The 139807-nt window shown below is 50.9% G+C and overlaps 11 protein-coding genes across 14 annotated transcripts; 10 read left to right on the top strand and 1 right to left on the bottom strand.

Annotated features, from left to right (window-relative positions):
• Positions 1–9361: 9361 nt before the first annotated feature.
• Positions 9362–14316, bottom strand: HAS1 (hyaluronan synthase 1). Its single transcript, XM_039513010.1, has 5 exons — positions 14196–14316; positions 12387–13093; positions 11467–11692; positions 10610–10742; positions 9362–10117 (listed from the first exon to the last, which is right to left on the bottom strand). The coding sequence occupies exons 2-5, from the start codon at positions 13089–13091 to the stop codon at positions 9442–9444; spliced, it is 1740 nt and encodes a 579-aa protein (XP_039368944.1). The 5' UTR covers positions 13092–13093; positions 14196–14316; the 3' UTR covers positions 9362–9441.
• Positions 14317–27864: 13548 nt separating this feature from the next.
• Positions 27865–30518, top strand: LOC120390096 (chemokine-like receptor 1). Its single transcript, XM_039512408.1, has 2 exons — positions 27865–28079; positions 29432–30518. The coding sequence occupies exon 2, from the start codon at positions 29445–29447 to the stop codon at positions 30516–30518; it is 1074 nt and encodes a 357-aa protein (XP_039368342.1). The 5' UTR covers positions 27865–28079; positions 29432–29444.
• A 5536-nt stretch (positions 30519–36054) lies between these two features.
• Positions 36055–48664, top strand: LOC120389990 (chemokine-like receptor 1). 3 transcript variants are annotated; one of them, XM_039512174.1, is made up of 5 exons: positions 36055–36090; positions 43083–43208; positions 43768–43954; positions 46597–46750; positions 46972–48664. In XM_039512174.1, exon 5 carries the CDS (start codon positions 47013–47015, stop codon positions 48105–48107), a length of 1095 nt encoding a protein of 364 aa, XP_039368108.1. In that variant the 5' UTR covers positions 36055–36090; positions 43083–43208; positions 43768–43954; positions 46597–46750; positions 46972–47012; the 3' UTR covers positions 48108–48664. The 3 variants fall into 3 exon arrangements, with proteins under 3 accessions (XP_039368108.1, XP_039368109.1, XP_039368107.1); XM_039512173.1 differs by lacking the exon at positions 46597–46750 and having other exon boundaries at positions 36056–36090; positions 46972–48663; XM_039512175.1 differs by lacking the exons at positions 43768–43954; positions 46597–46750.
• A 19067-nt stretch (positions 48665–67731) lies between these two features.
• On the top strand, positions 67732–68848 carry LOC120390482 (chemokine-like receptor 1). Its single transcript, XM_039513192.1, has one exon. It carries the CDS (start codon positions 67732–67734, stop codon positions 68821–68823), a length of 1092 nt encoding a protein of 363 aa, XP_039369126.1. The 3' UTR covers positions 68824–68848.
• Positions 68849–73080: 4232 nt separating this feature from the next.
• LOC120390095 (chemokine-like receptor 1) lies at positions 73081–84359 on the top strand. The gene is made up of 2 exons (XM_039512405.1): positions 73081–73320; positions 83315–84359. The coding sequence occupies exons 1-2, from the start codon at positions 73081–73083 to the stop codon at positions 84260–84262; spliced, it is 1188 nt and encodes a 395-aa protein (XP_039368339.1). The 3' UTR covers positions 84263–84359.
• A 5112-nt stretch (positions 84360–89471) lies between these two features.
• Positions 89472–90335, top strand: LOC120390094 (chemokine-like receptor 1). Its single transcript, XM_039512404.1, has one exon. The coding sequence runs from the start codon at positions 89472–89474 to the stop codon at positions 90333–90335; it is 864 nt and encodes a 287-aa protein (XP_039368338.1).
• A 6993-nt stretch (positions 90336–97328) lies between these two features.
• LOC120390093 (formyl peptide receptor 2-like) lies at positions 97329–98195 on the top strand. The gene has a single exon (XM_039512403.1). The coding sequence runs from the start codon at positions 97329–97331 to the stop codon at positions 98193–98195; it is 867 nt and encodes a 288-aa protein (XP_039368337.1).
• Positions 98196–108275: 10080 nt separating this feature from the next.
• Positions 108276–112063, top strand: LOC120390444 (chemokine-like receptor 1). Of its 2 annotated transcripts, none has more exons than XM_039513127.1 (2): positions 108276–108477; positions 110910–112063. In XM_039513127.1, the coding sequence occupies exon 2, from the start codon at positions 110982–110984 to the stop codon at positions 111843–111845; it is 864 nt and encodes a 287-aa protein (XP_039369061.1). In that variant the 5' UTR covers positions 108276–108477; positions 110910–110981; the 3' UTR covers positions 111846–112063. The 2 variants fall into 2 exon arrangements, with proteins under 2 accessions (XP_039369061.1, XP_039369063.1); XM_039513129.1 differs by lacking the exon at positions 108276–108477 and adding an exon at positions 109041–109156.
• Positions 112064–121742: 9679 nt separating this feature from the next.
• LOC120390764 (chemokine-like receptor 1) lies at positions 121743–122679 on the top strand. The gene has a single exon (XM_039513620.1). It carries the CDS (start codon positions 121810–121812, stop codon positions 122665–122667), a length of 858 nt encoding a protein of 285 aa, XP_039369554.1. The 5' UTR covers positions 121743–121809; the 3' UTR covers positions 122668–122679.
• A 7724-nt stretch (positions 122680–130403) lies between these two features.
• Positions 130404–131553, top strand: LOC120390479 (chemokine-like receptor 1). The gene has a single exon (XM_039513188.1). It carries the CDS (start codon positions 130465–130467, stop codon positions 131368–131370), a length of 906 nt encoding a protein of 301 aa, XP_039369122.1. The 5' UTR covers positions 130404–130464; the 3' UTR covers positions 131371–131553.
• Positions 131554–137153: 5600 nt separating this feature from the next.
• On the top strand, positions 137154–138020 carry LOC120390091 (chemokine-like receptor 1). Its single transcript, XM_039512402.1, has one exon. It carries the CDS (start codon positions 137154–137156, stop codon positions 138018–138020), a length of 867 nt encoding a protein of 288 aa, XP_039368336.1.
• Positions 138021–139807: the final 1787 nt, after the last annotated feature.

Raw genomic sequence — 139807 nt, 5'->3', positions numbered from 1 at the left:
CGGCTCCGTGCAGCGGGGGTTGTTAGGTGGGGGGAGCGGGGCGCTGGCATCGGCAGCGGCAAGGCTGCAGCGTGGGCAGGGACGGGGTTAGATCGACGTAAGCTGCCGGGCCGGGGTCTTAAGGAGCTGCTGCTTCCTGGAAGGAGCAGGGGGTGTTTGGAGCAGGATCAGCGCTTAGCAGCGTGGGGCTGGAGCAGGCAGTTTGCTCGAGCACTGCCCTGAGGGTGGCCCCTCGATTGCCCCCCCGTGCCAGCGGAGGGACTGGCTGTACAAGTCGCAAGCTGCCCACAGGGATGCCGGCCATGATGCCCCAGGGTGGCACTAGGGGGCGCTGTGCTGCAGGGGGTGGGGTGGGGGTTCTCCCCTGGCAGGCAGGGCTGCCCCGATGCCCCAGTGTGGCACTAGGGCGTGCTGTGCTCCAGAGAGCGGGGAGGGGGCTGCCCCGATGCCCCAGGGTGGCACTAGGGGGCGCTGTGCTGCAGGGGGTGGGGTGGGGGCTCTCCCCTGGCAGGCAGGGCTGCCCCGATGCCCCAGGGTGGCGCTAGGGGGCGCTGTGCTGCAGGGGGCAGAGCCCTGGGGCTGGGAAGCAGTGGGGCTCTGGGCTGGAGGGGGGAGCAGGCAGAGCCCCCCTGGCTGCAGGGGGACTGGGATGTGCTGGGCTGAGGGAGGCCGGGCCTGAGGCCCTGAGAGTTTCCTGTGTTGGGTTCAGATGCTCAATAAACCCTCCTGTGTTATAGTCACTCCAGGCTAGAGAACAGGGGGGCATCATCCCCTTCGGGGGTGAGGAGGCCCCGGGGGCCCAGAGCGAGGGGACTCCCTGAGGGGGCCCACGACAGAGACAGACGTGCCGAGGCTCAGAGAGGTGCGGCTCCAGGAAGTGGAGGGGCCTGACCGGTAGCTGTCTGGCATTACAAGCTTCCATAGGGCTATTGCCACTCGCTTCTCAGCTGTGAGGGCTGCTCTCATCTTGGTATTCTGGCGCTTCAGGGCAGGGGAAAGCAAGTCACAACGTTCCATGAAAGTGCCTTTACGGATGCGAAAGTTTCGCAGCCACTGGGAATCGTCCCAGACCTGCAACACTATGCGGTCCCACCACTCTGTGCTAGTTTCACAGGCCCAGAATCGGCGTTCCACAGCATGAACCTGCCCCATTAACACCATGATGTGCCCATTGCGGGGGCCCGTACTTCGTGAGACGTCTATTTCCTTGTCTATGTCCTCATCAGTCTCGTCACCGCGCTGCCGTCACCTCCTCACCTGGTTTTGCTTTGGCAGGTTCTGGTTCTGCATATACTCCAGGATACTGCGCGTGGTGTTTAAAGTGGTCATAACTGCCGCGGTGATCTGAGCAGGCTCCATGATCCCAGTGCTATGGCGTCTGGGCTGAAAAAAGGTGTTAAACGATTGTCTGCTCTGACGGAGGGAGGGCGACTGACGACATGGCTTACAGGGAATTACAGTCCCCAAAGCGGGTGTCTTTGCATCAAGGAGAAACACAAACAACTGTCACACACAGAACGGCCCCCTCAAGGATTGAACTCAAAACCCTGGGTTTAGCAGGCCGTTGATTTCACGGAGGGTGGGAGGAAGCAAATGAATACAAAACAAATCGGGTCTATTTCTTCTTTTGATCCACTCCATCTGTCTTTTACATTTTTAGGGTGGCAGCAGACGGTGCAGTTTTGCTAACCATCGTCAGCTCCTGGGTGCTCAGCAGAAGATGCTGCGTTATGACTGCTAGTCATCATCTTCTGGGTGCTCGGCAGAAGGAGTCAAGGTCGGTTAAAAGAGCACCCAGGAATACAATGACGACGGCTACCAGTCATAACACACCATCTGCTGCCAAAAGGCAAGGAGCTGCTGCTGTGTAGCAATGCAGCCCCACATCTGCCAGCACCCAGGAGACTTACGGTGATGGTCAGCTGTGCGGGCTCCATGCTTGCCATGGTATGGCGTCTGCACAGGTAACCGAGGAAAAAAGGCGCGAAACGATTGTCTGATGTTGCTTTCATGGAGGAAGGGAGGGAGAGGGGGGCCTGACGACATTTACCCAGAACCACCCGCGACACTGTTTTTGCCCCATCAGGCACTGGGATCTGAACCCAGAATCCCAATGGGCAGCGGAGACTGCGGGAACTATGGGATAGCTACCCACAGCTACCCACAGTGCAATGCTCTGGAAGTCGACGCGAGCCTCGGTACTGTGGACACAGTCATAGAATCATAGAATCTCAGGGTTGGAAGGGACCTCAGGAGGTTCTAGTCCAACCCCCTGCTCAAAGCAGGACCAAACCCAACTAAATCATCCCAGCCAGGGCTTTGTCAAGCCTGACCTTAAAAACCTCTAAGGAAGGAGATTCCACCACCTCCCTAGGGAACCCATTCCAGTGCTTCACCACCCTCCTAGTGAAAAAGTTTTTCCTAATGTCCAACCTAAACCTCCCCCTCTGCAACTTGAGACCATTACTCCTTGTTCTGTCATCTTCTACCACTGAGAACAGTCTAGATCCATCCTCCTTGGAACCCCCTTTCAGGTAGTTGAAAGCAGCTATCAAATCCCCCCTCATTCTTCTCTTCTGCAGACTAAACAATCCCAGTTCCCTCAGCCTCTCCTCGTAAATCATGTGCTCCATCCCCCTAATCATTTTTGTTGCCCTCCGCTGGACTCTCTCCAATTTATCCACATCCTTCTTGTAGTGTGGGGCCCAAAACTGGACACAGTACTCCAAATGAGGCCTCACCAGTGCTGAATAGATGGGAATGATCACATCCCTCGATCTGCTGGAAATGCCCCTACTTATACAACCCAAAATGCCATTAGCCTTCTTGGCAACAAGGGCACACTGCTGACTCATATTCAGCTTTTCGTCCACTGTAACCCCTAGGTCCCTTTCTGCAGAACTGCTGCCCAGCCATTCGGTCCCTAGTCTGTAGCAGTGCATGGGATTCTTCCGTCCTAAGTGTAGGACTCTGCACTTGTCCTTGTTGAACCTCATCATATTTCTTTTGGCCCAATCCTCTAATTTGTCTAGGTCCCTCTGTATCCTATCCCTACCCTCCAGCATATCTACCACTCCTCCCAGCTTAGTGTCATCTGCAAACTTGCTAAGGGTGCAATCCACACCATCCTCCAGATCGTTAATGAAGATATTGAACAAAACCGGCCCCAGCACCGACGCTTGGGGCACTCCACTTGATACCGGCTGCCAACTAGACATGGAACCATTGATCACTACCCATTGAGCCCGACCATCTAGCCAGTTTTCTATCCACCTTACTGTCCATTCATCCAGCCCATACTTCTTTAACTTGCTGGCAAGAATACTGTGGGAGACTGTATCAAAAGCTTTGCTAAAGTCCAGAAATAGCACATCCACTGCTTTCCCTTCATCCACAGAGCCGGTTATCTCATCATAGAAGGCAATTAGGTTAGTCAGGCATGACTTGCCCTTGGTGAATCCATGCTGACTGTTCCTGATCACTTTCCCCTCCTTTAAGTAGTTCAGGATTGATTCCTTGAGGACCTGTGTCCTGGTCTGAACCCACTTGAAACTGGCCGGTTTCAAAGTGAGGACCAGCATGTCTTCCCCCCCCAAAAAATCTAGGGGTAGGTCCCCTGGCTGCCCACCCACCGGTCAAAAATTCAGGGCCTGGACACCCCCCCCCCCCCTTGGGAACACAGATCACTCACAGAGGAGGAACTCCCTCTCTCCTCCTCTGCTCTGCTGCAGAGGAGACAGAGGTGCCTGGATTCAAATCTCACAACAACAAGCAGCAGCCTTCCCTCCCCCCCCCCCCCCCCCCCCTGAAGAAATTAACAAGTCAAAAAGAAAGAAAAGAAAAGAAAAAGAGAAGAAGAAAAAAAAGAAAAAAATAAAAATCAAAGTGGGCACTCATAGGGTATAACAGGTTCTGACTAAGTTCCTCTCTCTCTCTTCTCTCTCTAGTACACAACCAGACAAGCAGAATTAAGGATAATCAACACACACAACACACAATTTGCAATTATATTATTAAAGATTATTAGATAACTACACAAAGTATCTTTCTAATCTATCTTATCTGAAAGAAAAGAAGAAAGAAGGAACTGGGACTTGATTAATTCTTCTGGTCTCTTCCTCTCCAAACAAAAAAGACAAAAAAAGAGAAAAAGAACCCTCAGAGAAGTTCAAAATCTAGGAGTTTCAAAAAATCTCTCCCCTGATTGGTCCTCAGGGGTCCTTTACTAACACCAGGTGCTTTAACCCTTTACTAACTATTCATGACAACCTGTTCCATGATTTTTCCAGGGACTGAGGTGAGACTGACTGGCCTGTAGTTCCCTGGATCTTCCTTCTTCCCTTTTTTAAAGATGGGCACTACATTAGCTTTTTTCCAGTCATCCGGGACCTCCCCCGATCGCCATGATTTTTCAAAGATAATGGCCAATGGCTCTGCAATCTCATCGGCCAACTCCTTTAGCACCCTCGGATGCAGCGCATCCGGCCCCATGGACTTGTGCTCGTCCAGCTTTTCTAAATAGTCCCGAACTACTTCTTTCTCCACAGAGAGCTGGTCACCTCCTCCCCATACTGTGCTGCATAGTGCAGCTGTCTGGGAGCTGACCTTGTCTGTGAAGACGGAGGCAAAAAAAGCATTGAGTACACTAGCTTTCTCCACATCCTCTGTCACTAGGTTCCCTCCCTCATTCAGCATGGGGCCCACACTTTCCTTGACTTTCTTGTTGCTAACATACCTGAAGAAACCCTTCTTGTTACTCCTACCATCTCCGGCTAGCTGCAACTCCAACTTAATGCCCTTAGAGTATTTTGTGTGGGGACACGCACAATCGACTGTATAAAAACGATTTCTAAAGAACCGACTTCTATAAATTCGATCTAATTTCGTAGGGTAGACATACCCTTAGGCGCGGGGCCCGACTCAGGGGAATCGGGTGACTCGGCCTAAAGCCGGCCCTGCTTCCAGCGCCTGGTGGATCAGTTGCTCAGGGGGCTGGAGGACTTTGCTCTGGCGTGCATTGACGATATCTGTGTCTTTAGCCAGACCTGGGAGGAACACGTGTCCCAGGTGAAGAAGGGGCTGGGTCGCCTCAGGATGCAGGACTGACTGTAAAAGCTGAAAAGTGCAAGGTGGGGATGGCAGAGGTGTCATACCTGGGCCACAAGGTGGCGGGCGGCCACCTGAAGCCGGAGCCGTCCAAAGTGGAGGCCATCCAAGACTGGCCCATGCCCCGGACTAAGGAGCAGGTCCAGGCTGTCACTGGGATGGCGGGATACTCCCGGAGGTTTGTGCCCCACGTTAGCTCCCTGGCGGCTCCCCGCACGGAGCTGTGCAGGAAGGGGAAGCCGGACAAGGTGGTCTGGACCGAGCAGCACCAGGGGGCTCTCTGTGCGCTGAAGGGGGCACTTATCCAGGGCCGGGTGCTGGTAAACCCGGATTTTAACAACCCTTCCCGGTGTTCAGCGACGCCTCGGACACGGGGCTGGGGGCGCTGCTGATGCAAACTGATACCAAGGGGGAGGGAAGGGAGGCCTGGCCATGGGGTGGGCCCTCAACAAACTGCAGCCGTGTCTATTTGGGCGGCGCTTCACCGTGTGCACGGCCCGTTCGCCCTGACGTGGCTGCACCAAACGAAAGGGGCTAATGCCGAGCTGCTGAGATGGAGCCGCTCCGCCAGGGGTACGACATGGAGGTGGTTCATGTGCGGGGGAGGCCGATGTTACAGCCGATGCTTTATCGCGGGGTGGGGCCCTGAACTTCCCCAGCTCGCTGGCTAAGTGACCCTGCTCCGTTCAGTCATGAAGGGGGGAGAGATGTGCCGAAGTGGGGGAGTTTCTTGTTTTCCTTGTTTCCTATGGGGGATTTTCTTGGTTTTTCTATGGTTGGCATGCAGAGGGGGTGGGACTCAGTTTCCCTGGGTTTAACGAGGGGAGGGGAGAGGGAGTTTGTTGTTACAGAGGACCAGTGAGGGGACTCGGGACCCCGGCCGATGGCCTGGAGGATGGAGCTGCGACTGGTGACCCGGAGGCCCAGCTCAGGAGTCGCAGCCGGTTCTGGGCAGCAGGGGGACAATGGGCTGCGGGGAGAGGACCCTGGTGACCTGACCGGCCGGCTCCAGCCAGAGGGGGGCTGAGAGGAGACCCAGGCCTGCCTGTTTACGACCCTGTTTCCCTGGAGAGAAGCCAGTGGACAGAGGGGGCCTGGGGCCAGGGATATCGGAGGCCCAGCTGGGAGCAGGGGGGCTCGGGGCTGGAGAGGGGGAGCAGGCAGAACCCCTTTGGCTGCAGGGGGACTGGGATGTGCTGGGCTGAGGGAGGCCAGGCTTGAGGCCCTGAGAGTTTCCTGTGCTGGGTTCAGCTCTCAATAAACCTCCTGTGTTACGCTGGGGGAGAGTTGCTCCGGGCTAGAGAACGGGGGGCATCATCCCCTTTGGGGGGTGGAGGCCCCGGGGGTCCAGAGCGAGGGGACTCCCTGAGGGGCCCACGGCAGAGACAGACGTGCTGAGGCTCAGAGAGGTGCGGCTCCAGGAGGTGGAGGGGCCTGACCCCGAGAGAGAGTGGCCCCCCGAGAGGGGCTGTCACACTGAAAGGGGCACCCCCCCACGGACCCAAGAGTGGGCCCGATCCGTGAATCCGTGACACCTGGCAGCCAGGGCTCGCCCCAATGCCCCAGTGCGGTGTAGGGGTTACTGTGCTGCAGGGAGTGAGGGCAGGTTCCTGGACAGACGACCCAGCACCGCACCCCAGACTGGCTGTGTAGGCGGGTGGTCACCGCTCTGCCCTGAGGGGTAAAGCCGGCCCTGCAGGGGGCTGGGGCTGGGGAAGGAAAGAGCTGGGCTGATTGGGGGAAGCGGCTGCAGCTGGGCCATGCCCCAATCAGAGCCCAGCTGGCCCTATAAAGAGGTTGGGAGCCAGGAGCCTCTCTCTGGCTGTAGAGGGAGAAGGGCCTGGCTGCAGGGAGCTGGACACAGGGTACCTGAGTGCAGCAGGGCTGGGGAAAGGCAGAGGAGCTGGGGAGCTCCAGCCTGGAAAGCCCCAGGCTGCGGCCTAGCATTGGGCTCACAGGTACTGGGGGTTGCAGAGGGCAGCCCAGGGGGAGGCCAAGGCAGCAGGTTCAAACCCCTTTGCCGGTGCTGAGTGGCTGATACTGCAGCCTGCCCCAGGGAACAGGGGCTAGATGGAGACTGGGCAGTAGCCAAGACTGAGGCAAAGTGGGGATAGTGGGGTGGGGGTTGCCCTGGTGGGGGGGAAACACCCAGTTAAAGGGGCACCGGGGTCCTGGGAGGGACACGGGAGCCAGTAGCTGGAAGGCGGATCGCCGGCCTGCAGAGGGCGCTCCGGACGCTGGACTGAGCTAATTCCCGAGGACGACCAGCAGGAGGCGCCGCAGGGGTGAGTCCGGCCCGTCTACAAGCTGCCTCTGCGCACCGGGCCAGGGGTCCATGTATAAAGCGAAGGCTTATCAATAACAATCCAAATTAGCACAAGGAAAGTTAATGACGAGGGTTGAGGAGACCAATTTTTCAAAAAAATACATTTTATTTGCCACATTTTATAAAATAAATCCAAGAAAAATCTCTCCTCTTAAACGGCTCTTTGTAATTATTACAGACAAATAAATAAGACTTCGTGCCTTCATTTCCCTGCTGGAAAGGGGGCGCCTCTCGCCCTCACGATCGGTAAAGTTTATCGAGGTGAAAGGATCCACCCAGCAAGAGCAGCAAATTTTCCCTCCAAACCTTCATCCTCAGACTCTGGGGTGGGATTTTTTTCAGTGCGAGCAAATGGCGACAGGATGTAAAGTTTGGAGCATTTGTCGGACTGGAGTGGGCAAACTGCGCAGTGCAGGATAAAAACCTACTACCGCTGTGAAGGGAGATCCTCCCGTAGCGCGCAGGCATCTCTGACTTGAAAGAGATGAGGGTCGACCAATGAGCGTGGCCATTCAGCAGACGTAACGACATCCACAACATGAAGTCCCGCAATGATGCGCCCCTCCCCAGAGACAGATGAATCTCAGCGTTGGGCGAGGGATCCCTGTGTAAACAGCCCCCATGCCCCACCCCAGAGGCAGCTGCGTCTCAGTGCCATACTAGATAAACAGCTCCTGCACCCGACAGCAGAAACAGCGACGTCTCAGCGCCTGGCAAGGGACACCCTGTGTAAACAGCCCCCGCGCCCCACCCCAGAGGCAGCTGCATCTCAGTGCCATACTAGATAAACAGCTCCTGCACCCGACAGCAGAAACAGTGACGTCTCAGCGCCTGGCAAGGGACACTCTATATAAACAGCCTCCGCGCCCCATCCCAGAAACAGCTGCATTTCAACACTGGTTTAAGCACGTCCCAATGGAGACGTGCGGGTGTGAGAGCAGCAGACGATGAGATTAATAAATAAAACGAGGTCAGACAATCGCCTGGAGCTGAACATTAACTAGGTACCAGGGGAAAGATGGACGTTCCCGAGCTGCTGTGTCTTGGGGCTGACAGTGCTGCCGGGGGTGAAAGATCTACCACCCCCGACCCTCCCGAGCGCTGAAGAGATGCCCAGTGGTCGGTGGAAGAAGGCATCCGTGAGCGGCGCTAGCGGGGAGGGGTGTGTCCTACCCCGAGGGCCCCCCCATCGTCGGCTGAGTCTATGCTACAGGGTTAGGCTGGCATCGTTCTGGCACTGACCCTATGTCACTATAGTTCCTGAAGCGTAGACACAGCCGTAGTGACGAGAGAACCCAGGAGTCCTGACTCCCAGCCCCCCCTGCTCTAACCACTAGGCCAGTGGGTCTCAAACTTTTGTATCGGTGACCCCTTTCACACCGCAAGCCTCTAAGCGTGACCCCCCCCTTTATAAATTAAAATACATTTTTTTATATTAAACACTATTATAAATGCTGGAGGCAAAGCAGGGTGTGGGGTGGAGGCTGACAGCTTGTGACCCCCCCACATAATAACCTTGAGACCCCCTGAGGGGTCCCGACCCCCAGTTTGAGACTCCCTGCACTAGACCCCATTCCCCTGTGAAAGTCAGGGATAGAATCCGGGAGTCCGAGCTGCGAGCCCCCCTGCTCCCACCGCTAGACCCCCACTCCCCTCTCAGAGCTGGGGACAGAACCCAGGAGTCCTGGCTCCTAGCTCCGCTACTCTCACCACTAGACCCCAGTCCCCACAGAGAGCCAGGGCGAGAACCCAGGCGTCCTGGCTCCCACACACCACCCGCTATAACCACTAGACACCACTTCCCTCCCAGAGCAGGGGGTGGAACCCATGAGTCCTGGCTTCCAGCCCCCCTCCCCTCCCAGAGCAGGGCGTGGAACCCAGGAGCCCTCATTCCCTTCACTCCCCATTAGCCATCACTTCCCTGTCTAATCCGGCCTTCCAGCTTCCCCATAGCCAGGCCGGGGGTGGGAGGTAGGAAGCGAATAACAAGGAACCCTGGCGTCTGGGCCTCACACCTGGACGGTGTAGTGATCGGCCCGCTTCCGGCAGCACCGCCGGATCCACACCCAGTACAGCAGCACCATGCCGGCCCAGTAGCCCAGGTAGACGCCCACCCCGATGACCAGGTAGCCCAGCTCGGCCTGCTTGACCAGGCTGGTCCAGTCGGCCTGGGCCTCTTGGTAGAGGGTGTAACCCAGCCCCCCCAGCAGCAGCAGCCCCCAGATGGAGACGGGCAGCAGGGGCATCAAGTTGCCCACCATCTTCTTCCTCCCGGAGGTGCCCCAGCTGCTCTTGTTCATGGTGGCGATGGCGAAGTACTTGGCTGGCAGGAGGCCGCCCATGTAGAGCAGGGCGTAGAGGCTCATGAAGAGCATCCGGGGGCTGCCCCGCAGCCAGCAGGCGTAGAGGGCCTTGACGCAGGCCACCAGCTGGACGCAGAGCAGGACCCACAGCACGTCCCACAGGCTGGCCCCGTAGAAGAGGCGCAGGACGGTGGCCGTCACGAAGAAGGGGAAGACGCCGGCCACCACGGCCTCGTAGGTCATCCACAGGTGGTGCCGGTGCCACCAGAGGGCGTTGTAGAGCCACTCGCGGAAGTAGGACTTGGTCCAGCGGGTCTGCTGGGCCAGCCAGCGCAGGAACTGGGCGGGGGTCTCTGAGTAGCAGCGGGAGCGGGCTGTGTACCTGGGGGGGGGAGGGGAAAAAGCGGGGGGCTTAGCTAATGCAGAGCCAGGGATAGAACCTAGGAGTCCCGGCTCCAGCCCCCCTGCTCTAACCGCTAGCCCCCACTCCCCTCCCAGACCTGGGGAGAGAACCCAGGAGTCCTGGCTCCCAGCACCCCCTGCTCTAACTGCTAGCCCCCCACTCCCCTTCCAGAGCCAGGAATAGAACCCAGGAGTCCTGAGTCCAGCCCCCCCTGCTCTAACTGCTAGCCCCCACTCCCCTCCCAGACCTGGGGAGAGAACCCAGGAGTCCTGACTCCAGCCCCCCTGCTCTAATTGCTAGCCCCCACTCCCCTCCCAGACCCAGGGAGAGAACCCAGGAGTCCTGGCTCCCAGCCCTCCCTGTTCTAACTGCTAGCCCCCACTCCCCTCCCAGACCCGGGGAGAGAACCCAGGAGTCCTGGCTCCGAGCCCCCAGAGGAGGGCCCCGGGCGAAGGTGGGCCATGCACTCACTTGGTGGCGTAGCCCATGCTCAGCATGCGGTTGGTGAGGTGCCGGTCGTCGCCGAAGGTGCAGTGGGTGCCCAGGAATTTCTGGTTGTACCAGGACTCCAGGAACTGCTGCAGCAGGTCGTTCCGGTACAGGCCTGCAGGGGGCAGCAGGCGGCGCAGGGTCAGCAAAGCCAGAATTCCCAGCACTCCCTTCCCTGCCCCTCCTAGAGCCGGGACAGAACCCCCTGCTCCAGCCAATAGACCCCACTCCCCTCCCGGAGAGGGGGAGAACCCTGGCTCCCAGCCCCCTGCTCTAACCACTAGATTCCACTCCCCTGCCAGAGCTGGAGAGAGAACCCAGGAGTCCTGGCTCCCAGCCTCCTTGCTCTAACCGCTAGAACCCACTCCCCTCCCAGAGAGGGGGAGAACCCAGGTGTCCTGGCTCCCAGCCCCCTGCTCTAACTGCTAGACCCCACTCCCCTGCCAGAGCTGGAGAGAGAACCCAGGAGTCCTGGCTCCCAGCCCCCTTGCTCTAACCACCAGCCCCCACTCCCCTCCCAGAGCTGGGGAGAACCCAGGCGTCCTGGCTCTCAGCCCCCTGCTCTAACCGCTTGACCCCACTCCCCTGCCAGAGCTGAAGAGAGAATCCAGGAGTCTTGGCTCCCAGCCCCATCGTTCTACCCAACAGACCCCACTGCCTTTCCAGAGTGTCCTTGCTCCTAGCCCCCCCCTTCTTTAACCACTAGACCCCACTCCCCTCTCAGAGCTGGGGAGAGAACCCAGGCGTCCTGACACCCAGCCCCCCGCTCCCTGCTCTAACCGCTAGCCCCCACTCCCTTCCCAGAGCGTGGGAGAACCCAGGCGTCCTGGCAGGCTCACCCAGGGGCCCGCTGATGCAGGAGACGCAGTCGAAGTAGGACTGGCAGGCGCGCTCCACGTTGAAGGCCATCCAGTAGCGCAGGCTGCTCATGAAGCTGATGAAGGAGTCGGAGACGTTCAGGATCCGCACGTCACCCCCCACGGCTCCGTAGTGCTTGTTGGCCTCCAACACCTTCACCAGCTCCACCGTGGCCCTGGGGTCCAGCTTGGTGTCCGAGTCGCACACCTGGGGGCAGCCAAGAAGGGGTGTTACCTGCTGAGTCCCCCAGGGGGAGCTGTGCTGAGCCTCACGCCCAGTGCAGCACTAGGGGGCGCTGTGCCGCAGGGGGTGGGGTGGGGGTCTCTCCCCTGGCAGGCAGGCCTGGCCCCGATGCCCCAGGCTGGCGCTAGGGGGCGCTGTGCTGCAGGGGGCAGGGTGGGGCTCTCTCCCTTGGCAGTCAGGGCTGGCCCCGATGCCCCAGGCTGGCGCTAGGGGGCGCTGTGCTGCAGGGGGCAGGGTGGGGGTCTCTCCCCTGGCAGGCAGGGCTGGTCCTGATGCTCCAGTGCATCACTAGGGGGCGCTATGCTGCAGGGGGTAGGGTGGGGGGTTCTCCTTTGGCAGGGGGAGATGCCCCAGGGCAGTGCTAGGGGTCTCTCCCCTGGCAGTCAGGGCTGGCCCCGATGCCCCAGGCTGACGCTAGGGGGCGCTGTGCTGCAGGGGGGAGGGTGGGGGGTTCGCCGTTGGCAGGGGGCAGTGCTAGGGGTCTCCTGGCAGTCAGGACTCCCCAATGCCACAGGCTGGCTAGGGGCGCTGTGCTGCAGGGGGCGGGGCGGGGTCTCTCCCCTGGCAGGCAGGGCTGGCCCCGATGCCCAGGACGGCAGTGGGGGGCGCTGCGCTGGGGGAGTGGGGGGGGGGAGGGTGGCCAGCTCCTTGCTCTTACCTGGATATAGTCCACCGAGCTGCCCAGCGCCCGGAAGGCCGTGTACATCACCTCCCGCTTCCCGCCCCACCGCTGCATGATGCAGACACATCGCCTGGAGCGGATCAACTCCTCCACCACCAGCTGGCCTGGGTCCACCATCTCCACCTCGGTGTAGGGCCCGGGCTCCTCCCCTCGCGCCCCCGGGGAGCCGCCGCCGCCCCCCGCCTCGCCCTCCAGCGGGGGCTGCTGGTGGTAGTTGTTCTCCCAGACGTAGGTGCCCACGTCCTCGCCGGCGAAGACCTCGCGGAACATGTCCAGCATGTAGCGGTCGTCGGGGCTGTTCCCGTCGATCACCATGAGGATCCGCAGCTTCTCGCGGGGGTACAGGGTGGCCCGCACCGACTCCAGGCACTGCCGCAGGTAGGACGGGTCTTCTTGGTAGGCCGAGATGGTCAACGCCACCGTCTTGGTGTAGCTGCAGGTCAACGACTCCCTCCTCATCCGCCGGTGCTCCAGGAGGGCAAAGAAGCTCTGGATGGCCAGGTGGGCGGCGAGGAAGGCTCCGTAGAGGCCGAAGGCCATGATCCGATACTGGTCGGCCACCAGCTGGATCCCGGCGACGTAGGCCCATGTCAGGACCCCCAAGATGAGCAGGGCAAAGGCGATGGTGAGGATGCGGCGCCCGGCGGAGATGAGGTATTTAGGCGCTTTTCTGGGGTCCATCTCTGCAAGGGATGGGAATGGGGTGAGCTGCGGTTGGGTGGGTGGGTGGGGACTGGACCCCCCCAGGGCTCAGTAATGGGGGGGTTCAACGCCCAGGGCTGCCCAAACTGGCAGGAGCTCTGGGGCACGGCCATGAGGATGATTAAACCGGGCTGGGAAGGAGGCGTTGTCGGGATGACGGCAAGCGGCATCCGAGAAAGGTCCGTTTGAATAAATAAATGACCGACACAGAGCGTGACACTCCCCCGTCAGGGAACCCAGGAGCACTGGCTCCCGGTCCCCTCTGCTGCGACCCACCGGACCCCCTTCCTCTCCCAGAGCCAGCGAGAGAACCCAGGAGTCCTAGCTCCCAGCCCCCCTCACCCCCCGCTTTAACCACCAGCCCCCATTCCTCTCCCAGAGCTGGGGAGAGAACCCAGGAGTCCTAGCTCCCAGCCCCCACCCTCTGCTCTAACCACCCACCCCCATTCCTCTCCCAGAGCCAGGGCCACCCAGAGGATTCAGGGGGCCTGGGGCAAAGCGGGGAGCGGCGGCGCTTGTACTCACCCGGTGGGGGTCCGGGTCTTCGGTGGCATTTCGGCGGCGGGGGGCCCTTCAGTCGCTCCGTGTCTTTGGCAGCACTGAAGGGCCCCCCACTGCCACCGAAATGCCGCCAAAGACCCGGACCGCCGCCGGGCCAGGGCTCGCGGGGCCTGGGGCAAATTGCCCCACTTGCCCCCCCCCCCCACGGCAGCCCTGCCCAGAGCTGGGGAGAGAACCCAAGAGTCCTGGCTCCCAGTTCCCCCCTGCTTTAACCGCTGGCCTCCCCTCCCCAAGCCAGGGATAGAACCCAGGAGTCCTGGCACCCAGACCCTCCCCCCGTTTTAACCACTAGCCTCCCCCGCCCCTCGAGCCAGGGAGAGAACCCAGGAGTCCTGGCTCCCAGATCCCCCCTGCTTTAACCACTAGCCTCCCCACCCCAGCCAGGGAGAGAACCCAGGAGTCCTGGCTCCCAGATCCCCCCTGCTTTAACCACTAGCCTCCCCACCCCAGCCGGGGAGAGAACCCAGGAGTCCTGGCTCCTGCCCCCGCCCCGCTCTAACCACTGGCCCGCACTCCCCTCACCTGCTGCCGGCGGCTCTCCCCGCTGGTGCTGGCAGGTCTGGCTCCGTTACCGGCGGGGGGGAGCTTTTGAACCGCGAGGAGCAGGGTGTTGGCGGGGGGAGGGGGACACGCTGTGTCTGCGTCAGGCTGGGCGACCCAGACTCCCCCCACTAGTGTGTCCCCCCCCTTCCTCTTCCCAGCTGCGCCCCTCCCCCCAGCCACGCTTCCCCCCCGCCCCCGCAGGCTGGGAATTCACTGCCCATCAGCGAGCCCTGAAGATTGGCCCGGTCCCTGCTCTCTCCGGGGGCTGCGGGGCGGGAGTGAGGGGCACCGGAGGGGGGGGCGGATTCCTGGGCTCTGAGCTGTGGGGGGCTGGGAACGTCACTGGGTTGGGGCAGCCCAGTGAGTAACCCCCCCCCCTCCCGCCTCGCAGGTGGGTCCTGCTGGTCAGTCCGGGGGGGGGGGGCTGGATGTTAACCAGACAGGAAGTGGGGGGGGGAGAGCAGCAGAGAGAGCACCAGGGAACCTGCCCCCCCCAGCTCTGCCGGTGCCCCTCACTCCCGACCCGCAGCCCCTGCCAGCCCAGCCCGGGGCTCCCCACCCCAGCCCTGCCGGTGCCCCTCACTCCCGACCCGCAGCCCCTGAGAGCCCAGCCGTGGGCTCCCCCCCCAGCTCTGCCGGTGCCCCTCACTCCCGACCCGCAGCCCCCTGCCAGCCCAGCCCGGGGCTCCCCCCACCCCAGCCCTGCCGGTGCCCCTCACTCCCGACCCGCAGCCCCTGCCAGCCCAGCCCTGAGCTCATGCTGGGACCTTCCCTAATCCTGCCCCAGACGAGCCCGTTGTCAGGGTGGCAACAAAATAAATAGATGAGACTTGAGCAATACGGTGCCCCCGCCCCCGTCATCCACTTTTCCATGAACTCCATCCCAGCCCCCAGATCCCCTCCCCTCCCCTGCCTGTGCCAGCCCCTGCCCCACAGATCCCGCTCCCCTGCCTGTGCCAGCCCCTGCCCCACAGATCCCCTCCCTCCCCTGCCTGTACCAGCCCCTGCCCCACAGATCCCCTCCCCTCCCCTGCCGGTGCCAGCCCCTGCCCCACAGATCCCCTCCTCCCACCTGTGCCAGCCCCTGCCTGTGCCAGCCCCTGCCCCACAGATCCCTCCCCTCCCCTGCCTGTGCCAGGCCCTGCCCCACAGATCCCCTCCTCCTGCCGGTGCCAGCCCGTGCCCCACAGATCCCCCTCCCCTCCCCTGCCTGTGCCTGCTCCTGCCCCACAGATCCTCCCCACCTATTCTCCCTGGGCTGTGCCAGCCCCTTCCCCACAGATTCCCCCTCATCCCTTCCCCCTGGGCTATACCAGTCCTTGCCCCATAGATTCCCCCTCCCCTCCCCTGCCTGGGCCAAACCCTGCTCCACAGATGCCCCCTCCCCTCCCCAGGCTGTGCCAGCCCCCGCCCCAGAGATCCCCCTATGCCCTCCCCCAGGCTGTGCCAGCCCCGCCCCACAGATCCCCCCTTCCCTCTCTGCTGAGCTGCCCCCCCTCGCCCAGGTGCCAACACCCTCCCCCCTACAGCCCCAACCTGCTGCGCTCCCACGGGGGAAGTTTGCCAGCAGGCAGGTGTGTGTGTGTGGGGGGGTGAAGTGAGGGTGGGGTGGGGGCTGGGGGCCGGGGCTAGCGATGGGGGTGGGGTTCCGGGAATTCGGGGCAGTGGGAGTCACCCAGGGCTGCCCGGGAGTGCGGCCCTGTGGTTCACCCGCTCCACATTCCTGGCGTGGTTCTGGGCTGTGCCCAACCCCTTGGACACCCCCCTCCGCGCACCTGGGGGGTAGGGCCGGATTGCTCATTTCCTCTCCCAGCCCCCCCCCCCCCCCCGCAAGGGGACTGGGATATGGGGCCTTTCCCTCGGGGTGGGGGGGGGGACTGGCTCTGGGGTAGGGGGTTCAGTGGCCTCAGGTGTGAATGGAGTTTGCCGGGTCTCAGCCTCAATCCCAGCAGGGACAGCCCCCCCCCCCCACCCTGGACACTAACCCGCCCCCTGGATGGACCACAGGGATCAGCCCCCTCCACACCCATGCTGGGATGGGGGAAGCACGCTGGGTTGTGTCTGAGCTGTGAGACCTCTGCCCTGAGCTGGGACCCCGGCCTCCGGCTGGTGTAATTTCCAGAGGGCCCGGCACCCCTGGCAGGGCTGGGGAGAGGACCCAGGCGTCCTGCCCTCTGCTTTGCCTCTCAGAGGGAATGTGCCGCAATACGTGCTGGTGTAACCCGGCTGAGCACCTGCGGCTCCACCACCCGACAGTCCAGGGAGGTCGTGACCCCCCCCGCTGCCGGCCAAGGGGCTGGATCTCTGTCCTGGAGACCCCCAGCTGCCGGCCTCCTCGCCCCCCACTCCTTCCCAGTCCCCCACCCCTCAGTCCCCAACCTTGTAACCTCCAGCCTCTCCCTAACCTCAGGCCCCCAGACTCACCTCTGCCCCCTTGATCTCGCTGACCCTGTCCCCCAGCGCTCTGCCCCACCTCTTGGCCCCTCCCTGCCCCCAGCCCACCCCCTGCCCTCCTTGACTTGACTGCCCCAGCCCCTCCATAACCCCAGCCCCCCAGCCCACTAAGCGCCCCCTCCCCGGGGCCTTCTGACTCCAGCTTCGTCTGCATCCCGCAGGGGTGTGAACGGGGAGTTTCCGGCTTTGCTGATTCCATTAGCTTTGACCTCAGGCACCCCACCCTGGTCCGGCCCGAGGATCAGAGCTGTGAAGCAATGGACAGATTAGTGAGCGTGACAACGCAGGGAACGGGACTCGTGGCAAAACAGGGGCATAGGAGACTCCCTGCCACTGGGGATTAGTGGGGTTAACCTGTGGGACTCCCTGCCACTGGGGATTAGTGGGGTTAACCCCTGGGCCTCCCTGCCACTGGGGATTAGTGGGGTTAACCTGTGGGACTCCCTGCCACTGGGGATTAGTGGGGTTAACCTGTGGGCCTCCCTGCCACTGGGGATTAGTGGGGTTAACCCGTGGGCCTCCCTGCCACTGGGGATTAGTGGGGTTAACCTGTGGGACTCCCTGTCACTGGGCATCAGTGGGTTTAACCTGAGAGACTCCTGGTCACTGGGGTTAACCCATGGGACTCCCTGCCACTGGGGATTAGTGGGGTTAACCCAAGGGACTCCCTGCCACTGGGGATTATTGGGTTTAACTCATGGGACTCCCTGCCACTGGGGATTAGTGGGTTTAACCTGAGAGACTCCCGGCCACTGGGGTTAATCCATGGGACTTCCTGCCACTGGGGATTAGTGGGGTTAACTCCTGGGACTCCCTGCCACTGGGGATTAGTGGGGTTAACCCCTGGGACTCCCTGCCACTGGGGATAAATGGGGTTAACCCGTGGGCCTCCCTGCCACTGGGGATTAGTAGGGTTAACCTGTGGGACTCCCTGTCACTGGGCATCAGTGGATTTAACCTGAGAGACTCCTGGTCACTGGGGTTAACCCATGGGACTCCCTGCCACTGGGGATTAGTGGGGTTAACCCAAGGGACTCCCTGCCACTGGGGATTATTGGGTTTAACTCATGGGACTCCCTGCCACTGGGGATTAGTGGGTTTAACCTGGGAGACTCCTGGTCACTGGGGTTAACCCATGGGACTCCCTGCCACTGGGATTAGTGGGGTTAACCCAAGGGACTCCCTGCCACTGGGGATTATTTGGTTTAACTCATGGGACTCCCTGCCACTGGGGATTAGTGGGTTTAACCTGAGAGACTCCCGGCCACTGGGGTTAATCCATGGGACTCCCTGCCACTGGGGATTAGCAGTGGTAGCCAGACCCATTTTGCCAGGCATTGCCCCACACTGTTACCCAGTGGAACTCCCTGCCACTGGAAGCTGGATACGGGGGAGACTGCACCTTCTCGAGGAGCAGCGTAGCCTGGGAGGTAGGTGTCCCAGTCCTAGAGGTGTGTGTGGGGGGAGCTGCAGGTTGGCCCAGGATCCCAGAGGCTCCCCCCCACATACACATCCAGCTATGGCAGCCTCCCCGGCACACACTGGCATGGGGCACGGTCCAGGGGGAAGCCTTCCCGGCAAGGGGCTGACTCAGCCCTGACCTCAGTCAGGCGCTCCCCAGCCCAGACTGGGCATTGGGCAATCGGGGGAACAAGAGAATGGCACCATGACTCAGGAGGGGAGGGGTGTCTAGTGGTTAGAGCAGGAGGCTGCTGGGAGCTGGGACTCGTGGATTCTCTCCCCAGCTCAGGGAGGGCAGTGGGATCTAGTGGTTAGAGCAGGGAGGGTGGGGGTCTGGGTGCCAGGATGCCTGGGTTCTCTCCCCGGGTCAGGGAAGGCAGTGGGATCTAGTGGTTAGAGGGGGTGGGGGTCTGGGTGTCAGGACGCCTGGATTCTCTCCCCGGGTCAGGGAAGGCAGCGGGATCTAGTGGTTAGAGCAGGGAGGGTGGGGGTCTGGGTGCCAGGACGCCTGGGTTCTCTCCCCGGCTCAGGGAGGGCAGCGGGATCTAGTGGTCAGAGGCTGGTGGGGCCTTGTTGCCATGGCAGCAGGGGAGCCGACGTCTCCCAAACAGTCTGTGCTCAGCGGTAATCAGCCCATGGCTCAGGGCGCTGCCATTTCCTCTCCAGCTGCCGGGGAACCTCCGCCCGGCAACACCCGTCCCCTGGGGCCGCCCGCCTGTCACTGAGACAAAGCAGGAGCCGAGGGATGTGCCAGCCCCCTCCCCCCGGCTCTAACCACTACACCCCCTTCCCCTCCCAGAGCTGGGGAGAGAACCCAGGGATGCTCTAGATCAGGGGTGGGCCTGAGGGCCACACCTGGGTATGGAAATTGGATGGCGGGCCATGAATGCTCACGAAATTCGGGGTTGGGGTGCGGGAGGGGGTGAGGGCTCCGGCTGGGGGTGCGGGCTCTGGGGTGGGGCCAGAAATGAGGAGTTCTGGGTACGGGAGGAGGCTCTGGGCTGGGGCAGGAGGTTGGGGTGCAGGAGGGGGTCAGGGTGGGGGAGGGGGTCGGGGGTGCAAGGGGGTGCTGCTCTGGCTGGGGGTGTGGGACTGGGGATGAGTGACTGGGGGTGCAGGAGGGTGCTCCGGGCTGGGATCAAGGGATTTGGAGGGTGGGAGGGGGATCTGGGGTGGGGCACGGGGTTGGGGTGTGGGAGGGGGTTGGGGGTGCAGGCTCCAGGTGGTGCTTACCTCAAGCAGCAGCATGTTCCCCCTCCGGCTCCTACGTGGAGGTGCGGCCAGGCAGCTCGGCGCGCTGCCCTGTCCGCAGGCACCACCCCTGCAGCTCCCATTGGCCACGGTTCCCAGCCAATAGGAGCTGCAGAGGCAGCGCTTGGGGTGGGGGCAGTGTGCGGAGCCCCCTGGCTGCCACTATGTGTAGGAGCCAGATGGGGGACATGCCGCTGCTTCCAGGAGCCGCGTGGAGTCACGGCACGTGCAGGGCGGGGCAAGCCCCTGGCCCCGCTCCCCAGCTGGAGCGGGGAAAGCCCTGCACCCTGGTACCCAGCGGGAGCTCGAGGGCCGGATTAAAACATCTGAAGGGCCAGATGCGGCCCCCGGGCTGTAGTTTGATCACCCCTGGTCTAGATAATACTTAGTCCTGCCTTGAGTGCAGGGGACTGGAGTAGATGTCCTCTCGAGGTCCCTTCCAGTTCTCGATTCCATGAGTCCTGGTGCTCAGGCCCCTGGTCTAACCACTAGACTCCACTCCCCTTCCATAGCTCCCAGGAATCCAGTCTCCCAGTTCCCCCTGCTCTAACCACTTGACATCGCTCCCCTCCCTGAGCCCAGGAGAGAACCCAGGAGTCCTGGCTCCCAGCCCCGCTCTAACCACCAGCCCCCCCTTCCCTCCTCAAGCCAGGAGTCCAGGCTCCCAGCCCGCACCCCTGCTCTAACCACTCAACCCCACTCCCCTCCTCAAGCCTGGGAGAGAACCCAGGAGTCCTGGCTCCCAGCCCCCTCCTCCCGCTGTAATCACTAGACCTCGCTCCCTTCCCAGAGCCGAGGAGAGAACCCAGAAGTCGCCTGTATGTTCTGGAATGATTTAGGTGCCACCTGCTGATGAAATTGTGCATCGCACCTTGTCCGCTCATCATTACCCCTGTCCTAGACCCATGTGCAGCGTGTGCTGGTCGGACAAAATCCAGCTGGGGCTGATGTGTTAGAGCAGGGGGAAGAGGGGAGCTGGGAGCCAGGACTTCTGGGTTCTCTCCCTGGCCCTGGGAGGGGAGTGGGGCCTGGTGGTTAGAGTGGGGGGGGGGGGGGGCTGGGAGCCAGGACTCCTGGGTTCTCTACCGCATGGCTCCTCAAGCCAAAACCTCAATAGAAAGAGAGATCAAGGACATGTTACAGATGGGTGTAATCGGGGCATGGGCCTCTCCAGTGGTTCTGGCTCCCAAACCTGATGGGGAAATCCGTTTTTGTAACCTAAATGCTGTAACTCACCCAGAGAACTATCCAATGCCACGCACAGATGAGCTACTGGAGAAACTGGGATGTGCCCGGTTCATCTCCACCTTCGACTTAACTAAGGAGAACTGGTAAGTGCTGCTAGATGAACCCACCAAGGAAAGGTCATCCTTCACCACTCATGTAGGGCTGTATGAATTGAATGCACCTGCCACCGTCTAGAGACTGCTAGGTAACCTTCTGGCTGGGTCTGGGGAATTTGCAGTCGCCAGTGTGGCTATATTCTCAGATTCATGGGCAGAACACCTGGAACACCTCCCAAGCCGTCTTCCAGCGCATGAGAGATTGAGGATTAACCGTTAAGGTCAAAAAGTGTCAAAGAATGTACCTTGGACACCAGGTGGGTCAAGGTGCTATCAGCCCCCTGCAGGCTAAGGTAAACGCTCTCCAAAGTTGGCCTGTCCCCAAGTCAAAGAAGCAGGTCCATCCTTCTTCGGCTTGGCCAGGTATTACCGACGATTTGTACCACACTGCAGCCAAACTGCCTCCCCACTGACAGACCTGACTAGGAGAAAACAGCCAAATGCAGTTCGGTGACTGAACAGTGTCAGAAAGTCTTTAACCAGCTTAAGGTGGCCCTTACGTCTGAGAGGGCCCTGGCCTTCGACCAACCGTTCGGCGTAACCACAGAGGCGTCCGAGCGTGGTGTGGGAGCAGTTTTAATGCAGGAAGGACCGGATCAACAATTCCATCCTGTCGTGTTTCTCAGCAAAAAGCTTTCTGAGAGGGGAAGCCATGGGTCAGTGTCAGAACAGGGCATTACGCCATTGGGGATGCTCTGGAGAAGCTACCCCCGTGCGTTTGGGGGCGGCGGTTCCAGCTGCTCGCTGACCATGCTGCACTGAAGCGGCTTCACACGGTCAAAGAGACTGACAAAAAAATCTTCTTGGGTGGAGTTTAGCTCTTCAAGACTTTGATTTTGAGGTACAACCCGTTTCAGGAGCCTCTAACGAAGTGGCTGATGCACTCTCCCGGGAAGGTTTCCCAGAATCAGCCGGCTGACAATGTCCCTGCGTTCTGAGTCATTGTAGTCCCTGAAACGTATAAAGGGCTGTTTGGTTCTTCATGTAATTATTAGTGAAATTAGAGGTGCATGTATCTTATTAACTCCGTTTCCTAAACCTCCAGGAAGAAATCTCAGCCGGCGTGGAGCTGATCTGTACCAGGCTGGCCAGCAGCGGCTGTGATTGGGGGGCGTGTGATAAATGAAGGGCGGGGGTAGCTCCCTTTGATGGACACTCACCCAGCCAATTAGCTGTAAAGTCCCTCTCGGTGGCTGTTCTTAACTTGCTTTACCTGTAAGGGGTTAAAAAGTCCCCCAGGTAAAGAAAGGGAAGAGGGCACCTGACCAACAGAGCCAGTGGGAGGGTAGAACTTTTTAAAATGGGGAAAGAAACTTTCCCTTTGTCTGTTGTTCTCTCTGGGCTCCCCCCCCTCGCCCCCGCCCTGCTCCACCCTTGCAGGGCCCGGGTCCCCGGAGCTTCTTTCACTCCGGGTCTTTGGCGGCAATTTGGCGGCGGGGGGTCCTGCTCCGGGACTCGCTGCCGAAGTGCCCCAAATACCCACGGTGGGGGGTCCTTCTGCTCCAGGACCCACCGCCAAAGTGCCCCAAAGACCCACGGCGGGGGGTCCTTCTGCCCCGGGACCCGCCGCCAAAGACCCCAGGCCCCCTGAATCCTCTGGGCGGCCCTGCGTGCTCAGGGGAGGTGGCGGAGGAGGAGGTGAGCTGGGGCAGGGCGGCGGGGTGGGAAGCTGCCGGTGGGTGCAGTGCACCCACCAATTTTTCCCCGTGGGTGCTCCAGCCCCAGAGCACCCATCGAGCCGGCGCCTATGGCTGCAGGGACACAGACAGGGGTGAGCTGGAGCCGGTTCGCACCGGTTCGCGCGAACCCGTTGTTAAATGTAGAAGCGGTTTTAGAACCGCTTGTTAACTGGCTTCCCTGCGAGGGAAGCTTTGATGGGCTCTGCCTGGGAAGCCTGTAATTCCTCCTCCCGGCCGCCGGGGGGCGCTGCGCTGCGCTGCGGGAGCCACGTGAGCTGCCTCCTGGCCCTGTTGCTGCTCCTGCTCTTTGGACCTCTCGCCCTGGGGCTCCTGCTGCTGCCTGGTGAGTCCCCGGCTGCTCCCAGCCCCCCCCCCCCCGTGTGAGTGTCTGCGCCCCTCCCCCACCTTCCCTGCCCCCTGCCCCTCCCCTGCCTCCCCTGCCAGCCCCTCCCAGCCCCTCCCCGCCTTCCTGCCACAGCCCCTGCCCCCCTGCCCTAGCCCCTGCCCCCAGCCAGCCCCTGCCCCCAGCCACCCCCTGCCACCCCCCTGCCCCCAGCCACCCCCAGCCAGCCCCTGCCCCCAGCCAGCCCTCCCCAGCCACCCCCCTGCCCACAGCCACCCCCCTGCCACCCTCCTGCCCACAGCCACCCACAGCCACCCCCCTGCCTGCAGCCAGCTCCTGCCCACAGCCGCCCCCTGCCCCACCCGCTGCCAGCAGCCCCTGCCACAACCACCCCCGGCCCGCAGCCCGCCACTGCCCCCCGCAGCCACCCCCAGCCCACAGCCACCCGCAGCCACCCCCTGCCCACAGCCGCCCGCATCCCGCCCGTCTGCATCACCTGCCCACAGCCAGCCCGTGTCACTCCCTGCCTCCAGCTAGCCCTGCCCCACGCCCCTATCTGCAGCCAGCCCCACATCCACTGGTGCCCTGCAGTTCCCAGGGCAGTAACCCTGCACACCTGCTTCAATGAGGGGGGCAGGGAGCAACTGGGACCCACACATGTGCACACCCTAGAGTGACCAGACAGCAAGTGTGAAAAATCGGGATGGGGGTGAGGGGTAATAGGAGCCTATATAAGAAAAAGACCCAAAAATTGAGACTGTCCCTGATCACCACCCACACATGTGAAACGGAGTCATTTCTAGTTCAGCCCCATCTTTTTAAAAAAGAACTTTAGGTCGGGTTAAAATACATCTGTATTTTCCTGGGCATGTCAGGCTTTTCGGTTCTTAATCACCTCCTGGGAAAATATGGACGTATGGTAACCCATTGGTACAAAAAATACATGCTGTCGCACATCCCTTCAATCAGAACTTTTTATAGGGAACCTGTTGTTAAGATTTTGGCAGCTCATCACTGGACACAGAGCAGCCATGCTATAAGCAGCAATGCTGGGTAAGGTTTGAACCAGGTATGAAAAATGATTTTCCATACCTGGAAGGACTCATTGGGACAGGGAATGTCCAGGGAGACGCGATCAGGTTTATTTCTTACTTTGCCTTGTGGACTCCTCTGTGCTGACCCCAGGTGCTTCTGTTTGCTTGTAACCTTTAAGCTGAACCCCCCAAAAAAGCTATTGTAGGTGCTTGATTTTGGGAATTGTTCTTTTTAAATCTAGCAAAAGCCTAAATTCCAGATGTATTTTCTTCCTTTTTCTTTTTAATAAAATTTACCTTTTTTTAAGAACAGGGTTGGATTGTTGGCATCCTAAGAGGTTTGTGGATGTTGTTTGATTCTCTGGTAGTGACAGCTCAAGAAGTGAGCTGTAGCTCACGAAAGCTCATGCTAAAATAAATGTGTTAGTCTCTAAGGTGCCACAAGGACTCCTGTTCTTTTTGCGGATACAGACTAACACGGCTGCTACTCTGAAACCTAATTTCTTTTGTTTTCTTTCTCAGCTCTTCCCCAGAGTGGGGGTGAAAGGGCTTGAGGGTACACCACAGGAAGGGATTCCCAAGTGCCCCTTCCTGGGCTCTCAAAGGGGTTCTGCTCTTGGGTGGTGGCAGCGTTTACCAAGCCAAGGTCAGAGAAAAGCTGTAACCTGGGGAGTTGAATACGAGCCTGGAGTAGCCAGTGTTAATTTTTAGTACCCTTGAGGGCCGCACCTTGTGCACTCGAAGTGCCAGAGTGGTGATTCAACCTTGACAAGGTTAGAACAGGGGGGCAGGGAGCCAGGACTCCTGGGTTCTCTCCCTAGCCCTAGAAGGGGAGTGGGGTCTAGTGGTTAGAGCAGGAGGGCTGGGAGCCAGGACTCCTGGGTTCTCTCCCTAGCCCTGGCAGGGGAGTGGGGTCTAGTGGTTAGAGCATGTGGGGGCTGGGAGCCAGGACTCCTGGGTTCTCTTCCTGGCTCTGACAGGGGAGTGGGGTCTAGTGGTTAGAGCATGGGAGGGGCTGGGAGCCAGGACTCCTGGGTTCTCTTCCTGGCTCTGGCAGGGGAGTGGGGTCTAATGCTTACAGTGGTGGGGGGGAGCTGGGGGTCGGAGTGGCAGGAATGGTGCAGACACTGTGGTGTGTCTCTGTGCTGACTGGATCGTGGATCTGGAGTTGAATCCTTCCCAAGCAACCCTTGGGGACTCCTCACCCCCCCCACACTCCCTTGATCCCGACCGCAACTGGGGCCAGAGTCAGCCACATCCTCCCACGGCCCCTTCCTGCCGCAGCCGCGCTGGCTGTGCTGGGCCATGTGTCACCCAGCCCCGGTGCTAACCACAGCCGCTCCCCCAGGGCTGGGACGGCAGCTGTAGCTCGGGCTCTGGGGGGTGACACCCGGCTGCAGCCTGTCGCCCCTACGGGGGTTCTGATGAGCTGGGGGGTAGGGGAGCGATGGGGCTGTACAGAGACGCACTGACACACCCAAAGAGAACACACACACAGTGTGTAGCAACACGCACAGAATACACATAATATATATAGTTAGAGATACACATTGTACATAGCAACCCAGAGACAGCCGTGAACACACAGCCGTGCTGTATAGCAACGCACACATGCGCACACACACAGACACACAGCAGGGCCTGTCCCTTCCAGCAGGGGGCAGCAGGGACACACACACACACACACACACACACACACACACACACACACACACACACACACACAGCAGGGCCTGTCCCTTCCAGCAGGGGGCAGCAGTGACACACACACACACACACACACACACACACACACACACACACAGAGCAGGGCCTGTCCCTTCCAGCAGGGGGCAGCAGGGACACCCACACCCACCCACCCACATTGTTTCCCCTTGTTGGTAAATATTTTTGACACTTCAACAATTTTTCCCTTCTCAAATCCGGCCGACCAATCAAAATCCCCCAACATTTGTGATCTGACACCCCCCCGCCCCCTCCCCGCCTTTTCTTCCGTCCCCATCAACCGCACCTGATTTAAAAATTGCCGGGGGCCGAGACTCCACCCAACCCCTTGGGCGGCTGCCCCCCACTGCCCCCCGGTTCACCCCCCCCGGGTCACAAGTGTCGCCTTATTTCCTGCCTGATCATTTTCTCCCCGTGTCGGTACAGACAGACAGGATCAACTCACCCCTTCGCCAGCCCATGGCAGACGCGGGCTAAGATTTCCCGAGGGGTCTGCACCTGCACGGGAAAGGTTTTAGGAGCCCGCAGAGGAAAAGAGGTTGAGAACCACGGCGCCTCTTACCAGGTCTCCTCCTGGCCCTTCTCTGAGCCCTCCCCAAGCGGCCAACGTCCTTGGTGAACCGTGGGCCCCAGAACCGGACGCAGGAGCCCGGCGGCGTCGCCCCAGGGCATCCCACCCCCCTCGCCCCATTTGAAATTCCTCGGCCAGCGTCAGGCCGACCCGGGCGCCGGGCGGTTCTGGCGCGGGCCCGGCCGGTGGCTTTTGGTGGTTCTCTCTCTGCCCACCAGGCAGCCGGGAATTTTGCATCGTTACGAGGTTTTTAATGGGGTTTGTTTTCCTGGGGTTGGGGTTTCGCTAACGACTGTTTGTGTTTCCACGGGGAGGTTCGGAGCCGCGGAGGGACCCGGCCCCTGTGACCCGTCGGTGCGAGGATGTGGTCTGAGGGGCCCCACCACCGTGTGCTGAGTTTGTTGGGTTGCTCCACCTCCAGGCTGGCGTAAAGCCAGGAGTCCTGACCCCCCCGCCTCCCCCGGCCACAGCTAGCGGGGGCTGCAGGTCGGGAGTGAGGGGCACCGGCAGAGCGGGAGAGGGGGAATTGCCATGGCCCTGGTTTGGGAAAGCCTGAGTCACTTAACGGGGAAATATGAAACCCTGCACCGGGGGGGGGGGGAGTAAGAGCCTGGATCTAATTGTCTCTGTGGGAACGAGCACTGGAGGTGGGGAGATGGACGATTGACGGACACACGGACCCCACTTCCCTCATGGAGGGGGGCCCCCAACAGAGGCTCCCATCCCCCCCTCCAGTTGCCCAACCAACAACCGCCCAACACAGGCCCCCAACAACGCCCCACAGTCCTCCCCACAGCACCCAAATACAGGCCCCCACCCTACAGCTCCCCAGACCCCCCCCAAACACAGCCCCATTCTCTCCAATCCCCAGCACCCAATCCCCCAAACACAGCCCCCCAGAATGCCCCAAAGTCCTCACAGCACCCCAATGCAGGCCCACACCCCCACAGCTCCCCACAACCCCCCAATCACAGCCCCCATAATTACCCCAACCCCCAATTCTCCCCAAACACAGCCCCCCAATAGCCCCCAATACATAGCCCCCCCACAACACCCCACAGTCTCCCCAAATCACCCCAACACAGGCCCACTCCCCAGCTCCTCAGAACCCCCACAAACACAGCCCCATAATTACCCCAACCTCCCAACTCACCCCAAACAAAGCCTCCCAACAGCCCCCAACACACAGCCCCCCAACAACGCCCCACAGTTTCCTCACAGCACCCAAATACAGGCCCTCACTCTCAAAGCTCCTCAGAACCCCGCAACAAACACAGTCCCCATAATCTCCCCAACTTCCCACAGCCCCCAACCCCCCAAATACAGCCCTCCAACAATGCCCCACAGTCTACCCCACAGCATCCCACCAGGCCCACACCCCCACAGCTCACCAGAACCCCACAAACAAAGCCCACTTAATTCCCAAGCCCCCAAATCCCCAATAACCTCCAACACACAGCCCCCAACAATGCCCCACAGTCCTCCCCACAGCACCCCAACACAGGCCCCCACCCCACAGCTCCCCAGAACCCCACAAACAGCCCCTTAATACCTCCAGCCCTCCCAATTTCTCCCCAAACACAGTCCCCAATCCCCAACAGCCCCCAAAACGCAGGCCCCAACAATGACCCACAGCACCCCAACACAGGCCCCCCCCCCACCGCTCCCAGAACCCCCAAACACAACCCCATAATTCTTCAAGCCCCCCACACACAGCCCCCCAATCTCCACAACAGCTGTCAACACACAGACCCCCACAATACCCCCACACCCTCACTCTCCCCTCGTTGCATGGAGAATCCCAGAGCAGAGGTCAGCCTGGTGCCAGGACAGAGACCAAGGCAGGGAGAAGCACCACTTCCACGATGCCCCCACCTCCCGCCCCATTTCCTGGCACCTCCCCATAGCCACCGGCGGCACCAAGATCTCTGCAGACACTCGGGGGCATCAGGGAGAGAGGGAGTGAATCACGAAGCCAGCAGAGGAGAGACTCAGGAACAAGGTAACAAACCTCTGGGCCAGCATGAGCAAACCTATCATCCGTCTGTCTGTCCCCAGGCACCCCCTCTATCTATCTATCTATCTATCTATCTATCTATCTATCTATCTATCTATCTATCCCCAGACACCTCCTCTATCTATCTATCTATCTATCTATCTATCTATCTATCTATCTATCTATCCCCACTCACCCCATCTATCTATCTATCTATCTATCTATCTATCTATCTATCTATCTATCTATCTATCTATCTATCTATCTATCTATCTATCCCCCACACACCCTATCTATCTATCTATCTATCTATCTATCTATCTATCTATCTATCTATCTATCTATCTATCTATCTATCTATCTATCTATCTATCTATCCCCACTCACCCCATCTATCTATCTATCTATCTATCTATCTATCTATCTATCTATCTATCTATCTATCTATCTATCTATCTATCTATCTATCTATCTATCTATCTATCTATCTATCTATCTATCTATCTATCTATCTATCTATCTATCTATCTATCTATCTATCTATCTATCTATCCCCACTCACCCCATCTATCTATCTATCTATCTATCTTCATCACTGTAGTAGCTGATAGGTACATAGGCAGATGGATAGATGGGACGGATGGGGATGGATAGATAGAAGTCCTGGCTCCCAGCCCCCTCCTGCTGTAGCCAGTAGCCCCCACTCCCCTCCCGGAGCTGAGGAGAGAACCCAGGAGTCCTGGCTCCCAGCCCCCTGGCCTGTCGTGCTCAGAGAAGAGCTGAGAGCTCAGGGGAAGCCATCGCAGTTGGCAGGAGCCGGGTCCGTGCTGGGCATCTCAGGGTCTCTCCCTACTGTGCTGAGCCGGGGAAAAGTTTGGGGGGGAGGGGTGTTGGACCGGGGACCATCCCACACATCTGTGGTGTTCCTGGCTGAGTGACCAGCGTCCTGGCTCCAGAATGAAGTTGCGCGACCTCAGGATTTTCCTCGTCCAGCCAGTAACCACAGCGATGTGGCAACGCGGCTGGAGCTGGGAAAGTGTCAGTTGGCTGTAATTACCCTGTTTCCTTGGTACCACACAGCTAAATGTTTTGAGGCCTGGCTGACTCAGGGAGGCTGGGCGTGGGACTGGAGGCCTTCCCCGCATTGGGGCTCTGGCTCAGATCTGGCCCCAGGATGGGGACTGGCTGGCTCAGGGGGGCAGGTAATGGGGCATGGGGCTTTTCCCCTCTAGGGGGCGCTGGCCCCAATCCGAGCCCGGGGGTGGGGGCGGGGGGGCTTGCTGTCTTAGGGGGTCAGTCCAAGCGGGGAATGGGGCACGGGGCCTTTCCCCTTATGGCCAATGACTCCTTTCCTGCAGGTTCTCCTTCAGCATGGCCGAAAATGCCTCCTCCCCCTACGACTATGATGGAGACTACGAGGACGACTCCAGCTTGGAGGCCGGCGCCAGGCTGCGTGGCACCATGCACGTGGTCTCCATGGTGATCTATTCCATCGCCTTTGTGTTGGGGGTGACAGGCAATGGGCTGGTCATCTTCATCACTGGCTTCCGGATGAAGAGGACGGTCAACGCCATCTGGTTCCTCAACCTGGCCGTGGCCGACTTCATCTTCACCTTCTTCCTCCCCCTCGGCGTGGCCTATGTGGCTCTAGGCTTCCACTGGCCCTTTGGCCAGGCCTTGTGCAAGATCAACACCGCCGTGGCCTTCCTCAACATGTTCGCCAGCGTCTTCCTCCTCACCACCATCAGCGCCGACCGTTGCATCACCGTGGCCTGGCCGGTCTGGGCCCAGAACCACCGCTCGCCCCGGCTAGCCTCCCTGGTGGCCGTGGCCGTGTGGTTGGCAGCCCTCGCTCTCAGCTGCCCCTATGTGGTTTTCCGGGACACCGGGAGCTCCCCTTTTCAGGAGAACGTCACCCACTGCTACAACAACTACGCCCTGTCGGATGGCTTCCAGGGGGAGGAGATGGCTGGGCTGAGGGAGAGCCGGCACCGGGCCGTGGTGCTGACCCGGTTCATGGCTGGCTTTCTGGTGCCATTCGCCGTCATCCTGGCCTGCTACATAGTCATCGCGGCCAAGATGAGGAGGAACCAGCTGGCCCGCTCTGGCAGGCCCTACAAGATCATGGTGGCCGTGGTGACGGCCTTCTTCCTCTGCTGGTTCCCCTACCACGTCTTCTCCTTCCTGGAGGTGTCAGTCACTGCGGTGACGCCCCAGCTCCAGTCGCTCCTGGCAGTGGGGATCCCGCTGGCCTCGGGCCTGGCCTATCTCAACAGCTGCCTCAACCCCCTCCTCTACGTCTTCGTGGGCCGGGATTTCAGGGAGAAGCTCCGGAGCTCGGTGCTGTCGGCCTTCGAGGGCGCCTTCAGCGAGGACTCCGGCCAGTCCTCCCTCCCAGCCAGCAAGAGCAAGGCCAGCGCCGAGACTGAGTGTCACCTGGTGTAGAGGGGACGGGCTGGCTCAGGGGCCTTTCCTCTCTAGGGGCACCAGCTCCCAGCTGGCCAAAAGGGGGTCAGGGAATGGGACCTATTGTTACCAGCTTTGCCTGTTACTTTGGGGTACGCTCATTTATTAGGGTTACTCTTCTGGGGTGGGGACGCGTCTGTACTTCTATCAATGTGCTGCTTATGTCACTTGTCTTCTCATATGGAGCTCTCCCTGCTGCAAGTTTCCTCCCAATGGAGCTGTCCTGCAGGACCTCGGTTCCCCAGGGTTGGGTTCTTCCAGCCCCAGACACACACACACACACACACACACACACACACACACACACACACACACACACACACACACACACACACACACACACACACACACACAGAGTGCATCTGAGAGGACCAGGTTAATCAGCACTCCCAAGCGGACCCCTTAGATGTCCCTGAACTCAGTAGGCTGGGTCGAGCAGCACTTTCAATCTGACACCCTCATATGTCACAGGTTCAGCACGTCCCTATCCCCACTGTCACGTCACAATTGTTCTGGGAGTAACCCACGTGATGAGCAAACCCCATAGGACTTTTGGGCGCTCCAGGGATCTATCTATCTATAGTCATAGTGAAGATACCGAAGAAAGGAATTCAGTGCTTACAATAACTGGCGAGGTATCACACTTTCATCTGTGCCAAGCAAAGTATTGTGTAAGATCATAGTCCAGCCTTTATCAGAGGCAGTCGATAGTATTCTCAGAAAAGAGCAAGCAGGTTTTTGGAAAGGGTGTGGATGCATAGACCACATCTTCATTGTGAAAGTAAAATGAATTCTATTGTGAAAGTAGAATGGATTAAAGAAATGCTGGATGTACCTTTAAGCAGAAATAAGAAATGTTGAAATACAGGTGTCAGGAAAAGAAACAGTAAGGCATAAACAATGAGTCCGCTCAAGCTAATGGTGGAACATTAACCGGAGATTGGTAAAAGTTAGTAAGGAAATTAACGATGTATATCTAGCCTCAGATAAGCATCTCATTTCTGCTTTCGTTTGTCCTTTTGTTAAGTTCGAGCCCTTTTTATCTGTATAAAATAAGGTAGGGTGGGTCTTGCATGGTGCTCACATTATCTGGGTGTATTAGCAGAGCGCTGTGCTAATAAAACAGAGTGATCTGACAAATTGTGAGTCCTGAGTCTAACTTTGACAATTTGGAGGTCCCAGCGAGATGGCAACCGTCTTCACTGGGGCCGTGTGATTCCTGACCGTTTTTGTAGGATGACCGTGGCAGCCGGCACCTGGGCCTTTGGCCCGAGCTGTCCTCCACCAGAACGGAAAGGCGCACGACCACAGTGAAGTCTACGCCATTCAACCTGTTGGTTCCCACTCCGTTCTGGTAGGGATCCCGGGATCTGACATCAGGAATCTGGTCAGGTGATTATTTCTGTGTTTTGTCCAGACTGAGGACTGTCCTGTCTCTGTGTCTATCCGTCCTCTCTGTGGAGTGTTTGAGTCTGGGTGTCGTCTCCGTCCAGGGATCGGCTGACCAAGGGGTTCCTGTCCCTGAGGTCTGAGTGAGTGGAATCTGCATAATTGCAGCCGCACCGCACCTTGGGTAAAACCCCTGGCGTGAAAGCAAGGGCGATTGAGGCAGTAGCCTGTGGGCTCCTTTTGTGTGTTGCACCGGGCATCGCTCTGATGAACCCGAATTTCCTTCTTGTGCGATTGGTGTGTGAAGTCCTCCTGTATGGGTAACCAGACGTCTAAGTCGGGACAGTTCCCTAAAGGAACGCCGGCTCATTTTATGGATTTTAGGAAGGGTCCGGATGTCTGTACATTTCTGGTAAAATGGTCTAGGCTAACTCAGGGAGATCCCAAAACTCAGTGGCCACTGTTAGGATCTTGGGACAAAGACCAAGTGGATATCTTAAAAGACAAACTCGGCCAACCTAAAACAAAATTGGCCAGAGGAGAGGTTGATTATTTCATGCAGTGGTGGGAGGAGGCAAATTGTAGGTGGACGGAATCAAAACTTGCCTCTCTCAAAGATTCAAATGATAAGTTTATTGGAAGCCTCCTCTCCCACCACCAGACTGAGCGCTCCCCTTTACCCCGTTCTCCGAGCAGACTCAGATCGATCCCAACCCCCTTCCTACTCCCATCACATTATGGAAAAGGACGAAGAAAACCCCTTGTTAAATTCTGAGGACGACGATGAGGAAGACGCATTAATTGGCTTGGCAGCCTTGCGTCAGATCAATAGATGGTCACCAACCTCCCCAGTTCAGGAACAAGTCTCAGAGGTCACCAGTTCAGACCAGTCTGGACCGTCCAATGCCGCCCAGCCCCATTCCTCCAGTGCCGCTCAGGCCTGTAAAGAAAAATCCCTTGTTCCCCTAAAAGCCTCCAGTTTGCCTGACTCCTCTGCTTTTTCTTATACATGCAAAGATAACCTGAATAACGATTGGGCCCACCGCTTGCGCTCTGGCTCTAAAACTGTCCAGGCTCCCCTCCAAATCCTGCATACTGGGGGCCAAGGAGGGGGTCCCACTTGGAGCTATAAACCCTGGACTCACACAGAGCTTCATTCGATTGTAAAAGGCTTTCCGAAGCCCCTGGAAAATCCTACCAAATTCAAAGAGGAATTTTTGTTAGTGTGCGACACCTAGGAACCCTTCTGCAGTTGTGCAAGCTACTTGTAACCCCTAGTGAGCATGGAAAATGGCTCAGCAGCAAATCGGCCCGTCAGTGAGCGCCACTCTAGTTTGCCAGACACCGGTCCTGACGCTGAATACCGGAAAAAGTGTAAGGACCGAGCTAAAAATCTGCTTGAAGCCATCCCTCAAGTATGGACTCCTAAAACCAACTGGACGGCCATACACTGCTGTAAACAGCGACAGGGAGAAAACCCGGGTGACTATCGCCCCCGGCTGACTGATGGTTTTCTGCAACATTCGGGTATACAGCAATTGGGTGAAAATGGACAGGGCTTTGCCTAAGTGTCAACAATATGAATTTATCTTGGTTATGGTATGTTTATTTTCTGGTTGGATCAAAGCCTTTCCTTGTTGCAAGGCTGACTCGCTGTCTGTTGCCAAATGTTTGTTAAATCGTATTATGCCTGCCAAGGGAATTCCTGCCACTCTGTCCTGTGACCGGGGTACACATTTTACCAGACAACTTGTTCAACACCTGGATCGTGTATTACATATCACACACCCGTGGCACTGTCCCTACCACCTGCAGAGCGCAGGTGCAGTTGAAAGACGAAATGGTGTACTTAAGAATAAGCTTGCTAAAATTGGTGACTCTACAGCAGGGGTCGGCAATCTTTCAGAAGTGATGTGCCGAGTCTTCATTTATTCACTCTAATTTAAGGTGTCGCGTGCCAGTCATACATTTTAATGTTTTGAGAAGGTCTCTTTCTAGAAGTCTATAATACATAACTAAATTATTGTTGTATGTAAAGAAAATAAGGTTTTTAAAATGTTTAAGAAGCTTCATTTAAAATTAAATTAAAATGCAGAGCCTCCCCGGACTGGTGGCCAGGACCTGGGCAGTGTGAGTGCCACTGAAAATCAGCATTCAGAGGACCAGCCTATGGCACATTCTGCGGGCATATGGAATTCCTTTCTGTATAATCAACGTTATCAAAAGCTTCTGTTTCAACTTTACATGCAGTGTTGATCACAGTGAGCTCAGATTTGAAGTCAAAACAGGAGTACGTCAGGGGTGTGTCATGTCTGCAATCCTCTTCAACATGGCCATCTGCCGGGTAATGCGGCATACAGCAGAAGACATGCCAAGAGGCATTAAATGGACACTCTTCTCATCCCTTGAAGACCTGGACTTCGCAGATGATGTCACTCTCCTATCACATACCCACCACCATATACAAGAAAACACAACTCGACTCAATGCATTCAGCCAGCAAAATGGACTGAAAATCAACCACAATAAGACGGATCTCATGACCTTTAATATTGCTTCACCATCACCAGTACGGATAGAGGATCATGTTCTCACCAACGTAGAAACATTCACATACTTGGGAAGCACCATCAGCCAGGACGGTGGAACAAGCCAGGACGTCCGGAACAAAATCAATAAAGCCAGGAACACCTTCAGGAGCTTAAAATACAGTCTGGAAATCATCAAAATACAACACCAAAACCAAACTCAAGATTTATCAGAGCTGCGTATTTTCAACATTACTTTACAGTGCAGAATGCTGGGGAATGAGAAAGTCGGACATGTCCAAACTGTCTTCACTCCATACAACCTGCCTCAGAAAAAAATGTCCGTATCTTTTGGCCCAGAACAATCTCCAACCAAGATGGGTGACACAGTGCAGCCAAGAGGATCCGAGCCCCATCACTGCCAGGAGGCGTTGGAGATGAATCAGTCATGTGCTTCGAATGGAAACTGATTCCATCACCAGAGTAGCAATAAGATGGACACCTGAAGGCAAGCGAAAATGAGGCCGCCCGAAAACAATATGGCGAAGAGCTGTGGAAGCCGAGCTGAAAAAACCGGGGCAGAGCTGGGGAACCATTGAAAGACTTGCCAGAAACAGACAGGAGTGGAGGAGCTTCGTCACTGCCCTAAACACCAGAGGCATCATAGGAACATGATGACGATGAACCATAGTGGAGTCAAACAAACAAAACAACTATAATATTAAATTTAACTCAAATTTGATGATAAAACTCAGGCTTACAAAACTCTAACTGATCACAGAAGTCAGGCTCAGAAGGCTACACCTAGAGAGAGAGCGAGAGAGCTGGGTTCTCACCGCTCCGTGAAGCTTGAATCAATCAGGGGTCCCAGGTGGTGGTGGTAGCTGAGGGTCCGGAGTGCTGGAGTGAGGCAGAGTCCCCAGCATGATCAGTCAGGAGAAGATGAAGTCCCAGTGGAACTGATGCAGAGTTTTGATCTAGGCATCAGAACACTTCCTTGAACATGGGTAGGAGTTTTTGTAGAGAAACAACAATGGTTCAAGGGAGAACATTCGATTTGTTGATGTGTAAACAAGGGAGATACCAACGTTGTTTTGTTCAGGCTAGACATGGGAACTGATCATTCCTGGCTTTGGGCCTTGGAGGTAGCTCACAAGGCAATTCACTATTTTGGATACCAATCAAGGGTTCATTACTAGAATTGGTGTGATAACGGCTGAGCTGGGTGTGTGCAGATGTGGGTTCTTTAACATCTGGAGCAGAGATCCCCCATCATGCACTGCTTCCCAGCTTTTCTGGTCCCAGAGTTCCATGCGGTTCTTGCCTTGGGATCTTTGTTCTCTATTCTGTATGTTAATGACACTAGGAGAGTTTCCTTAATCCTGTCACCCTTATCCCAGGGGTTTAGGTGCGTCTCTGTAGCGGGGTGGTTACCCGCTCCTGCCCTTTTGGGGCTTTAAAACAGCCCTGGGAAGGGGCTTTAGGCTGGGCTGATTGGGGAAGTGGCTGCAGCTGGGGCCACGCCCCAAACTGAGCAACAGGGCCTTATAAGAAGGCCAGGGAAGCCAGAAGCCAGACAGTCTCTCTCTAGCTATAGAGGGAGATGGGCCTGGCTGCTTAGGAGCTGAGATAAGGTACCTGAGTGGAGCAGGGCTGGGGGAAGGCAGAGGAGCTGGGGAGCTCCGGCCTGGAAAGCCCCAGGCTGCGGCCTAGCACAAGGCCAAAAGGTACTGGGGGTTGCAGGGGGCAACCCAGGGGTAGGCCAAGGCAGCAGGTCCAAACCCCTTTGCCTGTGATGAGTGGCGGATACTGCAGCCTGCCCCAGGGAACGGGGGCTAGATGGAGACTGAGCAGTAACCAATACTGAGGCAAAGTGGGGATAGTGGGGTGGGGGTTCCCCTGGGAGGGGGAGACCCAGTTAAAGGGGCACCGGGGTCCTGGGAGGGACATGGGGGCCAGTAGCTGGAAGGCGGATCACCAGCCTGCAGAGGGCGCTCTGGACGCTGGACTGAGCTAGTTCCTGGATGACCAGCAGGAGGCGCTGCCGGGGTGAGTCCGACCCGCTACAGTCTCCCACGGCCTTTCCATTGCTTTTTGTCAGTCTTTCTTCTGATGCAGATTTGGTTCAAACAGAGGCTGGGGAGGGGGAAGGTCTTTCGTGAGTCAGACACGCTGGGTACTGCGCCCTGGTTCCCCAAGAACACAGAGCTGCCAGGTAACACTGTACCCTCCCCAGCTGGCCCCAGGGTGGAGGAATTGGCTGGTTCAGGGTATGGAGTCAAGCTGTGGATAGACCCTAGGACTCCTGGCTCCCAGCCCCACCTGCTCTAATCCACTAGACTCCCCTCCCCTCCCAGAGCTGGGGTGAGAACTCAGGAGTCCTGGCTCCAAGCGTCGCCCCCCCCACTCTCCCCATTGCCTGCCTGTTACTGGCTGTTGCGTGTGGTTGTAATCTGGTGGTGAGTCATTCCCCATCTCGTGACCTCTATGGAAGAAGTTGGTGGTGACTGTGGGAAAGTCACGTGATCGCTCTGTGCCTCAGTTTCCCCAATTGTAAGACATGGGAAATAATTCTGCCTTCGTCTGTTTAGACTGTGAGCTCTCCAGAGGGCAGGGACGTTCTTCTCACTCTGGGGCTGTGCAGCACCCAGGGCGATGGAGCCCTGATCTCGGCTGGGGTCTGTGCAGTGCCTGGCACAGTGGTGCCGTGATCTGTTTAATTGGTTTTGGTGTTAATTCTCTGACACTTCGTACTCTGCATAATCCAGGAGGGTTTTTTTATTTAATATGATGTGTGTGTGTATAAAACTCGTCCCCGTAATCTCCCATAATCCACCTCTCCTAACCCTAATGACAAAATCTAAAACTAACCCTCAGCATACCCCTACGCCATCACCGAAACAACCCCTAACCCTAAAACTGATCACTGACTCCTAACCACTACTTCCAACCTTAACCTTAACCCTCATCGATACCTTAACCCTAATCCCTGTCCTAACCCTAATTATACCCCTGCCCTATCCTTAACCCTAACCCTAACCCTACTGCAGTGCTAACCCAAGCAGCAAAAATTAACTAGACATCCTCACCCTAAACATGGACCCTACCCTCAAACCTACACTCCTAACCCTAAAACTAGCCCCTACTATTAACCCTGCACTAAAACTAGTCCCTGCCCCTAACTCCTTAGTGCTGATTTTCAATAAGTCTTGGAGCACTGGTGAAGTTGCAGATGACTGGAAGTAAATGAATGTTGTACCAATATTTAAAAAGGATAAATGGGATGATCTGGGAATTATCGGCCCATCAGTGGGACATCGATTTTGAGAAGATAACGGAGCAGCTGATACGAGACTTGATTAATCAAGAATGAAAGGAGGGTAACGTCATTAATGCCAATCAACCTTGGTTTGTGGAAAACAGCTGCTGTCAAATTAGCTTGACATCTTTTTTGGAGGTTGGTTGATAAAAGTAACAGTATCGACGTCGTAGACAGAGACTCCTATCAGGCATTTGCCTTGGTACTGCACGACATTTTGATTAAAAAACCCAGCATATAAAATGAACGTGGCCCGCAGTAAATGGATTACAAACTGGCTAACTGATTAATCTGAAAATGTAACCGTACCCGGGGAATCGTCATCGAGCGGGTGTGTTTCTAGTGGGGTCCTGCAGGGACTGATTCTTGGCCCTATGCTCTTTGACATCTTTATTAGTGAGCTGGAAAAAAACCCATAAAATGATCATGAATAAAATTTGCAGATGACACAAAAGTCACGGGTGTGGTAAATAACGACGAGGCCAGGCCGGTGATACTGAGCGCTCAGGGTCACTTGGTAAACTGGGCACAAGCAAACAATTAACATTTTAATACAGCTAAATGTCAACGTGTACATCTAGGAGCAAAGGGTGGCGGGGGGATTTGCAGGACGGGGGACGCTCTGCTGGGCAGCAGGGACGCTGGCTATGATTGGGGCTGGTGCTAGATAATTAGCGGGACCTGAGCTCCCACTGGGATGCTGCGTCCAAAGGGCTCCAGCCGTCCTGGGATGCATCCACAGGACATCTTGAGTCGGAGCAGAGAGGTCATATCCCCTCTGGATTTAGCTCGGGTGCGACTGGAATCCCGTGTCCAGTCCTGGGGCCCACAATTCCTGAAGGCTGTAGATCAATTGCAGAGGGAGCAGGGAAGGACCACGGGGACGATTGAAAGGTTAGAAAACCTGCCTTAGAGAGAGAGCCTCAAGGATCTCATTCTATTTAGCTTAACAAAGAGGAGGTCGAAGGGTGACTTGACCCCAGTCAGTACCTACATGGGGAACATGTAACAGGCTCTTCCATCCAGAAGAGGAAGGTCTGACACGGTCCAATGCCTGGAAGTTGAAGCCTGGAACGAAGTGTAACTGTTTGACAGCGAGGGAAGTGACCATTAGAGCGATTCCCCCAGGGTCGTGGTGGATTCTCCATCACTGACCATTTTAAAATCAGGACTGGGAGTTTTTCTAGGAATTAGTTAGGGGCAGTTCTCTGGCCTGTGCTATCCAGGAGATCACACGAGATGATCACAATGGTCCCTTCCCGCCTTGGGGTCTATGAATTTTACTCTCCCGCATAAAATATCTTCCATGGCTATTTCCTGCTGTGGTCTGCTAGGTACGGCTATCGCCAATGTCAGAGGAGGCGCCCCCTAGAGACCGTGCTCTGTACAGCAACGCTGATCTCTTGAACACTGAACCAACATCCACTAGACCCCACGGCCCTCCCGGAGCTGGGAATGGAATGGAACCTGCTGTCCCACGCACCCCCGAACGCTATAACCGCCGCACGTCTGTCCCACAAGCATGCTCTGTTTATTGCATCACCTTTGTACGTGGAGACTCAGGCTTTGTCTACACGACCCAGTTTGGTCGGCAAAAGGAACACAGCTCGGGGCGGGGGGGCGGGACTGCTGTGCTGCGCCGTGCAGAGCGGGAAGGAAGGCGGGGAGGTAATGTCAGGGGTGTCCCCATTCCTCTACCTCAGGCCTAGTTGCTTACAGCCGCTGTCTGAACTTAAAGAGAGCGTGACAAAACAAATAAAAACAAATAAAAGGAAGTTCTTCATCACGCAGTGCACAGTCAACTTGTGGAACTCCTTGCCTGAGGAGCTTGTGAAGGCTAGGACTATAACAGCGTTTAAAAGAGAACTGGATAAATTCATGGTGGTTAAGTCCATAAATGGCTATTAGCCAGGATGGGTAAGGGATGGTGTCCCTAGCCTCTGTTTGTCAAAAGGTGGAGATGGATGGCAGGAGAGAGATCACTTGATCATTGCCTGTTAGGTTCACTCCCTCTGGGGCAGCTGGCATTGGCCACTGTTGGTAGACAGGATACGGGGCTAGATGGACCTTTGGTCTGACACAGTACGGCCGTTCTTACGTGATGACATACTCACTCCCCCAATACACACTAGTCTCGGTGTCTCCCCCGCCTCCACGCTCCCTGTCACACACCGTTCCCCCTCCTCCCCCCACACTTCAGTTGAAAAGCAGCTGGCAAGCTAGCAGGATGCCCATGGAAGGATGGGATTGAGACACCGGCATTGTGTGACGCTGTCCCTGCCCCACGAGGTGCTGCAAACCCTTCCCAAAGCCCCCTGAGCTGCTCTCTGTGTCCGTGCGAGACCTGCGAGTGTGGATGCGCGCTGCCGACACACGGAGCTCATGGGGACACGCAACTGCTTCATTAAAGAAGAAAAACTTTTGTCAACAAAACTCTGTAATCTAGACAAGGCCTTAGTAACACATGAGTAACATCCTCCCAAACTGCTTCAGTTACTGTAGGTTTAGGATTCCGCAGGTAGGAGAGGACGGAGTGCCTGGATCAGTGGGAACTGGAGGGGGGCTGTCTATCTATCTATCTATCCCCATCCACCCCCTCTATCTATCTATCTATCCCGATACAAACCATCAATCTACCTAGGCTTCGGCTCACCACAACAGATGCAGTAAAAGTCTCTTCTGTCCAAATCTCTCCTTACATCTGATGTATGAAAATCAGTTTGAATTTGAAAATAGCCTGTGGGAGAAAGAAAAAGCAAATGGGCCAGAATCCTAGCTAAGGTCAATCGGCCTTCGCATCATTGGAGTCAGTGGGGTCAGACCCCAAGCCGGTGTCAATCGGCCGTAGCTTTCCGTCTACACCCCACTCCCCTCCCAGTGCTGGGGACAGGGCCCGGGAGCCAGGACTGACAGTCTGCATGCGCTGTCCACGTGATTTCAGCTCCACAAGTACCAGTCATTTCATCATCTTCCTACTGGGGAAGTTGCAACTCTGCGGGCAGGAATTGAGCAAAGTCCTGCCAACCTGCTTCAGTTACAGTTCGGGGACAGAGCAGGAAGGAGGAAGAACAACTGCCTGTTACCGATCTACCGAACTACCCTTCCAGCTATGAGCGGCACCTGAGCCCCGCTTCGGGGAGGCTAACCCTGCGGAGCGTTGGTGGGGCCAGGGCTTGGTTAGGGGTATAAAAAGCCTCCCTGGGCTTTATACCCACCACCCATGCATCCATCCCCATACACCCCCCTCTCTCCATCCCCATATTATCTATCTATCTATCCCCAGACACCCCCTCTATCTATCTATCTATCTACTTTAGCCAAGTCTCTCATAGCTGATGTATTAAACTCACTTTGAACTTCAGCATAGATTGTGGGAGAAAGACAAAGCAAATCTGCCAGCCCCCCAACTGGGGTCAATCAACTGCAGCTCCATTGGCATCAATGGGGCCAGACCCCCAGCAAGGGTCAATGGGCCATAGCTCCATTGGCGTCAGTGGGGCCAGATCCCAGCTGGGGTCAATGGGCTGTAGCTCTATTGGAGTCAATGGGGCCAGATCCCAGCTGGGGTCAATGGGCCATTGCTCCAATGGAGTCAATGGGGCCAGATCCTAGCTGGGATCAATGAGCCGTAGCTCCATTGGAGTCAATGGGGCCAGATCCCAGCTGGGGTCAATGGGTCATTGCTCCATTGGAGTCAGTGAGTCCAGATCCCAGCTGGAGTCAATGGGCTCTAGCTCCATTGGCGTCAATGGGGCCAGATCCCAGCTGGGGTCAATGGGCCATTGCTCCATTGGCGTCAAATGGGCCAGATCCCAGCTGGGGTCAATGGGCCGTAGCTCCATTGGCGTCAGTGGGGCCAGATCCCAGCTGGGGTCAATGGGCCGTAGCTCCATTGGCATCAATGGGGCCAGATCCCAGCTGGGGTCAATGGGCCATTGCTCCAGTGGAGTCAATGGGGCCAGATCCCAGCTGGGGTCAATGGTCCATAGCTCCATTGGCGTCAGTGGGGCCAGATCCCAGCTGGGGTCAATGGGCCATTGCTCCAGTGGAGTCAATGGGGCCAGATCCCAGCTAGGGTCAATGTGCAATAGCTCCTTTGGAGTCAATGGGGCCAGATCCCAGCTGGGGTCAATGGGCCGTAGCTCCATTGGCATCAATGGGGCCAGATCCCAGCTGGGGTCAATGGGCCTTGGCTCCTTTGGAGTCAATGGGGCCAGATCCCAGCTGGGCTCAATGGGCCGTAGCTCCTTTGGCGTCAATGGGGCCAGATCCCAGCTGGGGTCAATGGGCCGTAGCCCCACTGGGATCAGTAGGGCTAGATCCCTGGCTGCAGCAAAGCGATGTGTTTCAGTCAATGGATCTATGCCATGGACACCAGTCAGGAGTCCGCCTCCACGGGGGCATCTGAGCTACACAAACCGCAAGAGAGCTCATGTCACTGAGAACTTAGAAGAGGGGGATGGGGAGAGGGTGGCACAGGAACTTGTGGGGACTTCAGGTCCCCAGCTGGACAGGGAAAAGTTTCCGTTGCAACCCACGGAAGTAGCGGAAGTTCCAGGCGATCTGCCTGGGCTTTGTAAAGCTCCTGATCTGGGTTACCCTTCCCCCCACCTCAGCAAGTCCCCAAGCCCTTAGTGCCCTCCCCGCTCTAACCACTAGACCCCACTCCTGTCCCAGAGCTGGGGATCGAAACCAGGAGTCCTGGCTTCCAGCCCTGTTGTAATAACTGGGCCTGCAAACGAATCGGAATTGCGGGCTCAGCTGTGAGAAGCGAGTGAAAATTCCGTCTCAACCCCCTCGAACAATCGACGACGATGGGAAAAGGTGCCAAAGGGAACCAAAGAGACGGACCCCAAAGCCCGGCGGGTGCTAAGCTGAGGCCGGGGAAATGTGAGACATGCGGAAGTGGAGATCAGCGAACCACAGTTGGGGTGTCGGATACTGGGTGTAACTGATGGATGCTGTAACCACCACCGGCCAAGTCAGACACCCCACTTTGTGGGTCCTTTCCCTCTCTCCGTCTCGCTCCCATCCCTCTCCTTTTGCCACCCGGCCAAAAAGAGCCTGGCTTGGCCAGCCAGGCCTATGTATTTTGCAGCCCTGCCGCCTCTCTGTGCCCAGAGGGGTGGCTAAAAACGGCACCCGGCACGGTCTGACGCTGGTACGAGTTTGCCAGGTCTCGGAGTGGGGCTTTTCCGGCAGCGAAGTTGCAAGCGAGAGTCACGCCGGGAGACAGAAGCGGCGTTTTCTCGCCTTGCTGGGGTTTTCTCACCGTTTTCTGTGGGTTTGTCCCATTTTGTCTTCTAGGAAACAGCATCAGACTTTAACAACAGCGGCAAGGACGCCGGCTCCAGCCCAACCCAGCTGACTTCTCCTCCATCCCCCAAAGGACAGGGATCATCTCTGGCACCAGCTAAAAGGCTGTCGGACCAGGTGGGTTTTCCCCTTCCTGAAATCTCTCGGCACCCAAGGGCACAAGAGTTATGGTTCAAGTGAAAGCCCGACTTCATAATTTACATTTCAAAGGCATTTGCTCCCCCTCCCCCCCGTTTCTTTAATAAAAGGGTGTTTGCTGGGGTCAGAGACAGGCTGCAGACTCTGTGGAGCAAACCCTGAACCTTGTTTAATGTTGGACAGTTTCAGGTTCGTGGTCACAACTTTGACTTTTGGAGTCCTTTAGTATAAATTAATACAACATCCCCCTACTCTTACCACTAGACCCCACAGCTGGGGGGACAGCAGCCAGGAGTCCTGACTCCCAGCCCCCCATGTTCTAACCCACCAGACCCCACTCCTCAGCCAGAGCCAGAACGCAGGAAGCCTGGCTCCCAACCCCCCTGCTATCACCCACTAGACCACGCTTCTCAGCCAGAGCCAGGAATAGAACCCAGGAGTCCTGTTCCACGCCTGTGCAGATTTCAAGGGTTACATCACTTTTCCGCTGTTCTTGCTGTTGGGTCAGAAGCTCAGTGTTCTTCCTGTGTTGGTCAAGTGAGGTAGATCACGTCTTGCTGACAGCACGATACAAAGCCATCCCGGGCCTCTGGAGGGTTTGAGATCCTCTACCCGAGAGGAGCAGACGGGGCTGGCTTCAGAGGAGAGGATCGGCAGGGGAGGTCGCCCTTAGAGAGCCCCACAGACGGGAAAGGAGACATCACACGCACCGTGAGCACTCAGAGGTATAAGAGGGTGACCAGGACTCCTGGGTTTTCTACATGGCTCCGGGGAGGGAAGTTGGGTCCAGTGTTTAGAGCAGTGGGGACTGGGAACCAGGACTCCTGGGTTCTCTCCCTAGTTCTAGGAGCAGAGTGGGGTCTAGTGGATTAGAGAGGGGCTGGGAGCCAGGACTCCTGGGTTCTCTCCCTAGTTCTAGGAGCAGAGTGGGGTCTAGTGGATTAGAGAGGGGCTGGGAGCCAGGACTCCTGGGTTCTCTCCCCACCTGGGGGGGGCTGGGAACCAGGACTGCTGGGCTGTATTCTTGGTTCTGGAGGGGTAAAATCTCCCATCCCGTGCAGAAGAGGAAGTGGTGCTGGGACGGGGCTGGCGTGGAGTCTGTCTTTCCTCTTCACCTGTTTAACAACCGCCCCTGGGTTGGGACATCGGGTGGGATGGATCCTGAGGCCTGCACGTCGAAGAGCAGGTGTTTGAACAGGGTGTGCCGAAGAAACGGCTGCAGTAGCGGACTGAGAACCACGAGAAGGGGGCAGAGAGCCTTCCAGCTGCCAGGTTACCAGCCTTGACTGTAATCAGTTGCTACAGATTTTACAAATCTTTCTGTGCACGTCTCAGCCCTTCGTTTAACTCAAGGCCTCCAGGTCTTTGCCCCCCAAAAGCTGGGGAGGCAGCCCCCGCTCTCCCCGCACAGATCAGTTAACTGGGGGCAGACTTCGGGGTAGGGGCGCTCTGACAGTGGGAAGCTTTTCTCATGTGGAGCTGCTGCCTCTCAGAAGGAATGTGCCAGATTTATGGACTTGGCTAGCTGGGCTGGACCCACCGTTGTAACCACTAGATCCCAGAGCCAGGAACCCTAAAAACCATCCCTCCCTCCTAGTACCAGTACCAGAACCCAGGAGTCCTGACCCCCAATTCCCCATGCCATTCTCCACTCCCCTCCCAGTGCCAGAACCCAGGAGTCCTGACCCCAGCCACCCTGCTCTAACCCCCGGTCCCCTCTCCCCACCCAGAGGTGGGGATAGAACCCAGGCCTGCTAATCATCCCCAACTTTTTTCTGAAAGTTTGCAAGGCATATCCCAGGTGGGAGGAGAGCTATTAATGAACAGCCTGCTAATCACTATGGGGCATAGAAACCCTCCCCCCTGCCAGTTTCCCACATTTGGGTCATTCGTCCCCTATTGCATGGTTTGAAGGTTTGGGGTAACTATGGGAGGACCTGTGCTGAATAATAATTTAAACCCCACTGAAACAGTAATAAATAATTTGCTGATCGTGGTGCAACACACAACAAACCACAGGCATTTTGATTTTCCATCTAATTTCTCAGCGTCCAGTGCCCCCTACTGGCAGCCTACAGATTTTTGAGTGTCACCTGGTGAACTATTTTGATCAAATTGTTTTTTTCAGTGAAAAATGCAGATTTGGTGACACTGAAACATATCACGAATCTGGGCCGGTTTCACGAAATTGTTCATTTCAGGATCCCGCCCCCTCTCGGCCTGCCAAAACACCCCCTCCCCCCATTGAAATGTTTCCACTGGGCATTTTTGGAAACAAAAAGTGACTATTCAAAATGACTTCTCATTTTGAAATATCCTTGAATTTTATCTATTTTTAAATGATTCATGAAAAACACTTGAGATCCAAATGAAATCATTCTGTTCGGGTTGAAATAAATAGTTCCCCAAACTGATTTTTCCTGACTTTTTCAGTCACTGAAAATTGCAAAAAGATTTCATTGTGGTTCAGTCTGAAACAATCTTTCCTCCTCGATGGTTCGGAATCACCAACGAACTGAAAAATCCATTATTAGAGAGCACCCAATGGCATCCAACACAGACCATAGACCTCCCCCCAGTTATTATGGAGGGGATGGTATGATGGGATAGCCTAATTTTGGCAATTAATTTGGCAACTGATCTTTGATTATCAGCAGGTAAGTATGCCCAGTGGTCTGTGATGGGATGTTAGATGGGATGGGATCTGAGTTACTGCAGAGAATTCTTTCCTGGGAACTGGCTAGTGAGTCTTGCCCACATGCTCAGGGTTTAGCTGATCGCCATTTTTGGGGTCGGGAAAGAATTTTCCCCAGGGCAGATTGGCAGAGGCCCTGGAGGTTTTTCGCCTTCCTCTGCAGCATGGGGCACGGGTCACTTGCTGGAGGATTCTCTGCAGCTTGAGGTCTTCAAACCGCAATTTGAGGACTTCAATAACTCAGACATAGGTTAGGGGTTTGTTATAGAAGTGGATGTCGGTGAGATTCTGTGGCCTGCGTTGTGCAGGAGGTCAGACTAGATGATCATAATGGTCCCTTCTGACCTTAAAGTCTATGAGTGTATGAGTCTATTCCTGCTTGAACTAAAGCTGATCTTTTAGAAACACCTCCAGTCTTGATTTTGAAACTGCCAGTGATGGAGAATCCACTAGAGCCGCTAGGAAGTTATTCTGTTGGTGAATTCCGTCACCAATAAAAAGTTGCCTCTTACTTCCAGTTTCAATTTGTCTTGCTTCAACTTCCAGCCATTGGGTCTTGTTAGGTTTTTGGTTGCTAGACCAAAGAACCCATGGCCAAATATTTGGTCTCCATGTAGGTACCTATAGACTGGGACCCCTTCAACTTCACCCCTTCCACTTCTCTTTGTTAAGCCAGATAGATGGATTTCCTGGAATCTCTCACTCCAGGTGAGAGGCAAGTGTTCCAATATTTGAATCATTCCCATCGCTCCTCTCTGAGTCCTCTCCAATTTATCACCATCCTTGAGTTTGAAGACTTTGACCTAACACAGTGACCAGGAAATAAGTAAGTTCATTTAACAGCTAGGGGCCAGGATAGTATCTTGGTCCCCTTTCTCTATCATCTTTGTCCAAGTTTCTCACCGAGTATAAATGTGGTGCAATAGAATACAGGAGTCCCGAGTTCCATTGGCCCTTCTGAAGGGTAGTGTTCCTGCCAAGTCACTGGCTGGTTGGGAGGTTGCCAGGGGAGATAACTAATGGATGAGTTGTGTTGGTGTGTGACAGGTGGAGAAAGAGGTAAGACAGAGAGAACTGAAGACATCCCCATGGCTGTGAAGGGCACCTCTCTCCCCACAACTCTGTTGGATGTCTTCTCCACCTTCTCTTATGATGATGACTCTGGCTACAATCATGACGATGCGGTCCGGAAGCTAGCACTCATCAATAAAATGCATGTGGTCACTATGATCATCTATTCCATTGCCTTCGTGCTGGGAGTGACGGGCAACGGGCTGGTCATCTTCATCACCGGCTTCCGGATGAAGAGGACGGTCAACACCATCTGGTTTCTCAACCTGGCCGTGGCCGACTTCATCTTCACCTTCTTCCTCCCCTTCAGTGTGGCCTACACAGCCCTGGGCTTCCACTGGCCCTTTGGAAGGGCCTTGTGTAAGATCAACAGCGCTTTGGCCTTCCTCAACCTCTACGCCAGCGTCTATCTCCTCATGGTCATCAGCATAGACCGCTGCATCTCCGTACTGCATCCCGTGTGGGCCCAAAACCACCGCACACCCCACCTGGCTTTACTGGTAGCCTTGGGTGTGTGGGTCGTGGCCTTCGCCTTGTGTTCTCCAAACCTATACTTCCGCCACACGGCACCCTCCCCATACAACAAGAACATCACCAACTGCTACAACAATTTCGACACGGCCGGGGAAGGGGCTACCAAAGAGCAGAGAGACAGGTGGGTAAACACAAACCACCGGGCCATGATCATCAGCCGCTTTATATTAGGCTTCCTTATCCCCTTCACCGTCATCGTGTGCTGCTATGGTGCCATCTTGGCCAAGCTAAGGAGGAACCAACTGGCCCGAACTGGGAAGCCCTTCAAGGTCATCGCCGCCGTGATCGTGGCTTTCTTCCTCTGCTGGCTCCCCTACCACATCTTCTCCTTCCTGGAGATGAACCGGACACCCAGCCTGGACACCACCCTCATTGTCGGCCTCCCCTTGACCGCCAGCCTGGCCTTCATCAACAGCTGCCTCAACCCCATCCTCTATGTCTTCATGGGTCAGGACTTCAAGGAGAAGCTGCGCCGCTCCCTCTTCTCAGCCTTCGAAAGTGCCTTCAGCGAGGAGACCGCCAGCACCGTTACGAACACGAAGAGCAAGTCCACAGACATGGACTCCCAGGTCTTCTAGGCACCATGCGTCTGCTGAGAGCTGGGAACCTCAGCTGTGTTCGGCCAGAATCTCTCTCCCACATCAACCGGGGCAAAATTGACCCAATGAACTCCACCCTTCCATAGACATGATTCCCTGCTCAGCTCTGTTTGTGTTGATATACCCCTGCCAGGGATGGTCTAGGTTCGCTTGGTCCTGTCTCGCCATGGAAGAAGAGGCTTGAAAGCCTCTTGAGGTTCCTTCTAACCCTACATTTCTGTGAACAGATGCTTCCATATGGATAGATAGAAGCCAACGAAGAACAAAATGCCATCACCCGGTGGTGGGATCCGTTGCTGATTTCTCTGTAGTAAATGCATTCAGTGAGCATAACTCGAGCAGCATTTTCTATACCCAAGAGTGATTTTCGGGGCATCCAGCTGGAGATATCTAGTGTTCGGAGGGACTTTGTCGAAATGACATCTCTTTAAAATGGCTCCATTTGGTTTCTGAGAACAAACACTTAAACCTTGGCTTTTCTCCTTTCCTCCTTAATAGCATGTATCTCAGTTTCTTAATTAACAGAGTTTTATTGGAAGCTGAGGCTGTATGAAATAAAATGCTTGTGCTTGCAGATCCTTGGAGCTGGGAATTGTATTTGAATGGGGGACACAGTCAAGATAATAGAGACAATAGAGCTGCGTTGTAGAAAGATTCTGGTTTCTTCATTAAAAAAAAAAAAGACACCTTCCCAATAAGGGGCGAATTGTTCACTATAAGGGGGGATTGTCTGTAGGGGAGTTTAGTTCATTATGTGGGAGCGTCCCTGGAGCGGGGTGGACCCCTGCTCCTGCCCTGAAGGGTTAAAAACAGCCCTGGGAGGGGGCTGTGGTGGGAGAAAGCAGCTTTTAGGCTGGGCTGATTGGGGAAGTGGCTGCAGCTGGGGCCACGCCTCAAACTGAGCAACAGGGCCTTATAAGAAGCCCAGGGAAGCCAGAAGCCCAGTCAGTCTCTGTCTGTTTGTAGAGGGAGAAGGGCCTGGCTGCAGGGAGCTGGACACCGGGTACCTGAGTGGGGCAGGGCTGGGGAAAGGCAGAGGAGCTGGGGAGCTCCAACCTGGAAAGCCCCAGGCTGCGGCCTAGCACAAGGCCAACAGGAACTGGGGGTTGCAGAGGGCAGCCCAGGGGCAGGCCAAGGCAGCAGGTCCAAACCCTCCTTGCCAGTGCTGAGTGGCTGATACTGCAGCCTGCCCCAGGGCATGGGGGCTAGACGATGACTGGCAGTAGCTATATATTGAGGCAAGGTGGGAGTAGTGGGTGGAGGTTCCCCAGGGAGGGGAGACCCTAAGACTGAGGGGGTACTGTGAGGGGGCAGCACCCCAGGTAAAAGGGCACCGGGTCCAGGGAGGGACACGGGGGCCAGAGGACAGGCAGATCACTGGCCTGCAGAGGGCGCTCTGGAGCTGAAACTGAGCTAATTTCCAGAAGTCACCAGCAGGAGGTGCCGCAGGGGTGAGTCCGCTCGTCTACAGTCCCTCAAAGGGGTTATGAACTCATTATCAGAAGTTATCACTATAGTAAAAGATGACTTGTTTGGAAATAGAGCTCTGGGAGGGGAGTGGGGCATAGTGGGTTAGAATCGGGGGAGGCGGACAGGGGAGAGGCTGGGAGCCAGGACTCCTCGGTTCTCTCCCCAGCTCTGAGAGGGGAGTGGGCATAGTGGGTTAGAGTGGGGGGAGGCGGATGGGGGAGAGGCTGGGAGCCAGGACTCCTGGGTTCTATCCAAAGCTCTGGGATGGGAGTGGGGTCAAAGGTTACAGCAGGGCGTGGTGGGGGGACTTAGAGGCAGGAGTCCTGTGTGTGATTATGGGGCAGGCTGCTTTTTTTGAGGTGGGAAGGGAGGGGGTGAAGGATTGTGAACAGCTGAGCACGGGACAGAAGGGACCCTGGGGTTGATCAGTGTCAGCATCCTGTCTGATGGCTCCAAATTGCTGCCACTTAGGGGCCAGGTGCCAGAATAGGCCGAACCAGATCCTTCTTTGTTGCCTCTGGTTTGCCAGATGCATTCAGCTTTCATAATGGTGGGATTTAAAACCCGGGTGGGAGCACTAACTCCTGTACAAATGGAGTTAATGCACAAGGGACACCCAGGTCAAACTCACTGGACCCCACTCCCCTCCCAGAGCTGGGGAGAGAACCCAGGAGTCCTGGCTCCCAGCCTCCCTGCTCTACCTACTAGATGCTATTCCCATTCCCGGAGCTGGGGAGAGAACCCAGGAGTCCTGGCTCCCAGCCCCCCTGCTCTACCTACTAGATGCTATTCCCATTCCTGGAGCTGGGGAGAGAACCCAGGCATCCTGGCTCCCAGCGATAGTCAGAAGGGCCAGTCTCTGGCTGTGGCTAGAAGAGAGCACAAGGCCCATCCTCCTCCTGCTCTGGGCTGGACAGACTGACAGACCACAGAGCAGCCGGACCAACGCCCTGACTCCTGCCCTGTCAATGTTCCCACCTCCCCATGGCAGCTCTTGACTCTCTGCCAGCCACCTCCCTCTGCCCGTGTCAGCCTGGCCCAGACTTGTACAGGGGCCAGGACACAGAACTACCATCACTGGATCAGCCCTATGGGCCCATCTAGCCCGGTGTCCCGCCCCCTCCCTTCTGCCCCAAATCAGTGTCATGGGCCCATCTAGCCTGGTATCCTGCCCTCTCCCTGACTACCTAGATCAGGCCCATGGTCTCAGCCAACCTGGTGTCCTGCTCCCTTATTTAATGCCCCTTTGCGCAGCCCTAGAGCTTGGTAACCAGATGCCAAAGTCTCAGTCATGGGCTCCTGAAGGCCTGGTAGGTTTCTCAGCACTGGACAGCTCCACCATCTCAGAGCACCTGGCACTGAAAGTTACAGGAGAAGAAGAGAGACAGAGCGGCTTGTCTAGGTGGGGTGGATGGGGGTCCAAGTGGGGTGGGGTCCAGGAGGATGACGAAGGCCTTCTCTGTGGAGAGGAAGGAGGTGAAGATGAAGCGAAGATGAAGTCGGCCATGGCTGGGTTGAGATCCGGACGGTGGCCACCAGCTGGCGATGAAGATGATTGAGCTGTTGTCTGTCATGCTGAGTAGGAATCCCAGACTGAAGAGGACGGCAAAGAGAACTCCTGTCCATTCATGATGGGCTCCATCCTCTTCTCTGTTCCTCGCTGCCCACCTAGGGGGTGCCTCTCCCAGACCGGGAACCTCTAATCTAGTTTGATCACATGGATAACACAGGTCATAGGACTCTTCCTGACTTAATTCCTGCCTGAACAGGAGCAGATAACAAATATCCCAACTCACTTTAAAACTTGCCAGTGGCAGAGACTCCACCCCCATCTAAACCCTCCGTTCTGCCCGCTTCAAAATGGTGCGTTTCAATCCCACCCCTTTGAATATTTTTTTTTTAGCTTGTATTTGCCAAAACAAAAAGGCTGTTTGGGAAGAATCACTCTTTCGTCTGGAATTTCAAAACTTCCTCCCCGCCAAAAAATTGTTTTTCAACCAAGAGATCGGTGGAATTCTCATGAAAAGATCCAATTTAGAAGAAATCGGTGGTTTTGGACAGGCAAAAAAGTCTTGCCAAAAATGTCAGCTCTTCAGATAAGTAGTGAGATGGGCTGAACCCCCCACCCCATTCCTCCCCCTGCAGAGTGGGCAGAGCTTTCTCTTCCCTGGGGGCGGGGCTTCCCCACTTTTCTCTCAGAAGGGCGGGGCTTCTTCTTCCCCCTCCCCTCTCGCTCTGCCTGTTGATTGGCAGCTGCTGCCCCACGCCATGCCATGTGCTGATTGGCCACATGTCAGTGCCACTCAATAATTGGCTGTGGAATATTGAGAGATGAAAGGGCAGGAGCTGGTCCAATCCAGTTCTGACTAGACCAGTGCCGGGGGAGGGGGGCAGGAGAGGGAGGAGCCAACCCAGGCCACACCCCCACAGGCTGAAGTAGGGTGCAGCCTTGTGAATAGGGAAGGGGCGATGGGTTGGTTGTGTGGGAAAGCTCCCTTCCAGGGCTGGGGCAGCTGGATGTGGGGCAGCGTCTCCACACTGGTGGGGGGGTAGTAGTGGGGATAATGGGACACGAGGTTCCCTCTGAAGCTACTCCCCCATGGCCCATTGTTCCGTTCCGAATCTTCCCTGACTCAGCCCAGGTGCCACCCCGACCGTACCCTCTACAGAGCCACGGCCCCGTCAGCCACTGGGGGGATCCACCGGCTCCATCGAGGGCAGGGTGGGGTATTGGGGGACTCCTCACTAGAGGGACCCTGCTGGGGGAGGGGAGTCGGGAAGGACCGGCTTTCCACGGGAGGGATCAGAGCCTTTCCTTACCCATGGATCCCCAGAGCAGGTCTCCCCTCACGGCCCTGGCATCTGATGCTCTGTCCAGGCTGGGAAGCTTGGCGGGGTCATGGGAAGAGGAAGGAGGAGAGGGATTTTGAGCAGCCTTGGGACTGTCATTTTCCCAAGTCATTTGTTGTTAACAAAGGAGTCACACGGCTTCTCATCCCACATCATTCTCAGTTCCTTGTTTACTTTTCATCATGACCTCGCTGCTTTAACCCACTAGACCCCATTCTCCTCCCAGCATTAGAGTCAGAACCGAGGAGTCCTGGGCCCCAGCCCGCCCCTGCTATAACCACTAGACCCCACTCCCCTCCCCAAACTGGGGATAGAACCCAGGAGTCCTGGGTTGCTGCCCCCCTGCTCTAATCCACTATACTACTACACCCCCTCCCCTCCCTGAGTGCAATGAAAGTTAATTCTGAACTTTCATGTGAAACAAAACTTCTGCTCTATGACCAGCACTAGCGAAGACAAAACAGAGAACCAAAATGTAACCTCCCCCCATCAAATAAACAGGCTAAATGTTTTTCTTTACAGTTTTCATCATTTTTTTTTGACAAACACACAGTGGGACATTTTGAATATTCAAAAACCACAAGTCAAGTGGAAAAACATCATGAGATCAGGCTAAAATTCACAAGGTTATGTTAAAGTCTGTATGTTTGGCAGATATTTTTAACTTGCCCTCACATTTCTTAGCCTTTAGAGGCAAGGGGGGGTCTGGTTTGTGATCCTTTTCTTCACAGCTTGAGTGCTAGAGACTTGTTGTTTCTGCCTAATTGGCAGGTGCTGGGGCTTCAAGGGAAACATTCAAAATTTTGCGACTCGATGAAATTGTCAACGTTGGCCTCACAACACATGGGGCATTTAGAAAAGCAGCCTAACTAGTGATACAAAACATTCAATTTCCATTCAAAGGCCGTTACCTGATGGAAATCTCATTCATTCCAAAATGCCGATCAATCACCCAAACCCTCCATAGTGACCCCTGGGTTCTATCCCCAGCTTTGGGAGGGAAGTGGGGTCCGGTGGGTTAGAGCAGGAGGGGCTGGAAGCCAGGACTCCTGGGTTCTATCCCCAGCTCTGGGAGGGAAGTGGGGTCCGGTGGGTTAGAGCAGGAGGGGCTGGAAGCCAGGACTCCTGGGTTCTATCCCCAGCTCTGGGAGGGAAGTGGGGTCCGGTGGGTTAGAGCAGGAGGGGCTGGAAGCCAGGACTCCTGGGTTCTATCCCCAGCTCTGGGAGGGAAGTGGGGTCCGGTAGGTTAGAGCAGGAGGGGCTGGAAGCCAGGACTCCTGGGTTCTATCCCCAGCTCTGGGAGGGAAGTGGGGTCCGGTGGGTTAGAACAGGAGGGGCTGGGAGCCAGGACTCCTGGGTTCTATCCCCAGCTCTGGGAGGGAAGTGGGGTCTGGTGGGATAGAGCAGGAGGGGTTGGAAGCCAGGACTCCTGGGTTCTCCCCCCAGCTCTGTGGGGGGAGTGGAGTCTAGTTGGCTTTCTTTGTACTCTTCACTACTTTATGAAGCTGACTGCCCCCCAGTGGAATAAAAATAAAAATTCTACTTTCCAAACTGCTCTAGTGGAGACAAAGGAACAAAGAGAGACCAAAAAACTAAAGACAAAGATCCCCTGGTAAATCAGATGTTCTGGTTTACAGTTTCCCTCCAAGTATTTGAGAAGGGCAGTACGGCCAACTCAGATGTTCAAAAGCCACGGGACAGGCCCCAGAAGGAATGGGATTTGCTTAAAAATCTTGCAGTTAGGAAAAATAGTAATAAATCGGAGCTCTTTTTATGTATCTTCTGGTCCTGCTCCGTTCTGGGTCACATCTTTGAGCTTTTCACCAAAAGGACTAGAAACGTCCTTATTTTCTTAATGCAAGCTGCTAAAATGCTCTTATAATATTTCTAGGAGCTGGGGTTTTAAGTCAAATACCATGAGAGTCACAAACAAATCATGAACGCTTGCAACGCAGCAAGTGGTTAATGTAGGGGAAAAATGAATTTGTTTTTATTTCTGCAAAAAGGCCGTTTTCCTGCAGCAAATCCGTTCCTACCAAAAGCATCAAGCAACTAAACGAATTCTCCGTTTTCCGCCGGGGAATCCATTCGCGCCCCTATTGCACTGGTTCCAATTCCAATCTGACGTCCATTTGGTTGGGGTGTCTCCGTTGTGCTCTGAATTCCCGGCCCAATCAGAGGCAAAACACTGGATTCAGACAGGTCTTCAAAGAGCATAAGCAAAGATGCTGCCATTGGCTAAGGAGCCTCGTTTCTCTAGAGGTGATGCTTGAGCAAAGAGCTGAAGGAAGTAGAAGACATGGCACAGGGTCCAGCTAAGGAAAGAAGTCAAGACCAAGGCAAGGTGGAACGTGCTGGTGTAAGCAAGCAGCTTAATCCCCTCAACTTGGCAGCTAGAACGACGTAGCCAGCGATGATGAAAGCTAATGGGACTGGGAACCCAACCAGAAATTGATAAATAACAGCACTTGGCATCACCTTTCCCTCCACCAAGAGCCGGCTTTCATAAGAGAAGTAACTAAGTGAACCTGGGTTCACCACATCAGAGTAGTGCATCGGGCCATGCCAGATATCTGGGTGTCCCTATGGCTCGTCCTCCTGCCTTCTCTCCCGTTCCCCAGCCCTCCGAGGGAGTGAACAGCTGAAGCTGGTGAACCCCCCAATAAAGATCAACACAATGTCGCAGTCATTTCCTTCCCATCAGGGCTTGGTGAAGACCCGACCTTCCTTTTTCAAAGGTTTCCCCGTGGGATTTCTGAAGGACGTTTCCCACCCATTCTGAAGTAGCCCATTTGGAAAGCAGAAGAGCTGGGAATCCGGCATCTTTTCATTGTGAAATTTGGGGACTGGGAAACTCCCACTAAGTTAAAATCACCAATGTGCTACTCCCCCAGTGGGAGGAGCCTCCCCCCTTCCCATGCTCCCTAGAAATGGGGAGCAGACAGGCACAGAAGGAAGGAAGGAAGTTTAGAGGACACAAATACCGGAAGTGGAAGAAGAAGCGGCGCAAGAGGGAGCACCAAACCGCAGGGATAACAGAGGCAAGATTGAGTGACCATCTGGTCTGTTGACAGGGACGGGGCTCTGGGAGCTGGGAGAGCTGGATTTTAATCGCCGTTACGTCACCAACCAGTTGGGTGACCTTAGGAACAGAACTTTCCTTCCATGTCCTCTTTGACTGTCTTGTCTCTTTAGGCTGACAGCTCCTTGGGGTGGTGGCTGTCTCTCATGGTGCTTTTGTGCAGCACCCATGACAGTGGGGCCTGATCTCGGCTGGGGTCTGTGCAGCGCCTGGCACAATGGGGGCCCCTGATCTCGGGTGGGGTCTGTGCAGTGCTAGGTCAGAGTTAGCCCAATTTTCATTAGCTTTCTGTTCTTTCTTGACTTGTTTCTCTCAGGGTTGTGGTGTCTCAGACTCAGTCCCTGATGTGGCAGCTACAGCTCATGCAAACTGACTGTGCCTCGGGCTGGGAGGCGTCTCTTCTGTGGGTTTCTCTGTGGGGCTCAGCAGAGGGGAAGGTGCAGAGGGAGCTGGGGCTAATAGCATCTGCAAACCTCAGAAGTATCCGGCTCTGGGTGCTACCTGCTGAATGTCACGTCGTCGTCCCCAGGCGCACCCTGAAACCCCAGCATCTCTCGCTGCACGGAATCAGCCCCGTGGTTCTCAGATACAGATGCTCCCATCCGGGGCAGCCATGAGCGGAGAGCAGGTGTGGAGACACGGCCATGTCCCGGCATGGCCCCGGGCCCATTCACACCAGGAGAAGTGGAGGGAGCAGAGGAATTACAGAGGGGTGGCTGAGGGTAGAGAATGAAGTGGAGGCCGGTTCATATCAGCCCATCCCTCTGAGAAACAACTTGTAAAGCTGGGGATGGAACCCAGAAGTCCTGACCCCCAGTCCCACCACTCTAATCACTAGGCACCACTCCCCTCCCAGATCTGGAGATAGAACCCAGGAGTCCTGGCTCCCAGCCCCCACTGTGTGACCCCACTCATCCCCCCTCCCCTCCCAGAGCCGGGGATAGAACCCAGGAATCCTGGCTCCCAGCGACCATCAGTTGGGCCAGTTTCTTTATTCAAGAGAACGCAAGGCCCATCCCCACCCTTTTCGTGCTGGCTTCCCGGATGGACAGACCACAGAGCAGCCGGACCGACGCCCTGACCACTTCCCTGTCAATGTTCTCACCTCCCCGTGGGAGCTGTCACCTCCCTGCCAGCCCTGGCTCAGAATAGGGTTGCCAGGTGTCAGGTTTTCGACCAGAATAGCTGGTTGAAAAGGGACCCTGGTGGCTCACTGGGTTGTTAAAAGTCTGGTCGGCAGCACAGCAGGGCTAAGGCAGGCTCCCTGCCCGCTGTGGCTCCATGCAGCTCCCGGAAGCATCGGCATGTCCCCCCTCCAGCTCCTACACATAGGGGCAGCCAGGGGCTCCGCACGTTGCCCCCGCCCCAAGTGTTGGCTCCGCAGCTCCCATTGGCTGGGAACCATGGTCAATGGGAGCTGTGGGGGTGGTGCCTGCAGAGAGGGCAGCGTGCACAGCCGCCTGGATGCACCTCAGCTTAGGGAAGTTTGAGGGAAGTGCAGCCGGGAGCTGGGGGTAGAACCCAGGAGTCCTGGTTCCCAGCCCCCATTGCGTGACCCCACTCGTCCCCATTTCCCTCCCAGAGCCGGGGATAGAACCCAGGAGTCCTGGCTCCCAGCCCCCATTGCATGACCCCACTCGTACCCATTTCCCTCCCAGAGCCGGGGATAGAACCCAGGAGTTCTGGCTCCCTGTGACAGTCAGTTGGGCCAGTTTCTTTATTCAAGAGAACGCAAGGCCCATCCCCCCCTTTTCCTGCCGGCTGCCCGGATGGACAGACCACAGAGCAGCTGGACCAACGCCCTGACCACTTCCCTGTCAATGTTCTCACCTCCCCGTGGGAGCTGTCACCTCCCTACCAGCCGCCTGCCCCTCCCTGTGTCAGCCTGGCCCAGACACGTGCAAAGGCCTGGGCGCAGCTCAGAATTGGGTTGCCAGGTGTCCAGTTTTCAACCAGAATAGCCGATTGAAAAGGGACCCTGGCGGCTCCAGTCAGCACTGTTCACGGGGCCGTTAAAATGGCGGCACAGCAGGGCTAAGTCAGGCTCCCTGCCTGCCGTGGCTCCACGTGGCTCCCGGAAGTATCGGCATGTCCCCCCTCCAGCTCTTACGTGAAGGGCAACCATGGGGCTCCGCATGTTGCCCCCGCCTCAAGTGCTGGCTCCGCAGCTCCCATTGGCTGGGAACCGCGGCCAATGGGATCTGCAGGGGTGGTGCCTGCAGACAGAGCAGCACGCAGAGCTGCCTGGCCATGCCTCCATGTAGAACTCCTGGGTTCTAGCCACAGCTCGGGGAGGGGAGCGGGGTCTAGTGGTTACAGCAGCAGGGATTGGGAGCCAGGACTCCTGGGTTCTATCCACAGCTCGGGGAGGGGAGCGGGGTCTAGTGGTTACAGCAGCAGGGATTGGGAGCCAGGACTCCTGGGTTCTATCCACAGCTCTGGGAGGGGAGCGGGGTCTAGTGGTTAGAGCAGCAGGCAGGGCTGAGGGGTCAGACTCCTCGGTTCCATCCCCAGCTTTACAAATCATTTCTCAGATGGATGGTCTGATGTGAACCGGCCTCCACTTCATTCCCACCCCTCTGTAATTCCTCTGCTCCCTCCACTTGCCCTGGTCCTGGCCCAGGCCTGGGTCTGTGCCGGGATGTGGCTTTGTGTCAGCTCCTGCTGTCGGCTCGTGATCACCCCGGATGGGAGCATCTGTGTCTGAGAACCGTGAGGCTGCTGCCGTGCAGAGAGAGGTGCTGAGGTCCAGGGGTGAGTCGGGGGGGTGGGGGTGGGAGGGTTAACGTGACATTCAGCAGGTAGCAGCCAGAGCTGGGTGCCTCTGAGGTTTGCAGACGCTTGCAGCCCCAGCCCCCCACTGCACCTTCCCCTCCGCTGAGCCCCACAGAGCCTCTCCCCAGAGAAACCCACAGAAAACCAGCTTCCTGGCCCCAGACAGAGTCAACCTATGTGAGCTGCAGCCGCCACGTCGGGGATCAACGCTGAGATGCCACAGCCCCAAGAGACAGGTGAGGAAGAAACAGAAACTAATGAACGGCTGGGTCAGATCTGAGTGAGAGCTGCACAGCTGAGATCAAGGCCCCAGCCTTGTGCTGGGTGCTGCACAGACCCCGACTAATATCAGAGCCCCTCATTGAGCAAGGTGCTGACTGGGGCCCCCTTGTGCCAGGTGCTGTAGTGACCCCCTGCCCAAGATCGGGGCCCTCTCGCGCCAGGCGCTGCGCAGACCCCCTGCCCGAGATTGGGGCCCCCCTCATGCCAGGCGCTGCGCAGACCCCCTGCCCGGGATCGGGGCCCCCTCGCGCCGGGCGCTGCGTAGACCCCCTGCCTGAAATTCGGCCCCCCTCGTGCGAGGCGCTGCGCAGACCCCCTGCTCGAGATCGGGGCCCCCTTGTGCTGGGTGCTGCGCAGACCCCCTGCCCGGGATCGGGGCCCCCTCGCGATGGGCGCTGCGCAGACCCCCTGCTCGAGATCGGGGCCCCCTTGTGCTGGGTGCTGCGCAGACCCCCGGCCCGAGATCGGGGCCCCCTTGTGCTGGGTGCTGCGCAGACCCCCGGCCCGAGATCGGGGCCCCCTTGTGCTGGGCGCTGCGCAGACCCCCTGCTCGAGATCGGGGCCCCCTTGTGCTGGGTGCTGCTCAGACCCCCTGCCCAAGATCGGGGGCCCCATCATGCAGGTGGTGCCCTCTGTCTCATTGGTTCTTCTTTCTCTTCTGGTGTTTCACTCATCTTAACTTTCTTGCTTTCTTCTCAGTGTATCTGGTCACTAGTTCAGTGGAGGAGAGGAGCTGATGGTTGTTAGGGGAGGGCTTCTGGGACAATTTTAATTTAGTGCCCGGCAGGATTTCCTCCCTCAACTGACAGTTTCCAAAGCAGCAAGCACTGGCCTTTCCAATGGAAAAACAGCTTGGTGTCAAAAATCGTTTCTTCTGAAAACATAGGGGTGGATTCCATCGCAGAAAACAGTGGGGAGTTCCCCAGGATGGAATGACGTGTCTTCATCAAAAACAAATGGAAGGAAAACAATTTCTACATATTGACTGATCCTCACTGGGTCCTTTTTGATGAGCTCTGGATGTTGTTGAGTCAACAACAGTCGTTATCAATGATTCACAGTTCGGCTGAAGGACATATCGAGAGGGGTCCCGCAGGGATCTGGCCTAGGTCTGGGTCTGTTCAATATCTTCATAAAGCATTTGGATAACGGCATAGAGAGCACGCTCCTAAAGTTTGCTGATGATCCCAAGCTGGGAGAGGTTGTGAGCGCTTTGGAGGATAGGATTATAATTCAAAATGGTCTGAAATAAAGAGGGTGCAGATCAGGAAGGACAAATGCAAAGTACTCCACTTAGGAAGGAATAAACCGTTGCACAAATACAAAATGAGAAATTACTGCGGAAAGGGATCTGGGGATCAGAGTGGATCATAAACGAAACATGAGACACTAAATATGTTACACTGTTGCAGAACAAGCAACATAAGAACGACCGTACTGGGTCAGACCAAAGGTCCGTCCAGCCCAGTATCCTGTCTCTTGCATCCGAAGAAGTGGGTATTCACCCATGAAAGCTCATGCTGCAAAACGTCTGTTAGTCTATAAGGTGCCACAGGATTCTTTGTTGCAGACTAACACGGCTACCCCTCTGATACTTGTCTGCTGACAGTGGCCAATGCCAGGTGCCCCAGAGGGAGTGAACCTAACAGGTAATGATCAAGTGATCTCTCTCCTGCCATCCATCTCCACCCTCTGACAAACATCCCTTCTGGGATGTATTAGCAGGAGCATTCTAAGCAAGACACGAGAAATGATTCTTCTGATCTACTCCGCACTGATTAGGCCTCAACTGTACCGGGCGCCACATTTCAGGAAAGATGTGGACAAATTGGAGAAGGTCCAGAGGAGAGCAACAAAAACGATGAAAGGTCTAAAAAACCTGAGCTATGAGGGAAGATTGAAAGAACTGGGTTTGTTTAGTCAGGAGAAGAGAAGAGTGAGAGGGGACATGATGACAGGCTTCAATTAGGTAAAACCTTGTTATAAAGAGGAAGGTGATAAATTGTTCTCCTTCACCACTGAGGCTAGGACAAGAAGCAACGGGTTTAAATTACAGCAAGGGAGATTCAGGTTGGACATTAGGAAAAACTTCCTAACTGTCCAGGTGGTTAAGCTCTGGAATAAATTGCCTAAGAAGGTGGTGGAATCTCCATCACCAGAGATTTTTAAGACCAGGTTAGACAAACACCTGTCAGGGATGGTCTAGATAATACTTAGGCCTGGTCTACACTACAGGGTTAAGTCAACCTAAATTACCCAACTCCAGCTACATGAATAATGCTATGAGAAACTCTCCCGTTGACTTACCTTACGCTTCTTGTTCCGGTGGAGTACCGGAGTCAAAGGGCGAGCGATCTGCGGTCAATTTCACTAGACCTGCTAAATCGACCCCCGGTAGATTGATCGTTGCAGCATCGATCCCTGGTAAGTGTAGACATCCCCTTAGTCCTGTCTCAGTGCTGGGGACTGGACTAGATGACCAGCGAGGTCCCTTCCAGTCCAACATGTCTATCATTCTAGGATTCGTGTCTCTCTTTGGGTGATGAAGACCCTGAGGAATGGTGCAGGGTCTGGGCCATCGGTGAGACAATTTCTCTCATAGTTTATAATGTTTGCTAAGAAGCAGCTGGGAAACCCGCTGCCCGGATGCACAGGCATGAGATTGGATCAATCAGTCTCACAGTACTTGCCTGTGAAGATTAGATATTGTCAAAAATTACTTGGTGGATGAAATTAATTAACTTCCTCATGGGTTCTGAGGAGCTTATACGTAGAACTCACCAGGAACCAGAGTTTTCATTGAATGGGAAATGTCAGGATTTGGGGAAAAAATTGTTCTGAAAAGGAACGAAAAGAAAAGGTTTCAAATTTCTGGAAAATGCAAATTTGGGGAAGGAAAATCAGTGAGTGGGATCTAGTGTGTTAGATGCACAAACATTTGTGGTTAGAGCAGTGGGGAGGAGGGGGCCTGAGAGCCAGGACTCTTGGTTCTATCACCAGCTCTGGGAGGGCCGAGGGGTTTAGTGGTCAGAGCAGATGAGGCTGGGCACCAGGACTGCTGGGTTTTATCCCAGGCTCTGGAGGGGGAGTGGGGTCTAGTGGTTAGAGCAGGAGACAGCACAGGGTGGGTGCTAGGCCTCCTGGGTTCTATCCCTGGCTCTGGAACAGGAGTGGGGTGTCGTGGGCACTGGCAGTCAGGACTCCTGGGTGGTATTCTTGGTTCCAGAGGGGTATCATGCAGAAGAGGAAGGGACAGGAGTGGTGTGGAGTCTATATTTCTACTGCCCTTGGGTTGGGACATCTGGGGGGGATGGCCCCTGAGCCCTGTGTCTCATTTACCTCAAGGCCTCCATGTTTTTCCCCCCAAAAGCTCTGGAGGCAGCCCCTTCTCTCCCCGCACAGGTCAGTTAACTGAGACAGAGTTTCGGATAGGAAACAGCTGTCCTAAGCATGAGAATCTTATTCACTTGAGCATGCAGCCCTTAGAAGGAACATGCCAAATCTATGGACGTGGCTAGCCTGGCCAACGACTAGACCCCAGAACCAGGAATCGAACCCAAGTGTCCAGACTCCCAGCCCCGCCTGCTTTAACCTACTAGGCCAGTGGGTCTCAAACTTTTGTACTGGTGACCCCTTTCAAATAGCAAGCCTCTGAGTGCGACCTCCCTTATAAATTAAAAACACTTATAACACCATTGTAAATGCTGGAGGCAAAGCGGGATTTAGGGTGGAGTCTGGCAGCTGGCGACCCCCCATGTAATAACCTCATGAGCCCCTGAGGGGTCCTAACCCCCGGTTTGAGAACCCCTGTACCAGAGCTCACATCAGTTTTCTCCACATCCTTTCTATACATTAGTGACCAACATTGAAGTTTGGTTTAACCCAGTGAACAGGACACGTAAGTTAAATTTCCTGCTTAGGGGCCAGGAGAGTATATTTCCCCCACTTTCTCTATCCTCTTTGTCCAGGTTTCTCACAGGGTGCAAATGATCTGCCATTTCATAGAATATCAGGGTTGGAAGGGACCTCAGGAGGTCATCTAGTCCAACCCCCTACTCAAAGCAGGACTAATCCCCAAACATAATCTTACTCTAGTTCCCTAAATGGCCTCCTCAAAGATTGAACTCACAACCCTGGGTTTAGCAGGCCAATGCTCAAACCACTGAGCTATCCCTCCCTCCCTTGTTGTCAATAGGCAACGAAACACCGGTGTCCCTTGTTCCCTTTGTCCTCCAGATATCCGAAGGCTGGTATCCCCTCTACAGCACTGGTTGGTTGAGAGGTTGCCAGGGGAGATAATTAATGGACAAGTTGTGTTGGTGTGTTACAGGTACAGAAAGAGGTAAGGCATCTCTGTGGCTGTGAAGGGCACCTCTCTCCCTGCACCCCTCTTGGATACCCCCACCATGTCCTATTACAATGCAGGCTAAGACTATGTCTATGACCATGACACCGTGACCCAGAAGCAAGCTCTCTTTAGGAGCATGCATGTGGTCTCCATGGTGATCTATCGCATCTCCTTCGTGCTGGGGGTGATGGGCAACGGGCTGGTCATCTTCATCACCGGCTTCCGGATGAAGGGATGGTCAATGCCATCTGGATTCTCAAGCTGGCCGTGGCCGACTTCATCTTTACCTTCCTCCTCCCCCTCAGTGTGGCCTACACAGCCCTGGGCTTCCACAATAGACTTTATAATGGCCTTGTATATCTTAGCAAAATGGGTTTTCAATTCTCTTCCACACAGGGGCTTTGTGAATGTTAATAAATGTTTATGAGCAGTGCTGTGCAAGAACTGGAGTTTCCATTTTGGGGGAAATTTCCAGTGGTTTTTATTTTTTTCCCATTCCAAAGTGGACCAAGAACAACAACAACAACAACAACAAAATGCAAAATCTCCCTCTGAAATGAAATTTAAAAAAGTCACTTTGAGTTAATCAAAATGTTTCATCCTGATCTTGACTTTTAAAAAAAATACTCAATTAAATGCATGGAGTCATTTCAACAATCAAAATGTTCTGTTCCAAAAAGGTCAGAAAAATTGGAATATATCTCTCTGAATGTTCCACGCTGATATTTTCCCCAAATGAACTTAAGTTGAAATTGGCTTGTGTAGCAGGGTGGTCCCCTGCTCCTGCCCTTTGGGGCTTAAAACAGCCCAGGAGAGGCTGGGGGTGGGGCAAGAAGCCTGGGCTGATTGGGGAAGCAGGCCCAACTGTGGCCAGGTCCCAATCAGGCCCAGCTGGCACCTATAAGAGGCTGGGAGCCAGGAGCCCAAACAGTCTCCCTCTGCCTGTAGAGGGAGAAGGGCCTGGCTGCAGGGAGCTGGACACAGGGTACCTGGGTGAAGCAGGGCTGGGGGAAGGCAGAGGAGCTGGGGAGCTCCAGCCTGGAAAGCCCCAGGCTGCGGCCTAGCATTGGGCTAACAGGTACTGGGGGTTGCAGAGGGCAGCCCAGGGGTAGGCCAAGGCAGCAGGTCCAAACCCTCCTTGCCAGTGCTGAGTGGCTGATACTGCAGCCTGCCCCAGGGTGTGGGGGCTAGACGGAGACTGGGCAGTAGCCAAAACTGAAGCAAGGTGGGGCTAGTGGGTGGGGGTTCCCCAGGGAGGGGAGACCCAAAGAGAAAGGGGTTACTGCCAGGGGGCAGCACCCCAGCTGACAGGGCACCAGGGTCCTGGGAGGGACATGGGGGCCAGAGGACAGGCAGATCACCGGCCTGCAGAGGGCGCTCCGGCGCTGGAATCGAGCTAATTCCCGGAAGTCACCAGCAGGAGGCGCCGCAGGGGTGAGTCCGCTAGTCTACAGCTTGTTTCAGCAACATCTTTTGATGTCCACCAAACAGGATTTTCCAACTGAAAAATGATCAATATGACATATGAGGCAAGGCTGAAAGAACTGGGCATGTTTAGTCTAGAGCAGAGAAGGGACGTAAGCGTCCTCAGATATATCCAAGGTTAATATAAAGAGGACGGTGATTAATTGTTCTCCATGCCCACTGAGGGTAAAACAAGCAGGAATGGGCTTAATCTGCAGCAAGGGAGATTTAGGTTAGCTATTTGGAAAAACTTTCTAACTCCAAAGGCCTGGAATGGGTTTCCAAGGGAGGTTGTGGAATCCTTGTCCTGGGAGGTTTTTAAGAACAGGTCAGACAACCCCTCATCAGGGACGGTCTAGATTTACTTGGTGCTGCCTCAGAGCAGGGGATGGACTAGAAGATCTCTCCGATCACAGACCACCCTCCTGGGAGTTGCCACCCGATGTGCCAAGACTACTTCTGCCCCTGCTTTCCCTGCCAGCTCGGGGCCCCAGCACCCTGTCCTGCTGAGCCAGACACTCCCGTCTGCTCCAACACAGACCCAGGGTATGAATTACCTGCCCTAAAGCTGCAGGTTTACCTGAAAGCAGCTCACAGAAGTGTGCTTGTCTCTAACACTCAGATGCCCAACTCCCAATGGGGTCTAAACCCAAAGAAATCTGTTTTACCCTGTATAAAGCTTATGCAGGGTGAACTCATAAATTGTTTGCCCTCTGTAACACTGACAGAGAGATGCACAGCTGTTTCCCCCCCCCAGGTATTAATACATACTCTGGGTTAATTAATAAATAAAAAGTGATTTTATTAAACACAGAAAGTAGGATTTAACTGGTTCCAGTAAAACAAAGTAAGTCACCAAGCAAAATAAAATAAAATGCACAAACCTATGTCTGATCAAACTGAATACAGATAATCTCACCCTCAGAGATGCTTCAGTAAGTTTTTTCCTCAGACTGGAAACCTTCCAGGCCTGGGCACAATCCTTTCCCCTGGTATAGCTCTTGTTCCAGCTCAGGTGGTAGCTAGGGGATTCCTCATGACAGCTCCTTCCCCTTTGTGCAGTTCCATCCCCTTATATATCTTTTGCATAAGGTGGGAATCCTTTGTCCCTCTCTGGGTTCCCACCCCCCTCCCCCTTCTCAATGGAAAAGCACCAGGTTAAAGATGGATTCCAGTTCAGGTGACATGATCACATGTCCCTGCAAGACTTCATTGCCCACTTGCCAGCACACCGGTAAACAGGGAGACTTTCAGGTAAAACAGAACCATCTGCAGTCAATTGTCCTGATTAATGGGAGTCATCAAGATTCCAAACCACCATTAATGGCCCACACTTTGCATAATGACAAGAGGCCCTCAGAGTTACATTTCTAGTTTCAGACACAACCATGGTACATTAATACAAACTGGATGATCACACTCAGTAGATTATAAGCTTTGTAATGATCCCTTACAAGAGACCTTTCGCACGGAACATATTCCAGTTACATTATATTCACTCATTATCCTGTTTTAATAAAACCATATAGGGCTTGGCTACACTTACAAATTTGCAGCGCTGCAGCAGGGTGTGAAAACGTACCCTCTCCAGCGCTGCAAATTGCGGCGCTGTACGTTATTCCCCACAGGGAGGTGGAGTACGGACAGCGCTGGGAGAGCTGGTGCTTTGACTACACTTAGCGCTTCAAAGCACTGCCGCGGCAGCGCTTTGAAGCGCTAAGTGTAGCCACAGCCATGGACTGCAACGTCACACCCTCTGCTTCCCAGCTGGGCATCTGATCTCACCGGCCCCAAGCCCCTCCTCTGTCCATTGTCTTCTATACAGGTAAACAGGGTTTCCTGGGCCTCCTCTTCTGTCTTCTGTCCCTCTCTGGCTGTAACTGGCTGGTTAGGTCACTGGGGTCCTCTCTTTACAGCCCATTGCCCTCCCATGGCCTGGAACCGGCTGTGAATCCTGAGCTGGGCCTCCGGGTCACCAGGTCGCCAGGTCACCAGTCGCTGGGGTATCCGTCCTCCAAGCCATTGGCCGGGGTCCCAAGTTCCATCGCTGGTCCTCTGTAACAACAAACTCCCCCTCCCCTCACCTCGTTAAACCAGTAACACCTGGGGACACTAAGTCCCACCCCCTCTGCATGCAACCCCCTGGAAAAACAAGTCAAAAACCAGGAAATCCCCCACTTCGTCACACCCCTGAGGTTGTGTAAAGGGAGCAGGGATGGAACTAGAAAGGGTCAGGACTCCTGGGGTCTAGTGAGTTAGAACAGGGGTGAGGGTGGGAGCTGGGACTTCTGGGTTCTCTCCCTCCTTCTGGGAGGGGAGTGGGGTCCAAGTGGGATGGGGGGGCATGATAAAAAGTAAACAGGGAACTTAGAACAATACCAGAGAGGGGAGCACAGGGCAGTCCTGACTGAGCTGTCTGCTCCCTTTGCTAGCAACAAATCACCAGAGGAAATGAAAATGCTGAGGCTTCTCCAGATCTGAGTCTGCAGCCCCAGACCCAACCCCTTTCTCCTCCTTCCCCTTCCCATGACCCCTTCAAGTTTCCCAGCCTGGCCAGAGTGCAAGCTGCCGGGGCCACGGTAGGAGAGCGGCTCTGGGGATCCGCGGAGAGACGTCCCTCTGAGACCTGGGTAAGGAAAGGCTCAGATCCCTCCAGCTCAGCCCCGGGTCCCTCCCAGAGTGTGGGTGAGGGGAGACAGGGAGGAAGCAGCTCCACTCCTACAGGAGACAAACAGGGAAATCTCGCCCCCCAGGAAAGAGAATGCCCCACCCCCTCTGCAAGGGGAAGAAGGGAGTGGGGTTTTCATCCTGTCTCACTCTACTTATCTCCAGAGCTGGTCAGGAAACTTTTGACAAGATGGTTTCATGTCTAAAACAGCTGATTCATTGACAGCTTTTTTTGTTTGGGAAAATATTAAGCTAATTATCATTTGTAAAAAGAAATAAAAATCAGGTGGAATTGAAAATGCCACATTTAGAAATGATCAGAATGGAGAGTTTTGATGAGGGTGGATTCTCCACCATGGGCAATTTTGGTAGCAGGCTGGGATTTGGGGATGTTCTCTGGCCTGTGTTGTAAAGGTCAGACTAGATTATCACAATGGTGCCTTCTGGCCTTGGAATCCATGATTGCCCTGAACTGATTTTTGGTTTTTGGTTCATGAAAATGTCGAGATTTCAAGATTTGGCTCCAATTCAGGATGGGACAATTTTTCAAAAGTTTCAAAAATTTGTGGCATGGGAAAAATGTTTTCTGCCCAGCTCTTCTAACCCCTGCTCTCTTGCCCACTGGCGCTAACGGTGACAGTGGATCTGGGTTTGGATGTTGTAGGATGGAGGAGACCACACCCTTCCAGCCCCTCGGGGCCCACTCTGCCTTTGCATATGTGAACAGCACCTTACACCCCTTCAGGGATCCCTACCAGCACGGAGAAGATGATGGAGCTCAGCGTGAATGGATAGGAGTTCTCTTTGCCATCCTCTTCAGTCTGGGATTCCTACTCGGAGTAATAGGCAATGGCCTGGTTATCTTCATCGCCAGGTTCCGGATGACGAAGACTGTGGTCTCTATCTGGTACCTCAACCTGGCTGTGGCCGACTTCATCTTCACCTTCTTCCTCTCCATTGAGGTGGCCTATGCAGCTCTGAACTTCCACTGGCCCTTTGGCCGGACACTGTGTAAGATCCACAGTGCAGTGTCCTTCCTCAACCTCTTTGCCAGTGTCTTCCTCCTCACCGTCATCAGCATTGACCGCTGCATCTCCGTGGCCTGGCCGGTCTGGGCCCAGAACCACCGCTCGCCCCGGCTGGCTTTCTGGGTGGCGGTGGCTGTTTGGCTGGCAGCTCTGGCTCTCAGTGCACCATATATCATTTTCCGGGACATTAGGAGCTTCCCGCTTCAAGGGGACATCACCGTCTGCTACAACAACTACATCCCAATGGGGAACTTCACTAGGGAGGAGGTGATCACATTGTGGAAGCATCGACACCAGGCCATGGTGCTCACCGGCTTTGTGACTGGGTTCTTGGTGCCGTTTGCTATCATCCTGACCTGCTACGGAGTCATGGCGGCCAAACTGACGAGGAACCATATGGTCCGCTCTGGCAGGCCCTACAAGATCATGGTGGCCGTGGTAACGGCTTTCTTCCTCTGCTGGTTCCCCTACCACCTCTCTACCCTGTTGGCCATGTCGGCAAAAGGGGTGACTCCAGCCGTACAGGTGCTCCTTGATGTCGCAGTTCCCTTGGCCTACCTGAACAGCTGCCTCAACCCTGCCCTGTATGCGTTCATGGGCTGGAGCTGCAAGGACACGCTGTGGCGCTCCGTGGTCTTGGCCTTCCAGAGGGCCTTCGGTGAGGCTGAGGCCCTCCCCAGCAAGAGCCAGGACAGCAGTAGATCAGAGGTAGAATTGCCCCCATTATGATCAGGCTACTGATGCCTCTCCCTTCCCGAAGCTGAGGATAGAAGCCCAGGAGTCCTGGCTCCCATCCCCGCTCTAACCTACTAGACTCCACTCCCCTCCCCTGAGCTGGGGGTAGAACCCAGGAGTCCTGGCTCCCAGACCTCCCTGCTCGATTCACCGGACCCCACTCCCCTTCCAGAGCTTTCACCTAGCTAGGATGGAATCCTGCGTGAGGCAAACAACAGAGGCCTCAGTTTTAATGTTGAGTTTGGTTCTGTTTTTCCGAAAAGAGGAACCAGCAAGGAAAGAGAAACAGAACCTGCCACGTCCCCCAATTTTCATTTGGTCACAGGATTGAGGAGACTTGGCCCCCTGGGGTCAGGAGTTCAGTTCCCAGCCTATAAGCCAGGACTTCAGACCAGGAGTTTCCGATGCTGTAAAAAAATCCTGCATTTGCCTGTTTAGATGATAAAATCTTTGGGACTGATACCCAGTGCCCCTTCTCTGACCCACTAGCCCCACTCTGTCCCAGATCTGGGAAAGAACCCCGGAGTCCAAGGCCAGAAAGGATCATTGCGCTCAGACTGTAGTCCAACCTCCTGGATAACACAGGCCATAAAATTTTCTAAAAAATGATGCCTAGTGTTTATCTTTCAGAAAAGCGTCCAATCTTGATATAAAATTGGCCAGTGATGGAGAATCCATTGCAATTCTTGGTAAATTGCTCCAGTGGTTAATTACCATCACTGTTAAGTGTTGCCTGCCACAATCTATCAATTAAGCCCTGGGAAGGAAGAACATGGCCAAGTTGAGGAACCAGAAGATGTTGACCATCCTCTCCATGAAGAAGCCAGGGAGGAAGATGATGTAATCATTCAAAAACATTCCGGCGAGGAGGATCAGGCCACGGAGCATCAGAAAGATGTACCTCATCGTGTTACCTATCAGCTCTGTGTTCTTGGGGAACCAGGGTGCAGTACCCAGCCTGTCTGACTCATGAAAGACACCCCCTCCCCAACCCCAGCCTCTGCTTGAACCAAAACCATTCAGAAGAAAGACTTACCAGAAGGAATTAAAAGGTTGTGGGAGACACACCTAGACCCCTCCTGACAAAGGTGACAAGAACAAATAGCCTCATTTGCATTAAAGATGGGACAGGGAGGCATCTCCATTAGCAGACAGGATGGAGAACAGAGATCCCAAGGCAAGAACCACACTGAACTCTGGGACCAGGGAAGCAGTGCATGATGGGGGATCTCCTGATGTCAATGAACCTGCCTGCACACACCCAGCTCAGCAGTTATCAGACTAATGCTAGTAATGAATCCTTGATTGGTATCCAAAATAGTGAAGCTCCCTAATTGCATTGTGAGCTCCCTCCAAGGAACACCACCCAAACCCAGGAAAGATCCGTTCCTATTGTCTAGCCTGAACTAAACAACTTTGGCATCTCCCTTGAGCCATCAATTTACCCATGACCAAATCTAGTGTTCTCCCTTGAACCATTGTTGTTTCCCTTCAAAAACGCCTACCCACGCTCCAGTCAGGGTTCTGATGCCTGGATCCAGCATCTGCATCAGTTGCACTGGGACTCCATCTTCTCCTGACTGATCGTGCTGGAGGCTCTGCCTGGCTCCAGCACTCCGGACCCTCAGCTACCACCACCAGCTGGGACCCCTGATTGATTCAAGCTTCATGGAGTGGTGAGAACCCAGCTCTCTCTCTCTCTCTGTGTACCCTTCTGACCCTGACTTTTGTGGTCAGTTATAGTTTTATAAACCTGACTTTTGCAATCAAATTTAAGTTAGATTTAATATTATCACTGTTTTGTTTGCCTCCCCTATGGTTATTACGTGGCAATAGATAACTTTCACGGTTAAGCTGGTTGCTTTTCTCTCTCTCTCTCTCTCCCCACCTCGTGGGTGGTTTTTTGGCTTCCTCATTCGCTCTGCAGCAACGCTCCTTGTACCTAAGCTAAAAGATCCCTGCAATGCCCAAAAATCCAGTGGGGTTTGCTCATCATGTGGGTTACTACCAGAACAACTGTTACGTGAAAGTGGGGATAGGGATGTGCTGAACCTGTGACATATGAAGGTGACAGGGGGTTGGACTAGATACCTCCTGAGGTCCCTTCCAACCCTGATATTCTATGATTCTATGACAGCTTGGAAGAGCAGCTCGACCCAGCCTACTGAGTCCAGGGACATCTAAGGAGTCAGCTTTGGAGTGCTGATTAACCCGGTCCTCTCAGACGCACTCTGTTAATGTGTGTGTGTGTGTGTTCATCTGATTCTGGGGCTGGAAGAACAGAGCCCTGAGGAACCAAGGTCCTGCAGGGTAGCTCCATTGAGAGGGAACTTAGAGCAGGGAGAATTCGAGCACCGTACGAGAACACAAGTGACACAAGCAGCACGTTGATAGAAGCACAGACCCCCCCGCCTCCTCCCCCCAGAAGAGTAAACCTAAGAAACGAACGTACCCAAAAGTAACAGGCAAAGCTGGTAACAAATCGGTGGAGGAACGCGGGCAGCATGTGACCCTAATCACGTGGTACTTGTTGAGTAGCTGCTGCGGAGTGGGGAAACTGAGGCACAGACCAGCACAAACTGTCTCTTCCTTTTTCAGACTAAGCTCCTTTAGCGAGGTCTCCCTCTCATAGAATATTTGGTAACATCCTGTAACATTTAAGTTAAGAATCATGTTTAGAATAGCTGTGGGACCATGCAATGAGTTAGAGTTGTGCCTTAAAAGTAAAGATTTTGTGAAAGTGAAAGAGCTTTTGGTAGGGATCATTAGTGAGATCAGGGAAGTAGAGATGGCTGGAAACCGCCCCCCACTCCCCGTGGCTTCTTGCTTGAGCCAAGAGAAAACCAACAGTTTCGAGAGATGGGTAATGAAGAAGGGGAAATGCCTCTGGGAAAGGCTTTAAGGGTCAGAATCCCCTGATTGAAGCGAGTCTGAGCTTTGAACAATATTGCAGAATTTTTACACCACAAGGTGGCGCAAAGGATGCGGCTGCTGCATGGGCATTTTTTTATGCATGTCTGGACACGGCTGAAATGATAAAGGGGAGGCAGGAACTGGAGCTGGAGAACAAGCAGATACAACAGCGTTTGAACAAATGTGAGACAGGCGGGTGTGAACTGATAGCAGAAAAGCTATCAGCTGACGGTAGGTAGAAATATGCAAGAGGAGAGAGACGAGGCCAGCAGGAATGCAGAACAGTCTAAGAAAGAGTTAACACACACACACACACACACACATGTTGTTAGAAGAAGCGAAAGCAGCAACTCACTTCCTGGCAGATGAGAACAGGGCAGCCATGGCAGCAGCGGGCCCGTGAGGCAGAGATTAATTAATTGTGTGCCCGACTTAGTGCCTGTAACGGGGTGGTAGCGGCTGGAAGGTTGAGAGAGGATTGTGATTTGCAGCCCTCTGGGAAAATAGAGAAGTGCCTGGATGCTGTCCCCAAAAGCCCATTCAACCCCGATTGGCCACACATGCATAATGTTTCCACAAGGGAGGTTAGATGCATAGTTGCAGAAGCCGATCTCCCCACAATGGAGCTGGCCACAGACGTAGTAAGATGGTCTCCTAGTCAAGCCAAGGCTATTGCCAAGAGACTGGGGCCACTGAACCGTGACACCGCTGTTGCATGGCTGGCCCGTGTTTGGCAAATGCACCCCTCTGCTGACGGCATGGACTTAACCCAGCTGGCTCAGTTATGCGCCTCTCCTTGTGATGCAGATGCTCTGGGCATAGGCATAGGTCCTTGGGAGCGGACTGCCCCTGGACACCGGGAATGAGTGATAAGTGCTCTCTAGATATTACTGCCTGTGTCTTCCCGCAAGAAACTGCCTATAATGGAAGAGCAGATGCCAGGTGAGGCCCCCGAAGCTTACCTACTTGGAAAGAAAATGCTGGCAGCTCTCTCTGATTCATTACCCCGGACAGAAGAGAATGGGATTGTCACTTTGCAGTATCAGGGACCCGAATTAGTACAGGGCACTTATGCAGGGCTAAATTCTCAGACAAAACTGACCTTGGGGCCTGTGGATTTAGACCACCTCACCTGGAGTGAACTAGTGGCAAAAATCCAACAGGCAGGGGACTTGCTACGAGAGACCGGGGTCTTAAAAAGAGCAGTCAGCAAAAAGACTTCCTCAGAGCCCGTGCAGGCTATTACGTTTGTGAATGATGGTCCTTACCCTGCCAGTCACCCTCTGTAGTGAGGCGGCCTGGCTCCCAGCTTCCCCAGAGAGGGACGAGCCCCTCTGGATGCCAAAGTGGGCGGAGCCACTGGAGCCTGTGCCCGCCCCCGAGAGGTCAAGGCGCAGGACCGGAAGTATAAAAGCCCAACCCCAGGGCTCAGAAGCTGCCTGGCCGCCGGAGAGGCCGGACGCTGGTGCCCTAGCTCCCCCTGGGGAGACTCCTGCCGCCTGTGACCGCCCCGAGGACCGGCCATACCCGCTGAGGCCGGATGCTGACCAGACGCCGGAGAAGCCAGTAAGCCTGCTGGTGAGAAGGGACCCAGAGGAGCTGCCCAGCTTTCCGCTCGCGGAGTATACCCGAGGCGCCCATGGTGCTCGATGCCATAGAGGACGCCGACCAGACGCAGGTTCTGCTAGAGGGAGAGGTCGGAAGTAGCCCGGGGGCAGCCGACTCTAGTCTGGCTGTGGCACCCCCAGTGGTGATGTCAGTGTGTTGCGGCCAGGATCCCCACTGACACAGCAGCAGGTCGCCTGCCGCTGTCAGGGCCCCGGGCTGGGACGCAGTGGAGTGGGTGGGCCTGCGTCCCCCCTGCCACCCCACTCATGGGTGGCATCTCCCCCTCGCCCCGACGCTCAGGACCAGGAGCCTGTGCTTTGCTCGTGAACTGTTTGTTTGCTGCCCTGCCCTGACTGAGGGCCGGACCAATCACTGAACTATATTGCTCAGCCCCTGCCGGGGGGGCCTGAGCCCTTGACTGTTTCCTGCCCCACCAGGCTAACTCGCCAACTCACCGGACTTGTGTAGTGAGGCGGCCTGGCTCCCAGCCACCCCAGAGAGGGGCGACCCCAACCGCACACCCCTACACCCTCCCAATGATAACCCCACCGCCTCCCATAACCCTGGGCAGCGCCGACCCAAGGAGAGCCTTAGGAACACGATTTGGATGGAGCTGGTGACGTTAGGGGAGGATATGGGAAAATACGATCGTCATCCCCTCAGCATCCCGATTAATGCTTTGTCTCAGGTGATGCAGAGAACAGTTAATGCAGGGAGCCCCCCCCTCGGCCCACTGCCCCAGTACAGAGTGTGTTCCCCACATCCACTCCCTGTCAAAACCAGATCTCTGGCCCCTCCTCTGAGTGGAGGCTCTCACGGGAGTCAGCCGAGCAGTAGGGGTGCCCGGGTCCCCGTGGGCCTCCCCAGCTGATCGCATGCCTTCAGTGAGACGTATGGGGGAGACCCACTGTGAGGGCTACAGTGGGGAACCCAGGGATATTTGCCCAGTTGCTAGTGGACACTGGAGCAGCAGTAAACATTCTAAGCCCTCGGTGGATCTCCAGAGGGAGACCCACCAATAAACAGGTTATCAAGGAAAGAACTGGGGACACCCGGGTGACTCACACAAAGGGGCATGTGAAAAATCACTCAGAAGAGGCACATTGGAACAACAGAGCTGATGCCTTAGCCAAAGTTGCCGCTACTAGGAACCACATCGGAGACACAGACCAGGCAGAGCAAATAGAAGCAGGAACTGCCGGGGGAAAAACTTTAGGCAAAGGAATAGATACCTTGGGCTCCAGTACCCTTCAAGATGGGGCTACAGAAATCTGGTCCTTAGCCAGGACAGGGAAAGATCCCACAGGAAAGTACAGAATTGAGCAGGCTGGAGATGTCCGGTGGGCAGTGGATGCAGATGGTCAAAGGCACTGGATAGTCCCCAGCCAGGTACAAGGGGACCTGATTGAGTTTGTGCATGAGCAAGGGCATAGAGGAAAAGAGGATACTTTAAATAGGGTTAAAGATACAGGGTGGTGGCCAGGCATGAAGGCGGATATAGATCAGCGGTGTGATAATTGTCTGCCGTGTGCCATGGTTAATGCTGATTGCTAGGTTCAACAAAATGCATTGGAGCACCAAAGAATACAGGGTGCCTGGTCCCAGATTCAAAGAGTTTACATAGGCCCTTTACCCACCACCAGCAGAGGGAGCAAATACTACCTGGTAATAGTAGATCCCTTCTCCAAATGGGTGGAAGCCATCCCTACTAAACCCAACCCTGCCTCGGGCACGGCTAAGCAGCTCTATAACATGGTTTTCTCAAGAATGGGAATTCCCAGAGTAATTGATTCAGATTTGGGATCCCATTTTGCGGGAGATGTTTTGCAAGAGCTAGGTAAGGCTTTCGGCATTAAGCACCATTTTGACATAGCGGGACACCCTGAGTCCTCTGAACATGAATGAACCAATCGCACACTAAAGGAAGCTTTGAAAAAACAAGTAAAGAGCTCGGGGAGGGATTGGGATGAAAAGCTACCCATCATCTTAATGGCTCTAAGGCGATACAAGGGTCCAATGCCTTTGAAGTTATGACTGGAAGGCAAATGCACATGCCTAAAAGATGGTGGTTGGGAGTGGAGATACCTAGTGCCTGGGAAGGGAAGGTGGGAACAGATGAATGGGTACAAACCCTAGCAGAGACGATAGCTGCTCTACACAAGCGAGTGGCAGCACAGCCAGGCATAGTACAGCAAAACATGGACAAAACACTAGGCTGGGGAAAACCTCCTTTCATATGGGAATTAGGCCAACCAGTGATGGACGGAAGGTTTTCAGCGAAGGAGCGCTCGGTGACACACACCTGGATCAGGGCCAGCTTTAGGCACTGCGGAGCCTGATTCGAAGGAGCTGCCGCCGAAGTCCCGCTCCTGTCTTTAGCGGCAGCTCAATCGCTGCCGTGAAGGAAGGTTCCTCCTCCGAAATGCTGCCGAAGACAGAGGCAACAATTGATCTGCCGCCGGCGGCAGTACCAGGACTTCGGTGGCTGCTCAATCGGCTGCCGGTGCCTGTGGCGGCATTTCGGCGGAGGGACCTTCCTCTGCGGCAGCAATTGAGCTGCTGCCGAAGACCGTGGCGGGACTTGGGTGGCAGCTCCTTTGGGATGTTGCAAGGCCCGATTCTGGGGAATCGGCTGAATTGCCCTAAAGCTGGCCTTGCCTGGGATGGCCCCTGCTTTATCGTGAATCGGGCCAGCCCCAGCGTTTATCAGGTAGAAATCCTGAATGGGAAAAAAACGGGAAACCCTGGAGGAAATGGTTTTATTCCTCGCAGCTCAAAGAGTGGAAGGATGAACCACCTGACCCACAAGGAATTTTCTAACTGTCTTCTCCATCCTGCCAGCAAGAAGGAACGGCTTGGGGCCGTTGGAAATTACGCGTCAGGTGGGCTTGTCAGTGCCTACCCCGATGTTGAGGCAGGAAAAGGCCAGAGAAGTCTTCGACTTATTCTGGGCACCCTCACGTAGGTCACTGCTTCATGTTCACTCTGCAGTATTGGTCCCAGACTCCCCCTGTATATACGGGGGGAGTGTGGGAGTTTTTTCTCTCTTCTCTGTTCTCACAGGTCCTGAACAAGAGCCATGACACCCCACCGGTGCACCCAGCCCCCTGCTGTTCATAAGTGTCTGGAGTCTGATGCTGTCCAGGCTCTAAGGTGGACCTGTGATCCCTCTGAACCTCTGGAGGCGCTTGCCAGCTGGAGCCCAAGGAAGCAAAATTGCTGTGCCACATGCATGGATCCTATGGGAATGGGAGCAACCCTCTGGCCCTGCAGCATCGCTACCAGTTCTATGCTGTTGGCAACTCCTCGGGTTGCCCCGGGAAAGCGTTGCCAATTGCACGCAGAGTCACTCAAGTTTTGTTACCACCCCAGACTCCATCCCATTCTTCTGTCAGCTGTTGTGGTCTCAAATGGGGCGTACACCCTCAAACACACCCAGTGACAGCTTCCTGGGTGGCGGAAGGTGCAGGGTAGCCCTGGTTTCCTCCGCTGTTTGGGGAGCAACCATGCCCCTACCCCTACGTGTCATCATTGTCGTCGGAACCCAGACGCCTCTGTTACTCGGAGTTGAACTGCAGCTGTCTCTGATCACGCCAGCAGGCAAGAATATTACATGGTGCCTCGTAAACGGGGAACCACTGAACTGGACTTTAGCTGGACATGACCTGACTCAGCAAGGTCCCTCAGACTGGGTAGTTCCTTTAAAGGGCACACTTTGTGACAAGCTCATGCCAACAATTTGGTTTAAATTCTATGGGCATATTGCCATTTGGGGGGGATTCCATGAGACCAGATTGTACAGAATGGAATTGGGCCAACAACAAAAAACAGTTTTAAATTTCTGATCACAAACCCTTGCTGCCCTCCGACATTTAAGAGCTCCAATTTCAGAACCCCATGTGTTGAAATTGGATCAACAAGAATATTTGGTTCTTCAACCTCAGACTTCTCTGAAGGAGGTTCAAATTCACCTAGAAGGCCTGAATATCCCTTACATTGCACCTGCATGCGGTCCCTTGATTGGAACTAGCCATAAGGGTTGGGATGAATGGGTAAGAATGTGGCAAGGGGCCGACCATGTAAACAGAGTAAAAAGGGAATTAAGTGATAGGATTTCATCTGTAAGAACAGGAATATCTTTAGTTGATGCCACAAACATAGAAGTTCTGACTAATGAACTGTCATATACCATTGAAAATATAGGGAAGATGGGAACAGCATCTTTGGAACAGTTAAGTGTGGAATAGCAGTTAATAAGTAAGGTACTTCCTGGGTGGGAAAGACTCATAGAAAGAGATGAAGAGTTAATGATGTCTGGTGTACAATCCTTCTAGAATAATGTGTCATTGACCTCAGCGGGTGAGCAAGCTCAGGCTCTCACCCAGAACGTAATCATGGGAATGATTCAGCAAGCCAGAGCAGGACAAATTCCCATGGATGCAATCAACTTGATTGGGCCCCATGTAACGGAGGAAGAATTAGTCCTCTGGGCCTGGTGGAGACTAGTTAACGCTTCGTACAACCGCCACCAGCAAAGCTTGCAGTTATTCCTGATAACTGTGGCAGGCAAAGAAATTAGAGTAATCCACCCAGGAGTCGCCCAGTAATGATAACTCAGTAATGTACTCCAGAGACCCTAGCACTTGGGTCTGGCAGAAAGATAATGTGTGGAACACAGTCAATGTACAGAGGTGTAGGAGAAAAGAAGGTTTGGGCTCTATCTGTGAAGACCAAGCATTGGAGGACCATGATGAATGCTTCTTCCCACAACCTGGGAATAAGTCTCACTGTTCCTTCGATGTTATCCGGGAAGAGAGGTCTGTTGTTGTCTCTGTTGGCAAAGCGTGTGTGTGTGTGTGTGTGTGTGTAAGAATGAGATGTTATATTGTATTGGTTAATAGACATTGGATTCAACCCATGGTGCCTTACGTTAATCACTGTTTCTGTAATGTAACCACCATTGTTAGTTGTGATAGTACGTTTACTGTGCCTATATGGACTGTACAACATTTAAATGCTTATCCTGAGATCTACAAGGAGGTTTCCCCTATTTCACTGGGAATGGGTCTCACTGCCATTATTAACTCATCTCTCCTTACAAACTGAGTTGCAGAAGCTCCGAACTTTGGAGGAGACTGGCAAACTCGAGATTCAGCACCACAACCAGGAGATCTCTAGGCCAGCAGCTACAGTTAAAAACACAGGCCATCACTGCTGGTGGGAGTCTTTGCTTGGGTGGAGCCCCAGTGCAACAGGTCTTTTGAATATCATGCTTCACCTCATTGTGGTGATCATCGGTTTCCAAATTAGACTAGCAATTGGTCTGGTTCTACTGGTTTGCTGGATCCAGCGACTGATGCGGCTGCTGCAATGAATTGAAGATCAGACCCAGTACCATGGAGTAAGGATGAGATGGAGATACTCGCTCAGTGCAAGCACCCCAGCAATGCGTGGACTTGTTACCTAGCAGCTCTGTGTTCTTGAGGGACCAGGGCGCAGTACCCAGCCTGACTCATAAAAGACTTTCTCCCTCCCCAGCCTCTGCTTGAACCAAAACTGATCAGAAGAAAGACTTACAAAAAGCAACGAAAAGGCCGTGGGAGATGCACCTAAAACCCTCCGGAAAAGGGTGATATAATTAAGGAAACTCCCCTAATGTCATTTGCATTGAAGATGGGACAAGGAGGCATCTCCATTAGCAGACAGAATGGAGAACAGAGACTCCCAGGCAAGAACCGCATGGAACTCTGGGACCAGAAAAGCCGGGAAGCAGTGCATGGTGGGGGATCTTTGCTCCTGATGTCAATGAACCCGCCTGCACACACCCAGCTCAGCAGTTATCAGACCAATGCTAGGAATAAACCCTTGATTGGTATCCAAAATAGTGAAGCTCCCTAATTGCATTGTGAGCTCCCTCCAAGGAACACCACCCAAAGCCAGGAATGATCCGTTCCTATTGTCTAGCCTGAACAAAACAACTTTGGCATCTCCCTTGAGCCTTCACTTTAACCATAAACAAATCTAGTGTTCTCCCTTGAACCATTGTCCTTTCTCTACAAAACCCCCTTCCCATGCTCAAGTAAATGTTCTGATGCCTGAATCCAAAATCTGCATCAGTTCCACTGGGACTTCATCTTCTCCTGACTGATTGTGCTGATGGCTCTGCCTGACTCCAGCACTCCGGACCCTCAGCTACCACCACCACCTGGGACCCCTAATTGATTCAAGCTTCACGGAGCAGTGAGAACCCAGCTCTCCTCTCTCTCTCTCTCTCTGCAAGTTCTGGTGAGGATGAGTCACTAGAAAAAAATGGAGAATTTGACTCGCATGCTAATATATTTTCAATGAAAGTGTTTTCCAAAGGAAATCTGCATTTTTTGAGAAATTCACCCTTTTGTGAAACAAATCACTCTCCCCTCTTCCCAAATAAGCCATTCACAGTATTGGTACCTATCATGATTTTATCACAATTTGCACCATATGTCATATAACCTCCAGCTCCTGGAAACAACCTCATCTTTCATTGAAAAAAATTGTTTCTAGCTATTGTAGTTGCAGAGAACCAAGGGGAGTGGGGTCTAATGGGTTTGAGCAGTGTGAAACCTGACCATTTCTGTGTCCATGTTCTCACCTTTTCATTAAGACAGGGATAGAACGCCAGAGTTCTGACTCCCAGTCTCCCTGTTCTAACCCACTAGACCTCACTCCCCTCCAAGAACCAGGCATGGAACCCAGGAGTCCTGACTGCCAGCCCTGGCTCCTTCACAGTCTGCTCTTGGCAATCCCCAGAAAGCTCGTCATCCTCAGTGGAGTTTTCCCAGGGGCCACAGCATGATACTTAAACAATATGACCTCCATCTCTGCTTCCCTTGGTGAGAAGGGCTGTGTCCCAGCAGGGCCCCACAGAACAGCCCCACAGCCTTCATCTCTTAGAACCATGATGCTGATTCTGCACAGCAAGAGGTGCTGGGGTCCAGGGCTCAGCCGGGGGAGTGTGGGGGTGGAATCACATGACCTTCAGATCACATCAGCAAATGCCTGAAGACTCTGAGGCTTTGTAGAGGCTGTTGGACCCAACCCCCATCTGTACCTTCCCCCCCAGCCAGCAAAACCCACATCAGAACAGCTTCCTGCTCCCAGAAAGAGACCATCTCTCTGAGCCACGTTGAGCACCCAGGATTGACTCTGTGATGCCGTGGCCACCTGAGGCACAGGTAAGAAAATGATCCTCCTTACCAGCTCTTTCTCTTCCCCTCCCCATTTTGAAGGATACCCCTCCCTTCCGTCATCTGGATCATCCCCTCCACCCCGCATCCCTTTCCCTCCTTCAATCCTTGGTTGTCTTTGGGAACCTCTCAGTCTTTGAAAAAGTGGTTGATTAATTTCTTCCCAGCCACTCCCGGCTCAGTCTCCCTCTGGCTTTCTGCATCAAGTGGGGGCATTTCCTTCTCTTTCTTATTCCCTGCCTCGGAGATTTGAATTGCTGTCCCTTCACCAAACAGATGCCAATTTTGATGTGTGAGGTTCAGTTAATTTCATCCCAGACTGTGCAGAGTTAGTGATCTCCGAAGACCCTTCCTATTCCACTTTCCACTGCCTTGCTGCTGTGGTTATGATCTCTTCCTCTCTCATCCTTTTGTCAATGGCGCCCTTTGCGGAGCAGAAGCCAATTTTGAGTTGAGGCAGGTGAGTTAATTTCTTTTCAGGATTGGTGGAGTTCGTAGTCTCTGCAGACACTCCATGCTCCATCTCCCTCTGTCTGTCAGCATGGATTAGCAATCGATGGTGTGGAGTGGTATGGGCGAGGGGGGACGGATATGTTCAACCTGGCACAGGAGACGTTATCTTGTATCCCTTTGTTAAGCAAAGCAGCTTTGGTGTGAACTAGGTTGGTTTCCCAGGAGGATGCAGCACCAGCGATGCAAAATCTAGACATTTCCTTAGTGCAGTTTGTTGATTTACAGCATGAATAGACATGTCCTTAATTCACAAATGCAGTGCTTTTCTAGAGAGGGATTAGCCAAAGTTACCAGTGCCCCGTGCCCATGAAGCAGCTCTGTTTGGTCTGGGTCTCTCTCTCTGTCGCTGCTGGAATCTAGCTGCTAAAAGATGCTGTTCTTTGTTTCTGACTCATCTCATAGACACTTCATCTGCCCTGAATTCCTCTCGTAAGACCTGATGTGGAAAGACAGCCGAAGTATTCAGTAACAGAGCTTATCGGGAAATGGGTGTTTTCTCCAGGGAAAATTTCGATAAAAAGGGGGGGGGAATTGCTTTCATCAATCTTTTCTGCAGGAAAAAAAAAGGATCTTTGGTTGGAGAGAGAGAGAGAGAGTAGCAACTGAAAGCTGAACTGTATGTGTGTGTGTGTGGGGGGGAAGGGAGGTGGACGGCAAACTGAACATTTCTGGCTAAAATATTTAGGCCAAGAACTACAAAAAACAAACTAAACACAAAAAGTTGGCTGAAAACTGCAAAAAAGACAAACTATTTTTGGATGAAATTTGTTGATTATCAGTTTCCTCACTAAAAAAAAATCATTCTTTTTTCACGCTTTCTGACACCTCCCATGACAATTTTCCTTTCCTCGAAACCCAGTTTCCCACTGAAACAATATTTTGTCCAGCTCCATTACGCCTCCTTTTATGCAACTGCTCTGCAACCGGCAAGAGTCTTACAAAGCTTGTGTGATAAATAAAAGGTGGGGGGTTGGGAGGGTAGCTCCCTTTGATGGACACCCAGCCAGCCAGTTAGCTGTAAAATCCCTCTTGGTAGCTCTTCTCGACTTCCTTTACCTGTAAAGGATTAAAAAGTTCTACCTTCCCATTGGCTCTTTTGATCAGTTGCCCACTTTCTTTTTTTTTAACCTGGGGGACTTTTTAACCCTTTCCAGGTAAAGTAAGTCGAGAACAGCTACCAAGAGGGATTTTACAGCTAACTGGCTGGCTGGGTGTCCATCAAAGGGAGCCCCCCCTTCATTTATCACAGCTTGCCTGCCCATTGAGACAAAAAAGGTTGCTTCTCTGTTTAAAGCCCCATAACAGAGTCATTGATCCTAAACCCAAAAGGGACCACTGAGATAATCTAATCCAGGGGTTCATGTGCCCCTGGGGGTATGCAGAGGTCTTTTGGGGGGGTACATCAATTTATCTAGAATTTGCCGAGTTTTACAACCGGCTACATAAAAAGCACTAGCGAAGTCAGTACAAACTGAAATTTCATACAGGCGAAATGAGAAAGTCAGCAATTGTTCAGTAGCCGTGTGCTGGGATGCTTTTGTATTGACAGTTTTTTACCACAATTTTTTTTTCCATTGGAAAATACAATCTTGCCAAACTCAAAGTGTTTCACAAAAGCCATTCAATTCCAATGACATTTTTCAAGGATGAAATTCAAAGGGAAATGAATTTTTTTCATTTTGTCTCAAATCGCAGTTTTTGTTTCATTTTAGTTTCTTGAAAGTGGAACTAATCTTGCTTTCTAATTTGGATTATGGGGATTTTGCAAAAAAAAATATTCCATTTCAACAGCATTATTTTTGTAACTGAAAATGTTGATTGAAAATTTCTAGCCGCAACGAACCATTTTCTCTTTCTTTCAAACTGCTATTTTTATTTTGTTTCTGTTTTAAAACGCCAGATAACTTTGGCTTTCGACTTTCAGCCTCAGGATTCTTTGTGGCCATTGGAAAAGATGAAAAGTAGAAAAGAGACAGTGGAAAAAAAATCATTTTGGTTTTTCCCCCTCCCCACTTTCTCTTGCTTTTCTACCAGTCTCATTTGCTTTCTTTTTCCTTCTGCACTACCAGAGCTGCTGTGCTTAGACTGCCTCTGACCTGTGGAGCATAGATCAGTGCCACAGCTCTGCTGAAGTCTCCATCCATCTTCATGATCCACTTCTGTTCTGTCTCCCTCTCTGTTACTAAGACTTCACATTTGTTCCTTCTTTGTTTCCTCTGTCCCAGAACTGCACGGCCTCCACTTATCCCCAGATGATGGCCCACAAAGAAGCTGCCCATCTTCACGCCATAGCTCCTTTGGAGACGATGCACCTAGTTTTCATGGTGCTCTGCGCTCTGGCCTTCATTCTCGGTGGGATGGGGAATGGATTAATCATCTTCATCACCAGCTGCCGGAAGAAGAAAACAGTTGATGCCATGTGGCACCAGAACATGGCCATTGCTGGATTTATCTTCACCATCTTCCTGCCTCTCATGATGGCTCAGGTGGCCCTGGGCGTCCACTGGTATTTGAGAAGTGTCCTGTGCAAGATAACCAACATTATCACCTCCCTCAGCATGTTCTCTAGCAGCTTCCACCTCACGGCCATCAGCGCCGACCACTGTGTCAACACAGTTTGGCCCGCGTGGGCCCAGAACCACCGCACATTCCATCTGGCCTCCCTGATTGGACTGGGCATCTGGATTCTGGCTGTCATAGTCAGCTGGCGCTACCATGACCTCTGCTCCGATCAGAGCCTCTTGTTGAGAGAGAGTGGAGAAGCAGCCAACGTCGCTACCCGGTTCCTGGTTGGGTTTCTGGTCCCACTAGCCTTGATCAGCATCTGCTTGGTCACCCTAGCTGCCAAACTGGGCCAGAAACGGGCGGCTTGGTCCAAAAAGCCCCTCCAGACCCTCCTCATCTTGCTCGTCATTTTCTTCCTCTGCTGGTCCCCGTATCACGTCATTGCCTTCCTGCAGACCTCACCCAAAGCATCATCTCCAAAGACAACAGAATCCCTGGAGACTGGGACTGTCTTTGCTCATGGCCTGCTCTGTTTCAACAGCTGCTTCTACCCCTTCTTCTACCTTATCACACGACAGCATTTTGTTGGCTGCCGGAGACGGAGGCGGATCTGTCGAACCCCAGTCAATGTGGGATCAGAGCTGGTTGAGTTGGGGGCAAATAGATAGGGGGCCACTTTCCTAGAGGAGAGTAGTGATTGTAATTCCTTGGGGTCGTATCACTGGTTACTTGTGACAATCAGTTTTTGTACAGGACTATTTTTTTTGTCAGAACACCCTATTTTCAGAAATTGATTTCCTTTTTTGGGTGAAATTAATTAGTTTGTTTCAGCAGCATTTTCTGAAGATGTTCAAAAGAAATTATTGTTAAAAAATTGCATCTCTCTGCTTCTGCATTTTTGGTGTTTTCTCTTCCATGGTGGGTCTTCCACTTTATTTGGTAGCATCTTCATTGTCATTTTCACCCAGCACTCAAATCTCCCTGTCTTCCATGTTGTACTGAAAACCGACAAGCTGTCACTTTAAATCCTGAGGGGTTTCCTGGTTCAGCGGGCAAGCTCAGTAGTGGAGTACGCACAATCAAAGTCAGTCTGCAGAAAGCCAACTATGGTGAGGTGACTGGTGTCTCTTGGCCTAAGGGAGCAGCTTGTTTTGTCTCTCTGTTATTTGGCGGTCTTGTGTGGGTTCTGGATTATCATAAATAAATTCATGTTATACTGCAACTTTCCAGCAGTCATCTTTGATATTTTTCTCTAACATCTCTTGAATGCAACATTTAGGCATCACTCAAAACCAAAAGATGAAAGCCAGCCTCATTAATGCCAACAGCAGAACGCCCATTGACTTTAGTGAGTCAGGATTTCTTCCCAAGATCTTTTTCATGTTCATATATTCATAGCTTCTCAGGCCAGAGAGGACCATTGTGATCATGTAGTCTGACCTATATAGCTCAGGCCTGAGAATGTCTCTGAATTAATTCTTCATTGAACGACAGCAGATGTTTGAGGAAAAAAATCCCACCCTGATTTTAAAATTGCCAATGACGAACAGTCTAAAACAAACCTTGAGAAGTTGTTCCAATGATTAGTTCCTCTCACTGTTAAAAATTTATGACTTATTCAGAGAAGAGCCATGAGCATGATTAAAGTACTAGAAAATATGGCTTATCGTGAGACAATCTATTTCGTTTTACAAAGAGAAGTTTAATCACAGTCATCTACATGTGGAACAAATATTCAACAACAGGCTCTTTAATCCAGCACAGGAAGGTCTAACATGTCCAGTGGCTGAAGTTGAAGCTAGAAAAATTCAGACTGGAAATAAGGAGTCACTTTTTAATGGTGAGCATAATTAACCATCGGAACAATTTACCAATGGGTGTGGGTGGATTCTCCATCATTGACTATTTTTAAAGCAAGACTGGATGTTTTCCAAAAAGATCTGATCTAGCAATTAGCTTGGGGAAACTCTATGGCAGGGGTACGCAACCTATGGCACGTGCGCTGAAGGCGGCACGCCAGCTGATTTTCAGGGGCACTCATACTGCCCGGGTCCTCGCCACAGGTCTGGGGGGCTCTGCATTTTAATTTTATTTTAAATGACGCTTCTTAAACATTTGAAAAACCTTATTTACTTTACATACAACAATAGTTTAGTTATATATTATAGACTTAGAGAAAGAGACCTTCTAAAAATGTTAAAATGCATTACTGGCACATGAAACCTTAAATTAGAGTGAATAAATGAAGACTCGGCACAGCACTTCTGAAAGGTTGCTGACCCTTGCTCTATGGACCATACTGAGGAGGAGGTCAAATGAGATGATGACTGTGACACCTTGGCACCCCAATAGTCACCACTGTCGTGTAATTAGGATATGTTTTGTACAAAGTATGTCGTGTGAGGTATTGTTCTAAAAGTCTTGATCTGCTAGACATTAATATCTCCTTATATTGTATGAGCTATCGTCGTACATGAAGTTATGAAGTTTGGCTATGTACGTGTTACTGAAACATGTTGTGAGGTTGAAAACACCCCCAAGCAGCCTTTCAGGTGCAACAGTAAAAAGGCCAAACAATGTTACTGGCTCACTGAGGAAATGCACACAAGGATCACCCCAGGAACTGTGTGCACTAGAAACCTCTCAGAGACAGCACTGCACAATGGGAACTGTTTCACCCAGGTCACAGCAAAAGAGCTTTGCAGCAAGTGGGAAGAAGATATAAAGGGGGTACCTCACTGTCCCTACAACAACACACCTGGAAACACCTGAGGAACAAGGACTGAACTGTGGGAAGTGATGGTCCCAGGCTAGAGGGATTTTTAGACTGTGTATAAAAAACTGGGAAAACCAAGGCAGCTTGTGCCTTAAGAATCTGCCAGCCTCTTTATCACCCAGGGTGAGAATTTGGTAATCCATATCCTACCTATCTAGTGTGTTAAGCTCAGTTTGTGGTTTTTGTTTGTTTAGGTAATCTGCTTTGATCTGTTTGCTACCACTTATAATCACTTATAATCTATCTTTTCTAGTCAATAAACTCGTTTTGTTTTGTTTTAAAAAAAAGTGTGTGGAAATTATAACTTGGGGCAGAAAGCTGTGTATATCTCTCTCCACATTGAGGGAGGGGGTGAATCTCATAAACTTAGTTCTCTGTGCAACACAAGATAGTACAATTTTGGGTTTACCTTCTAAAGGGAGGTGGGCACTTGAATACTGAGCAATTCCTTAGCTGAGCCTTCCCATGAATAGCTGATCTCAGCATCTGTGTGTGTAGCTGCAGCTGGGTGTGTCCCTACCTATAAGTGCAGTCTGAAGCCTGGGGAAGGATTTGAAAGGCTGCACAGCAATACAGTGTTAAGGGAACCCAGGCTGGTGGGTCACACGGGCTCTGTGGTACCCCAATTCCAAGTGACACCCCAGGGGAACTCATGACAATCACAATGTCACCTTCTGGGCTTGTCATCTGTGAATCTGTGTCTTTGTCTAGCTTCAACTTCCAGCCAGTGGATCATGTTAGACCTTTGTGTGCTAGATCGAAGAGCCCACTATCAAATTTTTCTTCCCCCTGTAGGTATTTACAGCTGGTAATCAAGTCATCCCGTCACCTTCCCTTTCGCTCGGTCTACACTAGGCAACTTATAATGGTACAACTATGTTGCTCAGGGATACGGAAAACCCACCCCCCTGGGTGACGCTGTTATACCGACCTAACGCCTGGTATAGACAACTCTTCTCCCATCAACACAGCTTCTGCCTCTCGGGGAGGTGGATTAACTACGCTGATGGGAGAAGCTCTCCCATCCACATAGATAGCATCTTCACTGAGCTGCTACAGCGGCGCAGCTGCATCAATGCAGCCTTCCCGGTGTAGACGTGTCCTTTGATAAACTGAACTGACTGAGCTCCTGGAGTCTCTCGCTGCCAAGCCCGGGGCCCAGTCCATTATTCTTTCTCATGGATCTTCTCTGACCCCTCTCCAATTGCTCAACATCCTTCTTGCAAGGTGGGTACCAGAAGCAGACACAGGATCCCAGCTGTGGTCATACCAGGGCCAGATTCAGAGGGACAATCACCTCCCTGCTCATAACAAAGATTCCCCTGTTGATGCAACCCAGCACAGCGGCAGCCCTGTTGGATCTGGGAGCTCACGTTGAACTGCAAAGTGTCCCCACGCCTGAGGCCTCCAGGCAAACGATGAGAGACGAAGGCAAGTTGCAGGCTGGGCTGTGGTTTTTGTGGTCTCTAGCACAGAGCGAGGGTTTCCTTAGCCTTGGCTAGTCTGTAATGTGGCCTGAGGCCAAGGGATGAGTTCCCTGCAGCAAAGGCAGGGCTGAGAATCTCATGTGTCCGACTCCCAGTGGGTCTTTGTTCGCTTTCCTCAGCCAGGATGGAGTAGATGGCAGAGTCCCAGCTGGAGTCTCTGCTTCTGGGACCTCGCCCAGTGGATTCAGCTGGATTTGGCTGTCTCAGCCCCTGGTCTTTGCTGGAGGCCCCGCTCACCTGCCACTGGATGTCGGCAGCCAAATGCAGACATCTGGCTAGGGCCCAGCGGGGGGGGGTGGGGTGGGGGGAAGCTTGTGGTTCGTGTGATGTCTACATGTAGCAGTGGTTGACGAAGACCTTCCAGGCTTTGCAGACATGATTGGACCCAGCCACGTCCTGTGATCTCCCCACATTGTCCCCCCTCCAGATATACCCCCACATGAACGGCTTCCTGCTCTGGGGGCGAGCTGCAGGCATCGCACTGGGGAACCCGGGACAGGGGTCGACTCTGAGACGCTGCGTCCCCCCAAGATACGGGTAAGGAAATGAAGTAAACCCTCCAGCTGCCCCACTGGATCTCATTCTGCCACTCCCATCACTGCCCCCTGGATCTCACCCCTTCCAGCTGCCCCCATCCCCGCCCCTCATCTGCTCTGGACAGAGCCAGATGAAATTATTTGTGGGTCCTCTTGTCAGAGGTCAGGTGCCCCCATTGTTCTGGCTGTTGCACAGACCCTGACTGAGCTCTGGGGCCCCGTCGTGCCAGACGCTGCCCAGACCCACAGGGAGAAACAGGCCTGGCCACAACAAACTCACTCTCTAAACAGACAAAGGTTTGGAGGGGAAACTGAGGCACGGGGCAGTGACATGACTTGTCCAAGCTCTCCAAACAGTTCAGTGACAGAGTCTGGGATGGAACCCAGGAGTCCGGACTCCCTGTCTACCCACTAAAATAGACTCTTGCCATTAAAAAAAACAACAATCTTTTGACTTCTTACTGCTCTCCCATTGTGTTTTGCCACTGTGCTTTTCTCCTCTTGGGGAGTTACTCTCCGTCACTGGAGGTTTCCATTGGGGTGGGGTTCAGTGGGGATTTTACCAGCCTAGCTCCAGTAACTCATGCCACCCCCCCACCCCAAAATGGCTTAAACCACACAAAAACTCCACTCCAAAATGGTGGGGAGGGGAGGGGATGGAGAAGAATCAGTTTCAAAAGTTCCATTATTTAAAAAATAAAGGGAGGGGGAAAGATCATTAATTAATTATTTATTTTTTAACCAAGAAGGGAATAACCAGCTCCTTTGGGAAACTAACAGCAAGAAGATTATTTGGGAATTTTGATGAGGCTTCAGGGGGGATTTCTCATATCTCTGTCTCTGCATCCTGGACACCCCCATTGGCCACGTCCCCTTGCCTAGAAATCCAACTTTTCAGCAAGAAGCAAAGGGGTGGGTTTTTTTAAACATTTGGTTTAGTAGAAACCAAACTCTGTCATTGTCCTGTCCTGGAGTCTGTTTCATTGCTCTCCCTTCCTTTGCTCAGCATAACGTCTGTGTTGCCCCTGCTGAGCCTGGACGTGAAGGAGGGGATATTGTGACTGCAACTCTTCCAAGAATGGAGTTCCCGGTTCTCTTCCTGGTGCTGTGTGTCATGGCCTTCCTCACCGGGGTGCCATTGAACTGCTACGTCTTCTTCATTGCTGGCTGCCGTGTGGAGAGGACGGCCAATGCTGTGTGGTTCTGGAGCCGGGCCGTGGCTGATTTCATCTTCATCGTCTTCCTGCCCCTCAGATTCACCTCCTTCTTCATCCTGGACTTAAATTGGGCCAGTATGCTGAGCAGCACCATCACCTCCTTCCACATGTTCTTCAGCGCCTTCCTCCTCACGGCCCTCAGTGTTGATCGCTGCATCCTCGTGGCGCACCCTGAGTGGTCTGGGAACCACCGCACACCCCCACTGGCTTTCAGGATGGTTATAGGCATGTGGGCCCTGTCTGTTGGGTTCAGCTTGCGGTACGGTGATCTCTGGGAATCCCTCCTCTCAACTGCCAGCACCAGCATGTATTTGCAACTGGATGAAAGGAGGGTGAAGGCCGCTACTGCAATCCAGTTCCTGGTCGGGTTTCTGATCCCATTAGCCATGATCCTGAGCCCAACCTTCTACATCGTTCTAGCTGCCAAGCTGAGAAGGAACAGGCTGATCCAATCCACCAAACCACTCAAGATCCTTCTTGGCTTGACCCCGACTTTTTTCCTCTGCTGGCTGCCGTATCATGTCTTCTCCTTCCTGCAGATCTCAGCTACGTACCCTCAGACTCTTCTGAGCATAGGAAGCGCTTTTGCTTGTGTCCTGACATATTTCAGCAGCTGCCTCAACCCCATCTTCTACCTCACCATGGAGGAAGAGTTTCAGCGGTACCGGCAACGTACACGCAACTCCCAAACCACTGACAATTCAGGGTCAGAGCCGGCTGAATAGGGGAATGGATGATTTTTTCTATATTTGCATGGAGAAAGAATTCTATTCGCTGGACCCATAACTTCCTCTTGATCCCCAAATTACATTTTTAGCACGCAAATTTTTTTTTGCCTTACTCAAAGAAGAGCCATGGGAATGATTATGTGAATAGAAAACCTGCCTCAGAGTGACAGTCACAAGGAGCCCCATCTATTTACCTTAACAAAGAGAAGCTGAAGGGGTGACTTGATCACAGTCTGTAAGTACCTAGGTGGGGAACAAATATTTAATAAATGGCTCTTCAATCTAGCAGAGGAAGGTCTAGAACACTTTAACCTTCTGGTCATTCAATGACAGACCTGCGGGTGACAATTTTGCAACAGAAAAGCTTCAAAAACAGGCTCCAACGAGAAACTGCTGAGCTGGAATTGATATGCAAACTAGATACAATCAATTTAGGCTTGAATAGAGACTGGGAATGGCTGAGCCATTACAAACATTGAATCTATCTCCCCTTGTAAGTATTCTCACACTTCTTATCAAACTGTCTGTACTGGGCTATCTTGATTATCACTTCAGAAGTTTTTTTCTCTTACTTAATTGGCCTCTCAGAGTTGGTAAGACAACTCCCACCTTTTCATGCTCTCTGTATGTGTGTATATATCTCCTCAATATATGTTCCATTCTATGCATCAGATGAAGTGGGCTGTAGCTCACGAAAGTTTATGCTCAAATAAATGTGTTAGTCTCTAAGGTGCCACAAGGACTCCTGTGAACTCCAGTGAAGAGAAGTAGAACCTAGACAAATTCAGACTGGAAATGAGGTATAAATTTGTAATGATCAGAGTAACTGACCATTGGAGCAATTTCCCAAGGGTCCTGGTGGATCCTCCATCACTGGAATTTTAAGTCAAACTGGGATGTTTTTCTAAACGCTCTGCTCTAGGAATTATTTTGGGGAAGTTCTCTGGCCCGTGTGATCTGTTTTTGTCCATTTTTAGATCATTTTGGAGTGGTTGGTTCTTTACGGTCTTTCCTTTTCTGTGTCTTTGTGTCATTATTTTTCTCATTGTGTCATCTTATTATCTATTCCTTTCTTAATAATTCCCAACAGATTGTTTGCTTTTTTGACGGCCGCTGAACATTGAGTGGATGTTTTCAGAGAACTATCCACAGTGACTCCAAGATCTCTTTCTTGAGTGGGAACAGCTAATTTAGAGCACATCCTTTTATATGTATAGTTGGGATTATGGTTTCCAATGTGTGTTACTTTGCATTTTCATCTGCCATTTTGTTGCCCAGTCACCCAGTTTTGTGAGACATCGTTGTAACTCCTCACAACCCTCTTTGGACTTCTATATCTTTGCAGCATGAGCTTTCGTGGGTGAATACCCACTTCTTCGGATGCAAGTAGTGGAAATTTCCAGGGGGAAATTTTCACTACTGGTCCCAAGAGGTATTCACCCACAGGAGCTCATGCTGATAACCTGTTAGTCTATAAGGTGCCACAGGATTCTTTGCTGCTTCTACAGAACCAGACTAACACGGCTACCCCTCTGATACTTTGCTTAAGAGCCTTTGGTGAGGCACCTTATCAAAGGCCTTCTGAAAGTCCAAGTACACTATATCCACTGGATCACCCTTCTCCATATGCTTTTTTACGCCCTTCAAGAATTCTAGTTGATTGGTGAGGCATGATTTTCCTCTACAAAAACCATGTTGATTACCCCCAACAAATCATGTTCATCTTTATGTCTGACAATTTTCTTCTTTATTGTTGTTTCAACCAGTTTGCCTGGTACTAAAGTCAATATGGGTACAGTTGAAATCCCCCATTATTACTGAGTTGTTTTTATTTTAATAGCCTCTCTAATCTCCCAGAACATTTCACAATCGCTATCACTTTCCTGCTCAGGTGGTCGGTAATATATCCCTACTGCTATATTCTTATTATTCAAGCATGAGATTGCTATCCATTGAGATTCTATGGTACCGTTTGGTTCATTTAAGATTTTTATTTCATTTGCCTCTATGCTTTCTTTCACACAGAGTGTCACTCCCCCACCAACATGACCTGTTCTGTCCTTCCAATATATTTTATACCCTGGTATTACTGTGTCCCATTGATTATCCTCATTCCACCAAGTTTCTGTGATGCCTGTTACATCAATATCCTCATTTAATACAAAGCACTCAAGTTCACCCATCTTATTATTTAGACTTCTAGCATTTTTATATAAGAACTTAAATGTCACTTTTTAGCTGTCTGCCATTACATGATGTAATTGAATTGACTTAGGCTTCTGCGGGTGTGGTTTTCAAAAAGTGCTTAACTCCTAACTTCAATGGGAATTTGGCACCTAAGTCCCTTAGCCATTTAAAAAAATCTAGTCCTGTCTCTTCATTGCCAATCCTGAACCTTCAAACCTCATGGGCCACCCCCTAAAAAAATCATGAGATGGGTTTGAAAAGACAGACATTTGGATTCTTCTTTTTTTGGCTTTTGATTTTTTCAGGGAGCCATTTCAAGCTTTTCTCTGCAACCACAAAGGCTTCAAACTTACCTGAAAAAAAAGAAAAGAAAACTGAAATTCCTGCCTAATCATCTGATTCCAGGATCTGGGGCTTGGAGGAAAAGGACAAGCATGGCAACCAAATTGTAAGAGTCGGCGACACTATAAAACTCCACCAAAAATTTCAGAAAACCGGAAATATCCAGCTCTGTTTGGAGACCAATGGAGTTCAGGATGTGTTTAAAATATTGGAGACTTTAAATAAAATGTGTGGCTGTGGCACTCTGTACCTCAAAACAGCACCCTTGAATCCACATATTCACCCTGTCTCCTCAATATGAACAAAGTCTGCTTTGTGAGGTATCATTAAAAAAGGCTTGATCTGTTGATTATTAATATCCCGTTGAATTTTATGTGCTGTCATTGTATGGGGAGCTATGAAGTTTTGCTATGTGTGTGTTACTGAAATAAGTTGTGATGTTGGTAACACCCACAACCAGCCTTTCAGGTACAACAATGGAGGGGCCAGACAGCGTTACTGGCTCATCAGCTCCCTTCCAAGAATCCACTATGTCAGAAACTGTACAAAATGGAGATTTCTCAGAGAGAGCACGTAGGCAATGAGACTGTTTGACCTATATCATAGCAAAATATATTTCCAACAAGCTGGAAGAAACTACAAACGAGGGGAAGTGACATCACCACTTGGCCTCACGCCCCCCACCACTCAACACTTGGAAAAACATCTGGAGGACAAAGACTTTGAACTTTGGTATCAGGCTGGAAGGCAACCCCAGCCTCTGTATTGAGGAACTGTCACCTGCTTTTACCATCTGCCAGGGTGAGACCCAGCTTGATTCAAATCCTGTTTAGTTTGCAGAACTCAGATTGCAAATTTCCTTTTATTTCTTGTGTAACCAGCTGTGATCTCTACGCTGGCTGCTTCTAATCACTTAAAATCTGTCTGCAGTTAATAAACCTGTTTTATATTCTACCTACAATGGTGCGTTTGGTTGAAGTGCTGGGAAATCTCAGCTCGGTTTACAAAGGCTGGTGTTTGTGCTCTCCACATCAGGGAGGTGCCAACTGGGAAATGATCTTACACTGTCCAGGTTTCTGACCAAGGCAGGATGGTTCATTTCTGGGGTGCAAGCCTGGGTAGGCAGGGGAATTGGCTGGAGCCTCCCTATTCTTGGTTTGTGAGTGGCTGGCAGGTCATTCATGTAACTTGGCTGGGTGAGTCCCTGCCTGGGGATGGCTGTGGAAGTGCAGGGCCTGCCAGAGGTTTGTAGCTTGACACAGCATCACAGTGTGAGATGGACACCCCAGGTTGGTGGGACAGAGGACTCACAGATCCCACAGTCCAGGTTGCAGGCCGGGAACCCGGTCACAGTGGCTTTTTAAACCAGTGTCTCAATGAAGCCTTATATTCCTGGCCAAAATTCACGCAGGTTTCACCTTTCGCTATGAACTGGCCTTTCTCCAGAATCCAACCAATCCACAAGCCAGTCGTGGAGCAGACACAATATCATGTGGCTCACATTCATCAAGCAAGAGATTCACCATCCACCTGCCACCTAGCAAGGCCTCTTCAGGATGGTCAAGGAGGACCGGGCTGGAGGGCGGCAGAGCCCACCCATGAATCCCACCCGATCCAGCAGCATTTTCAGAGGCTCAAACAGAGGTGTCTCCAGGTGTGAACAGGCTGAATTTTTGCAATGATGTGGCCAAAGCTCAGTTCTTGCTCTCAGGCTGTGGCTTCCCCAGATGTGGGCGACCGTCTCTGCAGACGGGATCTCAGAACTTTTGTCACGAGAGGCCTCAGAGCTGAGCTGAGCTGTTTGAAACTTGCACAGAGCTGGCTGCTTCAAAAGCTTTGCAGACTCAGTTTTGTGAGCATCTCCCACCCCCACTGAGCTGCCCATTCAGTGCTCCCCACCCCCCGCAAAGACAGCTACCTGTCCCCAGAGTCTGGGGAGGGGGGGGGAGCTGCAGGTGGCATGTGTGTGTTGGGGGAATCAATTCTGAGATCCCGTGTCTGATTCCCCCAGGACATAGGTAAGAAAGTGAGATTAAACCTTCCAGGTTCAATATTAGGGTGAAATCCACAATGCCCCCCACCCCAAATCTGTCTCTACTCCCCACACCCTATGCTGGATCCTCCCTGCCCCCACACCACTGCCTACAGGAGCCTGCCCCAGATCCCTACCTGCCCCCCATAGCAGCCTCCCCATATCCCTCTCTGGTCCCCCACCCCATTGCCCAAAGCAGCCTCCTCAGATCTTTCCCTCCCCCACCCCCCGCCCATACATGCTGGTCCCCATGGATTGAAGTGGTTCCCATCGTATGCAGTGGCTCCCAGCACCCCCACTGTACAAATTTTTCCAGCAACCCTCACCCAACCCCACTCCCCACAGCAGCTCCTCCCCCATTCCTCCCTGTCACCTGTATAAAGAGCCCCCACGCCCCACCCCAGAGGTGGTCACATCTCAGTGGGAAAAGACCCGACAGACCAGCGGCTCTCAACCTTCCCAGACTACCGTACCCCTTCCAGGAGTCTCATTTGCCTTGTGTACCTCCTAGTTTCTCCTCACTTAAAACCTATTTGATTACAAAATCAGACATAAAATTACAAGCGTCACAGCACCCTAGTCGTGACAAATTGCTGGATATTTAATTTTACCATATGATTATGAAATAAATTGTTTGGAATATAAATATTGTCCTTACATTTCAGTGGACAGGATATAGGGTCATTGTATGAAATTTTATTTTGTACTGACTTGGGCAGAGTCCCAGCTGGGGTCTCTGATCCTGGGACCTCACCCGGTGGAGACGGCTGGATGTGGCTTTCTCAGCCCCTGCTCTCTGACGGTGACCCCGCCCGCCTGCCCCCGGATGTGGACAGCTGAATGCAGACACCTGGCTAGGCCTCTGCACGGAGGTGTGGGGAGCTTGTGGTTCGTGTCACATCTGCAGGTAGCAGTGGGAGCTGGAGTCCTTCCAGTCTTTGCAGACGTGATCGGACCCAGCAACATCCTGTGATCTCCCCTCATTGTCCCCACCCCCCAGATATACCCCCACATGAATGGCTCCCTGCTCCGGGCTGAGCCAGTCTGGGTGAGCTGCAGGCATCGCGTTGGGGACCTGGGACAGGTGTTGACTCTGAGACGCTGCGTCCCCCAAGACACAGGTAAGAAAATGAGGTAAATTCTCCAGCTTCCTCACTGGATCTCATCCTCCCCCCCCCCAGCGCTGCCCATTGGATCTCCCCCCTTCCTGCTGCCCCCATCCCCTCCCCTCATCTGCTCTGGATAAAGCTGGTTGAAATTATATGTGGGTTCTGTTGTCAGAGGTCGGGGCCCCATCACACTGGGTCCTGAACAGACCCCAACTAAGCTCAGGGACCCCATCACACCAGACAGTGGACAGCCCAACAGGGAGAAACAGGCCTGGCCACAGCGAGCTCACACTCTGAAGTTAAACAGAGAAATGTTTGGAGGGAAAACTGAGTCAATGGGTCATGACGTGATTTGTCCAATCTACCCAAGCAGTTCAGGGGCATTGTCTGGGATGCAACCCAGGAATCCTGACTCCACGTCTGTCCACTACAATAGACTCTGGCAATATCCTTCCTTTAAAGAAAAAATCTTTTGATTTGTTCTAGGTCTCTTCTTCCTCTTTTTTTAAACCGGGTGGCTTTTTTGTCGTCATCCTCGTTTCTATAGGGGGGTTCTTTCGGTGGGGATTTTCTCTGCTCCACTAACTCATCCCCCCCAAATGGCCTAAACCACACAAAAACTGCACTTCAAAATGATGGGGGCAGGGGGAGAAGACTCACTTTCCAAAATTCCATTATTTGAAAAAAAGAAAAGAAAAGGGGACACGATCATTGATTAACTTTTTTTGTTTTTTAACAAAGACGGATATAACCAGCTCCTTCAGGAATTTAACAGGAAGAAGATGATTTGGGAATTTTAGTGAGTCGTCATGGGATGGGGTGTCTGTCATATCTCTGTCTCTGCATCCAGGACACCGCACACTCCACTGTTCACACCCCCTTGCCTAGAAATCTAACTTTTCAGCAAGGAGCAAATGTGGGTTTCTTTAAATATTTGGTTTAGTAGAACAAACAATATTGTGTAAAACCAAAAAAATTTCAGGCAGAGAATAGACAGAACAAATCCTGCATCTTGGCAGGGGGTTAGATGAAATGACCCTTGTGGTCCCTTCTAACCCTCTGGCTCTATGCTTCTAAGGACTTTGAACCATTGGTGCCATGGGACTACAAGGATTCGATCCTATTTGAGTTCAGCTCAGGATCTGGGGACCTTATAAACTCTGAGGAAATTATAAACTCGGTGGCCGTCTCTCTCTGTCCGTGTCCTCTCCTGGAGCCCGTTTCATTGCTTTTCCTTCCTTTGCTCAGTAGGACGTCTGCGCTGCCTCCGCTGAGCCCTGAGGAGAAGAAGGGGACATTGTGACTGCAACTCTTCCAAGAATGGTGTTCCTAATGGTCTCTCTGGTACTTGGTGCCATGGTCTTCCTGGCCGGAGTGTCGTTGAACAGCTACATCTTCTTCGTTGCTGGATGCCGTGTGGAAAGGACGACCAGCGCCCTGTGGTTCCTGAACCAGGCCATAGCCAATTTAATCTTCATCATCTTCCTGCCCTTCAGATGCATCTCCATCGTCATCCTGGACTTAGAGTGGGCGAAGAGGCTGAGCAGCAGCATCACCTCCCTACACATGTTCTCCAGCGCCTTCTTCCTCACCGCCCTCAGTGTCGATCGCTGCATCCTCGTGGCGCACCCTGAGTGGGCCTGGAACCACCGCACACACAGCCTGGCTTTCGGGGCGGTTCTGGGCACATGGGCCCTGTCACTTGGATTCAGTTTGCGGTATGGTGATCTCTTGGAATCCCTGCTCTCACCTGCCAGCATCAGCATGAATTTCCAACTGGATGAAGGGAGGGTGAAGGCCGCCGTTGCGATCCAGTTCCTGGTTGGGTTTCTGATCCCACTAGTCTTGATCTTGATCCCAACCGTCTACATCGTTCTAGCTGCCAAGCTGAGGAGGAACAGGCTGATCCACTCCACCAAGCCACTCAAGATCCTTCTTGGCTTGATCCCGACCTTTTTCCTCTGCTGGCTGCCGTATCACGTCTTCTCCTTCCTGCTGATCTCACCTAAGTACACTCTGCCTCTTCTGGACATGGGAATGACTTTTGCTTGGATCCTGACATATTTAAGCACCTGCCTCAACCCCATCTTCTACCTCACCATGGAGGAAGAGTTTCTGAGGTACCTATGGCAACGTGCACGAAACACCCAAACCACCGACAACTCAGGGCCAGAGACAGCTGAATAGGGGAATGGATGGAATTGTGGATATTTCCAGGAAAAAATAATTATATTCACTAGACCCGTAACTTCCTCTTGACTTCAAAGTTGTCTTTTTCAGAAAGTTAATTTTTTGGCCTGACTCAAAGAAGAGCCAATAGAATGATTACAGGATTAGAAAATCTACTTTAGAGTGAAAAGAACGAGGAGTACTTGTGGCACCTTAGAGACTAACAAATTTATTTGGGCATAAGCTTCTGTGGGCTAAAACCCATTTCATCAGATGCATGCAGTGGAAAATACAGTAGGAAGATATATATACAGAGAACATGAAAAAATGGGGGTTGCCATACCAACTCTAACGAGACGAATCAATTAAGGGAGGCTATTATCAACAGCAGAAAAACAAGCTTTTGTAGTGATAATCAAGATGGTCTATTTGAAACAGTTGACAAGAAGGTGTGAGTAATAGTAGGGGAAAATTAGCATGGGAAATAGTTTGGGGAATAGTCTCTAAGGTGCCACAAGGACTTCTCGTTCGTTTGGCTGATACAGACTAACACGACTACTACTCTGAAACCTACCTTAGAGCGAGAGTCTCAAGGAGCTCAATCTATTTAGCTTAACAAAGAGAAGCTGAAGATGTGCCTTGATCAGAGTGTGTAAGTACCTAGGTGGGGAACAAATATTTGATCAATGGCTTTTCAGTCCAGCAGAGGAAGGTTCAACATTATGCAGTGAACAGAAGTTGAACCTAGACAAATTCAGACTGGAAATGAGGTGTAAATTTGTAAGGAACAGAGTAACTGACCATTGGAGCAATTTCCCAATGGTCCTGGTGGATCCTCCATCCCTGGCTATTTTGAATCAAGCTGGGATGTTTTTCTCTGCTCTAGGAATGATTTTGTGGCAGTTCTCTTGCCCGTGTAATCTGGGAGGTCAGACGAGATGATCACAATGGTCCCTTCCAGCCCTGGAATCTATGAATCTGTCATTTTAACAACATATATTAGAATCTTGGTTTTGTTCATTTTTAGATGATTTTGGGGAGTTTGTTTCTTTATGGTCTGTCCTTTTTTGCGTCTTTGTGTCATTATTCTTCTCATCATGTCACCTTCGGTCCCAGTGGAGCTTTCTCTCCTGTGTTTTTGAAGATCAACGGGTCTATGAAACATAGGGTAACATTTTCAAAAGTGTCTAAGTCCTATTTTTAAAACTGTTTAGGCTTGTAGGAACCTCAATGAGAGTCAATCAGAATATAACATAACATAATCCTGTTATAGTCTTGGCCTTCACAACATCCTTTGGCAAAGAGTTCCACAGGTTGTCTGTGTACTGTGGGAAGAAATACTCCCTTTTGTTTGTATTAAACCTGCTGACTACTAATTTCATTTGGTGACTCCTAGTCCTTGTATTATGGGAAGGAGTAAATAACACTTCCTTATTTAATTTCTGCACACCATTGAGGATTTTATACAGATCTATCAAAACCCACCTTAGTTGTCTCTTTTCCTAGCTGAAAAGTCCCAGTCTCATTAATCTCTCCTCATATGGAAGCAGTTCCATACCCCTAATCATTTTTGTAGCCCTTTTCTGTACCTTTTCCAATTCCAATAGATCTTTCTTGAGATGGGGCAACCACATCTGAGCGTAGTATTCAAGATGTGGGCGTACCATGGATTCATATAGAGGCAATAGGATATTTTCAGTCTTATTATCTGTCCATTTCTTAATGATTCCCAATGTACCATTTATTTTTTCACTTCCCCTGCCCATGGAGTGGATGTTTTCAGAGAACTATCTACAATGACTCCAAGACCTTTCTTGAGTGGTAACAGCTAATTTAGACCCCATCATTCCATATGTAGAGTTGTGATTATGGTTTCCAATATCCATTACTTTGCATTTAATAATACTGAATTTCATCTGCCATTTTGTTGCCCAGTCACCCCGTTTTCTGAGACCCCTTTGTAACTCTTTTCAATCTGCTTTGAACTTAACTATCTCGAGTAGTTTTGTATCATCTGCAAATTTTGCCACCGCACTCTTCATCCCTTTTACCAGAACATTTATGAATATGTTGAACAGCACTGGTCCTAGTAGAGACTCTGTTATTTACCTGTCTCCTTTCTGAAAACTGATGATTTATCCCTACTCTTTGTTAGTTAGTAGTTCTGCAATTTCACATTTGAATTCCTTCAGAACACTTGGGTGAATGCCATGTGGTCCTGGTGACTTATTACTATTACACGTATCAATTTGTTCCAAAACCTCCTCTAATGACACCTCAATCTGGGACAGTTCCTCAGATCTGTCACCTAAAAAGAATGGTTCAGGTTTGGGAATCTCCCTCACATGCTCAGCTGTGAAGACTGATGCAAAGAATTCATTTTGTTTCTTCGCAATGGCCTTATCGTCCTTGAGTGCTGCTTTACATCTCAATCATGCAGTGGCCGCTCTGGTTGTTTAGCAGGCTTCCTGCTTCTGATGTTCCTCAAAATATTTTTGCTATTCCTTTTTGAGTCTTTGGTCTTCCTAATTACATTTTTACACTTTATTTGCGGTAGTTTATGCTACTTTCTATTTTCTTCAATAGGAGTTTTTGCCTCTCAAAGCACGTTGCCTCTTTTTTGTTTCTCTTACTATGTTTTTTAATTTTGGGGATACATTTAAATTGTGCCTCTATTGTAGAGTCTTTAAAAAGTTTCCATGCAGCTTGCAGGGATTTCACATTTGGCGCTGTACCTTTTCATTTTGTTTTTACTAACATCCTCATTTTTGTGTGGTTCTCTTTTCTGAAATTAAAGGCTACAGTGTGGGGCTGCTGTGCTGTTTCCCTCTCCATAGGGATGTTAAATTTAATTATATTGTGGTGACTATTACCAAGCGGCTCCATTATATTCACCCCTTGGACCAGATCTTGTGCTGCACTTAGGACTAAATCAAGAATTGCCTCTTCCCTTGTGGGTCCCAGGACTAGCTGCTTCAAGAAGCTACTGGAATATAGATATCCAGGCCTGCCTGTACAGGCCTAGACTTTAAGAACTTAGGTGTATTTTTATCTCTTGGCTAGTTACAGGGGTATCAAAACAAAGAATCAAAATCACAGTCTGCCTGTGTCTGGGCCTTCTCTCACTAGGATAGTCTGAGGACTTGTTCTTAGGCTAAGCAGCAGGGGCAGCCATAAGTGGGAAGCGAACGGTCACATCCTCACATCCCAAACCAGCCACACTGAAATATTGGGCTGTTAGGAAGACAATCCTGTCCTGATAGTGCCCAACGCCACCAGATAAAGAAACAGATCTTAACATGGTTAAAGAAAACTTAGTTTGACAGCATCCTGTCTGGCAAGAAATCAATAGTTGTGGTTGTCAAGTATCAGAGGGGTAGCCGTGTTAGTCTGGATCTGTAAAAGCAGCAAAGAATCCTGTGGCACCTTATAGACTAACAGACGTGTTGGAGCATGAGCTTTCGTGGGTGAATAAATGCATCTGACGAAGTGGGTATTCACCCATGAAAGCTCATGCTCCAAAACGTCTGTTAGTCTATAAGGTGCCACAGGACTCTGCTCCTTTTAGTTTATGTAACCCTCATTTCTGTATTGTTTTATCATAATGGCCCCAACTTTTCTATTGTTAATCTGTCTGGTTCTCTAATTGTTTCTGTCTGCTGTATAATTAACTTTGCTAGGTGTAAATTAATTAGATTAGTGGGATATAATTGGTTAGAGAATTATGTTACAATATGTTAGGATTGGTTAGTTAAATTTCAGTAAAATGATCGGTTAAGGTATAGTTGAGAATATTACTCTATAAACTGGGGCTAAACAGGAAGTGGGGGGAAGGGAAATTGGAATCATGTTTGCTAAGGGGGGAAACGGGAATAGGGAATGGAGAACAGGGACACAGGCCAGGCTCTGCGGCATCAGAGCTGGGAAGGAGGACACTGAGGAATAAACTCTATCGGTGTGTAGAGATAAGCCCGACTGGTGTGAAGGGCTTTGGAATATGCTTGCTTGGAAATTAACCCCAATAAACATCCCATTGTCTGCACTTCAGACTTCTGGTCTTTTGCCGCTTGCTGCCTGCGTGCCAAGATCCGGGGGAGAGGGTGAAGGGAAAGCCTCTAATAGAGACAGTCATTTAAATGTGTCAAGGAACTTTATCATTGAGTCCCGTCCTGAGGTAATATGTACCCAGTCAATATGGGGACCGTTGAAACTCCCCATTATTATTGAGTTTTTTATTTTAATAGCCTCTCTAATCTCCCTGAGCATTTCACAGTAGCTATCACCATGCTGGTCAGGTGGTCAGTAATATACCCCTACCGCTATTATTACTTATTATTCAGGCATGGAATCACTATCCATTGAGATTCTATGGTACAGTTTGGTTCATTTAAGATTTTTGACTCTACACTTTCTTTCACATATGGCGCCACTCCCCCACCAGCACGACCTGCTCTGTGGTATATTTTGTAACCTTGTATTACTGTCTCCCGTTGATTATCCTCAATCCCCAAGTTTCTGTGATGCCTGTTGTATCGATATCCTCATTTCATACGAGGCACTCGAGTTCACCCATCTTATCATTTAGACTTCTAGCATTTCTATACAAGAACTTAAATGTCACTTTTTAGCTGTCTGCCATTACGTGATGTAATTGAATTGACTTAGGCTTCTACGGGTGAGATTTTAAAAAGCAGCTATGTGAGTTAGGTCCTTAACTCATAACATCAATGGGAATTTGGCATCTAACTCCCTTAGGCACTTTTAAAAATCTAGTCCTGTCTCTTCATTGCCAATTCTGAGCCTTCAAACCTCCCATCGGGGCTGAATCCCCACCCTGGATTGAAGTGGTTCCCATCATATAAAGCAACTTTTATTTATTTTGATTCATTGGGTCTATACAAATTGTTCCAGGAACCCTGACCCCCGCCACTCCCAACAGCCCCCCCCAATTCCTCCCTGTCTCTTGCATAAACAGCCCACATGCCCCACCCCAGAGGTGGCCACATATCAAAGGGAAAAGACCCGTGGCTCTCAACCTTTCCAGACAACTGTACTCCTTTCAGGCATCTCATTTCTCTTGTGTACCCCCAAGTTTCAGCTCACTTAAAACCTACCTGTTTACAAAATCAGACATAAAAATACTACTGTCACAGCACACTAGTACTGACAGATGGTTACTTTCTCATTTGACCATATAATTATACAATAAATCAATTGGAAAATAAATATTGTACTTGCATTTCAGTGGGCAGTATATAGAGCAGTAGAAAGAAGTCATTGTATGAAATTGTAGTTTGTACTGACTATGCTTGTGCTTTTGCTGTACCTTTGTAAAACTAGACAAATATCTAGATGAGCTGATGTACCCCTTGGATTGGAAGATCTCTATGTACCCCCAGTGGTACATGTATCCCTGGTTGAGAACCACCTCTATAAACCCTTATCCAAAGGCTCAGGGTTGACGATGGCAATAAAACCAACTGGCCCGTAGATGGCAGCATACGTGAAATTCAGTTGCTTGCCAGAAATTGTTATCAAGTCACCCTGTCACCTTCCCTTTTGCTTGGTCTACACTCGCAGTTGATGTTGTTATAACTTCGTCGCTTGCAGGTGTGGAAAAACCACTCCATTGGGTGATGCTGTTATACCGACCTAACACCCATTGTAGACATCGCTTCTTCTGTCAACTTAGCTACCACCTCTTGGGGGTGTGTGGAGGTGGATTAACTACGTCGATGGGAGAAGCTCTCACATCAGCATAGACAGCGTTGTCAGGGAAAATCTACTGCCAGGGAAAGTTTTGGGGCTTTGGTAAAAAATATAGGCCCAAAAGTCTTAGCTGAGCTTTGTATACAGGGAATAGAAAGACAGAGTGATATGGAAAAATCCCAAGATAGAGGATCAATGATTTTGTGTGCATAAGGGGCATAAGTAGGTGAAGTGGAAAGTCATAAGAACATAAGGTGCCCCAGAGGGAGTGAACCTAACAGGCAATGATCAAGTGATCTATCTCCTGCCATCCATGTCCATCCTCTGACAAACAGAGGCCAGGGACACCATTCCTGACCCAGCCTGGCTAATAGCCATTTATGGACTTCACCACCATGAATTTATCCAGTTCTCTTTTAAACGCTGTTATAGTCCTAGCCTTCACAACCTCCTCAGGTAAGGAGTTACACAAGTTCACTGTGTGCTGTGTGAAGAAGAACTTCCTTTTATTTGTTTTAAACCTGCTACCTATCAATTTCATTTGGTGACCGGTAGTTCTTGTATTATGGGAATAAGTAAATAACTTTTTCTTATCCACTTTTTCCACATCACTCGTGATTTTATAGACCTCTATCATATCCCCCCTTCGTCTCCTCTTTTCCAAGCTGAAGAGTCCTAGCCTCTTTAATCTTTCCTCATATGGGACCCACTCCAAACCCCTAATCATTTTAGTTGCCCTTTTCTGAACCTTTTCTAGTGCCTGTATATCTTTTTTTGAGGTGAGGAGACCACATTTGTATGCAGTATTCGAGATGTGGGTGTACCATGGATTTATGAAAGGGCAATAAGATATTCTCCGTCATATTCTCTATCCCCTTTTTAATTATTCCTAACATCCTGTTTGCTTTTTTGACCGCCTCTGCACACAGCGTGGACATCTTCGGAGAAGTATCCACGATGACTCCAAGATCTTTTTCCTGACTCGTTGTAGCTAAATTAGCCCCCATCATATTGTATGTATAGTTGGGGTTATTTTTTCCAATATGCATTACTTTACATTTATCCACATTAAATTTCATTTGCCATTTTGTTGTCCAATCACTTAGTTTTGTGAGATCTTTTTGAAGTTCTTCATAGTCTGCTTTTGTCTTAACTATCTTGAGCAGTTTAATGTCATCTGCAAACTTTGCCACCTCACTGTTTACCCCTTTCTCCAGATCATTTATGAATAAGTTGAATAGGATTGGTCCTAGGACTGACCCTTGGGTAACACCACTAGTTAACCCTCTCCATTCTGAGAATTTACCATTAATTCCTACCCTTTTTCCCTGTCTTTTAACCAGTTCTCAATCCATGAAAGGACCTTCCCTTTTATCCCATGACAGCTTAATTTACGTAAGAGCCTTTGGTGAGGGACCTTGTCAAAGGCTTTCTGGAAATCTAAGTATACTATGTCCACTGGATCCCCCTTGTCCACATGTTTGTTGACCCCTTCAAAGAACTCTAATAGATTAGTAAGACACGATTTCCCTTTACAGAAACCATGTTGACTATTGCTCAACCGTTTGTTTTTCTATGTGTCTGACAATTTTATTCTTAATTATTGTTTTGACTAATTTGCCCGGTACTGATGTTAGACTTACCGGTCTGTAATTGCCGGGATCACCTCTAGAGCCCTTTTTAAATATTGGCGTTACATTAGCTAACTTCCAGTCATTGGGTACCGAAACCGATTTAAAGGACAGGTTACAAACCTTAGTTAATAGTTCCGCAACTTCACATTTGAGTTCTTTCAGAACTCTTGGGTGAATGCCATCTGGTCCCGGTGACTTGTTAATGTTGAGTTTATCAATTAATTCCAAAACCTCCTCTAGTGACACTTCAATCTGTGACAGTTCCTCAGATTTGTCACCTACAAAAGCCAGCTCAGGTTTGGGAATCTCCCTAATATCCTCAGCCGTGAAGACTGAAGCAAAGAATCCATTTAGTTTCTCCGCAATGACTTTATCGTCTCTAAGCGCTCCTTTTGTATTTCGATCGTCAAGGGGCCTCACTGGTTGTTTAGCAGGCTTCCTGCTTCTGATGTACTTAAAAAAACATTTTGTTATTACCTTTGGATTTTTTGGCTAGCCGTTCTTCAAACTCCTCTTTGGCTTTTCTTATTACACTCTCGCACTTAAGTTGGCAGTGTTTATGCTCCTTTCTATTTGCCTCACTAGGATTTGACTTCCACTTTTTAAAGGAAGTCTTTTTTATCTCTCACTGCTTCTTTTACATGCTTCTTAAGCCACGGTGGCTCTTTTTTAGTTCTTTTACTGTTTTTCTTAATTTGGGGTATACATTGAAGTTGGGCCTCTTTTATGGTGTCTTTAAAAAGTGCCCCCATGCAGCTTGCAGGGATTTCACTTTAGTCACTGTACCTTTTAACTTCTGTTTAACTAACCCCCTCATTTTTGCATAGTTCCCCCTTTTGAAATTAAATGCCACAGTGTTGCGCTGTTGAGATGTTCTTCCCACCACAGGGATGTTGAATGCTATTGTATTATGGTCACTATTTGCAAGCGGTCCTGCTATAGTTACCTCTTGGACCAGCTTCTGCGCTCCACTCAGGATTAAATCTAGAGTTGCCTCTCCTCTTGTGGGTTCCTGTACCAGCTGCTCCATTAAGCATTCATTTAAAGTATCAAGAAATTTTATCTCTGCATTTCGTCCTGAAGTGAAATGTTTCCAGTCAATATGGGGATAATTGAAATCCCCCACTATTATTGGGTTCTTAATTTTGATAGCCTCTCTAATTTCCCTTAGCATTTCATCATCACTATTACTGTCCTGGTCGGGTGGTCAATAATAGATCCCTAATGTTATATTTTTATTAGAGCATGAAATTTCTATTCATAGAGATTCTATGGAACATGTGGATTTGCTTAAGATTTTTACTTCATTTGAATCTACATTTTCTTTCACATATAGTGCCACTCCCCACCCCGCATGACCTGTTCTGTCCTTCCAATATATTTTGTACCCCAGAATGATTGTGTCCCATTGATTGCTCTCAGTCCACCAGGTTTATGTGATGCCTATTATATCAATATACTCCTTTAGGCACGAGGCACTCTAGTTCACCCATCTTATTATTTAGACTTCTAGCATTTGTGTACAAGCACTTTAAAAACTTGTCCCTGTTTATTTGTCTGCCCTTTTCAGATGTGTCAGATTCTTTTTTATGTGACTGTTTATCATCTGATCTGGCCCTTACATTATCCTCTTCCATCCTCTGCTCCTGACTATAACCTGGAGATTCTCTGTCATAATCACATCAGCCATGCCATCAGGGGCTCATTCACCTGCACATCTACCAATGTGATATATGCCATCATAGAATCATAGAATCTCAGGGTTGGAAGGGACCTCAGGAGGTCAGCAATGCCCCTCTGCCATGTACATTGGCCAAACCGGACAGTCTCTACGCAAAGGAATAAATGGACACAAATCTGACATCAGGAATCATAACATTCAAAAACCAGTGGGAGAACACTTCAACCTCAATAACCACTCAGTGACAGACTTGAAGGTGGCAATTTTGCAACAAAAAAACTTCTAAAACAGACTCCAAAGAGAGACTGCTGAACTCGAATTAATATGCAAATTAGATACAATTAACTTAGGTTTAAACAGAGACTGGGAATGGTTGGTTCATTACCCTAATTGACTCTATTTCCCTATGTTAAGTTCTCCTCACACCTTCTATGGGTCTTCTCAATTATCACTTCAAGATTTTTTTTCTCCTGCTGATGATAGCTCATCTCAATTGATTGGACTCTTCTTCTTGGTATGGCTACTTCCACCTTTTCATGTTCTCTGTATGTATAAATATCTCCTCACTATATGTTCCATTCTATGCATCCGAAGAAGTGAGTTGTAGCCCACGAAAGCTTGTGCTGAAATAAATGTGTTAGTCTCTAAGGTGCCACAAGTCCTTCTGTTCTTTTTGCGGATACAGACTAACATGGCTGCTACCCTGAAATCTATCATTAGACTCTCCCCTAAGAGAAGTCTGTGTACGATCCACATGCTCCTCTGCAGCAATCGGCTTTCCTCCATCTCCTAGTTTAAAAACTGCTCCAGTCCCCAGAGATGCTGATTTGCAATAACGAAGCTTGTGAAACAAACCCACAGTGAAGGCATTGGAGAAGTCAAACCAAAAACGAGACTAGAAATAACCACAACAGGAAAGGCCGAATATGGAAAACTGATTGTTCAGATTGATTTTGACATGCATCATATTTTGCAGTATATTCCAAATAAGGTAATTAATGTACAATGTGTGTGTAATTTGTCTGTGGTTTTAATCTTTATCAGCTGGCTAGAAATTTGCAGAAACCAGAACAGCTTGCCACGTTGCAAGAGCCATGCTGACTATCCTTGCCTATATGCTCGTATAAAATAAAGGAGCCTCAGGCTGTCTGATCCAAAACCAACTGCGTGGTCAATTTTAACAACAATTTAGGGGCTTGCCCGGGATCCACAGATGACTTCCCCAGACCGGAGGACCACGGGCTGTCTCCCATCAAACCCAGAGCCCATCTGAAAGGTAAGAGACCTTTTGAAATCTCTATCGTGGGTTGTTGGTGGAGGATTTGCCCGTAAGCTCGGAGTTAGGCGAGTTATAAGTTGGATCTGAACCTTTTACTACCAGACAGCCCGACACCCTTCTGTTCTGATCTGTTCCCTGGGAAGATCCAATGGTTGTAGCTAAATAGGCCTCTGTATTGATTTGTGAGCCAGTATGAAAGTGAAGGTCGGGTGACCGGTGTGAGTGAGGGTCGTAGGAAGCCAGCCCTACACCACGCCTTAGAAAGGTCAGTAAAAAATCTTGACCAGGACGAGGTTTCCTCTTGCCCAGCAAGGTGCCTGCCTGGGTCTAGGTTTGTGTGACCCTGTCCTTTCCCCCCGTCCTTGGACGGTCCCTGAGCTCTGCTCAATCCTCTGGACTGGAGTAAGGCACATTATCCGCTCCAGAACCAAGACTGATGGAGACTCCCTTCACCCTAACCTCTTCCCTTTTCCCTCCCCCGCCTTAGGGCAGTCTGATGAGCCACTGACAGGTCCTAACGCCCTACAGAGTAAGCGGCGTTGTGCTCCCTGAGACTAGCCGACGCCCTTTGCTGGACGAGAGTGTAGACAGTCGTGGATGCCCTGAACAAACTTTCCCTGTACGAAAGACCTGAGGGAAATTGATCTGATCTGTCAAACTGAAAACATGGGGGCTGGTGAGTCGAAAGGAATTCCCGTCCCGCCAAAAGGCACACCTGCAGCTTATATGTATTCGAACTACCATCCTCTCACTTGTAAATTTTTGAAAAAATGGAATTGGCATATGAGAGATGACCCTAAACTACAGTTCCCTTTAGAGGGTAGTTTCGACCTTGACAAGCTTGTGCACCTCAGTGGCGCGCTTATTGCCAACATCATACCACAAGATCAGTTCGATGCATATTTTGACTGGTGTGAGGAAACAGAGATATGGCGCCATGAATCTCGTATGAGGAGTTTTAGGGACTCCCAGGAGAAACTTAAAATTAAACTTAAAGAAACACAGGAAAAATTAACCCTTGCCCAGAATTCTGCTGGCCAGCACGCCTCCCTCTACCCTTCAAGGCCTCAACAAGAGGTTCAGCCTCTTAGATCTACCCCTTCAGCTCTGCCTGACGAACTTATTGATTTATTTGTGGAATGCAGACAGTGGCCTGCCCCACCCTTGCCCTGTCAGGCAGTGGCGCATCCCCACCAGGTGGGGATGGAGGAGGTTGGAATGGGGCCTTCGTTCAAAGATCTCACACTCCACCTCCATACCCATATAAAGATGAGTCCACCTCCCAGGGATCTCAGACACTGTTAACGTCCCCCATGTCAGGGCCCTCGACTTCTTCACCATCATCTTCGGCTTCTCAGGAGGTTCATTTTGCCGACCTCTCTAGACAAGCCGATCAAATAATAGCTGATTTAAGAGGGCACCAATCCGACGCTTGTCTTCTCAATTTGAATTGCAAATTCACCCCCTGCACACCGTACTAGACATAAAACAATCCTTAGGGATATACAGAAGACCCTAGGCTTATCTCCTGAGGAGGTCCCGATATTTCCCCTGCGACAACTCTTAAATTTCAAAAAATAAGAGAAGATCCAATTAAGTTTAAAGAACAATTGAGGATGGTCATTCGTCGCTATGACCCTTCCTGGGCAGACATGGATCAGCTTTTAAGAGCAATGCTACCTAGGGAAATGCTGGATCGCCTCTATAAAAAGGCCAACTGGCCTTAGACTGACCAAGATCTTAGTCATGACTAGTTACATATAGAAACAATTTGGTAACTGGAGTCCTTACCGTATGCCCAAAAAGAACAGACTGGACTCAAATTAATGCTTGCAAACAAAGCAAAGGAGAGACCCCTCCTGACTATATGGAACGTCTAAAACAAATGTTTGGGAGACATTCCAGCGTAAATAATGCAGAAAGCACTGCCAAACAAGCAGTGGTGGCTGCTTTTGTACAAGGTCTTATCCCAAAATTCCATTTCAAAAATTCCATTATTTCAAAAGAAAGGGGGTAAATGATCATTCCTTATTTTTTTTTAACCAAGACAGGAATAACTAGCTCCTTTGGGAAACTAACAGCAAGAAGATTATTTTGGAATTTTGGTGAGGCTGCAGAGCAGGGTGGGTTTCTCCAGTCTCTGTCTCTGAATCCTGAACCGCTCCCCTTTCCTAGAAATTCAACTTTTCAGCAAAAAGCATATATAAACTAGATGACCCTTGCGGTCCCCTTCTAAGCCTTTGGCTCTATGCTTCTAAGGACTTTGAACCATTGGTGCCATTGGCCTACAAGGATTTGATCCTATTTGAGTTCATCTCAGGATCTGGGAACCTTATAAACTCTGAAGAAATTATAAACTCGGCGGCTGTCTGTCTCTGTGTGTGTCCTCTCCTGGAGCCCGTTTCATTGCTCTTCCTTCCTTTGCTCAGTACGACGTCTGTGCTGCCTCCGCTGAGCCCTGAGGAAAAGAAGGGGATATTGTGACTGCAACTCTTCCGAGAATGCTGTTCCTAATCGTCTCTCTGGTACTTGGTGGCATGGTCTTCCTGGCCGGAGTGTCGTTGAACAGCTACATCTTCTTTGTTGCTGGATGCCGTGTGGGAAGGACGACCAGCGCCCTGTGGTTCCTGAACCAGGCCATAGCCAATTTAATCTTCTTCATCTTCCTGCCCTTCAGATGCATCTCCATCGTCATCCCGGACTTAGAGTGGGCCGAGAGGCTGAGCAGCACCATCACCTCCCTACACATGTTCTCCAGCGCCTTCTTCCTCACCGCTCTCAGTGTCGATCGCTGCATCCTCGTGGCGCGCCCTGAGTGGGCCTGGAACCTCCGCACACACACCCTGGCTTTTGGGGCGGTTCTGGGCACATGGGCCCTGTCACTTGGATTCAGTTTGCGGTATGGTGATCACTTGGAATCCCTGCTCTCACCTGCCAGCATCAGCATGAATTTCCAACTGGATGAAGGGCGGGTGAAGGCTGCAGTTGTGTTCCAGTTCCTGGTTGGGTTTCTGATCCCACTAGTGTTGATCTTGATCCCAACCTTCTACATCGTTCTAGCTGCCAAGCTGAGGAGGAACAGGCTGATCCAGTCCACCAAGCCACTCAAGATCCTTCTTGGCTTGATCCCGACCTTTTTCCTCTCCTGGCTGCCATATCACGTCTTCTCCTTCCTGCTGATCTCAGCTAAATACCCTCTGCCTCTTCTGGACATGGGAAGGACTTTTGCTGGGGTTCTGACATATTTAAGCACCTGCCTCAACCCCATCTTCTACCTGACCATGGAGGAAGAGTTTCTGAGGTACCAGCAACGTGCACGAAACACCCAAACCACCGACCACTCAGGGCCAGAAACAGCTGAATAGGGGAATGGATGGAATTGTGGATATTTCCAGGAAAAAAGAATTATATTCACTAGACCCGAAACTTCCTCTTGACTTCAAAATTGTCTTTTTCAGAAAGTTATTTTTTTGCCCTGACTCAAAGAAGAGCCAATAGAATGATTACAGGATTAGAAAATCTACTTTAGAGTGAAAAGAACGAGGAGTCCTTGTGGCACCTTAGAGACTAACAAATTTATTTGGGCATAAGCTTCTGTGGGCTAAAATCCACTTCATCAGATGCATGCAGTGGAAAATACAATAGGAAGATATATATACACACATATATATACAGAGAACATGAAAAAATGGGGGTTGCCATACGAACTGTAATGAGACTAATCAATTCAGGGGGGCTATTATAAACAGGAGGAAAAAAACTTTTGTAGTGATAATCAGGATGGCCCATTTCAAACAGTTGACAAGAAGGTGTGAATAATAGTAGGGGAAAAATTAGCATGGGGAAATAGTTTGGGGAATAGTCTCTGAGGTGCCACAAGGACTCCTTGTTTGTTTTGCTGATACAGACTAACACAGCTACTACTCTGAAGCCTGCCTTAGAGTGAGAGTCTCAAGGAGCTCAATCTATTTAGCTTAACAAAGAGAAGCTGAAGACATGCCTTGATCACAGTATGTAAGTACCTAGATGGGGAACAAATATTTAATAAATGGCTTTTCAGTCTAGCAGAGGAAGGTTTAACATTATGCAGTGAACAGAAGTTGAACCTAGACAAATTCAGACTGGAAATGAGGTGTAAATTTGTAATGATCAGAGTAACTGACCATTGGAGCAATTTCCCAAGGGTCCTGGTGGATCCCCCATCACTGGCAATTTTTAATCCAGCTGGGATTTTTTCTAAACGCTCTGCTCTAGGAATGATTTTGTGGCAGTTCTCTGGCCCATGTGATCTGGGAGGTCAGACGAGATGATCGTAATGGTCCCTTCCAGCCCTGGAATTTATAAATCTATCATTTAAAAAAAGTATATTAGAGTCTTGGTTTTGTTCATTTTTAGATCATTTTGGGGCATTTGGTTCTTCATGAGATGTCCTTTTCTCTGTCTCCGTGTCCTTATTCTTCGCATCGTGTCACCTTTGTTCATTTATAGATATTTTGGAGGCATTTGTTTCTTTATGGTCTGTCCTTTTCTGCTTCTTAGAGTCATTATTCTTCACATCATGTCATCTTCGGTCCCAGTGGAGCTTTCTCTCCTGTGTTTCTTGAAGATCAACGGGTCTATGAAACAAAAGGTAACATTTTCAAAAGTGTCAAAGTCCTATTTTTAAAAGTGTTTAAGCCCATAGGAACTCGCTGAGAGTCAATCAGAATATAACATAACATAACCCTGCTATAGTCTTGGCCTTCACAACATACTTTGGCAAAGAGGTTGTCTGTATGATGTAGGAAGAAATACTTTCTTTTGTTTGCATTAAACCTGCTGACAATTAATGTCATTTGGTGTCTTGTGTTATGGGAAGGAGTAAATAACACTTCCTTATTTACTTTCTCCACATCAGTCAGGATTTTATAGCGATCTATCAAAACTCTCCTTAGTCGTCTCTTTTCCAAGCTGAAAAGTCCCAGTCTTATTAATCTCTCCTCATACGGAAGTTGTCCCAAAACCCTAATCGTTTTTGTTTCCCTTTTCTGCACCTTTTCCAATTCCAATAGATCTTTTTTGAGATGGGGCACGATAGCTGCATGCAGTATTCAAGATGTGGGCATACCATGGATTTATAGAGAGGCAATATGATATTTTCAGTCTTATCATCTATTCATTTCTTAATGATTCCCAGCATGCTGTTTATTTTTTCACTGCTTCTGCACATTGAGGGGATGTTTTCAGAGAACTCTCCACAATGACTCCAAGATCTCTCTCTTGAGTGGTAACAACAAATTTAGAGCCCATCCTTTTGTATGTGTAGTTGGGATGATGGTTTCCAATGTGCATTACTTTGCATTTAATAACACTGAATTTCATCTGCCATTGTGTTGCCCAGTCACCCAGTTTTGTAAGACCCCTTTGTAGCGCCTCGCAGTCTGCTTTGGACTTAACTATCTTGAGTAGTTTTGTAACAGCTGCAAATTTTGCCAGCGCACTCTTCATTCCTTTCTCCAGATCGTTTATGAATATGTTGAACAGTGCTGGTCCCAGTACAGTCTCCGCTATGTCTTTGTCTCCTTTCTGAAAACTGACGATTTATCCCTACCCTTTGTTAGTTAGTAGTCCTGCAATTTCACATTTGAATTCCTTCAGAGCACTTGGGTGAATGCCATCAGGTCCTGGTGACTTATTACTGTTCAGTTTATCAATTTGTTCCAAACCTCCTCTAATGAAACCTCAATCTGGGACAGTTCCTCAGATTTGTCACCTAAAAAGAATGGCTCAGGTTTGGGAATCTCCCTCACATGCTCAGCCGTGAAGACCGATGCAAGAATTCATTTTGTTTCTCTGCAATGGCCTTATCGTCCTTGATTGCTCCCTTAACATCTCAGTCATGCAGTGGCTGCTCTGGTTGTTTAGCAGCTTCCAGCTTCTGATGTTCCTCAAAATACTTTTGCTATTACGTTTTGAGTCTTTGGCCTTCCTAATAACATTTTTACACTTTATTTGCTGGAGTTTATGCTAATTTCTGTTTTCCTCAATAGGATTTAACTTCCACTTTTTAAAGGTGCCTTTTTGCCTCTCAGAGCTTCTTTGCTCAGTTGTTTACCCACATTTAAATTGTGCCTCTATTATGGTGTCTTTAACAGAGTTTCCATGCAGCTTGCAGGGATTTCACATTTGGCGTGGTGCCTTTTCATTTCTTTTTTACAAACTTCCTCATTTTTGTGTGGTTCTCTTTTCTGAAATTACATGCTACAGTGTGGGGCTGCTGTGCTGTTTCCCTCTCCGCAGGGATGTTAAATGTAATTATATTATGATCACCATTACCAAGCGGTTCCATTATATTCATCCCTTGGACCAGATCCTGTGCTGCACTTAGGACTAAATCAAGGATTGCCTCTTCCCTTGTGGGTTCCAGGACTAGCTACTCCAAGAAGCTATTGGAATATAGATATCCAGGCCTGCCTGTACAGGCCTAGACTCTAAGAACATAGGTGCATTTTTATCACTTTGCTAGTTACTGGGATATAAAAACAATGAATCAAAACCACAGTCTGCCTGTGTCTGGGCCTTCTCTCACTAGGATAGTCTGAGGCCTTGTTCTTAGGCTAAGCAGCAGGGGCAGCCATAAGTGGGAAGCGAATGGTCACATCCTCACATCCCAAACCAGCCACACTGAAATAAGGTGCTATTGGGCTGTTAGGAAGATGATCCGGTCCAGATAGTGCCCAACACCACTGGATAAAGATGATGAAAGAAAACTTAGTTTGACAGCATCCTGTCTGGCAAGAAATCACTTCTCAATGGTTGTGTTTGTGAAACCCTCATTTCTGTATTGTTTAACCTTAATGGCCCCCACTTTTCTATTGTTAATCTGTCTGGTTCTCTAATTGTTTCTGTCCTGCTGTATAATTAACTTTGCTTGCTGTAAATTAATTAGGTTAGTGGGATATAATTGGTTAGAGAATTATGTTACAATTTGTTAGGATTGGTTAGTTAAATTTCAGTAAAATGATCGGTTAAGGTATAGTTGAGAATATTACTCTATAAACTGGAGTCAAACAGGAATTGGGAGGAAGGGAAATTGGCATCATGTTTGCTAAGGGGGGAAACGGGAATAGGGAACGGGGAACAGGGACACAGGCCAGGCTGTGCGGCGTCAGAGCTGGGAAAGAGGACACTGGGGAATAGACTCTATCAGTGTGTAGAGAGAAGCCCGACTGGTGTGAAGGGCTTTGGAATATGCTTGCTTGGAAATTAACCCCAATAAACATCCCATTGTCTGCACTTCGGACTTCTGGTCTTTTGCTGCTTGCTGTCTGCATGCCAAGAACCGGGAGAGAGGGTGAAGGGAAAACCTCTAACAGAGACAGTCATTTAAATATGTCAAGGAACTTTATCCTTGAGTCCCGTCCTGAGGTATTCCCCATTATTATTGAGTTTTTTATTTTAATAGGCTCTCTAATCTCCCTGAGCATTTCACAGTCGCTATCAGGTGGTCTGTACGATATCCTTACTGCCATATACTTATTATTCAGGCATGGAATTACTATCCATTGAGATTCTATGGTACGTTTGGTTCATTTAAGATTTTTGACTCTATACTTTCTTTCACATATAGCGCCACTCCCCCACCAGCACGACCTGCTCTGTGGTATATTTCTGTGATGCCTGTTGTATCAATATCCTCATTTCATATGTAACCCTTCTGCCCCTCTGAGTTGGCAGCAACAAGGGCCGGGTTCAGTATCCAGGGGTTCCATTTCAATAACACAATGCAAAACCAGCTCGAGCCCCCACCCAGTGACTTGGGACAATCACATACCACCCCCCGGGCGCCTCTAGGAGGCAACACTTCCCCTATTGCAAGCACAGAGTCTGAGTTTAGCAAAAGCCTTTTAATAAAGGAGGGAAACAATGTGGCATCACGTTGGAGAGACACCACAAACAGGACTATACACAAACCATAAGCAAAAAACCCACCTTCAAGTACATTTGCCAATGTCCTTTCCCCCTTAGGGTCTTAAGTCCAATCACCCCAAAGTCCAACAACCCAAAAGTCTCTGTCTCTGGTCAGTGCCACCCCAGAGTTCAAAAGTTTATCTGCAGAGTTTTACCCCCCCCCAGCCTGGGTGGAAATGGGGGGGGGCGCACACAGGGTGTTAAGGGACACCTTACATGGGCCAGGGCCGACTGCTCCGCCTCTCCGTGGAGTTCTGCTGCAGCCTTCACCACGACTGGCTCCACTCCACCAGCTGTGCTGTTCCTCCAGCAGACCCGTGAAGCACGTCAGCCGTCCCAACAAACTGCTCCACACTGCTCACTGTTCCGCAGGCTGCTCCAACATGCTGCAGACTGCTCCGCTCTGCCAGCCGCTTAGCGATCGATCTTCAGGCTCCCCCACTCAGTGATCTCAGCTCAGTAAGCTTAGCTCTTTTAGTGATTTCAGCTCTTAGTGGTTTCAGCTTGTAGTAGGGGAGCCCCAGTGCCACATTCAGGTCAGCAGCCTCTAGATGGACTCCTAAAGGATTCAAAATTAGCTCTGCTCTTTAACAGTGGAGAGTGGAGGATGTGCAATTGGTATTCCAGGCCCTCAAAAGGGGCCCATACTATCAGGTACACACACTAGTCCTCAACCTCTCATCCTTTCACTGGGTTTTGGAACCCATGTCCCTTGTCTAGCAAGTACTATTTAATGTAGGTTGAGTCATTTCTGTCATAAAGCAGTCTCATAGTTCCTCATTCACATAATTAGGGTGACAGCACTTTTTTTCCTTCCTGCCCCAATAACAAAGAAATTGGGGATCCCACAGTGTGAAAATAACCATCCCAGGCTGCTGTGTGTTATGCTAAGTGGAGTGGGTTTACCAATGCAAATGCACATTCTTGAAATTCCTTTGCCCACTCCTCATAATTTACCACTGGATGTCAGGGTAGAGCTCATCCTGACTCTGCTTACACATACGAGGCACTCGAGTTCACCCATCTTATCATTTTGAGTTCTAGAATTTCTATATAAGAACTTTAATGTCACTTTTTAACAGTCTGCCATTATGTGATGTAATTGAATTGACTTAGGCTTCTACGGGTGAGATTTTAAAAAGCACCTATGTGAGTTAGGTGCTTAACTCATAACATCAATGGGAATTTGGCATCTAACTCCCTTAGTCACTTTTAATAATCTAGTCCTGTCTCTTCATTGCCAATTCTGAGCCTTCAAACCTCCCATTGGGGCTGAATCTCCCCCCCGCCCCCAGATTGAAGTGGTTCCCATCATATAAAGGGTTTATATTTTGATTCAGTGGGTCTATATAAATTGTTCCAGGAACCCTGACCCCACCCTACTCCCAACAGCCCCCCCCAATTCCTCCCTGTCTCTTGTATAAGCAGCCCCCATGCCCCACCCCAGAGGTGGCCACACATCAGAGGGACAAGACCCTATAGACCAGTGGCTCTCAGCCTTTCCAGACAACTGTACCCCTTTCAGGAGTCTCATTTCTCTTGTCTACCCCCAAGTTTAACCTCACTTAAAACCTCCCAGTTTACAAAATCTGACATAAAAATACTACTGTCCCAGCACACTAATACTGGCAGATGGTTACTTTCTCATTTGACCGTATAATTATACAATAAATCAATTGGAAAATAAATATCCTACTTGCATTTCAGTGGGCAGTATATAGAGCCAGGGCCGGCTCTAGCTTTTTTGCCACCCTAAGCAAAAAAAAAACCAAACCTGCGCCGTGGCCGGAACAGCAAAGGCGGGGCGGGGCAGAAACCAACCTACCTGCCAACCGGCTGGAGCAGCAAAGAGCAGGAGCGGGAAACCAACCTGCCGCCTGGCTGGAGCAGCAAGGTGGGGGTGGGACGGCTGACGTGGTACATGTACCCCTGGTTGAGAACCACCTCTATAAGTCCTTATCCAAAGGCTCAGGGCTGACGATGACAATAAAACCTCCTGGCCAGCAGATGGCAACATACGTAAACGTCAGTTGCTTGTCAGAAATTGTTATCAAGTCACCCTGTCACCTTCCGTTTCGCTTGGTCTACACTCGCAGCTGATGTTGGTATAACTACGTCACTTGTGGGTGTGGAAAAACCACCCCGTTGGGTGATGCTGTTATACCAACCTAACACCTGGTGTAGACATCGCTTCTTCTGTCAACTCAGCTACCACCTCTTGGGAGGGTGGGGGTGGATTAACTACGTCGATGGGAGAAGCTCTCACATCAGCATAGACAGTGTTGTCAGGGAAAATCTACTGCCAGGGAAAGTTTTGGGGCTTTGGTCAAGTATATAGGCCCAAAAGTCTTAGCTGAGCTTGCTTCTTTGTATAAAGGGAATAGAAAGACAGAGTGATATGGAAAAATCTCAAGATAGAGGATCAATGATTTTGCGTGCATAAGGGGCATGAAGTGAAAGTCCCGAGATGCTGCTTTCCAATAACGAAGCTTGTGAAACAAACCCACAGTGAAGGCATTGGAGAAGTCAAACCAAAAACGAGACTAGGAATAACCACAACAGGAAAAGCCGAATATGGAAAATTGATTGTTCAGCTTGATTTTGACCGGCATCATATTTTGCAGTATATTCCAAATAAGGTAATTAATGTACAATGTGTGTGTAATTTGTCTGTGGTTTTAATATTTATAAGCTGGCTAGAAATGTGCAGAAGGCAGAGCAGCTTGCCACCTTGCGATGGCCATGCTGACTCTCCTTGCCTATATGCTCACATAAAATAAAGGAGCCTCAGGCTGTCTGATCCAAAACCAACTGTGTGGTCAATTTTCGACAACAATTTGGGGGCTTGCCCGGGATCCACAGATGACTTCCCCAGACCGGAGGACCGCGGGCGGTCTCCCACCAAACCCAGGGCCCATCTGAAAGGTAAGAGAACTTTTGAAATCTCTATCGTGGGATGTTGGTGGAGGATTTGCCCATAGGCTTGGGGTTGGGTGAGTTATAAGCTGGATCTGACCCTTTTACTACCAGACAGCCTGACGCCCTTCTGTTCTGATCTGTTCCCCGGGAAGAGCCACTGGGTGTGGCTAAATAGGCCTCTTTATTGATTTGTGAGCCAGTACGAAAGTGAAGGTCGGCAGATTGGTGTGAGTGAGGGTCGTAGGAAGCCAGCCCTACAACCACGCCTTAGAAAGGTCAGTAAAAGACCTTGGCCAGGACGAGGTTTCCTCTTGCCCGGCAAGGGACCTCCCTGGGTCTAGGTTTGCGTGACCCTATCCTTTTCCCCTCGTCCTTGGATGGTCCCTGAGCTCTGCTCTATCCTCTGGACTGGAGTAAGGTGCATTATCCGCTCCTGAACCAAGATTGATGGAGACTCCCTTCACCCTAACCTCTTCCCTTTTCCCTCCCCGTCTTAGAGAGCTCTGATGAGCCACTGACGGGTCCTAACGCCCAACAGAATAAGCGGCGTTGTGCTCCCTGAAACTAGCCGATGCCCATTGCTAGACGAGGGTGTAGACAGTCACGGACGCCCTGAACAAACTTTCCCTGTGCGAAAGACCAGAGTGAAAGTGATCTGATCTGTCAAACTGAAAACATGGGGGCCGGTGAGTCGAAAGGAATTCCCGTTCCGCCAAAAGGCACACCTGCAGCTTATATGTCCCTATTCGGCTGCCCAGAATTCTGCTGGCCAGCACACCTCCCTCTACCCTTAAGGCCTCAACAAGAGGTTCAGCCTCTTAGATGGACCCCTTCAGCTCTGCTTGAGGAACTTATTGATTTATTTGTGAAATGCAGACAGTGGTCTACCGCACCCTTGCCTGGTCAGGGAGTGGCACATCCCTGCCAGGTGGTGATGGAGGAGGTTGGAAGAGGGGCCATCGCTCAAAGATCTCACACTCCACCTCCATATAAAGATGAGTCCACCTCCCAGGGATCTCAGACACCGTTAACTTCTCCCACATCAGGGCCCTTGACTTCTTCACCATCATCTTCGGCTTCTCAGGAGGTTCATTTTGCCGACCTCACTAGACAAGCTGATCAAATAATAGCTGATTGAAGAGGGCACCCCTCCCTGGAAGAAGAAGAAGATGAGCCAATCCGACGCTTGTCTTCTCAATTTGAAATTTTGAAAGAAATTGTAAAATCTCCCAAAGTTTCAAATTCACCTCCTGCACACCATAGAAGACATAAGAAAATCCTTAGGGATATACAGAAGACCCAGGGCTGATCCCCTGAGGAGGTCCCGATATTTCCCATGCGACAACTCACAGGAGGGTTGAATTAGCCGGGACAGGGAGTCATGGTAACTGTGGGATTTATATAATCTAATTGATAAATTTCCAAAAATAAGAGAAGATCCAATTAAATTTCAAGAACAATTTAGGATGGTCATTGGTTGCTATGACCCTTCCTTAGCAGACATGGATCAGCTTTTAAGAGCAATGCTACCCAGGGAAACGCTGGATTGCCTTTATTAAAAGGCCAACTGGCCTTAGACTGACCAAGATCTTAGTCATGACAATTTAGTTACGTATAGAAACAATTTGGTAACTGGAGTCCTTACTGTATGCCCAAAAAGAACAGACTGGACTCAAATTAATGCTTGCAAACAAAGCAAAGGAGAGAACCCTGCTGATTATATGGAACGTCTTAAACCAGTGTTTGGGAGACATTCCAGCATAAATAATGCAGAATGCACTGCCAAACAAGCAGTGGTGGCCGCTTCTGTACAAGGTCTTATCCCAAAATTCCATTACAAAAATTCCATTATTTCAAAAGAAAGGGTGTAAACGATCATTCCTTAACTTTTTTTTTAAACCAAGACAGGAATAACTAGCTCCTTTGGGAAACTAACAGCAAGAAGATTATTTTGGAATTTTGGTGAGGCTGCAAATCAGGGTGGGTCTCTCCAGTCTCCGTCTCTGCATCTGGATTGCTCCCCTTTACTAGAAATCCAACTTTTCAGAAAGAAGCATATGTGGTTTGTTTTTAATATATGCTTTAGTTGAAAAAGATATTATGTGAAAACAAACAGGTTCAGGCAGAGAATAGACACAACAAGTTGTATATCTTGGCAGGGGGTTAAACTAGATGACCCTTGAGGTCCCCTTCTCACCCTCTGGCTCTATGCTTCTAAGTTCTTCGAACCATTGGTGCCATTGGCCTACGAGGATTTGATCCTATGTGAGTTCAGCTCAGGATTTGGGGAGTCTGTAAACTCTGAGGGGATTATAAACTTGGTGGCTGTCTGTCTTTGTCTGAGTCCTCTCCTGGAGCCCTTTCATTGGTCTTTGTTCCTTTGCTAGGTACAACATCTCCGCTGTCTCCACCGAGCCCTGAGGAGAAGAAGGGGATATTGTGACTGCAACTCTTCCAAGAATGCTGTTCATAATCATCTGTCGGGTACTTGCTGACATGGCCTTCCTTGCCGGGGTGCCGTTGAACTGCTACATCCTCTTTGTCACCGGCTGCTGTATGGGTAGGACGGCCAGCACCGTGTGGTTCCTGAACCGGTCTGTGGGAGATTTCATCTTTCTCATCTTCCTGCATCTCAGATTCATATTCTTCCTAGACTTAAACTGGGCCACGATGCTGAGCAACATCATCACCTCCCTACACATGTTCTCCAGCGCCTTCCTCCTCACGGCCCTCAGTGTCGATCGCTGCATCCTCGTGGCACGCCCTGAGTGGGCCCGGAACCACTGCACACCCCGCTTGGCTTTCATGATTGTTTTGGTCATATGGGCCCTGTCTGTTCGGTTCAGCTTGCGGTACGGTGATCTCTGGGAATCCCTCCTCTCACCTGCCAGCAGAAGCATGAATTTCCATCCAGATGCAGGGAGGGTGAAGGCTGCAGTTGTGTTCCAGTTCCTGGTTGGGTTTCTGATCCCATTAGCCTTGATCTTGATCCCAACCTTCTACATTGTTCTAGCTGCCAAGCTGAGGAGGAACAGGCTGATCCAGTCCACCAAGCCACTCAAGATCCTTCTTGGCTTGATCCCAACCTTTTTCCTCTGCTGGCTGCCGTATCACGTCATCTTCTTCCTGCAGATCTCAGCTACTTACCCTCCATCTCTGGACACGGTAAATGTTGTTATTTCAGTCCTGGCATATTTCAGCGCTTTACTCAACCCCATCTTCTACCTCACCATGGAGGAAGAGTATCTGAGTTACCAGCAACATGCACGCAGCCGAATAGGGGAACGGATCGAATTGTCAATATTTGCATTAAGATAGGTGAAAAATTCTTTTTCCTGGGACCCATAGCTTCCCCTTGACCCCAAAATTATGTTTTTTAGAAAATTATTTTTTTGGCCTTACTCAAAGAAGAGCCACAAGTAGTCCTGCAATTTCACATTTGAATTCCTTCCGAACACTTGGGTGAATGCCATCTGGTCATGATAACTTATTACTGTTTACTTTATCAATTTGTTCCAAAACCTCCTCTAATGACACCTCAATCTGGGACACTTCCTCTGATCTGTCACCTAAAAAGAATGGCTCAGGTTTGGGAATCTCCCTCATAGCCTCAGCCGTGAAGACGGATGCAAAGAATTCATTTTGTTTCTCCGCAACGGCCTTTTCGTTCTTGAGTGCTCCTTTACTATCTTGATAATTCAGTGGCCCCGCTGGTTGTTCAGGAGGCTTCCTCCTTCTGATGAACCTAAAACTATTTTTTCTATTACTTTTTGAGTCTTTGGCCTTCTGAATTACATTTTTACTCTTCATTTGCAGAGTTTATGCTCCTTTCTATTTTCCTCAATAGGATTTATCTTCCACTTTTTAAAGGTGCCTTTTTGCCTCTCAAAGCTTCTTTACTCAGTTGTTTAGCCACAAGGGCACTTTTTTGGTTCTCTTACTATGTTTTTAAATTTTGTGTATACATTGAAGCTGAGCCTCTATTATGGTGTCTTTAAGAAGTTTCTGTGCAGCTTGCAGGGATTTCCCTTTTGGCGCGGTGCCTTTTAAGTTCTGTTTAAGTAACCTCCTCATTTTTGTGTAGAATATAGATTCAAGGCCTGTCTGTAAAGCCTATACTTTAAGAACGTAGGTGTATTTTCATAATTTAGCTAGTTACAGTCCTGTCCTGAGGTAATATGTACCCAGTCAATATGGGAACCATTGAACCCCCCCATTATTATTGAATTTTTTATTTTAATAGCCTTTCTAATCTCCCTGAGCATTTCACAGTCGCTATCGCCATGCTAGTCAGGTGGTCGGTAATAGATCCCTACCACTATATTCTTAATATTCAGGAATAGAATTACTATCCATTGAGATTCTATGGGACAGTTTGGTTCATTTAAGATTTTTACTTCATTTGACTCTACACTTTCTTTCACATATGGCGCCACTCCCCGATCAGCACGACCTGCTCTGTGATATATTTTGAAACCTGGTATTACTGTCTCCTGTTGATTATCCTCATTCTACCAAGTTTCTGAGTTACCTGTTGTATCAATCTCCTCATTTCATACAAGGCACTTGAGTTCACCCATCTTATCATTTAGACTTCTAGCTTTTCTATATAAGAACTTAAATGTCAGTTTTGAGCTGTCTGCCATTATGTGATGTAATTGAATTGACTGAGGCTTCTACTGGTGAGATTTTTCAAAAGCATCAATGGGAATTTGGCACCTAACTCCCTTAGCCACTTTTACAACTCTAGTCCTGTCTCTTCATTGCTAAGCCTTAGCCTTCAAACCTCATGAGCCACCCCCTAAAATATCATGAGATTGGTTTGAAATTACAGACATTTGGGTTCTTTTTTTTTTTGTCTCCTGATTTTTTTTGGCGGGGGATGCAGGGTGTGGGGAGAAAATTTCAAGGTTTTCTCTGCAATAACGAAGGGTGGAAATTTACCAAAAATGAAAAACAAAGCAATATTAAAAAAAAAAAAAAGGAATCTGAAATCTTCTGATTCCAGGATCTGGGGCTTGGAGTAGAAGGAAAAGCATGGCGAATGCCACACCAAATTGTAAGAGTCGGTGATGCTACAAAACTCTCATATGCTCTCCACATCGGGGGAGGCTCAGACTGGGTAAGGAAGGCATCTGATGAAGGCAGGACGGTACATTTCTGGGCTGTAAGGTCAGTGAGCCATGGGGGAATTGACTGGATCCTCCCTATTGATGATCCATGAGTGGCCGGGAGAAGCATTCATGGTGTGTCACTGCCTGGGGATGGCTTTGGAAGTACAGGACCTGCCAGAGGTTTGCAGCTTGACACAGTATCACAGTGTGAGAGGGACACCAAAGTTGGTGGGACAGAGGGCTCAGGGTTCCACAGTCCAGGTTGCAGGCCGGGAAACCCATCACAGTGGCTTTTTAAACCAGTGTCTCAATAAATCCTGATATTCCCAGCCAAATTCATGAAGCTTTCACCCTTTGGTACGTCGCTGGCCGTTCTCCAGCGTCCAACCAATCCACCAGCCAGTCGTGGAGCAGACACAATGTCGTGTGGCTCACAGCGAATGACGAGAAAGATTCACGATCCACTTGCCACCTGGCAGGGTCTCTCCAGGATGTTTGAGGGGTGACCAGGGGTGAAGGGCGGCAGGGCCCACCCACGAATCACTCCTGACCCAGGGGCACTTCAGGGGCCCAAGCTATGTCTGGTGTTTCTCCAGGTGTGAACGGGCTGAATTTTTGCAATGACACGGCCGCAGGTCAGCTCCTCCTCTTGGGCTGTGGCTGCTGCGGATGTGGACGACCGCCTCTACTGACAGGATCCGACAGCCTTCATCACGAGAGGTCCCAGAGCTGAGCTTAGCTGTTTGAGCCTTGCATGGAGCTGGCCACCTTGGAGGCTTTGCAGACCCAGCTTTGTGAGCATCTCTCACCCCTGCTGAGCCACCCCCCCCCGTGTTCACCCCCGAGACGACAGCTTCCTGCCCCCAGACAGCATCCCTGGGGTGAGGGGGTGAGTTGCAGGTGGTGTATGTGTATTGGGAGAATCAATTCTCAGATCCCATGTCTGATTCCCCCAGGACATAGGTAAGAATGTGAGATTAAACCTTCCACCTTCAATGCTAGCTTGAAATCCACAATGCCGCCCCGCACCCAGATCTGTCTCTGTTCCCCTACCCATCACCGCAGGTTCTTCTCTGCCCCCACAGCAGCCCCCCCAGATCTGTAACTGCTCCCCATATCAGCCTCCTCTAATCCCTCCTGCCCCCCACAGAGGTGCCGGACCCCCTGGATTGAAATGGTTTCCGTCATACACAGGGTTTGCAGTTTGATTCAGTGGCTCTCAGCACCCCCCCACTGTACACATTTTTCCAGAAAAACTGACCCCATCCCACTCCCCACAGCAGCTCCCCGCCTATTCTTCCCTGTATAAACAGCCCCCATGTCCCACCCCAGAGGTGGCCACATCTCAGTGGGAAAAGGCCCTATAGACCAGTAATTCTCAACCTTCCCAGACTGCTGTACCTCTTCCAGAAATCTCATTTGTCGTGTACCCCCAAATTCCACCTCACTTAAAACCTACTTTTTTACAAACTCAGACAGAAAAAGAAAAGTGTCACAGCACATTAGTACTGACAAATTGCCGACTATGTAATTTTACCATATAGTTATAAAATAAATTGTTTGGACGATAAATATTGCATCTCAGTGTATGTCTATAGAGCAGTATAAACAATTCATTGTATGAAATTTTAGTTTGTACTGGCTTAGGCAGACTCCCAGCTGGGATCTCTGATCCTAGGACCTCAGCCGGTGGAGTCGGCTGGATGTGGCTTTCTCAGCCCCTGCTCTCCACTGGGGATCCCGCCCGCCTGTCCCCAGATGTGGGCAGCTGAATGCAGACACCTGGCTAGGCACATGCATGGTGGTGGGGGGAGCTAGTGGTTCATGTCACATCTGCAGGTAGCAGTGGGAGCCGGAGTCCTTCCAGTCTTTGCAAACGTGATCGGACCCGGCCACATACTGTGATCAGCCTGCATTGTCCCCCCCCCCACCGGGCTGAGATAAACCCCCACATGAACAGCTTCCTGCTCCGGGGCTGAGCCAGTCTGGGTGAGCTGCAGGCATCGCACTGGGGACCTGGGCCGGGGGTCGACTCTGAGTCCCTGTGTCCTCCAAGACACAGGTAAGGAAATGATCCAAACCCTTCAGCTGCCCCACTGGATCTCATTCTTACCCCCTCACTGCTGCCCCCTGGATCTCCCCCATCCCTGCTCTGGATAGAGCTGGTTGAAATTATATGTGGGTTCTGTTGTCAGAGGTCGGGGCCCCATCAAACTGGGTGCTGAACAGACCCTGACCGAGCTCCAGGGTCCCATCACACCAGGCAGTGCACAGACTTGGATCCCCGTCGTGCCAGGCAGTGCACAGCCCCACAGGGAGAAACAGGCCTGGACACAGTGAGGTCACACTCTGAAGTTAAACAGATATATGTCTGGGGGAGAAACTGAGTCACAGAGCCATGACGTGATTTGTCCAATCTACCCAAGCAGTTCAGTGGCAGAGTCTGGGATGCAACCCAGGAGTCCTGACTCCACGTCTGTCCACTAGAATAGACTCTGGCAATATCCTTCCTTTAAAGAAAAAATCTTTTGACTTGTTCCAGGTCTCTTCTTCCTCTTTTTTTTAAAACCGGGTGGCTTTTCTGTTGTTATCCTTGTTTCCATGGAGGGTTCTTTTCGGTGGAGATTTTTTCTGCTCCACTAACTCATCTCCCCAAAATGGCCTAAACCACACAGAAACTGCACTTCAAAATAAAGCGTGTGTGGGAGGAAGAATCACTTTAAAAATTCCATTATTTGGAAAAAAAGGTGTGTGGGGGGAACGATCATTTATTAACTTTTAATTTTAACAAAGATGGGAATAACCAGCAATAACCTTTGCAATAACTAAGCTTGTGAAACAAACCCACAGTGAAAGCATTGGAGAAGTCAAACCAAAAACGAGACTAGGAATAACCACAACAGGAAAGGCCGAATATGGAATACTGATTGTTCAGCTTGATTTTGACCGGCATCATATTTTGCAGTATATTCCAAATAAGGTAATTAATGTACAATGTGTGTGTGTAATTTGTCTGTGGTTTTAATCTTTATAAGCTGGCTAGAAATTTACAGAAGGCAGAGCAGCTTGCCACCTTGCAAGGGCCATGCTGACTCTCCTTACCTATATGCTCGCATAAAATAAAGGAGCCTCAGGCTGTCTGATCCAAAACCAACTGTGTGGTCAATTTTCAACAACAATTTGGGGGCTCGCCCAGAATCCACAGGTGACTTCCCCAAACCGGAGGACCACGGGCGGTGTCCCACCAAACCCAGGGCCCATCTGAAAGGTAAGAGAACTTTTGAAATCTCTATCATGGGTTGTTGGTGGAGGATTCGCCCGTAGGCTCAGGGTTGGGCGAGTTATAAGCTGGATCTCAACCTTTTACTACCAGACAGCCTGACGCCCTTCTGTTCTGATCTGTTCCCTGGGAAGAGCCACTGGGTGTGGCTAAATAGGCCTCTTTATTGATTTGTGTGCCAGTATGAATGTGAAGGTCGGCTGACCGGTGTGAGTGAGGGTCGTAGGAAGCCAGCCCTACAACCACGCCTTAGAGAGGTCAGTAAAAGACCTTGACCAGGACGAGGTTTCCTCTTGCCCGACAAGGGACCTGCCTGGGTCTAGGTTTGTGTGACCCTGTCCTTTCCCCTCGTCCTTAGAGGGTCCCTGAGCTCTGCTCAATCCCCTGGACTGGAATAAGGCACATTATCCGCTCCAGAACCAAGACTGACGGAGACTCCCTTCACCCTAACCTCTTCCCTTTTCCCTCCCCCACCTTAGAGAGCTCTGATGAGCCACTGACAGGTCCTAACGCCCTACAGAGTAAGCGACATTGTGCTCCCTGAGACTAGCCGACGCTCTTTGCTGGACGAGGGTGTAGACAGTCGTGGACGCCCTGAACAAACTTTCCCTGTGCGAAAGACCTGAGGGAAAGTGATCTGATCTGTCAAACTGAGAACATGGGGGCCGGTGAATCGAAAGGAATTCCCGTCCCACCAAAAGGCACACCTGCAGCTTATACGTATTAGAGCTACGGTCCTCTCACTTGTAAATTTTTGAAAAAATGGAATTGGCATATGAGAGATGACCCTAAACTACAGTTCCCTTTAGAGGGTAGTTTCGACTTTGACAAGCTTGTGCAACTCAGAGGAGTCCTTATTGCCAATGTCGTACCACAAGATCAGTTTGATGCATATTTTAACTGGTGTGAGGAAACAGAGAAACGGCGCCATGCATTTCATATGAGGAGTTTTAGGGACTCCCAGGAGAAACTTAAAACTTAAAAGAAACACAGGAAAATTAACCCTTGCCCAGAATTCTGCTGGCCAGCACGCCTCCCTCTACCCTTCAAGGCCTCAACAAGAGGTTAAGCCACTTAGATCTACCCCTTCAGCTCCGCCTGAGGAACTTATTGATTTATTTGTGGAATGCAGACAATGGCCTGCCCCACCCTTGTCCTGTCAGGCAGTGGTGCATCCCCGTCGGGTGGGGATGGAGGAGGTTGGAAGGGGGGCCATCGCTCAAAGATCTCCCACTCCACCTCCGTAGTCCTATAAAGATGAGTCCCCCTCCCAGGGATCTCAGACACCGTTAACTTCCCCCACGTCAGGGCCCTCGACTTCTTCACCATCATCTTTGGCTTCTCAGGAGGTTAAAACTGCCAACCTATCTAGACAAGCTGATCAAATAATAGTTGATTTAAGAGGGCATCCCGCCCCGGAAGAAGGAGAAGATGAGCCAATCCGACGCTTGTCTTTTGAAAGAACTTGTAAAATCTCCCAAAGTTGCAAATTCACCCCCTGCACATCGTACTAGACCTAAGACAATCCTTAGGGATATACAGAGGACCCAGGGCTTATCCCCTAAGGAGGTCCCGATATTTCCTCTCCGACAACTCCTGGGAGGGTTGAAAGAGCGGGGAGAAGGAGTCGTGGTCACTGTGCATGACCATGGTCTCTCTGGGATTTATATAATCTAATTGATAAATTTCCGAAAATAAGAGAAGATCCAATTAAATTTCAAGAACAATTGAGGATGGTTATTGGTTGCTATGACCCTTCCTTGGCAGACATGGATCAGCTTTTAAGAGCAATGCTACCCAGGGAAACGCTAGATTGCCTTTTAAAAAGGCCAACTGGTCTTAGACTGACCAAGATTTTAGTCGTCACAATTTAGTTACGTATAGAAACAATTTGGTACCTGGAGTCCTTACCGTATGCTCAAAAAGAACAGACTGGACTAAAGTTAATGCTTGCAAACAAAGCAAAGGAGAAAACCCTGTTGACTATATGGAACGTCTTAAACAAGTGTTTGGGAGACATTCCGGCATAAATAACGCAGAAAGCACTGCCAAACAAGCAGTGGTGGCTGCTTTTGTACAAGGTCTTATCCCAAAATTCCATTAAAAAAATTCCATTGTTTCAAAAGAAAGGGGGTAAACAATCATTCCTTAACTTTTTTTTTTAACCAACACAGGAATAACTAACTCCTTTTTTGGGAAACTAACAGCAAGAAGATTATTTTGGAATTTTGGTGAGGCTGCGGAGCAGGGTGGGTCTCTCCAGTCTCTGTCTCTGCGTCCTGAATCACTCCCCTTTCCTAGAAATCCAACTTTTCTGCAAGAAGTATATGTGTTTTGTTTTTAATATATGCTTTAGTTGAAAAAGATATTATGTGAAAATAAACACGTTCAGGCAGAGAATAGACATGAGAAGTCGTGTACCCTGGCAAGGGTTTAAACTAGATGACCCTTGTGGTCCCCTTCTAACCCTCTGGCTCTCTGCTTCTAAGGTCTTTGAACCATTGGTGCCATGGGCCTACGAGGATTTGATCCTATCTGAGTTCAGCTCAGGATCTGGGGAGTCTGTAAACTCTGAGGGGATTATAAACTCGGTGGCTGTCTGCTTCCTTTCCTGGAGCCCTTTTCATTGCTCTTCCTTCCTTTTCTAGGTACAACATCTCTGCTGTCTCCGCTGAGCCCTGAGGAGAAGAAGGGGATATTGTGACTGCAACTCTTCTGAGAATGCTGTTCATAAACGTCTGTCGGGTACTTGCTGGCATGGCCTTCCTTGCGGGGGTGCCGTTGAACTGCTACATCCTCTTTGTCACCGGCTGCCGTATGAGGAGGACGGCCAGCACCGTGTGGTTCCTGAACCGGGCCGTGGCCAATTTAATCTTTCTCATCTTCCTGCTTCTCAGATTCATCTTCTCCCTGGACTTAACCTGGGCCACGATGCTGTGCAACATCATCACCTCCCTACACATGTTCTCCAGCGCCTTCCTCCTCACGGCCTTCAGTGTCGATCGCTGCATCCTCGTGGTGCGCCCTGAGTGGGCCGAGAACCACCGCACGCCCTGCTTGGCTTTCATGATTGTTTTGGTCATATGGGCCCTGTCTGTTGGGTTCAGCTTGCGGTACGGTGTTTTCTGGAAATACGACTACACCCCTTTTTACATGGACATGGATTTTCAACTGGATGAAGGCAGGGTGAAGGCTGGCGTTCCAATCCAGTTCCTGGTCGGGTTTCTGATCCCATTAGCCTTGATCTTGATCCCATCATTCTACATCGTTCTACCTGCCAAGCTGAGAAGGAACAGGCTGATCCAGTCCACCAAGCCACTCAAGATCCTTCTTGGATTAATCCCGACCTTTTCCCTCTGCTGGCTGCCGTATCACGTCTTCTCCTTCGTGCTGATTTCACCAACGCGCCCTCCACCTCTTCTGTACCCGGTAAATGCTATTATTTCAGTCCTGACATATTTCTCCACTTTCCTCAACCCCATCTTCTACCTCACCATGGAGGAAGAATATCTAAGGTATCGGCAACGTGCACGCAACCCCCAAACCACTGACAACTTGGGTCCGGAGTCGGCTGAATATGAGAACAGAGCGAATTGTCAATATTTGAATCAAGGATTGAACTCATAAGCCTGGGTTTAGCAGGCCAATGCTCAAACCGCTGAGCTATCCCTCCATTAAGATAGGTGAAAAATTCTTTCGCCTGGGACCCATAGCTTCCTCTTGACCCCAAAATTATTTTTGTTAGAAAGTTAATTTTTTGGCCTTACTCAAAGAAGAGCCGCAAGTAGTCCTGCAATTTCACATTTGAATTCCTTCTGAATACTCGGGTGAATGCCATCTGGTCGTAACTTATTATTGTTTACTTTATCAATTTGTTCCAAAACCTCCTTTAATGACACCTCAATCTGGGTCACTTCCTCTGATCTGTCACCTAAAAAGAATGTCTCAGGTTTGGGAATCTGCCTCAGCCGTGAAGACGGATGCAAAGAATTCATTTTGTTTCTCTGCAACGGCCTTTACGTCCTTGAGTGCTCCTTTACTATCTTGATAATTCAGTGGCCCCACTGGTTGTTCAGGAGGCTTCCTCCTTCTGATGTACCTATAACTATTTTTTCTATTACTTTTGAGTCTTTGGCCTTCTGAATTACATTTTTACTCTTCATTTGCAGAGTTTATGCTCCTTTCTATTTTCCTCAATAGGATTTATCTTCCACTTTTTAAAGGTGCCTTTTTGCCTCTCAAAGCTTCTTTACTCAGTTGTTTAGCCACAAGGGCACTTTTTTGGTTCTCTTACTATGTTTTTAAATTTTGTGTATACATTGAAGCTGAGCCTCTATTATGGTGTCTTTAAGAAGTTTCTGTGGAGCTTGCAGGGATTTCACTTTTGGCACGGTGCCTTTTAAGTTCTGTTTATAGACTCATAGACTCATAGACTTTAAGGTCAGAAGGGACTATTATGATCATCTAGTCTGACCTCCTGCACAATGCAGGCCACAGAATCTCACCCATCCACTTCTAGAACAAACCCCTAGCCTATGTCTGAGTTATTGAAGTCCCCAAATTGCGGTTTGAAGACCTCTATGCATTGAGATTCTATGATACCGTTTGTTTCATTTAAGTTTTTTACTTCATTTGACTCTACACTTTCTTTCACATATGGCGCCACTCCCCGACAAGCATGACCTGCTCTGTGATATGTTTTGAAACCTGGTATTAATGTCTCCTGTTGATTATCCTTATTCTACCAAGTTTCTGTGTTGACTGTTGTATCAATCTCCTCATTTCATACAAGGCACTTGAGTTCACCCATCTTATCATTTAGACTTCTAGCTTTTCTATATAAGAACTTAAATGTCACTTTTGAGCTGTCTGCCATTATGTGATGTAATTGAATTGACTGAGGCTTCTACTGGTGAGATTTTTCAAAAGCATCAATAGGAATTTGGCACCTAACTCCCTTAGCCACATTTAAAAATCTAGTCCTGTCTCTTCATTGCTAAGCCTTAGCCTTCAAACCTCATGAGCCACCCCCTAAAATATCATGAGATTGATTTGAAATTACAGACATTTGGGTTCTTTTTTTTTGCCTCCTGATTTTTTTTGGCGGGGAATGCGGGGTGTGGGGAGACCGTTTAAAGCTTTTCTCTGCAATAATGAAGGGTGAAAATTTACCAAAAATGAAAAACAAAGCAAAATTTACAAAAAAATAAAGGAAGCTGAAATTCCCACCTAATCATCTGATTCGAAGATCTGGGGCTTAAAGGAACAGGACAAGCATGGCGAATGCCACACCAGATTGTAAGAGTCGGTGATGCTACAAAACTCCACCGAAAATTTCAGAAGCCAATGAAATGAGGAGGTGTTTAAAATATTGGAGACTTTAAATAAAATGTGGGTGGCTGTGGCACTCTGTAGCTCCAAACAGCATCCTGGAAACCACATATTCACCACTGTCATCGATATGAACAAATTTAAGCTAAGCCTCTATTATACTGTTTTTAAAAAGTTTCTATGCAGCTTGCAGGGATTTCACTGTTGGCTCTGTACATTTTAATTTCTGTTTCACTAACTTCCACATTTTTGTGTAATTCTCTTTTCTGAAATTAAAGGCTACCGTGTTGGGCTAGTGTGCTGTTTCCCCCACCAGAGGGATGTTAAATTTAATCATATTACGGTCACTATTACCAAGCGGTTCCGTTATATTCACCCTTTGGACCAGATCTTGTGCTCTACTTAGGACTAAATCCAGAATTGCCTCTCCTCTTGTGAGTTCCAGGACTAGCTGCTCCAAGAAGTAGTCACTTAAGATGTCAAGAAACTTTATCTCTGCATCCCGTCCTGAGGTGACATGTAGCCAGTCAATATGGGGATAGTTGAAATCTCCCATTATTACTGAGTTGTTTTTATTTTAACAGCCTCTCTGATTTCCCTTGGCATTTCACAGTCATTATCACGGTTTCTGCTCAGTTGGTCAGTAGCATATCACCACTGCTATATTCTTATTATTCATGCCTGGAATTCCTATCCATAGAGATTCTATGGTAAAGTTTAGTTAGTTAAGAGTTTTACTTCATTTGACTCTCTGCTTTCTGTCACATATAGCACCACTCCCCCTCCAGCATGTCGTGTTCTGTCCTTCCGATATATTTTGTACCCCGATATTACTGTGTCCCATTGATTATCCTCATTCCACCAAGTTTCGGTTATGCCTGTTATAGCGATATCCTCACTTAATATGAAGCACTCTAGTTCACCCATCTTATTATTTAGACTACTAGCATTTGTATACAAGCGCTTTAAAAATGTCACTTTTGAGCTGTCTGCCATTATATGATGCAATTGAATTGACTTAAGCTTCTATGGGTGAGTTTTTCAAAAGCACCTATGTGAATTAGGTGCTTAATTGCTATTGACTTTCAATGGGAATTTGGCACCTAACACCCTTAGCCACTTTAAAAATCTAGTCCTGTGTCTTCATTGCCAATTCCGAGCCTTCAAACCTCCATGAGCCACCCCCTAAAACACCATGAGATTAGTTTGAAAAGAAAGACATTTGGGTTCATCTTTTTTGTCTTATGATTTTGGGGGGGGGGCATTTCAAAATTTTCTCTGCAACAAAGAAAGCTGGAAACTTTCATAAAGAAATAAATTTAATCAGAAATTCCCACCTAAACATATGATTCCAGGATTTGGGCCATGGGGAATGCTGCAAACAAATTGTAAAAGTCGACAATGCTCCAAAACTCCACCAAAAGTTTCAGAAAACCAGAAATATCCAGCTCTACTTTGGAAGCAAATGGAATGAGCAGGTATTTAAAATATTGGAGACTTTTAATAAAATGTGTGGCTGTGGCAGTCAGTAGCTCAAAACAGCACCCTGGAACCCCCATATTCACCACTGTCATATCAATAGGAACAAAGTCTGCCATGTGAGGTATAAATGAAAAAGTCTTGATCTGTTGATTATCAATATCCTGTTGAATTATATGTGCTGTCATTGTATGGGGGGTTTTGCTATGTGTGTGTTACTGAAATCAGTTGTGATGTTGGGAACACCCACAACCAGCCTTTCAGGTATGACAATGGAGGCGCCAGACAGCGTTACTGGCTCATCAGCACCCATCCAATAATCCACTATCTCAGGAACTGTATAAAATGGAGATTTCTCAGAGAGAGCACGTAGACAATGGAGACCGTTTGACCCATGTCATAGCAAAATAGATTTCCAGGAAGTTGTAAGAAACTACAAAAGAGGGGAAGTGACATCACCACTTGGCCTCACTCCCCCCACCACTCAACACCTGGAAAAACATCTGGAGGACAAAGACTTTGACCTGGAGAACTTTGGTAACAGGCTGGAAGACAAGCCCAGTCTGTGTATTGAGGAACTGTCACCTGCTTGTACCATCTGCCAGGGTGAGACCCAGCTTGATTCAAATCCTGTTTAATTTGTAGAACTCAGATTGCAAATTTCCTTTTATTTCTTGGGTGACCAACTGTGATCTCTACGCTCGCTGCTTATAATCACTTAAAATCTGTCTGTAGTTAATAAACCTGTTTTATATTCTACCTAGAATTGTGTGTTTGGTTGAAGTGCTGGGAAATCTCAGCTCAGTTTCCAAAGCTGGTGTTTGTGCTCTCCGCGTTGGGGGAGGCGCAGGCTGGGTACGGAGCTTACACTGGCTCAGCTTCTGAGCAGTGCAGGATGGTACATCCCTGGGATGCAAGGCCAGGGAGTCGGGGGGAATTGACTGCAGCCTCCCTATTGTTGGTTCATGAGTTGGTGGGAAAGTATTCATGGAGCTCAGCTGGGTGTGTCGCTGCCTGGGAATGGCTGTGTAAGTGCAGGACCTGTCAGAGGTTTGTAGCTTGACACAGCATCAGTGTGAGAGGGACACCCCAGGTTGGCGGGACAGAGGGCTCAGCGACCCCACAGCCCAGTCTGCACTCCAGGAACCCTGACTCTGTGACTTTTTAAACCAATGTCTCAATAAATCCTGATATTCCCGGCCATAATTCACTCAGCTTTTGTTCCGGTACGTCACTGGCCGTTCTCCAGCATCCAACCAATCCACCAGCCAGTTGTGGAGCAGGCACAATGTTGTATGACTCATAGCCAACAAAGAGAGGGATTCACCATCCACCCGCCACCTGGCAAGGTCTCTCCAGGATGTTCGAGGGGTGACCGCGGCCCAGCCACAAATCACTCCCGACCCAGGAGCACTTCAGGGGCCCAAGCTGGGTCTGGTGCATTTCAAGTGTGAATGGGTTGGATTTTTGCAACGATGTGGCTGCAGCTCAGCTCCTGCTCTGGGGCTTTGGCTGTGCCAGATGTGGGCGCCTCAGAAGCTTTGCAGAGTCAGCTTTGTGAGCATCTCCCACCCCTGCTGAGCCACCCTCCCGTGTTCACCCGTGAGAGGACAGCTTCCTGCCCACAGATAGCTTCCATAGGGTGGGGTGTGGGGGGAGCTCCAGGTGGTGTTTGTGTGTTGGGGGAATCAATTCTGAGATCTGGTGTCTGACTCACCCAGAACATAGGTAATAAAGTGAGATTAAACCTTCCAGTTTCAATGCTAGGGTGAAATCCACAATGCCCCCGCCCTATCTGTCTCTGCCTCCGCACCCCCTACCCCAGGTTCCTCATTGTCCCCACCCCATCTCTCCCAGCAGCCCCTCCCCCGATTCAGTCTGCATGTAGCTGTGGGTATCGGAGGCCTTCCAGACTTTGCAGAAGTATTCGGACCCAGCCACATCCTGTGATCTCCACTCATTGTTCTCCCCGCCCCACATGAACAGCTTCCTCCTTCGGGCTGAGCCAGTCTGGGAGAGCTGCAGGCGTCGCGTTGGGGACCTTGGACGGGGGTCGACTCTGAGACGCTGCGTTCCCCAAGACACGGGTAAGGTAATGAGGTAAACCCCCCCCAGCTTCCTCACTGGATCTCCTTATGTCCTGCCCTCACACCACTGCCCCCAGATCTCCCCACTTCCAGCGGCCCCAACCCCTCCCCTCATCCGCTCTGGTTAGAACCGGTTGAAATTATTTGTGGGGCCTGTTGTCAGAGGTCAGAGGCAAAACAAAAACCGTTTGGGCAGAGAATAGACACAACAAATCCTACATCTTGGCTGGAGGTTAGATGATATGACCTTTGTGGTTCCTTGTAACCCTCTGACTCTGTGCTCCAAAGATCTTTGAAGCATTGGTGCCATTGACCTACAAGGATGTGATCCTATCTGAGCTCAGCTCAGGATCTGAGGAGTTTATAAACCCTGAGAAGAGTCTCTCTCTGTCTGTGTCCTCTCCTAGAGCCCTTTTCATTGCTCTTCCTTCCTTCGCTCAGCACAACGTTTGCGCTGCCCAAGCCGAGCCGGGAGGAGGAAGAGGGGATACTGTGACTGTACCTCTTCCAAGAATGGAATACCTCCAAGTTCCCTTCCTGATGCTGTGTGGAGTGGCCTTCCTCGCCGGGGTGCCATTGAACGGCTACATCCTCTTCATCGCCAGCTGCCGTGTGGAGAGGACGGCCAGCGCCGTGTGGTTCTGGAACCGGGCCTTGATTGATTTCATCTTCATCATTTTCCTGCCTCTCAGATTCACCTCCTTCTTCATCCTGGACTTAGATTGGGCCAATATCCTGAGCAGCACCATCACCTCCTTCCACATGTTCTCCAGCGCCTTCTTCCTCACCATCCTCAGTGTCGATCGCTGCATCCTTGTGGTGTGCCCTGATTGGGCCCAGAACCACCGCACGCCCCGCTTGGCTTTCATTATGGTTTTGGGCTTGTGGGCCCTGTCTCTTGGGTTCAGCTTGCGGTACGGTGATCTCTGGGAATCCCTCCTCTCATCTGCCAGCAGGAGCATGAATTTCCGAGGGGATGAAGGGAGGGTGAAGGCCGCCATTTCGATCCAGTTCCTGGTCGGATTTCTGATCCCATTAGCCTTGATCTTGATCCCAACCTTCTACATCATTCTAGCTGCCAAGCTGAGAAGAAACAGGCTGATCCAGTCCACCAAGCCACTCAAGATCCTTCTTGGCTTGATCCTGACCTTTTTCCTCTGCTGGCTGCCGTATCATGTCTTCTACTTCTTGTTGATGTCAGCTAAGTACCGTCTATCTCTTTTGAACAGAGGAAGGGCTTTTGCTTATCTCCTGACATATTTCAGCAGCTGCCTCAACCCCATCTTGTATCTTACCATGGAGGAAGAGTTTCTGAGGTACCAGCAACATGTACACAACCCCCAAACCACTGAAAACTTGGGGTCAGAGCTGGTTGGATAGGGAAATGGATGGAATTGTTGATATTTGCATGGAGAAAGAATTCTGTTTGCTGGGACATGTAACTTCCTCTTGATCCCCAAATTCTTTTTTTAGGCAAGTAAATTTTTTGGCCTGACTCATAGAAGAGACCCGAGAATGATTACTGGATAAGAAAACCTGCCTTACAGGGAGAAATTCAAGGAGCACAATCTATTTTGCTTAACAAAGAGGTGGTGAAGGCGTGACTTGATTACAGTCTGTAAGTACCTACATGGGGAACAAATATTTAATAACGGGCTCTTCCATCTAGCAATATGTCAGCAACCTTTCAGAAGTGGTGTGCCGAGTCTTCATTTATTCACTCTAATTGAAAGTTTTACATGTCGGTAATACATTTTAATGTTTTTAGAAGGTCTATAATATATGACTAAACTATTGTTGTATGTAAAGTAAATAAGGTTTTTCAAATGTTTAAGAAGTTTCATTTAAAATTAAATTAAAATGCAGAGCCCCCCGGACTGGTGGCCAGGACCCGGGGAATGTGAGTGCCACTTAAAATCAGCTTGTGTGCCTCCTTCGGCACGTGTGCCATAGGATGTCTAACCCTTGTCTAACACTATCCAGTGAACAGAAGTTGAACGTAGACAAATTCAGACTGGAAATGAGGTGTACATTTTTAATGGTCAGAGTAACTGACCATTGGAGCAATTTCCCAAGAATCCTGGTGGATCCTCCATCACTGCCAATTTTTAATCAAGCTGGGATGTTTTTCTAAAAGCTCTGCTCTAGGAAAGATTTTGGGGGCAGTTCTTTGGTCATTGTGATCAGGGAGGTCAGATGACATGACCACAATGGTCTCTTCCAGCCTGGAATCTGTGAATCTGTCATTTTAACAAAGTATATTAGAGTCATAGTTTTGTTCATTTTTAGATCATTTTGGGGCGTTTGGTTCTTTATATGTCCTTTTCTCTGTCTTCATATGCTTATTCTTCTCATCGTGTCATCTTTGTTGATATTTAGATCTTTTTGGAGCATTTGTTTCTTTATGGCCTGTCCTTTTCTGCGTCTTTGTGTCATTATTCTTCTCATCATGTCATCTTCGGTCCCAGTGGACCTTTCTCTCCTGTGTTTCTTGAAGATCATTGGGTCTATGAAACTAATGATAACATTTTGAAAAGTGTCTCAGTCCTATTTTTAAGTGTTTAGGCCCATAGGAACCTCGTTGAGAGTCAATCAGAATATAACATAACATAACATAACGCTGTTATAGTCTTGGCCTTCACAACATCCTCTGGCAAAGAGTTCCACAGGTTGTCTGTGTATTGTGGGAAGAAATACATCCTTTTGTTAGTATTAAAAGTGCTGACTACTAATTTCATTTGGTGACCCCTAGTTCTTGTGTTATGGGAAGGAGTAAATAACACTTCCTTACTTACTTTCTCCACACCGGTCAGGATTTTAGAGAGATCTATCAAAACCTTCCTTAGTCGTCTCTTTTCCAAGCTGAAAAGTCCCAGTCTCATTAATCTCTCCTCATACAAAAGCTGCCCCATACTCCTAATCATTTTTGTAGCCCTTTTCTGTACCTTTTCCAATTCCAATATATCTTATTTGAGATGGGGCGACCACATCTGAACATAGTATTCAAGATGGCTCTGGTTTGGGAATCTCCCTCACATGCTCAGCCAATGCAAAGAATTCATTTTGTTTCTCTGCAATGGCCTTATTTTTCTTGACTGTTCCTTTAACATCTCAATCATGCAGTGGCCGCTCTGGTTGTTTAGCAGCTTCCTGCTTCTGATGTTCCT

This window comes from Mauremys reevesii, linkage group 24 (genome assembly GCF_016161935.1).
Source record: "Mauremys reevesii isolate NIE-2019 linkage group 24, ASM1616193v1, whole genome shotgun sequence".
Taxonomy (NCBI): domain Eukaryota; kingdom Metazoa; phylum Chordata; order Testudines; family Geoemydidae; genus Mauremys; species Mauremys reevesii.
The sequence above is the reverse complement of the archived record's forward strand: the minus strand, read 5'-3'. Positions and strand labels throughout refer to the sequence as shown.

Bases quoted from the DNA above. Each gene is read 5' to 3' on its own strand.
- HAS1 (XM_039513010.1), bottom strand. From the start codon at position 13,091: ATGGACCCCAGAAAAGCGCCTAAATACCTCATCTCCGCCGGGCGCCGC. The intron at 10,743-11,466 runs GTGAGCCTGCCA...TGCCCCCTGCAG, and splicing joins CTGCATCAGCGGGCCCCTGG to GCCTGTACCGGAACGACCTG. The intron at 10,118-10,609 runs GTGAGTGCATGG...TCCCCCCCCCAG, and splicing joins AGCATGGGCTACGCCACCAA to GTACACAGCCCGCTCCCGCT.
- LOC120390096 (XM_039512408.1), top strand. From the start codon at position 29,445: ATGGCCGAAAATGCCTCCTCCCCCTACGACTATGATGGAGACTACGAG.
- LOC120389990 (XM_039512175.1), top strand. From the start codon at position 47,013: ATGGCTGTGAAGGGCACCTCTCTCCCCACAACTCTGTTGGATGTCTTC.
- LOC120390482 (XM_039513192.1), top strand. From the start codon at position 67,732: ATGGAGGAGACCACACCCTTCCAGCCCCTCGGGGCCCACTCTGCCTTT.
- LOC120390095 (XM_039512405.1), top strand. From the start codon at position 73,081: ATGCCAAAGTGGGCGGAGCCACTGGAGCCTGTGCCCGCCCCCGAGAGG. The intron at 73,321-83,314 runs GTGAGAAGGGAC...CCTCTGTCCCAG, and splicing joins AGAAGCCAGTAAGCCTGCTG to AACTGCACGGCCTCCACTTA.
- LOC120390094 (XM_039512404.1), top strand. From the start codon at position 89,472: ATGGAGTTCCCGGTTCTCTTCCTGGTGCTGTGTGTCATGGCCTTCCTC.
- LOC120390093 (XM_039512403.1), top strand. From the start codon at position 97,329: ATGGTGTTCCTAATGGTCTCTCTGGTACTTGGTGCCATGGTCTTCCTG.
- LOC120390444 (XM_039513127.1), top strand. From the start codon at position 110,982: ATGCTGTTCCTAATCGTCTCTCTGGTACTTGGTGGCATGGTCTTCCTG.
- LOC120390764 (XM_039513620.1), top strand. From the start codon at position 121,810: ATGCTGTTCATAATCATCTGTCGGGTACTTGCTGACATGGCCTTCCTT.
- LOC120390479 (XM_039513188.1), top strand. From the start codon at position 130,465: ATGCTGTTCATAAACGTCTGTCGGGTACTTGCTGGCATGGCCTTCCTT.
- LOC120390091 (XM_039512402.1), top strand. From the start codon at position 137,154: ATGGAATACCTCCAAGTTCCCTTCCTGATGCTGTGTGGAGTGGCCTTC.